This window comes from Triturus cristatus, chromosome 6 (assembly GCF_964204655.1).
Source record: "Triturus cristatus chromosome 6, aTriCri1.1, whole genome shotgun sequence".
NCBI lineage: Eukaryota > Metazoa > Chordata > Amphibia > Caudata > Salamandridae > Triturus > Triturus cristatus.
In genome coordinates, this window is record NC_140589.1 from 1,167,267,950 (window position 1) to 1,167,412,128 (window position 144,179).

Below are 144,179 nucleotides of genomic sequence, written 5' to 3' on the forward strand. Positions count from 1 at the left end.
ACCACTTCCAGTCTTTTTTACTCATACGCAAACAACTTAATGTGTGACTGCTCGAACAAAGATTTATGATGAAACCTTTTGAATTCTTCCTCCCCAATAATGTGAAAGATTAACTGGGTCTATCATAACACTAATACTCCACTCATTAACCAGAATATCACAATAAAGTAGCTTCCTTTTTCCCACATCTTTGATCACAACACAGTTATACTTATTAGTTTCATGCATTAATTCCTCAAACATTAGAATGCACCCATCACCATCAACATGTTCCACACATTTCCTCAAGTACAGCACCCTCTGCCTGAGAAGAATATTCTTCTTGACAATATTTAATGGATATACACCGACAAAATGCTCCCTCTTTGTTCCTTGTGACTTGTTTTTTTATGTTGTTTTGTTCTCTTGTAACCGAGGTAACTAATGTAACTATTTATTTACTTCACATCTATGTAAAGCGCTCTGATACCTCCGGATCTAGTTAGCGCTATATAAAAATCTACAAATAAATAAACACGGGTGCAAATCCGTTAAGTTGCATGTTGGAGATATGGTGAGGGTTAAGAGGACAAATTATTTTGCAATGCTGCTTTGTTGGACAATGGAAAGGTTTGATATTTTAGTGCCTTGTCAGTGTGTGGGAATAATACAGTGGGTGAGGATAATAAGGATCAGGGAGTCTATGATTGGCTGATGGAAGATGAAGAGACTGACGTGACACATAAAACCACAGTGAACGGTGAGATGGAGGGTGCGGATAAATCAGGCGGAAGCTTGGCGCCTTATGAGGGCAACGCAGGGACAGGTGGTAAAATTGGGAGGTTTGGAAGAATGGTAAAGAAACCTTCCAGATTGGAAGATTTTATATGTAAATAATTTCCGGCATCGGGTTCGATCCAATGCAAATATCCAGACATTCCACCTATTGAACTGTTGTTTAATGTTTAATTTCATTGTTCTAGCTGCATGATCAAATGTGTAATTTATTTAAAAAAAAAATCATTTCAAAGGAAGGGGTTTGCGGCTGTATAGGTTCAAAGGTTATGACTTTCTATGTCTGATTTTTCCTCTGTTCTTATGCATTATTATTTTTGTAGGATGTCAAATGTATTTTATTTTGTGTATATCAAAGGAGGGGAATCTGTGGTGTTCCACCTAATCCTGACCTTTTGAATGTGGACACGCGGGTGGAATGTGGTGTAGAATGTTGGGTATGCGATTGTAGGCATGGGCTGAGAGTGTGACAAGAGAAGTCGGTTGAGGCGCAGGCATCTCCTGTTTGTACCATGTCAGTTTACTTTAATAAAGGTATTTGAAAATATACTCAAGATTTGGACAAATCTTTGCACTCCTGCACTTTGTTTATTATTGGCCCCTGGGTGGGCCTGGTCCTAGGGCCATTTGAAATTAAAGGAAGTGGCACACAGCCTCCCCCTCCTGGGGCCTATATGCCCGAGGACCACCACCTCCCTGGGGCTTCTTTAAATATACATGCAGCAGAGGCCTGTATGCCCTCCCCTGCTGCCCCAGGAACCACAACCTCCCTTGGGCTTTAATACAAAAAATAAGTAAGGGGGCCAAAGTGAACCATCGCAGCCCAGGCCCACCACCTCCCCAGGGCTTCAATTTAAAAAAATGTGGGGGGGCTGTGCAGACCCCCTTACAGTCCCAGGGCCGTGCCCCCCCTGGAGCACTAGATGGCCCGGGGTACTGCCACCCCCCAGGGCCAGATCCAGCAATGTCCCGGGGTTCCCACCCTTTGGACACTGCTGTTTGCTATGCTCCAGCCAAGCCTTAGCAAACTCTGGTCCCCTTTGTGCACGCAAGAGGAGAAAAATGGTCTTGCTAGCACAAAGTAGAGTAGAATTGCTTTTGGACATAGGGAGTTGCATGTTTAGCAGCTCCCTCTGTCCAAAATCAATGCTGACTCCTGCAGGACACAGGGAGCCACCAGGGACCATGGGGCTATTCAGGCTCCCCCACGGGCTCCAACGGAGAGACCATACCCCAGGAGATGGGGCCCCCTCCTTTTTAAAACAAAAGAAAAAATGGGCAGGCCTCAGGGATAAGGTCTTCGTGGCTGAAAAAGGCCCGGGTGGGGGGCAATGCGGCCCCCCTCACATTACTTTTAAAAAACATAAATTAAAAGTCTGGGGCCGAAATCGGCCCGGGAGGGGAGCCTTGTGGCTCCTCTCCTTTTTTTGTTTATTAAAAAATAGGCAGCCCTGGGGAAAGGGTCCCTGGGGCCAAAATCTGCCTGGGAGCGGAGCTGATAGGCCACCATCCTTTTTTTTTAAAGCAAAAAAAGGGCAGACCCCAGGGTATGGGTTCACCTGGGCCAAAATCGGCACAGGAGGGGGGAGCGCCTGGCCCCATACCTATTACCATAAAAAAAAGAAACGGCCAGGCCTGGGGGATGGGGTCCCTGGGCCTGAAATAGGCCCAGGAGGGGGGCCACTCGGTCCCCACCCTATAAGTTATTTTTTAGAATTAAAAAAAGAAAGGTTGAGGCCCTGGGTGATGGGGTCCCTGGGAATGAAAAGGGCTCAGGTAAAATGGGCCATGCAGCCCCTCTCCCTCAAAAAAAGGAAACATGAAGACAAAAACCTTAGGCAAGTGGCCAGAGGCCACGCCCCCTTCCTCACCACTCTGCAAATGTGCCTCCTGGTGCACTGCCAGTTGGGGATTTAAGTCAGGAGCAGCAAATGCAGGTGAGCGTGGTGGGGCTGGGTGGGGGGCTTTTACAGATGAGGGAAAATGTAATAAACTATTAATTTTCCCTTGTCATTGTCTCCCCACCCCAACTCTCTTACCTGCATGGGCTGCTAATGGTTTAAGTCCCCTTGAATCCAGCAATCCTGCTGTGTGGGCCATACTGGAAATAACAGGAGGGCTAGTTGGCCTTCAAGGACCCTCTGGAGCAAAGGGGAGTTCATCTCCCAGCCATCAGTGCACTAGCAGGTGCATTTCCAGAGTGGTGGAAAAAAGAGGCGTGGCCTCCAAAGACCTCTAAGCAACTGCACTGTGTGGGACTTACTGAAGTAACTGGAGGAGCTGTTGGCCCCCAAGGATGTCCTTGTGGGCTAACTACCCCTCCTGTTGCCTTCAGGATAGAGTCCTAGAGTGCTTTGAAGTCCTGCACTGGGAGAGCAGTAGGCTCCTCTGTGCATACACCTGTTCAAACCGGCTCAGGGGCTACCTGCCCCTGTTCTGGTGTGAAACTGGACAAAGGGAAGTGGGTGTAGCCCCCCACTACCCTGACCATCCCATAGGTGGGGTCATAGATCTAGTCCCTCCATTCCTTTCAGTATAAGTTAGGGAACCCTTGCCATTGCAAACTAGATACCTCTGGACGATGCTCTGAAGATGAATCCTGGACCTTCAATGTTCCACTACCTCTGGAAGACTGATGAATTTCCCTTGGAGTCAAGGAGTGACTCCCCTGCTTGGCAGGCACCACATTTCGCAATCAACGGTCGCAAACCCCACTGCTCTCACCAGAGCCCGAAGTCCCTGCAGCCCAGGAAGACAATTTCCTGACTTCTCCAAGACCATCGTGAGTCCCCAGCGATGCTGAGGCAAGTGGACCCCACGAGTGATGAGGAACCGCAATCCCTGGGTACAGTGCACTATTTTCGAGTGCAACTCCTTCATGACATTCTACGAACCTGTGCTTTGGGCCACATATGGTCCAAGCCTCTAGCAGGAATCCCTCTGAAGATCAGAGGCCTACCCCATCCCGAGTGATCGTGGGCCCCTTTTGAGTGGATCCTCCTGAGGTGTCTTTGCGATCCCTTACCGGTTGGCTTGTGGGTCCCCTGAAGACTTTTCTGCAGTTCCTAAGGGCTCCCCTGATTGCTCCAGGCCTGCCCTGACTTACCCTTGCTGAGTGCGTCCCTCAGACCTTGCTGGTTTGCACTGCTGACTTTTTATCCTGTCCACGAGACTTGCTGTTACCAAGGCTTGTTTTCTCCAATCTGGTCACCGACACTGCAGTAAGCTGCAGACTTTGTGGGAAACACCGAATCCAGCTCCTGGTTGTCATCGATGCCTCCTGGACCTCGTGGCCAAAGAGTCAAGACACCCGCGGATCACCTGAAATCACCCGACGACTGTGGGCATCCATCTTCCTTGCCCCGGGTCACTGCCAAGTGACTTTGAACACTGTCCCCTCTGCTTTCAGGTCTTCCTTCTTCTGAATCCAGGCTTGGATTCCACCGAACACTTCTCCTGTCTTCACAAGCAGTAAGTCTTCATTGGCTCCCATTGAAATCGACGCCGCGACCCGAAACCAAAAGACACCTATGGAACCGGCTTCCCTGGGTGAGGTAACTCCAGCACTACGGGGCTCCTGTGGGTGTTGGCTCTAGAACTACTTACCCTGTAAGTGACTTGCTTGTAGACTCTCCTGAAGTATCCTAAAACTCTTAATTTCCAATCGCGACTTGCTCCATTGAAGTCAATAGGGATTTGCGTCTATGTTCTCACACTGCATGCGTCTCCCGTGGGTCCTTTACTTACCTGCCTTGGGTGGTTTTGTGAGGCCCCAGCGATTCTGAAGGATCTAGGTCTTGTCCCCTTGCAAGTCGTTATCTCTAAGTCTCTTTTTTAGTATATGGTCTGGTACGCCCCTAGGGCCCCAGCCATATTTGTGCTTAATTTATTGTGAAACGTTGATTTATGCATATGTTCCTGACTTCTAATCTCATAATGAGATTATCAGAGATTTGTTAGTAATAAATACATATATATTTGATATATAGACCTGTGTGGTGTCCTTTCATTTAGTGATTCAAGAGATTATAAGGTAAAACAAGCTGCTTTACATTCCTTTAAAGACTTAGCCTAAAGGCTGCTCTCCACAGCTACCACTAGGCTAGCTTTCTTTCAAGGTTGTCTTAAACCTACTACCATAAGAGTCGAATTGTACTGGTGCAAGGTGTCCAATTTAACTAGTGAACAGCATATACCAGTCCAACTTTTCACACACACACACCGGGATTGTAAGAGGTCTTCACAGGCCATGCCCCTTTCTCCACCTCTTTGCAAACGCATCTCATGGCACACTACTGGTTGAGGAATGAAGTCCTCTTGGAAGCTGAGGGACCTTGTCAGCCAAGAAGTCCTCCTGTTACCTCCAGTAGCCCCCACCCCCTTGCTCAATCAGTCTGCAAATGCCATTAATACTTAAAAAACCATAGAAATTCACTGAAAAAACCAAAGATGACAAGGATGTTATAGTTCGGAAATTGAATAAAAAAACGTAGAAATTGACTGAAAAGACCATAGGTTACAGGGACGTTATAGTTAGGGTCAAGTTTCACTCATATAAAACCAGTGAAATTCAGCAGTTATAGTTAGCTTATCTAAGAATAATTCATGCCCCCTCAATGCACTGCTTATGACCTCACATATCACATCACTCATGAAATGGTCAGTAACATCACTGATGACATCACTAATTACATCATCATCAAAATCACTAATGCACCCACTCACACCCCATAGAATCTTTCTTACACTCACACCCACAAAACCATTCACATATCCATTCACAGACCCATACCATTACTTCCACACCCACTCACTGATTTATAGATCTACACACATCCACTTACTCACCCATACAGCCACTTGTACACCCACTTACTGACTAATAAACCACTGACATATCCACTTATATACCCATTCAGCCACTCATACACTGTCCGACGCTGATAGACCTACTCACACCTACTCACTCACTCATAGTCAATCACACAGCCACTTAGTCACCTATACAGATCTGCACAACATCTCACTTATTCAGATAGATACTAACACATGTTTCCTAACGTATACAGTCACTGACACAAACACACAAGAACACATTTACCCATACAGCCACTCTCACAATCACTCATTCACACATAAAGTCACTCATTCATACAATCATTTTGCCATTTACTCACCCATACAGTTACACACACACCCACTCACTTACCCATACTTATACTAACATGCACTCACTCAAGTTTCAAGTTTCAAGTTTATTTTATTTGATTTAGTTATCTACTGAGAACAACAAATATTTATACAAAAGAATAAAAATACATCTGTCATTTAAAAAAAGTGTGGTTAGTTACTAGGGAATCGTTCTAATACAATTTAAAAAGGTTTTTAAAAATGTAACAATTGTAACATACAAATTCATTAGGAGGTGACTTAAAAAGCGAGATCAAGCTCTGAACAGTTGTGATATTACATTTTGTTTGAATTGGTTTTAAAAATCGCTTTCTAGCTTCTACAAGTGTCAAATTAGGGCAAACAAATAATACATGTTTCAAGTCTTTCACACGCCACCATTGCAGAGATCACATGAACTGCTGGCATTTTCATTAGAAGTCCATTTAGAGGTAAAAGACTTACTCAACTATACAGTAACTGATACAAGCACACACTCACCCAAAAAGCCACTCTCAAATTCACTCATTCACCCACAGTCACTCATATGCCCCATAACTCACCTATACTGCCTTTCACATACCCAGTTACTCACCCACGTAGCACGACACATCCACTCACTTACCCACACAGCCATACACACACTCACTTATACAGTCCCTCACACACACAGTCACTAACCCATACAACCACTGACTCACTCATCCATACAGGCAGTTCAACATACCCTCACTCACCCACACAGACACTCAGATACCCAATAGAGCTACTCAGACAACCAATCATTCACCTATACTGAAACTCATGTACCCACACACACCCATACTGCCACTTAGACACCAACTGACAGACAGATGCAGACATTCACACAACCAGTCACTGATCCATACATTTACTGAGACACCTAACCACTCACTTATACAGTCATGCACCCACTGAATCATCCATACAGGCACTAATACACCCACTGATTCATCAATCACCTTGGTATATATATTTAACATTCATAATCTTTTTTAAAACACTCACAATCACTGGATGATGTAATCAGTGATGTCATTTGAGATGTCATTAGTGATGTCATCAGTGATGTCACTGACCATGTCATGAGTGATGTAAAATGTGAAGTCATATCATAGGCAGTGCATTGCAGGGGCATGAGTTATGCTTAGCTCAGCTAACTATAACTGCTGAATTTCATTGGTTTTGTACGAGTGAATCCTGAGCCTAACTATAACATCCCATCATGGTGAGTACCTAATATTGTCCAACAGTGGGTGGCACATCCTCCTTACCTCCGATCACACCAATGTCATGACTAAAACCATTTAAAAGTCTCTGGAAACCTCATCCAGCCACTTCTTGCCCCTTCAGATATCCTACCTGAAAGCACACCTTCAGTAACCTTTGCCTTTCTATGAAGTCATAGTCCAACGTGTGTTAGCAGGCTCACATTACTGCCAGGCTGTGTGGTTCAGCAGCTTCCAAGAACTCTGGAGAAACTCTAATGTGCTACTGCTGCTGCTGAACTTCTTAAGGATGGGTGCTCTCTGTGCGCGTGACTGCACATACAAATCCAAGCCATGATCATTCACCACAGGAAAAGGTCAGAGCACACACATTTTTGGGGAGCTTCAATTTATTCAGACAAATTGAAGCAAAAAGATGCATAGAACTGTGGGTAGTTCCCAAGTTTAAGTGGAAAGCAGCTCTTGTATAGAGCACCCTACAACACCAGCAACACTCTGAATTTGCTCACCTCAAAAGTCTGCTTTTCTATCAAAGTTTTTTAAGCATAGGATTAGCACAGTGACATCCATGCTGAGATAGAAAGGGACAACATCTTTTACCATTTCTACGGCAAAGTCTTTAAGAATAGGATTAGCACAGTGCTATTGGTGTCAAGCTGTAAAATGACAAAAAAGCCTGTTACCACTTCAGTCCTGGCATTATAGCTTTGGATTGCTGTGTCTGACTCTCGACTCATTAAACACTTTTGTGTTTTATAGTTCTTCATGAATAGCACGGTGCTAATTCTATGCTAAAAGACTTTGCTGTAGAAAACTTGTTGCGTGTCTGCCGAAATAAAGTATTATGCTGTTTAAACAAATCATGCCTGGAGTGACGGCCCTCTCATACCGTGAAAGGAATTGGATTTACTTCATGGCATGTAGGTAGACACACTTTGGCGAGCATGCCGTCATGCTGATGTGTGTGGCTATGTATATATGTACATACAAATCTATACCGCCATCTTAATCAGCCCCTACACACACACAAACATATAAGATATATATATATTATCTACTGGCGGTCGCCAGTAGATAGTTATAGTTAGGACCGTGTTTCCATAGGAAATCCGCAACATTCTATTTTGAAAAACTTTGGCGCCGATTGACGAATCCTCGCGAAAGTTTCAAAATAGGTGGGGCGCTCCGCTCCGCTCCTTCCCTGAAAGTCTCGGGGGGATTCGTCAAGCGGGGGCTGAGAAAAAGGGGGGGTCCCAAAACGCATTTTCCCCATGCATTTTTCCATAGGACCTTTAGTCCAAGCTGCAGCCCGAACGGCTGAACAGAATTACTTGAAATTTGGCAGAGAGGTAGTCCTCAGGTCAGGGATGTGCCTTTTGCAGGTCTGGTGTAAATCTGTTCAGTATTTCCTGAGAAAATAGCATTTAAATCAATATATATATCTATAGGCGCGCTCCGAGCGCATACCGTAAGCTTACCGTACGCGCACGCTGCCGTGCGCGAGCACGATTCTGATTGGTTGTTAGATCTTAGTAAACATTCGAATCGGTCGAAACCAGGAAGTGTCGGCCGCCATTTTGTCTCTCGCAGTCTGAGGGGGTGAAAAACAAAGGTGGATAACATAAAAAGGGGGCAGGCTGGACGGTTCCTGACCCCCTAGCCTTGGTCAGGGGGTCCCAGAAGGACCACCAAGGGCAAAAATGTATTTAAATTTTTTTACGAAAAATCGCGGAGTGCGCGTAGCGTACGCGCACGGTAGAAACGGAAAAATTCCGCGAACTACGTAACGTGGGCGCACGGTGCGCGCACGGTGAAAAAACTTAAAATAAATAAATAAATACATAAATTAGCATTTAAAGAACCGTACAAATTCACTGAAAAAACCATAGGTTTCACACACGTTATAGTTAGGAATTAGCATTTAAAAAACCTTGCAAATTCACTTAAAAAACCATAGGTTTCACACATGTTATAGTTAGCTGGGCATTTCACTCGTGAAAAACCAGTGAAATTTCCACGTTATAGTTAGTGCAGGCAACTATAACTCACGCGACCGCAATCCTCTGTTGATGCTAATACTGTATTTAGACACTTATTTACCCATGTCTTCTTCCATTAATTTTTAGCTATACATATATTACAAATATTTTTTCTCAGAAAAACACATATGTCATCAGTGATGTAATATCTGACGTCATCAGAAGAGGATTGCGGTCGCGTGAGTTATAGTTGCCTGCACTAACTATAACGTAATTTCAATGGTTTTTCACGAGTGAAATGCCCAGCTAACTATAACATGTGTGAAACCTATGGTTTTTTAAGTGAATATATATATATATATATATATATATATATATATACTCCAAACAAACTCCTGACGAAAGGAGCGCCACAGCCTCTCGGGTCGGGGCCTGTCAGGGTGCGCCAGACACCTTTGAAAATTCCACCAGAAAACACGTACTATTTGGTAACATGATGCAGGCCACACCGACAGTGCTTCATGAAGTTGTTTTATTTTCAGGCAAACAGAAGGCATAACGCGTTTCAACTCATGCCAGTCTTTGTCAAATGCACACAATCATTGGGTCAGTTCATTGGTTTCTTTTAAATATTCAACAGCTATGGACATTGAGAAGGGACTAATCGCCCACACATAATTTAAAGCAGCAGTGAATTAATTTTGTGATTATATTTCAAATAACTTGGGCATAGATGGAAAGTGTTCGTGCGAACACTTTCCATCTATGCCCAAGTTATTTGAAATATAATCACAAAATTAATTCACTGCTGCTTTAAATTATGTGTGGGCGATTAGTCCCTTCTCAATGTCCATAGCTGTTGAATATTTAAAAGAAACCAATGAACTGACCCAATGATTGTGTGCATTTGACAAAGACTGGCATGAGTTGAAACGCGTTATGCCTTCTGTTTGCCTGAAAATAAAACAACTTCATGAAGCACTGTCGGTGTGGCCTGCATCATGTTACCAAATAGTACGTGTTTTCTGGTGGCTGAACAGAATTACGTGAAATTTGGCAGAGAGGTAGCCATAAGGTCAAGGAAGTGCCTTTCGCAGGTCAGGTGTAAATCTGTTCAGTATTTCCTGAGAAAATAGCATTTGAAAGCATATCAATATCCATACACGCGCAGGGTGCGCGCACTGTGCAAGCCCTGTGCGCGCACCCTGCCGTGCGCGAGCGTAATTCTGATTGGTTGTTAGATGTCAGTAAACATTCGAATCGGTCGAAATCAGGAAGTGTCGGCTGCCATTTTGTCTGTCGCACTGAAAAGGAAAGGTGGAGATCGTGAATAGGGGGCAGAGTAGGGAGTTCTTGACCCCCTAGCCATTGTCAGGGGGTCACAGTAGGACCACGAAGGGCCAAAAAAAAGATTTAATTTTTTTTTTAAAACATCGCGAGGTGCGCGCACTCTGCGCGCACCCGAAAAAAAACATTTAAAAAAATAGAAATAAAAATCAAGTTTAAGTGTTTAGATATTAGGTGGCTCTAAAAAGAGCCCTTGTGTTTATTGAGTGTTTTTCGGTACCTACAAGTAAGTACCGATGCAGAGTCTAAAGTTCAAGAGGAAGACTCTGTTCCCTTCATCATTGAAATGTACACCGTCTCCTCTATAATTGTCTTGCATGTTGTAACGCAAGTTGTTGTGGTATATAGAACCCATACCATAGTCTCTGAGGAAAGCAGAAACAGACTTATTGACGTGCTTTTTTGCTTTGTCAATCTGCGGACAAAATTGGTTGGACCAGTTCCATTTTTGCCTATGGCATATATTAGAATATACAAAGGCAGTTTGTGGAAAAAGTGACATCAATTGCACAAAGGTGTCCTTAATAAGCATTTCCAGACCTACCCCAGTTAAAGTGCCTAGGTCATTTCCACCACAGTGCACAATAATAAGGTTAGGCTGTGGGAGATGTAGAAAAGTTTTCACCAAAGGCATTAATTGGTGCCACTTTAATCCTCTCTGACCAATCCATTTAATGTCTACATTTGGAAAAGCAAGGTCTTTTACAATACCTCTTTTTTCTGCAAATTTTTCACTCCAGAAGACATAGCTATGACCTACAATCCACACCGTGAACATCTTTCAAGGAGAACAGGATGCACTCAGGATGTGTCTTTCAGTACAATGGCAATATGAAAAGAAAGACAGTTGAAAAATGGAGGCATACATACTTTTTTTTAATAAAAAGAACTGATTGGCTGATTCAAACCATTTTACAGTTAAAACTAGGCTGTATGTTTACATTTTTAAAAGCATGTTTTGGATTGGTTCAGAAAAATGTGTTCACACAGAATATTACTTTGGATTTGCTGTTAGGTTTGAAAAGTCAAGCACTCTTGCTGTGTGGATTTGAAACATTGTGTGCTGAACTTCTGACCTCTCTGCTCAGACCAGTGTTCCATGACCTGTTGCTATGGTAGAAGGCCAAAGTCATGTTGGGGGAAGGGATGATTTGGAAAGGGGTTGAAAGTTGCAACCAATAGAAATGTGTGATTCCATTTGAAAAAATGTGGGAAGGACTGTGATTTTACATTAACATGTATATGTGTGAAAAAAGAGAGGGAAACATTGCCATTTACTGGTTGTGGTGAGAGGAGAGAGGTGTACAGCTCTGAGATTCTGGCTCTGATAATCTGCTGTTTGAGTGCCACATTTCTTTCTCAACTAACTAATTTTAAAGGTGAGTTATGAGTTTCAGAGGGGATGTATGCAGTGATTTTTGATATAAATATTAGAATTGTCATTCTTCTTTTAAAGTTGTGTTTTACATTTTGTGTTTTAGGAGATATTTAACTGTCTTGAACTTGTAAGATATTATGGAGTATGTCTTCACTGTAAGTTAAGGTGTAGTGGTATCACTGAGGAATACTGTTTTGTGCCTAGAATCACATCATGAGTCTGTCTGCACACAGGATTAGTTGTCAGAGATTTAATTTGTGTTGCTCTTGTTCTGTTAGCCTTGCACTCGCAGAAAAGGGGCAGTTTGTTTTCTAAAAGTGTGATGGTTAGCATTCAGCAGAAATCAGTTACTCACAAATGAGAGGCAAATGCAAACACATTTGAAAATAGCATGGTACATTTTCCTACCACTTTAAAAGTTGTGTTTTACATTTTATGTTAAGGAAGATATTTAAGTGCCTTGAACATGTTAGATATTATGGAGTGTGTCTTCACTATAAGTTAAGGTGTACTGGTATCACCCAGGAATACTGTTTTCTGCCTAGAATCACACCATGAGACAGTGTGCACACAGGAATTGTTATCAGAGATTTAATTTGTGTTGGTCTTGCTCTATTACCCTTGCACTCACAGGAAAGGGGCAGCTTGTAACACAAGGTGTCAAGGAGCTGTTAGGACATGTGCTCTTTACTGCTTGTCTAAAATATAAGAAAAAAGTGTCAGGCTGTCATAGTAATTATCACTTACTCCACCACAGTACTAAATGTGCTTTCAAATTGCCAAAGAAAATATCGCTTTGTGGTTAGAATCACACCATGAGTCTGTGTGCACACAGAAATTATTGTCAGAGATTTAATTTGTGTTTCTGTTGTTTTGTAAAACTTGCACTTTTAAGAAAGGGCAGCTTCTTCTCTTCAACTGTGTTGGTTAGCACTCAGCAGAAATCACTATCTCAAAAATGAGAGGCAAATGCAAACACATTTGAAAATAGCATGGTACATTTTTCTACCACTTTAAAAGTTGTGTTTTACATTTTATGTTAAGGAAGATATTTAAGTGCCTTGAACTTGAAAGATATTATGGAGTATGTCTTCACCATAAGTTAAGGTGTACTGGTATGACCCAGGAATACTGTTTTCTGCCTAGAATCACACCATGAGACAACATGCACACAGGAATTGTTGTCAGAGATTTAATTTGTGTTCCTGTTGTTCTGTAAAACGTGCACTTTCAGGAAAGGGTCTGGTATCACCCAGCAATACTGTTTTGTGCCTAGAATCACACCATGAGACAGTGTGCACACAGGAATTGTTGTCAGAGATTTAATTTGTGTTGCTGTTGTTCTGTAAAACTTGCACTCGCAGGAAAAGGGCAGCTTGTTTTCTTAAAGTGTGATGGCTAGCACTCAGCAGAAATCATGATCTCACAAATGAGAGGCACATGCTAACACATTTGAAATCAACAGGATAGATTTTCCTTCCAATCTTGTAATGGGTGAGGTAGTTCCTACATGTACAAAACTCCAATTAACCTTTACCAAACATGTACTCTTACACACATATCTGCAGTCTTCATGCAGTTGAAAGAGTCTCCATGCAGATCTCTCTTGCAACTGACAATACACAGTCTCCAGAAACACACTCTTTGCACACATGCAGCAGCTTCTCCTACACTCCCTGTGTTGTGTTTCAGATAGCAGTGTATAATGCAAACACATTCGACGTCACCAAGGCTCATTTCCTTTGCTCTGATCTCATCACTCACCCTGTAACACATGCTGATGGTCTCAAGTAGCTGTTAGGACATGTGCTCTTTCATGCCTCTCTAAAATATAAGGGAAATGTGTGAGGCTGTCTCAGTAATTATCACTTGCTCCATCCACAGTATTAAATGTGCTTTCAAATTGCCAAAGGAAATATCGTTTTCTGCCTAGAATCACAGCATGAGTCTGTGTGCACACAGGAATTGTTGTCAGAGATTTAATTTGTGTTGCTCTTGTTCTGTAAAATTTGCACTTTCAGGAAAGGGCCAGCTTGTTTTCTTCAAATGTGTTGGTTAGCACTCAGCAGAAATCACTATAAAAAAAATGAGAGGCAAATGGTAACACATTTCAAATCAACAGGGTAGATTTTCCTTTCAATCTTGTAATGGGTGAGGTAGTTCCTACATGTACAAAACTCCAATTAACCTTTACCAAACATGTACTCTTACACACATATCTGCAGTCTTCATGCACTTGTAAAAGTCTCCATGCAGATCTCTCTTGCAACTGACAATACACAGTCTCCAGAAACACACTCTTTGCACACATGCAGCAGCTTCTCCTACACTCCCATGCATAATATTCAGCTCTGTGTTGTGTTTCAGATAGCAGTGTATAATGCAAACACATTCAACGTCACCAAGGCTCATTTCCTTTGCTCTACTCTAATCACTCACCCTGTAACACATGCTGATGGTCTCAAGTAGCTGTTAGGACATGTGCTCTTTTTTGCCTCTCTAAAATATAAGGGAAATGTGTGAGGCTGTCACAGTAATTATCACTTGCTCCATCCACAGTACTAAATGTGCTTTCAAATTGCCAAAGGAAATATGGTTTTCTGCCTAGAATCACACCATGAGTCTGTGTGCACACAGGAATTGTTGTCAGAGATTTATTTTGTGTTGCTGTTGTTCTGTAAAACTTGTACTTTCAGGAAAGGGACAGCTTGTTTTCTTCAAATGTGTTGGTTAGCACTCAGCAGAAATCACTATCAGAAAAATGAGAGGCAAATGGTAACACATTTCAAATTAACTAGGTAGATTTTCCATCAAATCTTGTAATGGGTGAGGTAGTTCTTACATGTACAAAACTCCAATTAACCTTTACCAAACATGTACTCTTACACACATATCTGCAGTCTTCATGCACGTGTAAAAGTCTCCATGCAGATCTCTCTTGCAACTGACAATACACAGTCTCCAGAAACACACTCTTTGCACACATGCAGCAGCTTCTCCTACACTCCCATGCATAATACTAAGCTCTGTGTTGTGTTTCAGATAGCAGTGTGTAATGCAAACACATTCAACGTCATCAAGGCACATTTCCTTTGCTGTAGTCTAATCAGTCACCCTGTAACACATGGTCATGGTCTCAAGAAGCTGTTAGGACATGTGCTCTTTTTGGCTTGTCTAAATTATAAGGGAAATGTGTCAGGCTGTCACAGTAATTATCACTTGCTCCATCCACAGTACTAAATGTGCTTTCAAATTGCCAAAGGAAATATCGTTTTCTGCCTAGAATCACACCATGAGTCTGTGTGCACACAGGAATTGTTGTCAGAGATTTAATTTGTGTTGCTGTTGTTCTGTAAAACTTGCACTTTCAGGAAAGGGCCAGCTTGTTTTCTTCAAATGTGTTGTTTAGCACTCAGCAGAAATCACTATCTCAAAAATGAGAGGCAAATGCTAACACATTTCAAATCAACAAGGTAGATTTACCATCAAATCTTGCAATGGCTGAGGTAGTTCCTACATGTTCAAAACTCAAATTAACCCTTACCACACATCTACTCTTATACGCATGTCTGCACTCTTCATGCAGTTGTGCAAGTTTCCATGCAGATCTCTCTTGCAACTGACAATACACAGTCTCCAGAAACACACTTTTTGCACACACGCAGCAGCTTCTCGTACACTCCTGTGCGTACTACTCAGCTGTATGTGGTGTTTCAGATAGCAGTGTGTAACGCAAACAGATTCAATGTCACTAAGGCTCATTTCCTTTGCTCTAGTCTAATCACTCACCCTGTAACACATGGTCATGGTCTCAAATAGCTGTAAGGACATGTGCTCTTTTCTGCTTCTCTAAAATATAAGAAAAATGTGTCAGGCTGTCACAGTAATTATCATTTGCTCCTCAACAGTAGTAAATGTGCTTTCAAATTGCCAATCAAATATCGTTTTCTGCCTAGAATCACACCATGAGTCTGTGTGCACACAGGAATTGTTGTCAGAGATTTAATTCATGTTTCTCTTGTTTTGTAAGACTTGGACTCATAGGAAAGGATCAGCTCATGTGATAGGATTTGAAAAGCTGAAAAAAAAAATTGTAATGAATTAAAATTACATAAAGGAATTTTTTTTTAGTTTTTTGCAGGTATTGCTGAGCAACAGTGAAAAAATTTAAAGATGCCTATAAAGTCAAGAAAAAGAAAAGAAAAGCAACAACAACTATATTTGAAGACAACTGGTAAAAAAAAATAGGAGGAGAAGCTCGTGTTGGAAAACAGAAAAAGTCTTCTGGTAAGCAGGCTAAAGAATTTTTAAAAAATATCCTCAAAAAAAAAAAATGATCGAAAGATAAATTCAAACAGTGTTTCAAGTACAAAACAACAACAGAGTTGACAGCAAAAACAAAATGCTAATGTAGACTCAGAAGTAAGAAAGAGTGACTTAACACGGAAAATAGATTTTAAAAACATTCGTCGAAAAATGTTTCAGAGAAGAGTGATGTTAAATTTGCTAAAGGATGTGAAAAAATATAAGAAGAAAACCAAATTTTATAAGAAAAAGAAATTAATTGAAAGTATTGTTACCAAGGCATTAGAAATAAAAAAAACTATTCATTTTCATTTTTAACAAGATGCGTAGATTAGATAAATTAGTCAATGCAATGAAGTCACAAAGCAAAAGGAAAAGAGAAGTAAAAAAATAACTTTTGTAAAGTGTTCTTAGGAGAATGGAAGCATAGTTTAAGTACTGAACCATTTTTAAATGAAGAGAGTTATATTCAAAGTAATAGTTTGTTGCATGCAGTTGACACCAATGGTAGAGCATATGAAGTTAAGGATGGTTGTGTAATGGAAAAGGAGAAAATGGTTCCAAGAAATGAGGAAGAAGTGATATCTGATGAGGTTATGGGGAGACGTCCTAAAGCCCCAGTGTACACTTGGAATTGTAGTAGTATTTGTACTGTGCGTCAGGAATCTATCGATAAATTACGTGACTTTCTAAGAGAATATAGTAAAAATAGTGTTAAACAGAAAATTAAGGTGCTTCAAAGACTAGATCCATGCAGTGTGAGAGAATACTGGTTTGCAAGGACATTCTCTGGCTTGTCTATCTAGGAAAGTGTGTCAAAGTGTTTTTCACCATTTTAGGATGCTGGCTGTTCATCATACTGAAATGAGAAAGTTTGTGAGAACATTGTATTTTGCTAAAAGTCCAGCACTAAAGTTAAATGAGTTGAATAATGCTCTGTTCCGTGGATCTGTATCAGATGTAGTGAAGGTTACTGATGAGATTCAGTTTTGTTACTTTGGTCCAGAAAAGAAAGTGCAGAAAATGACACAGTTATTGATGAAAATGTGGAAGAGAATGTAGAACTTACTGTTAGTAAAAATTTTGAAGATGAAATGACAAAATTTACTATCATCTCTAATGAAAGACCAAATATTACTTGTATTTGTTGCCGGAGAAGCCATTATAAAATTCAAACAAGGAAAGTTGATCTGTATAAAAAAAGTGAAAATGAAGATAATTATAAGTGGAAAGATTTTGCAACATATATATTTCTGGAAAATTGTTTTGAATTGGGTGAAGATCAGCGTATTTGTAAATACTGTTATAACAAGTTAGAAGAAAATAGAATGCCAGAAAGAGCTGTACATAATAAATTAGAATTGGTTGATATTCCTCCAGAACTTTCTGATTTAAATACGTATTAGTCTATACTCATTCAATGTATCCATCCGTTTCAGACCATAGTGCGTATGGAGCCAAAAACAGGTAAATTACCTCCTTCGGATTTACAAAGAGGTTTAAAAGGAAGAGTTGTCTGTTTGCCATTGGATTTGAAAAAAAATATGGAAACAATTAATGCAGATACTTTGGAAACTGAACCATTAGTTATTCTGGTTAATGGTGTACCTACAAAGAATAAGAAAATTTGGCAGGAGCTGGTGGATGTACGAAAAGTACAAAGAGCAAATTTGTATTTGAAAAATAATAATAAATGGTATGAAGCCATTTATATGGATGAAGATGAAGAAGAGATACTAGAAGACACAGGAATACCAACTGGGCAAATTGAAAAAGTGGATAAGTCAAAAGAAGAAGAAATTTATGAACATTTCAGCATACATCCTCTTCATTCTAAAGAAGTTATGGGAAACGCTATTGATCTGTTTCAGATGAAGAAAGCAAAAGGAACTCCTGTGAGTGTATGGGAGGAGAGCTTGGAAGCTCGTTGTTTTCCCCAACTGTTTCCTACAGGAGAAGGTGGACGATATGATGAACGTCCAGTAAAGATTCCTGCTTCGGAGTATCGGACTACAAGATTATATGCAGAAGATCCCAGATTTCGTCAAAGTATTCCTTATTTGTTCCATCTTTTATTTGAAAGTGACTTGTCTGCACTATCTTATGCAGTAAATCACATTTTGAAAACTGGAGTACATCTACATAATGTGTCAGCAAAGGACTTTATCAACAAAGTGCAACAGCGAGATGATCATTTGGAATCTCAATTGATCAATTTGATGGCTTGTCAGCATGGAACTAATGAATATTGGTACCGACGCCATGGAGAATTGAAGTGTATCTTACGGAATTTAGGAACTCCTACATGGTTCCTTACCCTAAGCTGTGCTGAGTACGCTTGGGATGATCTTCTGGATTTTCTTCGAGAGGCAAATTCAAACATTAAAAACATATAATACAAGACAGCAGGAGAATTGTGCTCATTGGATCCGGTTAATGTTTGCAGATATTTTAATCATAGATTTGAGGCTATGATGTCCTTCATCTGCAATAAAAAAAATCCACCTCTTGGAGAAGTTGTGGATTTCTTTTGGAGAAAAGAGTACCAAGCAAGAGGTGCTCCTCACATTCATATGCTTTTGTGGATCAAGGATGCCCCAAAATTTGGAACAGATTCTGATGATGCAGTTTTAAGTTTCATCGAAGGATATGCAACATGTGCTATACCTAAAAGCACAGAAGAGAAAAACTTAAAAGAGAAAGTTTTACGTTTCCAAAGTCATCGGTGTGGAAAATACTGTCGACGAAAGTACAAGAGTAAAGATAAATTCTACACAAAATGTCGATTTGGATTTCCACGACCTGTTCTTTCAAAAGGAAGAGTAAACAGTTTTATGTCAGCTGTGCGACATACTATTACAAGAAAATCGCCTAAGAATACCTACAACCTAAGAAGAAAAGAAGAGTCAAAATATATAAATGACTACAACTCAGTCATTTTATCCATGTGGAATGCGAACATGGATATACAGTATGTGGCTGACAATTCTATTGCTGTTGCTCGGTATGTCACATCTTACATCACTAAATCTGAGAAAACGGAATTGAAGGAAATGTGGGAAGAGATTTCTCACGAGAAGACTGTAAGTAAAAAGCTATACAGTTTCAGTTTAAAGATGTTATCGCATAGAGAAATTGGATCCTACGAATGCTCAGATAGGTTATCATCTGCAAGTCTGTACTCGAAATCCAGAAGAATAATTTGGGTAAGTTTAGGCCTTGCAGGAATGCGAAATCGGGGACTGAAATCTATTCGAGTAATTGAATATTTAGCAGAGTTCGAACCAGAAAGTACAGACATTTTAAGAACAAACATGTTGGACACATATTACCCACAAAGAAGTCATCACCTTGAGAACATGTGTCTCTATGAAGTGCTGCAGAACTTCATTTTTAAACGGAATGCCACAGAAGATATCAACAATGGAAAATATAAAGTCAGTGGTGAGGAAGGATGTTTGGTGAAGCAAACAAAAGGGAGTTTGATAAATCACCGGAAGCTGAGTTGCGACACTCCTGACAAAAAGGAATTTTACTACTTGGCACTTTTGCAGCTGTTTAAACCATGGCGTTCAGAGGACGAACTACTTGGAGAATTCCAGAGTTATGAAGATTCCTTCAATGCTAGCAAAGACAGCATAGAATGCAGTACTTTCACAACTTATGTTCAAATGTTAAATGAAGAAATTGAACAAGAAGCAACAATTGCAGCGGAAGTAGCTAGAGACAGTTCTCAAGACAGTCAAAGTTCTGGGACATTCAGTCAAGATCCTCTAGGACAACCAATCGTAGAAAATGAAGCAGCAAGAGCCATGAATATAGTGGAAACAGCTATGAAACAAGCTCAGGAAGTTTGAGTAGACTTAACATATTTGGAGCAGCAACGGAATGAAGAACAAAAACAAATTTATGAAGAAGTCAGGAAAAGAATTGATCACGGATTACTACATGAAAATAAAGAGTGCTCATGCACATCTTTTGAACCAGTGAGAATGTATGTAAGTGGACAAGCAGGAACTGGAAAAAGTTTCTTAATTAATGTAATTAGAAGCTACCTACAGAAGAAAATGGATTCCATTTTGTCATGTGTTGTTACTGCTCCAACTGTGTTAGCAGCGTATAACATAAAAGGAGTTACCTTACATCGTTTGCTAATGTTACCAGTAGAGCACGAGAACAAAATACAGTACCACAAACTAGCAGGAGAAGCATGCTTGGAAGTTTCAAGAGTATTGAAGAAAATGAAAGTACTCATTATTGATGAGGTAAGCATGGTATCAAACTTAATGCTTGCCTTTGTGCATTTAAGAATGCAGCAAATTCTGAAGACGGAGTATGACATGTTATTTGGAGGAAAACATGTCATAGTTTTTGGGGATCTTTTGCAACTTACTCCAGTTAAAGGACAACCGGTATTCCATACACTTACACATGAAGACACGAAAAAGTCGCTAGGAAGTATAGGCAATGTAAATATTTGGACATATTTTGAGTATAAGGAACTCATTACCAATATGAGGCAAGCCAATGATGAGGACTATGCAAGTATTCTGAAAGATATAAGAATTGGACTACTCACAGAAAATGGCAGAAAAGTATTATAGAGTCGATTGCTGACTAATTTGTTTACAACAGAAGAAATAGTTCCAGAGAAAATATACAAGAAAATTGCTAAAAAAAATACTGTAATCTGCTTAATGCCAACACTACATGAATGCTCTTATTCAATCAAGAACTTTTGAAATTGGAAAATGAAGAGATCATAAAACTGGAAGCTGTGGATAAAATTCAACGTGAACGAATAACTATTATATTGACAGGCAAATTGGCTACTAAATTGGATTCTCTGGAGAAAAACATTTCAAAAACAGCTGGTTTGGAAAAGAATCTTTATGTGTGTATGAACTGTAGAGTAATTTTAAGACGTAATTTGGATATAGAAAAAGGTTTAGTGAATGGAGCTATGGGTAAAGTTGTGGGTTTTGTAAAGTACCAGAAAAAAGATGGAATTGAATTCTTAAAAATAAAATTTGATCAGATTGAAGAGGGTAAAGTCATTAGTCGTTGTTCAGTTCGTTTTTTGCTAGTGAAAGACTTATATGTACGTAGGAAGCAGTTTCCAATTTCTCTAGCATATGCTGTAACTATTCACAAGTCTCAAGGATTAACTGTTGATAGTGCTTTTGTAAACATTGGATCTACTGTGTTTAAAGAAGGTATGGCATATGTTGCTTTGTCAAGCGTGAAAAAATTATCAGGTTTCTTCATGATAGACTTTGATGACTCAAAAGTAAGTGCTGATGCAAACTGTGTAAAGGAGTATAATAGATTAAGAAGAAGCTATGCTCCTCATTTAGGTCAGTATCCTGTGTTTGAAAAACGTGTTGTTTGTCGGAAAAGGAGATTTGAGAATATCTGTAATGAGGATGTACAGAAGAGAAAACAAAAAGACAATGATGTGACTGCAAGCAAAAAGAAAAAGGACAGTGTGGAAGAGGTTGTTGGTTGTCATTTTGAAAATAGCTCTGGTGTCAACTGCTACGCAAATGTAGTGCTGAATGTTGTATTTTATCTTGAAAGTTTGCAAGAGCAGATAATACTAAATCATGAAAAAAGATTCTGTTCTTTGCTGAGTCTCCTTTATGAGAAGCTGAGTAATGATAAAAATAAAATAGAAAGTGCTTCTGATGTTAGAAAATTTAATCTTTTAGATGTATGTTCTGGATGTACACAGTTTACACAAAATGTCCAGCAAGATGCACAGGAATTCTTGATGTATATCCTGATGGTACTGGAAGATGAAGGAGTAGAAGTAGAACATTTATTTGGTGTCTCTTATAAACGGGAACATTGTTGTGATAACTGTATGAACACAAGCAGTACTAATGTTGATTCTGAAAGGTTCATATATTTACCATTACCAGAGAGTAAAACAGTGACTTTTAGTAAATTAGTTAAAGATGCTAATCACAACATGGAATGTTCTGAATGTAAATCTGAAATGTTATCAACGTTATTTTTAAGGAAATATGGACAGTATGTAATTTTAATGGTACAACGTTGTAGAGCTGATGGAACAAAATTGGTAACTTTACTAAAGAAGTTTGTTGGTAATCAATTATTTATATCTGGAAAAACTTTTGTAGCAGTTGCAATAATTTTTCATGACGGTCCTTCTATAACTTCTGGTCATTACACAGTTTATCTTAAATGTGAAAAAGGATGGACACTGTGTAATGATTCTCAATTGATTTTCAAGCAACGTTTGCCTTATGATTTACCCAATTGTTACTTAATTTTTCTGAAACCCAAATTTTAAATACTAAAATCAGCATCGGAAGAAAGCATTATTTAAATTTTAAAGGATTAAAATTGGATATTTCACTCAAAAAGGATTTTAAACTTACCATTTGGCCTCAAGGAAAGGTAAAACAAACAATTGTGGACTTCTTTGACAGATATTATTTTGGAAAATGTTCTTTTGCAACAAGGTTTACAGATGTTATTTCTTGAAAATTGTTAATGTACTTAAAAGGTATTTTTGACATTTCTATTAAGGTATGTTTTAGTGAGGATACATTTGGGGCTTTTTTAAACAATCTTTCAGATTGTTTTGTTTTTTTGCCCTCTGTTAAATGATGAATACAATTGATTTCACTATTTTCAGTGAAAATCAAAACGTTCTGAAAACAGCAAAAAAAAGGGCAAAAAAATGCTTTGCTAAATATGAAAAAACATGTACTGTTTAATAAAATGTATTGTTGAATATTAATATTTTTTTTCTTTTTTTCAGAACTAGAAAGAAAATTTAGAAAATGTAATTCAGTTTCCTTGCAAATAAAAAAAACATTTATTTATAAATAAGTTACTTTGATGGTCAGGTAAGTTTAACATATCTGTATGTTTCACTGCTTTCGTTTCATGCTTCCTTTTCTTCACCTCTCCTTACTCTGCTTTTCTCATTTCTCTTCTCACTCTCTCTTCCTGCTTTACTACTCTTTTGTAACTCCCTCACTCCTTCTCTACTACTCCCCTACCTTTATTACCTCCATCACTAATTTTTCATCCATGTTTCTTTCTCTGTATCCATATGTCTTAGTCTTTTTAACTGCCGTACTCCTTCTCAGTTGTTTGCTTTCTGTCTCTGTATCTGTCACTCTCTGTTTGTCTGTTTTACCCTTAACTTCCTTAACATCTCTGGGGCAGATTTACAAGCCACCTGCGCCACCACTACGTCACTTTTCTTGACGTACTAGTGGCGCAGGGTGCTCCTCCATATTTACAAGGAGAGGATAAGCCACTCTGTGTGTCTTTTCCTCTCCTTGTAAATACAGCCAATTCAAACGCAGCACTAAAATGAGCTATTATCTTTTTTGATAGGTTTAAGGTACCTATACGTAAGTACTGATGCAGAGTTTAAAGTTTAATAGGAAGACTCTCTTCCCTTCATCTGTGAAATGTACACCATCTCTTTTTTAATTACTTTGCCACTCCCCTCTCTTTGTCAGGGAGTCCCTGAAGGTTTACTAAAGTAGAAAAAAATGATTTTTTTTTTTTTAAAAATGTCATTGGGAGACAAGTTTTTGTCTTTAGATTTTAGGTGGCTCTAAAAAGAGCACTTGAGTTAATGTAGGGACAGAGGAAGAGAAAAACGAAAAAAAAAAATAACAAAACTATGGCCTAGTGCAAGGGTGCTCCTCAAATTTTCTCTGAATGAGATCAACACTGCTCTCCCCCATAGTAATAAGAGTAGCACAATCCATGCAACGTGTACTCATCCTCCCAAAACAAGGACGAATATCCAGAGGTGTGTAAGAAGTTGAAGGCACCATCGCAGAAGAAGTGCTCGGCTGAGCTGCCAAAGATGTGCTTGGCTGAGCTACTGCAGATGTCGTCTGCTGAGCAGGTGGAGGGTTTGCTCCAGAAGCTTGACGAAAAGTCACAGGATGCATTTTCTCAACGTGCCTCAACATTGTGTGAATACTAAAAGAGTACTTCTTATTAGCATTCCCACGTGACAAGGTGCGGTGACAAAGTATGCAGGTGACCTTTGGTGCATTCACCTTCTTTTGTCCCTCAGGAAAAGTGAAAAACTGCCATATAAAGGAGTCTTTCTGCTTCCTCTGCCTCTGTCTCTCAAGAGTGTCCTGCTCACTCTCAGAAGGTGGCTGGTGCTCTGCCATTGTCTCACAAAAAGAGAGTAGCTCCTTCTCCAAGGGAATCAGAACTAATAATGAGGGGAGTGGGTGTAGTTTTGGAAGAATCTGGAACTGAAAGTACTTTGAACCAATGAAAAGTGATGTTTCTTGATCACATGACTTGCCATGAGGGGATTGGGTGTGGTGTTGAAACAATCTGAAACTGAAAGTAATGAAAACCAATGAAAAGTGTTGTTATCACATAACCCGAGGTGCGCGCACGGAGCAAGCTCAGAGCGTGCATGGTGCAATTACGCATGCGCAAACGCGTACGCGCGCCTGCGCATAAGTATTATGCGCGTATGTAACGCACATACGCAGCACGCGCGCTTGCGCGAATGTCAGCGCGCGTACTCTGCGCTTATGCGCGAGTGTAGCGCGCGGAGCACGTACGACGCACGCAAACATACGTACGCATGCGTACTGGGTGCGCGCTGCGAGCGCGTACAAAAACGAACGTATGCGTACGTATATAATGTATGCATGCGTACATGAAAAACGTACGCAAACATACTAGGTGCGCGCTCTGTGTGCGCACCCTAAAAATTTATAGAAAAAAAAAGAAAGAAATAAAGTGGACATAAGTTAATAGAAGATATTAACTATGCTGTTCAACTTTATCCAAATTCAAAGTAAAAAAAAAATGAGCCACACCAAATTAAAGGATACAGATAATTTATAAATGTATACATAGGGAAATTTTTGTAAAAGAAATGTATAAGAAATATATTAAATAATTCTAAAATTAGCATTTAAAAAACCTTTGAAATTCACTGAAAAAACCATAGGTTTCACACACGTTATAGTTCGGAATTAGCATTTAAAAAACCTTGCAAATTCACTGAAAAAACCATAGGTTTCACACATGTTATAGTTAGCTGGACATTTTACTCGTAAAAAACCAATGAAATTCCCCCGTTATAGTTAGTTCAGCTAAATATAACTCGCGCGCCCGCAATCCACTGCTGATGACGTCACATATTACATCACTCATGACATGGTCAGTGACATCACTCATGACATCACTGATGACATCTCAAATGACATCACTGATGACATCACTGATGACATCATCCATGTAAAAATTTACCACATCTTCTCACACCCTAATATAACCTTTGATACACCAACTAAAAATTTAAGAGTTCCATTCTCAAAACCATATATACTTCAATACCAATCATTACATAACCACTTATTAACTCTTAGGTCTTCATATACCTCCACTCGCTCACCTGTACAGTCACTCATACTTACAGTCACTCCATACAAAACTATCATATACATTTAAACACTTATATAGACACTCACACACTAACAAGTATCCATAGAGCTACTCTTACACCTACTCAGCCATGCAAATAATCACACTCCCATTTTCTCACCTATGCAGTAAAACACACTCAAGTTCACTTACTCATAAAAATAGTATCACATTCTTACGCTCTTATAGAATCATTGATACAAGCACACACTCATCCATACAGTCACTTTCACAATCACACACTCTCATATCTACTCACTTATATACTCTTACACGCACATATACTGCCTTTCACATATGTAGTTAGTCACAAATGTACTACTGAGATATACATTCAATCCCTAACACACCCATACATACACTCACTCAACCATACAGTCCATCACAGATGCACTCTTAAAACCATGCACCCATAGAATCACCCACTCACACATCTATGCATAGATAGACACACACCCTACCCACACAAACACTCACGAACCCATACAGATACTCAGACCACCGATCAATTACCCATATAGACACTCATATAGCTGTTCTCAAAACCATGCAGCCACTTATACACCAACATACAGACACATACACACATTTACACAGTTTAGTCACTAGTCTGCAGTAAGATACATTTAATGACTCACTTATAGAATCATGTTATGCACCACAGAAAATCATCCATTTACACACTTGTACACCCACTCATTCTTCAACAGGCCTTTCCCTAAATATATTAAACATATTAAAATTGTTAAGAAACAGATACTCAATGGATGATGAGGTTGGATGTTCAATTGTCTAAATTGCCATTTAATACCACTGAGAATTACCTGTTTTACATGTCCTTTTGTAGATTCAGATCATGTAACGTACACAATCATGTTTGAAGTTCCATAGTGTAAGATATTACATCCCCATCAATCAATCAATCAATCAATCAATCAATCAATCAATCAATCAATCAATCAATCAATCAATCAATCAATCAATCAGGGGGATTATAAGCGTGCTACTATCCCGTGAGGGTCCAAGGAGCTGGGGGTGGGTGAGAAGCAGCTCCACTCAGTCGAAGAGCCAGGTCTTGAGCGTCTTCCTGAAGATTTTCAAGGAGAGGCACATCTGATGTCGATAGGGAGCTCGTTCCAGGTCTTAGCTGCGATGTAGGAGAAGGCTCTTTCATTCTTTCTGGCTCTGCGGATGTGCGGGGTTTCAGCGAGGTCAGTGGATCGAAAGATTCTCTTGACTTCGTGGAAGGAGATTCTCTTGTTGAGGTATTGGGGTTCGGTGTTATGGAGGCATTTGTAGGCATGGGTGAGTATCTTGAACGTGACTCTCTTCTTGACAGGGGGCCAGTAGAGGTTGCGCAGGTGCTGGGTGTTGTGTTCCTGTTGTGGGATTCCGAGGACGAGTCTGGCTGCGGCGTTCTGGATGGTCTGGAGTTTGTGGAGCAGGTATTTGTTGATTCCGGCATAGAGGGCGCTTCTGTAGTCCAGTCTGCTGGTTATGAGTGCACGGGTGACGATCTTCTGTGATTTGGGAGTGATCCATTTGAAGTTCTTTCGGAGGATGCGTAGGGTGTTGAAGCAGGTAAAGGGGACTGAGTTGACTTGTCAGGTCATAGAGAGGGAGGAGTCAAGTATGATGCAGAGGTTTTCAGACGTGGTCCATGGGGCAGGGGGGCTGCCGAGGGTGGTGGGCCACAAGTTGTTGTCCCATGCAGAGGGGGAGTGCCCGAGGATGAGGACCTCTGTCTTCCCCAAGGTGAGATTCAAGCAGCTGCTGCTCATCCAGGCTGCGACGTTCTTCATTCCTTCCTGGAAGTTGAGTCTGGTGGTGACGGGGTACTTGGTGAGGGAGAGGATGAGCTGGGTGTCATCGGCATAGGATTCTATGCTGAGTTCGTGTTGTCTGAAGGTGGCAGCCATGTAGATGTTGAAGAGCGTGGGGCTGAGCGACGGTCCTTGGGGTACTCCGCAGTTGATTTCCGTGGGTTTAGAGAGGAAGGGTGGCAGTCTGATCCTTTGGGTTCTGTGGTGATGAAGGAGTGGATCCAGTCAAGGGTGGTTCCCTATATGTCAGCATCGTGGAGTCTGGTGGTGAGTGTGCGGTGGGAGGCGGTGTCAAATGCTGCAGAGAGGTCAGGTAGGTTAAGGGCCGCGGTGGGTCCCTGGTCTGTGAGGGTACGAATGTCGTCAGTGGCGGTGAGTAGAGCGGTCTCGTTGCTGGGATTGCTGCGGAATCCAGATTGGGAGGGGTCGAGGATGGCGTGTTCTTTGATGAATTTTGTTAGCTGGGCATTGACGATCATTTCGGTGACTTTGGCCGCGGCCAGAAGGAGGGAGATGGGTCAGTAGTTCTTTGAGGTCTGCTGAGGGCTTCTTGACCAGGGGTCTGACTTCTACGCATTTCCAGTCATCAGAAAAGGTGCTGGCATGAGGGTTGTGTTGATGGTGCATAATAGTCCTGGAGCTATGGCGGTGGCGGCTCTGTGGTAGATGTGCGGTGAGCAGGGGTCCATGGGGGCCCCTTAGTGGATGCTTTCATGGTCGAGGTGGTGTCTTCGGTGGTGACTGTGGCCCAGGAGGAGATGGTAGGCTGGCTGGCGTTGCTGGAGAGGTAGGTGGTTTCAGAATCAGGTGTCTGGTCCTTGAAGTGGTTGTAGAGGCCCTTCATCTTCAGATGGAAGTAGGATCCGAGCTTGTAGTAGAGGTCCTGGGAGGGAGTGATGTCTGTGGTTCAACTGGAGGGGTTTGGTGAATTCCTATATGATGCTGAAGAGTTCCTTGGAGTTCCTGGCATTGGCGAGGATCTTGTTTCAGATGAAGGTCCTCTTGGTGGATCTGATGCGTTGGTGGTATTCCGCCATGGTGTTTTTATAGGTGGTGCAATCTTTTTTTTGCGTTTTGCTGTTTCTCCAGTTCTTCTCAAGACGTCTGCAGGTGTGTGTGGATTCTTGGAGGTCAGTGGTGAGCAAGGTGGCCTTCCTGAGGCATTGTCTGTCGGATTTGCGCAGGGGTGCAAGCTCATCTGCGCAGTTGGAGAGCCATCTGTGGAGTTCTTTGGCTGCGAGGTTGGTGTCGGTCAATGTGGTGGGGACGTCACAGTTGAGGGCAGAGTTGAGCTGGTCTTCTGTGATTTTGCTTCAGTTCCTTCTTGGAGGACGCGGTGCGGGTTTGGGGGCAGTCGGTTTGTTGACATTGAAGTGTGCGCAGTGGTGGTCCATCCAGGGGGGTTGCGTGGTGTGGCCGAAGTGGATGCTGTTGCCTCCTGCGAAGATGGGGTCAAAGGTGTGTCCTGCCCTGTCCTGCTGAGTCGTAGCAGTGGATGGTAGGAAATCCAGGCTGTCTGGCACTGGCCGTGAGCAGGTCGCGGACAGGCACAGACAGGCTTGCCTTTGATGTGCCTTCCGTGCGCCAGCGGCATGCCCGCTGCGCGCTACCGCTCAGTGGCCAACATTGAATAGGGGAGGGGTGGGAATACTCAGCTGGCAGGCCAGAACCGGTAGGGGGAGGGGCCGCAGGGGCAGCAGCTGAGAGAATTGGTGGCAAGCCGGGCAACAGCGTGAGAAACAAGGAGAAAAATACCAAAATACAAAGAATAAGTCACAATGAGGGGACAATAAAAAAAAATGGCACAGTCAGGTAAAATGACAACAGGAATATAGAACTGGCACAATCACAGGGGCACAGACAGGCGCTAAAACAATAACTAGCAGGAGAACAGCACGGGCACAATCACAGGGGCACAGACAGGCACAGAAAACAAAAACCAGCGGGACAGCAGAACGGGCACAGTTCTAGGGGTGGACTTGAACCTGTGGGCAGTGGAGCGGCGGGGCCAGCGGCAGTGGCACAACAGCGGAACTGCGTGGGAGAGAGCAGGTCCCTGACCAGGAGGTCAGAGGTCTTGCTCGCACTCCCTCGCAACGGCCACCCTTAAATAGGGGAGGAGGGAGGGAATATGCAGCTGGGAGGTGGGAACTAGCAGGAGGGAGGGGCCGCAGGGGCAGCAGTGGCGGGAATGGGTGGCAAGCAGGCAACAGTGTGAGAAACAAGTAGAAAAAAATAAAATACACAGAACAAGTCACAATGAGGGCACAAAAAGTAAAAATGCAGAGGCAGAAAAAATGGGCGAATAGCAATGGAACAAGGGCACAGTCAGGTAAAATGACAGCAGGAAAACAGAACAGGCACAATCACAGGGGCACAGATATGTGCTAAAACAGTAACCAGCAGGAGAACAGCACAGGCACAATCACGGGGCACAGACAGGCACAAAAAACAATAACCAGCAGGAGAGCAGAACAGGCACAGTTCTAGGGGGGAACTCGAACCTGTGGGCAGTGGAGCAGCGGGGCCATTGGCAGCGGCACAACAGCGGAGCTGCCTGGGAGAGAGCAGGTCCCTGACCAGGAGGTCAGAGATCTTGCATTCCCATGCATATACAAGTATGTTTATGTGTTTTATTTCCTTTGGGAATCTTCTGAGATTGCACAGTATGTAAGCAGCAAACTTGTTTATAGAGGTGGTCTACTCACATATAGAAGTGGGCAAGCCACTGAAAGCTCGAGCCAGGCTTGAGCTTGAAGCCTGGCTCTGGATCAGCTCTGTTTGAACATCAAGCCTATAATGAACCTAGCTTTCAAGTGGCTTCTGCCTGCCACAATGCAGAGATGTGATATTATGGCCAGTGCTGCTGACTGTGGAACTAGGGAACCAGGTTCGAGTCTCGGCATTGGCTCAGCATCCTGTAATGTGGGCAAATCGCTTAATTTCCCCAAGTCTTTAAAAAACAAGCATTGCAAAGCCAATAGGTCTCTTCTATGCAAGAGCTATTTGCATTCAATCTGTTTTAGCAATGTTGTACACCAGAAAGACTGCTGTACAGCATGGCTAAATTGTATTGGGGTAAAGAAGAGTGACGTGGAGTGTCATAAAGTAGAGTAGAGTGTTGTGTAGGTAGTAGAGTGTTGTAGAGGAGAGTGGGATAGAGTGTCATAGAGTGGAGTGGCATTGAGTGTCATGGAGTAGTGTAGAACAGAGTGGAGTGGAATTGAGGTTGTTGCATAGAGTGGAGTAGAATGTTGTAGAGTTGAGTGGGGTAGAGCAGAATAAATTGTCTTAGAGTGGAATGGCATAGAGAAGAATGGAGTATAGTTTAGTAGTTTGTCATAGAATAGAGTGGAGTAAAGTGGCACAGAGTGGCATTGAGAAAGTTGTGTAGAGCAGCGTAGAGTGGAGTAGTGGTGGTAGAATGGCATAGAGTGCTGTAGAGTAAAGTGGCATTGAGTGCAGTAGAATGTCAGTGAAGCAGATTTTAATGGCGTAGAGCATCATAGAGTGGAGTATCGTGGAGTGGAGTGTCATATAGTGGAGTGTTGTAGAGTAGAGTGGAGTAGAGTAGCCTGTAGCAAGGTAACATAAAGTACAGTGGTGCAGAGTAGATTGGCGTAGAGTGGATAGGCGTAGAGTGTATTGGTTTTGAGTAATGTGGTGCAGAGTATCTTATAGTGCAGTGGCATAGAGTCAAGCAGTACAGAGTAGATTGCTGTGGTACAGAGTGCAATGGTATAGAGTGGAGTGACGCAGAATGGAGTAGAATTACTGAGTGGCGTAGAGTGGAGTGGTGCAGAGTAGAGTGAAGTAGTGCAGGCTAGAGTGCAGAGGTATAGAGTAGAGTGGCATGGAATGCAGTGGCATAGAGTGTAATGCTGCAAAGTGTAGTGGTGCAGAGTGCACTGGAATATAGTGCAGTAGAGTGGCGGCAAGTTCGGTGGTGCAGAGTAGGGAGAGTGGCATAGAGTCCAGTGGCATAGATGCAGACACGCAGAGTAGAGTAACAGAGTGAAGGGTCATTGAGTGCACAATTATAGAGTGCCGGGTCATAGAGTATGGGGTCAGTGAGTGGTGCAGAGTACAGTAGTGCACAGGGACGTAGGTTGGTCAGTAAGATTGGGGGGATGAGCTTCAGATTTTCCTACAGTCAAGCTGGCATACAATTTTTAAACACATTATACAATAAACAGAGTGCAGGAGAGGTGCCTTAGTTGCAGTGGAAAGGGAGAGGAACTTGGATTGGTAGAAGTACTAAGAGCGACAACACAATATTTTGTAAAATAACCAATATTTTTTAAACTTTCAAAACAGAGAGGAAGAGAGCGTGTGTGCATTTTTGTCTATGTGTATGTAGAAATTCCTGGTGAAATCTGACAGACACCTCACCATACCTAACTATTTTTCAGAACATACACCCCAAACACCCCCTTTGAAGCTACACCCCTGGTAGTGCAGAGTAAAGTGGTACAAAGTATAGTGTTGCAGAGAGCAGTAATGTAGGGTAAAGTGTTGCAGAGTAGAATAGAGTGGCATAGAGCACAGTGACATAGAGTGCAGTAATGTAAAGTGCAGTGAGATAGAGGGATGTGGTGTGCAGAGGACTAGAGTTCAGTGGCATGGAGTAGAATGTTGTAGAGTGTAGTGGGACATAAAGTGCAGTGGTACAAAGTAGTTGGCGTAGGCTGCATTGGCTTTGAGTAAAGTGGTGTACAGAGCATTGGTGTAAGGTGCAGTGGTTTAGAATAAAGTGTCATAGCTTAGGCTGCAGAGGCTTAGAGTGCAGTGGCGTAGAGTGGAGTAAAGTGGCATAGAGGGCAGTGACATAGAGTGGAGAGGTGCACGTTAGAGTACAGTGTTGCAGGGTAGAGTGCAGTGGCATAGAGTAGAGTGGTGTACAGTAGAGTCGAGTGGCACAGTGTTGATAACAGTGGAATGGAGTAATGCAGAGTGTAGTACAGTGGCATAGAGTACAGGGGCATAGAGTGCAGTGACATAGGTTAGATTGTTTCAGAGTAGAGTGATGTAGTGTAGACTGGAGTGGTGCAGGGTAAAATGGAGCGATAAAGGTGGTAGCATAGAGTGCAGTGTTGCAGAGTAAAGAAGTGTAGAGTGCAGTGTTGCAGAGTAGAGTAACATAGAGTGATGCAGTGTAGAGTGGCCTATGCTAGAGTGGTGTAGAGTGCAGTGGCAAAGACTATAATGGTGCAGTAGAGTGCATTGGCATAGAGTAGAGTTGTACAGAATAGAGAAGAGAGGCATAGAGTGAAGTGGGGTAGAGTGAAGTGTCATAGAGTGCAGTGGTGCACAGTAGATGAGAGCAGCATATAGTGCATTGGCGAAGAGTGCAATAGTGTGGTGTAGAGTGGTGCAGAGTAGAGTGGCATTGAGTAGAGTGGCATGGAGTTCAGTGTCAGAGAGTGCAGTGCTGTAGAATAGAGTATTGTAGAGTGCAATAGTGTAGAGTAGAGTGGTGTAGTGTGCATTGGTGTAGAGTGCAGTGGCGTAGAGTGGTGCAGTGAAAAGTGATAGAGAGCAATGGTGTAGAGCAGTGTAGAGTGCAGTGGCCTAGAGTAGAGTATAGTGGCATACAGTGCAGTGGTGCACAGTAGATCAGAATTGAGTGCAGTGGCAAAGAGTGTACGGGTTTTGAGTAAAGTGGTGTAGAGAGCATTGGTGTAGACTGTAGTGGCAAGGAGTGAAGCAGTGTAGAATAGAGTAGCATAGTCTGGAGTGGCATAGAGTGGAGTGGTGCAGAGTGGAATAGACTGGTGTGGACTATAGTGGCGTAGAGCAGCTTGTTACAGAGTAGAGTTAAGTGGCATAGAGTGCAGTGATATAGAGTAGAATGTCATAGAGTGCAGTGGTGCAGATTAGATTAGAGTGCCTTACATTGGATTTGTGCAGAGTACAGTGGTGTAGAGTGGAACAATGCAGAGTAGAGTGGTATAGAGTTCAGTTCTGGAGAGAGCAGCGTTGCAAAGTAGAGTGAGTTAGAGTGAAGTGGCATAGAGTGGAGTGGTGCAGAGTAAAGTGGAGGGGGGCATGGTAGAGTGCTGTGGCATAGAGTGGAGTGATGCAGAGTACAGTGATGTAGAATGCATTGGCATAGAGTAGAGTGGTGCAGTGGTTTAGAGAGCAATGGCATAAAGCGGTGTAGAGTGAATTGGCATAGAGTGATGTTGTCCATAGCAGAAAGTTGTGGCTTAGAGTGCAGTGGTGCAGTGTTAAGTAGAGTGGTGTAGAGTGCAGTGTAATAGACTGCAGTAGTTCAGAGTAGATTGCGGTATAGTGGCATAGAGTGGTGCAGAGTAGAGTGCAGTGGCATAGAGTAAAGTTGTGCAAAGTAGAGTGGTGCAGAGTTGAGTAGAGCAGAGTAGAGTGGCTCAGAGTAGAGTAGCATAGAGTTCAGTGGCAGAGAATGCAGTGCTGCAGAATAGAGTGTCGTAGAGTGCAGGGGTGTAGACTTGAGTGGTGTAAAGTGCATTGGTGTAGAGTGCAGTGGCGTGCAATGGTGCAGAGTGAAGTGAAGTAGAGTGCAATGATGTAAAGTAGAGTGGTATAGGGTAAAGTGGTGCAGAGTAGAGTGGCACAGAGTAGAATGGAGCAAAGTAGATTGGTGCATAATTCAGTTGCAGAGAGTACAGTGCTGCAGAGTAGAGTGTTGTAGAGTGCAGTGGTGTAGAGTAGAGAGACGTAAAGTGCATTGGTATAGAGTGCAGTGGTGAGTTAAAAGGGAGTAAAGATGGCGATTGTCCGACCTACCTGGTTCGCGCTGCCTTGCCTCCCCCATGATCCTTAAATCGTCGATCGCAACAGGACCGGGTCTATCGCTCCAGGTGTGCTGGGAGGCGGCTCTCCGAATTTGTTTGCCGGCTCCTCACGGAACTCCTTTGGAGAAACGCCACAGCTGGAGACTCAATATATTGGAAAATTGGACTGCCGGTGGAGAGAATGGCCGGCCGAAGTGGCAGAAGAAAGGCACGCAGTACTGCGGTGAGTACTGCTAGTATCGGAGCGGCGGCTGGCAGAGTGCTTTCGGCTCATTGGCGATAGCGGGGGAGAGTGGCCAACTGCGCAAAAAAGAAAAGGAATGTCCCGATAAGCTGAAATGATATCTGGAGAATAAGAAACAACTCAGGAAACTCCCTCCTGTTGCAGGGCATGTGGAGGGTGGATTTCTGCCCCGATAAAAACTTTATTTACGGCGGCAGCACCAGAGGGTGGGAAAAAAGGGACACCCCCAATAGGAGAGACTTATAATCCCCCACCCAATATTACAGTGGAGAATGACAAATGTGAACATATAGGGTCGAGGGAGGCTAGCAAATGTGCCGTTCAAGAGGAGGGCCCAGATGGCTTAATGGCAAATAGGACCGGAGAATGCCTACAGACCACGGGCTACGTAGGAGTTGAGAGCAAGGGAGAGGTTAATCAGAAGGAAGGAGAGAGCGTACTAATGGACATAAATGATGATAAAATAAACAACCTGATGGAGGCTGGCAAAATCAGTGGCAGACACCTGGGTGACTTGTCCCCGGAAGCAACAGGGGGAAACACTTCTTTTCTCTCACCGACAACTCAGACTCCTCCAAATAAGAAAGTCTCTCATTGAGTAACGATGACACTACTTATTCAAATAGTACCTTGGATGACTTGCAGCTCACTCAAAGGAAGAAATCCTCAAGGAAAAAGACTAAGATCAGGAGAAGGAGGAACAACAGATCTGAGAGCTGCAGGTAGCAAATGAAATGGGACTATTCTAACACTCAACTATCATTCCGAGAAACAGGCAAAACAGTTGAATCAGCTTCAGGATTGCCTGTAGAAAGCCAGGAGCCATCACTCTCCACAATATTTTCCTCATCAAAACAAATGCAGGCAGAGAACCGGAGTGGGAGTCGTTGCGCCAGGCTTGCATCTAAGATGTTGCAAGGGGGGATGCACAAAATAAACAAGACCTGTAGTAAGATTGTGTAGCGACTAACGATGGTGGAAGGAGGGACTGAATCACTGGAGGCACAACTGGAATTCCTGAAAGCAGAAAATGTATCCTAGGGAGCAGCATTAGTGGACACAATGTCCAAGTTAGAGGACCAGGAAAACCATCAAAGACAGAATAATCTGTGCTTTTTGGGGATCCCGGAGAGGGTGGAGGTAAATTAACCTAGAGAATATATGGTGAAGCTGCTGAGAGGTGCCTTTCCGGATCAAGCCAAATGTGACTAGGCTATGGAGATCCAATGAACCCATAGATTTCCATTCATGACAAGAAAGCACACACAAAGAGAGTTGGAAAGGCCCAGAGCGATGCTAGTCTACTTCGGCAATTTTCTGCTAAGGCAATTAATCTATGACACAGCCTGCCCCAATTCACAAAAACATTGAAAATGTAACTTTCTTTGTCAGACCAGACTTTGAGCATGCTATGGTGGAGCAAAGGTGGCATCTCCGATAGTTCATCAACCCATTTCAAAGGATTGCGGCCGAAGCCTAGCTTCAGAATCCTGCCAGACTGAAGACTGTGTTCAAGGGTCATATCTGCAGCTTTACCTCCAAGACCCGTACAGAAGGGTGTGAGGGTAAAGCAGGCTGGAAAATGGGGTTTATTTTAAACAGGGAAGTGTATAGGTTTATAACTTCTCAAAGTAGCAAAGGGGGGGTACCGAGATTATGGTAATGCCTAATTCAGTAAGAGGGCCTGGCACATTACGAATTGCCACTCTTAACATATGTGGTTTGAACGACTCAAAGAAAAGGCAAAAGGTAGCACAAGGTTTGAGGGTGTTGCAGGCAGATATCATATGTCTGCAAGAAACCCACATAGAAGAAGCAAGCAGTGGTCTTTTAAAGAAGATTTTTTTTGTATCTATTGCAGGAACTACCTAAGCTACCCTTACTCAGGGAGTTGCCATCTTAGCTGCAAACAACAAACTACAGTTTGGGCAGTCTTGATCTGACTCCATGGGGAGGTGGGTGATCACAAAAAGTAATCTTATGGGGAAGTGGTCTTTTATCTTTGCTCAATAAACGGATCAGTACTGGATGATCCAGGGGTATTTAATTGGTTAAAGAATGAGCTCGCGCACTGGCCACTGCCTATTATTATATGTGGTGATTTCAAGATTAATTTACCAAATAATTGAGAATCACATCCAAAGTATGGGGGCAGGAAACCCAAAGTGCTTCAAGCCCTATATATTATGTGTGATACACATGGGCTGCTAGATGTTTGGGCTAGAGTAAGAGCATCTGAACATGACTTCATGTATTTCTCTGTCCCGTATTCGAAACACTACAGTTTAGATTATTTTTTTATATCAGCTACTGTACAACAAGACTATAGAAATACCAGATTCCCCAGCTGTTTATCTTACCACAATCCACTGGTGTTAGAGATTGCTATGATGGGAATTACACTAAAAATCTCTGCCTGGACTTTTGAGCTTTGCTGCGGGATCAGGGATATAGAGTAGATATGAGGACATGGATACCTGATTTCCTGAATTGAAATATAGGAACTGTTCCTCTGACAGTGGTATGAGTCTGTTTTAAAGCAGCGGTCCGGAGGAGACAACACAATTCTCTTTGAGAAAAGGGAAAGATGAGAGAAGTATGTTACAAGAGTTATATCTGAGATTAACACAGGCTGAGGAAAAGCTCACTACGGCTGTGCAACATGCAAACAACTTCAAAGCTGTCCAAGATGAGATAGCATTGGCAAAAGCTTCCATCGGGAAATCCCTGATGGAAAAATCAATTGGGAAAATAGCGATTATCCAGGAAAAGGTATACAAGCTTAGCGATAATATAGGACATCAAATTGCAGTTCGCACACGACAGGAGTGTGTACATAATACAATTACTCATATTAGAGATCCTGTATGGGGCATGGTACATGATACTATTAAGATACGAGAGGCCTTTCAGAAGTTCTATCAATCCTTGTATCAGAAAGGAATGGACGGTATGGAGCCCCAAAAGCAACAGGCAGTGGAGCAGTATTTAAATATTATCCCAGAAGAATCACTGACAAAGGAGTCGCAAGAACAGATAAAAGATTCACTGGTATGTGATGAGGTGTTTTTAGCACTTATGAGATTGTCTGATGGGAAAGCCGCAAGGTCAGATTTATTTCCTTTGGAATTTTATAAAATCTTTTTAGATCAAGTTAAGGAGATGATTAGGACTGGGCTAAATTTCCGTTCCGCTCGTGGAAATTGCGGTAATTTGACATTTTCGCGTTCCGCGGAGAGCGCGAAAATGTCAAAATTTCCGCATTCCGCAGCTTAGCGATAATTTGTTTCTTGCTCGCGCTGTAAAATAATACATTCTCGCGTGCGCGCGATCACCTTACCTGAATCCCCGCGTTCGCCGAAAAGTTTTCCCGATCCGGTCGCGTTCTCTACGAGATGTTGGATTGTTGGTAGCCATTTGCGCTGTCTCGCGACAGTTCGCGCCCGCAGTAATGTCATTGGTCGCGCGATCACGTCTTTCTTCTCGCGATCATGCACCGCGAGAAGAGTGAAAACAAGATGGCCGCGCCCGCGAGCAACCGCATGGGTAAGTTGGCGAGCCGCGACCATGCAGAAAATACCGCGAACGGGCGGGAAAAAAACTTCCGCATCTTCGCGATATTTCCGCGTGTTTGCGGAGATTTGTAACATTTTCGCGATAATTTGCGCAAATTCCGCCCAACCCTAGAGATGATGATGAAACTTTTTTAAAAAACCTTCCTGGGAGATTCTCCGTCAAAATCATGGACAGAGGCAAAAATTGTGGTATTCCCCTAAAAAGATAAGCCGAAAGAAGAACTAGGTTCCTATCGTCCGATTACACCAACAAATTGTGATACCAAAATATATTCAAAGAAATTAGCAGCACGACTAGCCTCTATAATTGGTGGAATGGTGGTTCACTGGCAGCATGGATTTTCCTGGGGAGAAGTACTATAGATCACATAAGGAGGATAATAAGAATGTTTGACGCTTGGCAGGTGTCAGGGGACCCTATGGCCGCGATCCTGCTGGATGCAGGATAGGATCTCCTGGCACTTTCTTTGGGCTGTGATGGCTAGGAAGGGGATTGGCCCTAATTGTATCGGGCCCTTAAGGCCTTTTATGAAAATACTACAGCCAAAGTTTGAATAAATGGGGAACTATCAGAGAGTCTGATTATTACAAGGGGTATGAGGCAGGGATGTCCATGCTCCCCTTTCCTTTTTGCACTCTACATAGATCTGTTTTTGTTAAGACTGAACTCAAACTTAAATATACCATCAATAACTTTATAAGGCTATAGTACTAAAGTTTTGGCATATGCCAATGATGTGGCCGTGGTAACATCTGACCCTGAGGCAGCCGTTAAAATAATAGAAGAAGAAGCACTGATCTTTCCGGGTACTCCCTGAATAAGGAAAAAATGCAGATAATTGCCAATGAATTTACTGTGATAAATGATAATAGAGTAGTAGAGAGTGCATCGTACTTGGGGGTCACAATTAGAGCAGATCTTGATGCTTTGGTTAGCGAGAACTTAAATCCAGTTGCACAGAAAGTAAAAATGGCATTACATAAGTTGGATAATCTGCATTTAACACTAGTAGCCCGATGCAATTTAATTAAAATGATTTATTTTCCAAAATCCTATATTTAATGAGAGCCACACCACTTGTTTTTCCCATCTTCTGGTTTAAAAAGTTTGAGAGTTCATTCTCACAATTCATCTGGTTGTATTCCAGACCAAGAAGAGCAACAACATTTTTAACACTCTCAAAAGAACGCAGAGGGCTGGTCCGTCCCAACCTGAGGCTGTATTATTGGACCACATGTCTGGTGCAATATTCAATTTTAATTAGAGACCACCCCAGAGCGGTGACAATGAGCTGCCCCTCCACTTATGAATTGTTGATTGGGGTCGAGGCCTAGGGATGCTTGTGGCGTCGACTAGAGTTAGGGTATTACAAAAGGGCCAGAATCAAGACTCTTCTGACCGCTTTTCAGACCTGGGCCCCTATTCGACGACTACTAGGGATCGAAAAATTAAATATCTATATGCCTCTTCTTGGCAATAAAAACCTTTCTGGGATCCTTGATGATCCCTGTTTGATAAACCAGTGGCGGAGGAGATTGTTAAAATAGGCTGTTTTTACACTCCCTTGGGTTATATATCCTTCAAAGAGCCCAAAGGGAAGTTTAATCTAACGCCTAGAGGGTTTTTTAAGTTTCTTCAAATAAGGGATTTCCTTTTGAAAAAGTGGAAAGGAACAGGTGGAGGTACTAAGAATGAGTTAATAGAAAAATTACAGCAGGAGAGTCTTCTGCGTATCGGCACTGTATATACATTTTTAAACACACTGAAGATTGATGATATGGCTAAAATACCAGGAAAATGGCAAGGCAAGATAAATATCACTGAGAATTCATTCCATCAAGCTTTTTTAGTGGCACAGAATGTCCTGATGACAGCCAAATTACAGGTTCAGTTCTATAAAATATGCCTTTTTTCTACTATACACCAGACCGGATTGCCAAATGAGGTACAGGGAAGGGGACCAGATGCCCACAGTGTTCCCTATTTAAGGTCGATATAGTTCATGTATTTGCAACATGTAATGCTCTTATGAGGGTGATTGGACAGATTGAGGAATTTCTATGGACAAATTGAAATTAGAAGTAACCATGACTCCAGACATAATTTCACTAGGAATCTAAGAGGGTGGAAGGTCTGAGGAAGGAGGGGTAGCTAAAGAGTATTGCCTTGACTATTGTTCGGCTATGTATTTCATCAGCATGGTTAGATCCCATTCCCTTCCTTTCAGCAATGGCTGGCCCGGCTGTTAGCAGCCAATAATGTTGAAAAATGTATATATGTGCGTAAAGGCCAACGGGCCAAAAAGAAAGGTGTTAGAATATGGAAGGCCCTTGCTACTTAGATAGGACAGAAAGAAGGATGATGAGGTACAAGCACCTTATTTATTTGAACTAGTTATTTGCTTTATAGAAAGAGTTTTTCACAAGTAATTTTTATAGATATATGTATTATTATAGGATGGATTGGCTATGAAACTTCATAAAAAAACATTTGAGATCTTAGGAGATTTAGCTACAAAATGTGTTCTATTACTGTATTATTTGCCTGCCTTCGATTGATTGTAATTTTGTTTCTGTCAGGGGCCGAAGGGATTACATTTGTTGAAAATTCAATGAAAATATATATTTTTTAAATAGTATAGAGTGTAGAGGCATACAGTGGTGTAGAGTAAAGTGACACAGTGTGCAATGGTGTAGAATAGAGAGGGGTAGAGTGCAGTGGCATAGAGTAGAGTACAGTGGTATACAGTGCAGTGGTGCAGAGTAGATTGGCATAGAGTGTATTGGTTTTGAGATAAGAGGTGTACAGTGCATTGGCGCAAAGTGCAGTAGTGTAGAGTGCAATGGCACAGAGGGGAACAGAGCAGCATGGACAGCAATGACACAGAGTGGATTGTTTTGGAGTAGAGTGAATTGGGTTGGAGTGCAGTGGTAGAGAGTAGAGTGTTGAAGAGTGCAGTGGTGCAGAGTAGATTAGAGTAGCTTAGAGTGGACTGATGTACAGTGCAGTGGCATAGAGTGGCGTGATAAGCATTCAGTGACATAGAGTTCAGTGGTGTAGATTTCAGTGGCATAGAGTGCCATAAAGTAGAGTGACATAAAGTAGAGTGCAGTGGTGTATTCTAGAGTGGTGTTGAGTGCATTGGAGTAGAGTGCAGTGGCATAGAGTAGAGTTGCATAGATTGCAATGGCACAGAGTAGATGCAGTGACATAGAGTACAGTCATGCAGAGTAGAATAGAGTGGCATAGAGTACAGTGGTGCAGAGTAGAATAGAGTGGCACAGAGTGCAGTGACAGAGTGCAATGGTATAGAGTGCAGTGGCATAGCATACCGTGACATGGAGTGCAGTGGTGCAGAGAAGAATGGCGTAGAGTGCTTTGGTTTTTAGTAAAGTGGTGTAGGGTGCATTGGCATAGAGTGCAGTGGCACAGAGTGGTGCAGAGTAGAGTAGAGTGGCGGTGAGAGTAGTGGCACCTACTGCAGTGGTGTAGAGTAGACTGTTTCAGAGTAGAGTGCAGAGTTTTAGAGTAAATTAGAGCAACGTAGAGGGGATTGGCATAGAGTAAACTGCCATACATTAAAGTTGTACAGAGAAGAGTGCATTGGTGTAGAGTGCAGTGGCATGGAGTGCAGCGCTACAGAGTAGGGTGGCTAGGAGTGAAGTGGCCTGGAGTGGTGTAGAATGGAGTGGCAAAGAGTGCAGTGCTGCATAGTAGAGTAGTGTGGGGTAGAGTGAACTGGCTTAGAGTAAAGTGGAGTGGTGTAAAGTGGCATAAAGTGGAGCGATGCAGTGACACAGTGCAGAGTCGAGTGTCATAGTGTGGAGTGGTGCAGAGTGGAGTGCAGTGGTGTGGAGTAGTGTGGAGTAGAGTAGAGTGGGGTAGTGTGGAGTATGCATGGTGTGATAGCGTGCTGCTATTACAGACAATTGAAATGACCATAACATTTACACTCACATACAGTTTTACTGATAAAAGTGTACAGCCCACAAACGATAATGTGTGGATATGTCATCATTTGATGCATTAATTTGATAGTCAGCACAGTTCATTTACAGACATTTAAATGCTGTTGTGTACTGGAAGAAAACTAACATTGTACATTCTTCTTCAAGCAGACCCCTAGTAGCCTGTATGATTTCCACATAAATCCTCTCACTTTGAGGTCAGAGAAAGAAAAATAAACAGCAAGCTCCCTGGGAGACAGCTGAAAAATTGACCTCTGTCTTTGAAAGCACAGCAAATGTGACAAGATAAGAACAAGCTTTATAGGCCTGTTTAAAGAATGAGAGTTTATGGAAGAATACAGTAGACATGGTTTGAGCATTGGGAGGGACAAACTCAAGCTGAACAGCCTAAAGTAAAAAAGCCAGAAAATAGAAAGCCAGAGAATGTGAGTTACAAACCACAAAGCCAATGGTAAGCAATGGGTGGAATGTATTTCTAGGTCAACTTTCTGAATGTCTCCAAGATGTCTTTAGAGGTAGGCTGCGACCTAATGAATGTGAATTGATATAAAATAATCAGTTTCCAGGTAAAGCTCTCCTTCCAGTACCTTTTGGTTATGTTTGCGTAATATAAAAACTACAGGAAATGCACAAAGAGGTGAAAACAAAGTGTTTACATGAAAAAACACAAATAGATAGCCATTTAGTGGCTAATTTGTACAAAGTAAAACCAGAAAACAGGGACAAATTGTGGCTTATCGCATACATTGTGTGATCTTAGGCAAATATTTTATTTCAGCAAAACTCCTTCTTCTTCATTGTCACTTAATAAAGCACTTCCAAATGTGTGAGTTTGGAATACCAGTTGTACAAAACCTATTGTGCTTGATTTAGTAGACTGAAATTTTGCTCTATAATAATCTGGGCCATGCACAGGGTTTACATGACTACTGTCTTTGCCTCTTAGTGCACCAGCCTGCCGTAACAAGGGAGAGGGCCTTTAATGGCTGGTAGACCCCGCTAAGAGGGCTCTAAGGCTATTAAAACATTCTGCATTAGAGGGAAGAATATTCAAATTAGTAAAAAAAAGATCTCAGGGAGCCAAGGAAGTTGAAATTGGAATGTTAGAGCTCTAGGCTTCTACCGGCACTTAGAAGCCCGGAGCACTCCATTGTTGTCAATGGAGCTCCCAACATTCCAATGTTCTAAGACTGGTTGATGTTTAAAGTCGCGAAATATTTTACGTGATGCTTATTATATGATTTTCATAGGAAACATTTTCAGAGTCGGGCTCGTGAACTGGCTCTTAGATCCAAGCCCGCCCCTTGGCTCTGCTGTGGCACATCTAGCCCTGTTAGTTTGTGAGCTCGCCCATCTCTGCACACCCGCCTCTCGGTCTCTTGCGAACAGAGTCCGTCTGTAATTGACCTTGGTGTTCATAGACATGCCAGTTACTTTATTTCTCTAATAAGAAAACCCAAGTAGTGTTATCTTTATATTAGAATACCTCTCTGTGAGAAGAGTAGAAAACAAGCTTTAAGGAATGTCAGTCTTTAATTTAAACCAAAATTATAGCCAGTGGAGAAACTCTGTACAACAGACATGCCCATTTAGAGACTGCCAAGTAGGGAAGATTTGCAGTCCTGTTTACAGATCGCTGCAGAGAGCCTTGGAAAGCTAAGGATTTCCGCTGTTGTCAGATAAAGCCAGGCCACAGATCGAAAAAAGGCATTTTCTTCAGCAGACAGATAAACTAATCAACAACTTATGGGAACACATGTTTTCAGGAATTTAGCACCTGGTCAATTGAGAAATGCCGGCTTGCAGTGCTACAACTGTCGAAAAGAAAGTTCTTTCTTCGATTAATCACAATTTGTATTTCTTTTCGCAGCTCACTGAGCTGGGTTTTGTAACTGTGACTGTTCTTTAAAAGCAATTTAATAACTAAGTATACGACTGTGAGTTTCAGCCACTAGAATTAATTATCCACAATGTAATAATTAGTTGTTCACAAACTATTAATTAGTAAACTATGTGGCTAAGAAATTCCTTGAGATGGGTCTATTGGAAATCTATGGTCTTATTACCGAAGGTAATAAAGGGCTCGCTAGTGAAATCCACTTTAATTTCAGTGTGCGCTTCAATGAAATGAAGCAAAGCGAATCTTATTGGTATATTTCTTAATTAAAATAATAATTTTGTATTGACCTCTGAAATATCCCCTTGCATTTGATATTTGCTTACTTGGTAAGGAGGTAGAACATGTTCACAATGTACTAATATTAAAGGCTGAGGGCCCGATTCACAGAATTAACTTAAGACAAAATCCTAAACTTACTACTTTTGGTATTGACAGAATGCACTTACTACTTTTGGTATTGACAGAATGCACTTTCTACTATTGGTATTCACAGAATGGATTTACGACTACTAACTTTACCTCCGCACTCGGGCCGGAAATTCCGGCCCGGAGGCGGAGCTTCCGGGCCGGGGCAGAGCTTCCGGGCCAGAGGCGGAGCTTCCGGACCAGAGGCGGAGCTTCCGGACCAGAGGTGGAGATTTCGGCCATGGCTAAATCTCCGCCACCGGCTTGAATCCCCACCTCCGGGCCGGTAGAGAGACCAGAGACCGAAGAAACATGTACTCAGAATTCAAGAGGGTGTTCATCTTTTCAAAACCTACCAGTTTGGCTCCATACAGTACGGAGCCTACTGCTTTGGCCTCGTAGATCTGGAGTGGCGCTGCTAGCGATTTACTAAGAGAGGTTCTGTGTTCTTTTATCAAGGCCCCTACAATTTGTTTATGCTTAAGGGTCTGTTTGGCTACGTGGGGCTTCAATGAGATATCTTCTGAGATGGTATTACCCAGCTAGGTAAATGTGCTCACCTTCCCCAAAGTGACCCCCCTAGTGATATTTGGCCTTTGAATGTCTTATTGGGGTTAAGCTGTCAAAGCTTCATCTTTGAGGTGTTAACCTCAAGACCCTGGGAATCACAAAAGGTTTTAAAGTAATATTTAAGTAGTTGCAGCCCACCTGGTGTTTTTGAGACTAGCAGGGTATCGCCTGCAAACAATAGGTTTTTCAAAATGCATTGGGACTGTGCAAGCAACAATATTTGTCTAAGGTCAATTGATGGAATATCATGAATTCTCATGCTTGATGATCTGAGAACTGAAACATTGATGATTCAATCAATTTTAACTGGGAATCAATTGGCGTTTTAACATCTGTTATATTTGGATAACAATGGACTACTCCTTATTGCATATCCTACTATGCGTTCTGGGGACGTTACCCCTGGGGTGACAGTCCTCCTTATACTGAAGTGTCAGTCAAAACAGAATCTAGGGCCTGATGTACAATTCTGTTTTTGAAAAACACAATGTGCAAATTGCCCACCAAATTATTTACAAACAAGGCTGTGATGTGTGATGCTACCTATGTACTAATCGGTCACATTGCAGTCACAGAGGGTTGCAAAATGACCTACCTAATGAATAGTTGTTCGACAGGTTGCAATATGGGGCCACGTGAGATTGTCTGAAATTACAGGAGCGGAAGAGTAGATCGCCACCCTTGCATTTACATTCACAAATGTGGAACACTTTTTTCAGGCTGTCCTTGCCCATTAAAAGGAGAGGTGCTGCCTTAAAAAAGATTTTTCCGATTTGAGAAGACAGGCAAAGTGCTGGTGAGGGAAGAGATAAAATGTACTATTCCCACTCCAGTCAGTGCAACAGTAGGGAAAGTGTTGGATAGCGGAGGGGTAAAAATTACTGTTCTCACTCCAATTAGTGCAACAGTAGGGAAAGTGTTGGATAGCGTGGGTTACAATTTACTATTCCGACTCCAGTGAGTGCAACAGTAGGGAAAATGTTGGATAGGGGAGGGATAAAATCTACTATTTCCACTACAGTCAGTGCATCAATAGGGAAAGTGTTGGATTGCAGAGGGGTAAAATTTAGTATTCTCACTACAGTCAGTTCAAAATTAAAAACAAACAAAATATCATCAACAGAATAAAAATATATTTTTTTAAAGTAAGTAAAACAAAAACTATAAATATGTTAAAATTAAAATATAAATATATTTAGTGTTAAAAATAAAAAATTTAAAACATATTATAATGTTAAATACATATCACAAATACCTACAGATATTAAGTTAAAATAAAATAAAAAATAATTTTGAATGTAGAAAATGTTATTAACAAAAATATTAATTATTACATAAATTTAGTCTATTTGCTTCCTAGCCTATTACACCACACAACTCACAACCCACATCGAAAATAACAAAAATGCATTTGCATCATTAACATAAGTAATTATCAATTAAACAATAATTAATAATTAAAAAACAAACTAATACAAATAAAATGTAATTTACTTCCCACCCTTTACACCTATAAACCCCACACCCACACCTTAAATTAAACTGTAAAGAAATTAATTACACAATGAATTATTTTTTCAATTACATAACTAATAGTATTAAACAATTAATTATAAGGTAAGTAAAAATTATTTACTCCCCACCCTTCACCCATATAAACCCCAAAACAATAAAATTATTAAACAATTAGCCTGATTAATATCAATTAATTAATTAATATTAATTATCAACTAATTATTAATTAATTAAAAAAGAATTACTTCCCACCCTTAACTCCTATAAACCCCACAACCCGCATCTAAAATGAATAACAATTACCATAATTAATTGTCAGTTCATTAACTAATATTACTTAACAACTAATTATGAAATAATTACAAAGCAATTACTTTCTACCCTTTACCCCTTAAAATCCCACAACCCACATATTACATTTACCAAAATATTACAAACACAATTAACATTATAAAATTTCAATTAAATAAATGTTAATAAATAAAAAATATTCATGAATTTATTATAATTAAATATCTTCCCACTTTATTCCCCTATAAACCCACAAACCTGCTAAGGAACTAAAAAACCCAACATTTATTAAAAAAAATTAATAACATACATTCAAAACATATACTAAAATGCATAACACAAATTGAAAAACATGATATTTTAAACAATTATGGGGTCTATTAGTATGGCGGGTGGATGGCGGCCGCCCTGCCAGCGGTGGCAACCGCCAGATCGGCGGCAGACATCCGCTCCCGATCGCAACCCTGAAAACTGGTGGTCCCATTAGCATGGCGGTGATGAACGCGGCGGTGAGAATCTCCGCCCGCCACTTTTCCGCCGGTACCAGTCCGTACGCATGCCTAGCGGGTGGAACAGGAGCGCTACAATAATGCCGGTGCAGGGCCAGACTCCGCCGGCATGATTAAGATGCCAACGGTAGCCAGCCTTTCCACGGCGGTGGAACCGCCATGGAAAGGCATGTGGAGAATGTCTCCGGGGTCCCAATTTGTTGGGGGGGTGTGTGGGTGCACGGGGGACCCCCTACATGTCCTTGAACCAGGTGGCAGGCACTGTGCAGTGCCTGCCATGCAGTGCAGTGACATGCATGACATGCTCCTTTTCACACCGCGGCGGTGCTGCTGGCAATCGCCAGAATCCGACCACCACAGTCGTATTTCGACTGCGTAGCATCCTAATTGGACCGGCGGTTATGCCGCAGTCCTTGCAGGCGGTCTTTTCCCGCTACCATGGCAGTCAGGGAGAATTTACGACTGTCATCCTAATAGGCCCCTATATGTTTGCAAACCATATTAATGACTTCTATATTTATAAAATCGATATTTCTTACCTTAAAGTTGATATTCTTGGCCACAATGTTCTTGATGTCGATATCTCTATGTTTATATCTAAAACTTGATATTGGTGTAACTCGACATTTGCAACTTAGGTGCCGATTCCGATCCTGTAAAACCCGGGTACGAACCGTCGTACGGAGCGTTTTCTCCGTCCGACTCGTACCCGGGAAAACCACCTTAAAAACCCGCAAGTACGATTCGTACAGAAATACCATTTCCGTACGAATCGTACAAAACGCAGACCGGCTAAAATATACCCACAATTCCGATCCGGGACACCGCGTATGTGACGTCCGGACGGAGTCAGGCAGCTTTTTTCGAACCAGCAAGTACGATTCATGCCTACGTCACTCCGCACGTAGCATTTTTTACTGGAGCCAAAAACTGCCGGGAAATTGAGGAGGACACGAGGAAGGAGCACCTGTACGACACGGACAGCCATGGACCCCATCCTACGTGTCATTCCGGCCCTCATAGCCTATGACCTGGTGCACAGGAACCGACGCAGACACTGCAGAAGGTCAGAACAACACCCAGGGGCAAAGATGGGGGGCAGGGGCAGGAAACATAACCCCCACCCAAGGCAAAATGTATACATGCCCTGTACATACCGTACCTCCAGGGACTGGTCACTCGGGGGGTGTGTCCACCAAGGCCTGCGTCCCGCCACAACGGAAGTGGACGTGGACGCGTCCCGTCACCACAACAATTGTGGTACGCACCGTACCCACGCCTTAAGAGCATGGGTACGGGTCGTACCACGCCTACCCCTACTTCACCCCAACATTGGGGGAACGGCCCATACCCAGGCCTTAAGAGCGTGGGTATGGGTCGTACCATGCCTACCCCTACGTCACCCCAACAATGGTGGTACGGCCCGTACCCATGTTCTGTAGGCCTGGGTACGGGCCGTACCCCTACGGCACCCCAACAATGGTGGTACGGCCCGTACCCACGCTCTTCAGGCCTGAGTACGGGCCATACCACCATTCTTGGGGTGACGCAGGGGTACGCGTGCTGCGACCGTACCCACGCTCTGAAGGCCTGGGTACTGGCCGTACCCCTACATCACCCCAACAATGGTGGTACGGCCCGTACCCAGACCTGAATAGCGTGGGTACGGGTCGCACCACATGTACCCCTACGTCACCCCAAGAATGGTGGTACGGCCAGTACCCAGGCCTGAAGAGCATGGGTACGGGCCGTACCACCATTGTTGGGGTGATGTAGGGGTAGGCGTGGTATGGCCCATACCCACGCTCTTAAGGCCTGGGTACGGGCCGTACCCCCAATGTTGGGGTGACGTAGGGGTACAGCCCGTACCCAGGCCTGAAGAGCGTGGGTACGGGCCGTACCACCATTGTTGGGGTGACGTAGGGGTAGGCGTGGTACAACCCGTACCCACGCTCTTAAGGCCTGGGTACGGGCCGTACCCCTACGTCACTCCAACAATGGTGGTACGGCCTGTACCCACGTTCTGTAGGCCTGGGTACGGGCCGTACCCCTACGTCACCCTAACATTGGGGGTACGGCCCGTACCCAGGCCTGAAGAGCGCGGGTACGGGCCGTACCACCATTGTTGGGGTGACAGAGGGGTAGACGTGGTACGACCCGTACCCACGCTCTTAAGGACTGGGTACGGGTCGTACCCCTACAGCACCCCAACATTTGGGGTACGGCCCGTACCCAGGCCTGAAGAGCGTGTGGGCGGGTGGGTGGGTGTCGTGCTACGATCCACATCAGTGGACAGAGACATAGGGGTTGGTGCCTATCATTCCCAGCAGTGCCCAGACATATGAGGGGTGGGTGCCTATCACTCCCAGCAGTGCACAGACATATGAGGGGTGGGTGACTATCACTCTCAGCAGTGCCCAGACATATGAGGGGTGGGTGCCTATCACTCCCAGCAGTGCCCAGACATATGAGGGGTGGGTGCAGAGGACCCCCAGCAGTGCCCAGACATATGAGGGGTGGGTGCCTATCACTCCCAGCAGTGCCCAGACATATGAGGGGTGGGTGCCTATCACTCCCAGCAGTGCCCAGACATATGAGGGGTGGGTGCAGAGGACCCCCAGCAGTGCCCAGACATATGAGGGGTGGATGCAGAGGACTCCCAGCAGTGCCCAGACAAATGAGGGGTGGGTGCAGAGGCCTCCCAGCAGTGGACAGAGACATGGGGGTGTGTACATCATCCTCCAATTAGCAAAACTCCATGGGTGCATGAAGGCATCCACAATGTGCGACTATGTTGATAGTGCCATGACAACACATCACTGACAGCAGTGTCCCACTCCCATGAGGATGGATGTCCTTCCCCCACTGCGTGACACACCACATGTGGGTGTGATGACAAATTACACATGCATACCCACCCCTTGCGGTGGCAGCACAATACACACACTGAGATCATGCAACAAGACTGTATCCTCATGTTAAACCCCACTCAACTAAGAGAGCCTAAGGGAACACACACGGTCACCCACATTCCAGGACAGATAGGAATGTACAGGTGCTGGGGCTGCCAACAAGTTGTTGCCTCCCATGGAGGGAAAAGGGTGGAGTACCCACAGATACAATGCCCACAATTGTCAGTCAGGTGCCCAAATACACTGCAGAACAAGTAACACATGTGTGCTAGGTGGGGAGTACACACATGCATAGTGCAGAAAAGGGACCATGTCCACATTAAGCCATGGCAACATACTCCATACACAAGTACAGTGACTACCAAGGATGGCACAGACGATGCAGGCGGAGACATTGCTGAGCAGGCATGGGCAAAGTTGAAGGGATCCCTCACACAGCAAGGAAATGTAGACACAGGTCAGCACAAAAAATGGGAAACACCCTGCAGGGAAGAAGTCAGGAGCCACAGAGGAAGGAACACTCCTTTGGGACAATGTCACCATACAGTAAGAGCTTACATGACCAAAGATTATTTGCAGAGACCTTGTGATGGCACACAGATACCAGGGTCCTCCCCATGAGCAGCACACTATAACATTTCCCAGACACCTAACACATTATCACCACCCCAACTCAGGGAGCAGCAGCACCAACAGCAATACCAGAAAAGCATTTGTGTGCAAATTAAAAACAAAATGCTTTATTCAGCATAAAAAAAGATTGGATTTGAAATGTACACTATATACAAGGCCCATAAGCCAGTCTATATGCGAATTCTGGGGGGGGGGGACACACTGGGACGCGTCTTCCCTAGCTTGCCTGCACAGTTCAGAGTTCCTTTTCATTCACAGGGGGGGGGCATCATGTGGGAGGGAAGGACCAGGCACCGCAGGGACAGGAGGGGCAAGGGTAGGTGTTGTGGGTGCAGGGACGGACGACTCCACCACAGGGGGTGGGGCAGCGCCAAAGGTGGTGGTTAGGATGGCGCTGCACACGGTTGCAAGGTCTCCCAGCATCTCCCCTGCACCCGAAGGAACCACAGGCCCCAAGGAGGGAGGGGGTTGGAGGGATGGGTTGCAGCGCTACTGGGGGAGGGTGTGGACAGGGGGGGGACTCAACTCCCCTGCCTGGGGACTACGTCGACCGCTTGCGTGGTGATGTCACACTGGGGCTGAGGGACTGACTGGCCATGAAGGACCCTTTGTCCGACTGTTGGGCAGGGGAGCTAAGGGGAGTGGTTTTGGAGGAAGTGGGTCATGAGGACTGCGGACTCCCACTGTGGCTGCGTGGCTGCCGTTTGCCCCCCGACCCAGTGGGTGTGCCTACTTCCCCCTGTGTGTGCGTGACTGGAGGTGTGCTCTTGGCCTTCCCTGTTGGTGTGCTGCCTGTGTCTGGTGGGGTGCGTGCATGGGGATGTCTGGGTGTGCTTGGGACAGGCATGGGAGTGGGAAGTGTGAATGGTGCAGGGGTAGGGGGGGACGGAGCGCTGCAGGAGACCCACTGCTGCAATCAGTGACGAGTCCATGGACCTCAGCAACATCCGTTGGTCAGACATCGCTGCTGACATGCCCTCCATTTACGCCACCATCTGTGTCAGCAGTCTGGTGTGGCCATGGAGGACATTAAGCAGCGATGTCTGACCAAACTGCAACTGCCACAGGATGTCCACAGACTCGGCATGGACGGCAGCAGGGGAGACAGGGGCAGGGTTGCGGTGCCTGGCACGAAGGAGACATGTGGTCGCCTAGCACGGACAGAAGGGACCCGAGCAAGTGGGAGGGCGGTGATGGGAATGGAGGGGGCGGCGAGAGATGTACTGCTGCTTTCAGCAGTGGGAGCAGCCTCCGCCCCCTCTGGGAGCTCAGCCTCGGACCCGTCAGCGTCATAGTCGGTGTTGGGACTGGACAGGTCCTCCGCCTGACTCCCCTTGCCCTCCGTGCCACTTGCTGCGCCAGACTCCCCAGCACTGGTGGCACCGGTGCTGGATCCCTCCTCCACGTCCGTGCCGGTGTCTCCCTCGGTGTCCCCCGACGATGCTGTGGGCAAGGTGAAGAGACAGGAAATAATCAGACACCTGTATACATATGACACATGAGTCCAAACTACATAGGTCACAGTGCATAGCATGAAAAGCAACATGAGTAACATCTACAATACTACGCACATATGTAGGCCCTGCACTACACAGTTGGTTGACCCACCATGCCACTTTGAAACAATGGAGATCATGACACAACAGCAAATAACTTGATATCGAATTATACAGAGAAGCTAGTGTCTGTGCACAGCATCTGAACCACACACCGTTGCCAAAAATGGATGAGCAGGAACCATGTCTTTTAACTTTTGACACATGCTGCAAAGCACAAACATTAAACCCTGCACAACATGACTGGGTCAATACTTGTTGAGTGTCTGTTCCGACTATCATCACACACAGGCCAGACCTGGCAAGGAGACATAAGCTTTGGACATGTAGGCCTTGCCCGCACAAACCCCCCCCTACCTGAGACAATGTGATTGAGACAGAGGAAGGACTTACACCTCTTAATCAGGGACCACACTCTAACTACCCCTCGTGGGGCTGACCACACATATTATTGACAAACAACCATCATCAGATAGTTGTACACAGACACACAGGCACTGGCCAGTGTGAGGATGCACAAGCCACATTGGGTCACCCTGTACAGTGTACACATGTAGCACACTTTACGTAAATACAAATGAGGCCACAGAGGCCAACCTATGCTGAAGACACAGAGAATGTCCACAGTGTTGGATGACACACATGATTCCTAGGAAAAGGTGTCTCGGGGGACTGTAGTGGCCACACTGCTCCATGGTCCTGGATAGATCTGACTGCAACAGGAGCAACCGTCCCCGCACTATGCATATCTCCCCCTCATGCACATCATGTCTGAGGCCACAACATCGGTCATGCATGCTGCAAGGCAGTTCATTTTAAGCCTCACACTCCTATGTTGAGACTCTGCATCAGTGCCAACAATCATGGACCCCCAAATGACTGAACTGGACAGGGCACAGGCAAGGTCCCAACACATGTCACGGACCACCCCCACACATGATGCTGCAAGCATTGGGCACTTGGATTAACTGCCAGCCAAGATTACCTTGTGCAAGAGTGACTACACACAGACCAGGGAACACATGTCAAGGAGGGGAAGGGAGGAAGAACAGGACCGGTTGACTTTGGGGAACAGGATATGCACTGCACATATAAACCCTGGCAGTGTATCCAGGCGACTGAGCACTTCCAAAAGCTGGTGACACACAACAAACACACATGTACCTACCCCCTTCCTGCTGCTGCTTCTCCTGTAACCGCCTATCCATGTCAGGGAAGACCACTGCCAGGACACGCTTCATTTGATGGGTCAGGCACCGGCGCCCGCCGTATTTGCGTGGAGGTGAGTCCCCCAGCAGGACCCGGGCGATCCTCCTGGTCCAGCACTGGATATCCTGCCAGCGTTTCCTCACCTAGGCCAGGCGCCGACTGTGACCCTCCACCGACCTCACAAGCCTGACGGCCCGCTTCCATATCTCCCCCTTGACGTAGGCGGCTACCTGTGAGGATGACAAAGTGAGACAACATCAATACACCTGCTCCATGTCACAGAGACACATATTAGAACAATTGGGCTTGTTTGAACTGGGCATAGTATGCAGCCAACTCATTGCACCTTTGTCATAGGGACATTATCCTCTGGGGAAGGCCAAATGCACTACGTGGCATTGAAAGTACACAGGTGGCATGAGGGGTGCGACAGAATCAATGATCATGGCTCACACTGTGCATCACAAGCAACACCAGGATTATGGACAGCACCTCAAAGCAGTCACATGCCCCAGACCACTGACGCAACCTCAGCGGAGTACACAGACACACACAGGCACAGGACAATCACCTGCCATTGGCAACTGCGGGTACAAATATCACTCTGCACATGTGCCACTTGACTGGGGGGAGTCACAGGTGTGGGGCTAGCTCAGCACGTCAGACACACAGCACGGCTCCCTGCTCACATCAGATGGGTAGGGCATATGCATCCTCCATGCAGCTGGGGTGCAACACTCCACATAGACACTCACCCACATGACAGGGGACTTACACACACACCAATGTCCAGGGGCCGTACACATCATTTGGACACTATCACCACAGGTACACTCAACTCACACACATCTGTGGGTACAGTCACCTGTCACACTGGGGGGTCCACAGAATCACATCAGGACTATAAAAACAACATTCCCAAGAGGATTAGCCAGGCCGAATGTGGCATGCACCATGCAGTGATTGTCACAGTAAGCACAATGCAAGTGAGGAGTGCAGATATAAACCACATCAGGCTCTGCATGGGAGACATAAGGCATTCCCCCCCTGGGACCCACCATGAACAACATTGCATGTCTGTCACACCTGGACACAATGCCAGAAGTGACAGACACAAAAAAGAGGCACAGTCACAGCTAGTGGAGTCAGCACTCACCTGCTCCCCTGGTCTCCCATACAGGCAGGGGTACTGGGGGAGGATGACGTCCAGCAACGCCTCATTCTCCTCTTGGGTGAAAGGCTGGGCCCTCTCCACAGACCTGGACATGGTGCCAGAGGAATCACAAGCAGCAGCAGTGGTGTGGAATGAAAGGTTGTGCCGGCAAGTGCTCTCTCATGGGTCCTGGCTGCCTTGTATCTCCCTTGCTGGGCTGTTTCATTTACAGGAGTACAGAGTGATTGGTCAATCTCATTTGCATCCTACGTTTCCTCCAATCCCTTTAAACCTACCCCAGTGAGGGCCTTTGCATGGTTCAAAATTTGAGCATGATGTCAAGTCAACAACCACTTTGCAACATAGTATATTGTCTCCAACCGACTTTTGCTGGCCACCTGATGCAAAATTTTGAACTGGAAACTCGGTCACCATGACAACCAGCATGCATTTAGGCCCTTATACTTGTCCCTCATGTGTCCCCTATGTAATTTCACCATCCACACACAGGTACGGTGCGTTCCACATGTACCCCTAGGGCACCACTTCTCCAGTGATACGGTCCGTACACGCGTGTGTAGGGCCTGTATCACTTTGGTAGTGTTGCCTTAGGCGTACTCCATTGTGATATGGGCCGTACACGCGTGTGTAGAGCCCGTAGCACTATGGCGTACGCCTACGGCAACACTACCATAGTGCTACGGGCCCTACACACACGGGTACGGCCCATAGCAGTATGGTAGTGTTGCTGTAGGCGTACGCCATAGTGCTACGGGCCGTACATATGTGGGTACGAGCCGTATCTCTATGGCGTACGCCTACGCCAACACTACCCTAGTGCTACGGGCCGTACCCACTTGTGTAGGGCCCATAGCACTATGGTAGTGTTGCCGTAGGCGTACGCCATAGTGCTACGGGCCGTACATACGCGGGTATGGCCCGTATTTCTATGGCGTACGCCTACGCCAACACTACCCTAGTGCTATGGGCCGTACCCGCGTGTGTAGGGCCCATAGCACTATGGTAGTGTTGCCGTAGGCGTACGCCATAGAGATACGGGCCGTACATACGCGGGTACAAGCCGTATCTCTATGGCATACGCCTACGCCAACACTACCATGGGGATAGGACCAGTGTGTACACGTACGTGTTTTACGGTCCTTGCACACACGCATACTCCTACCCAAACCCCATATTGTGATACGACCGTACACACGCCCTCAGAGCGTGTGTACGGTGCGTTTCACAGCTTACACTGGTGATAGGAGGTGCACAGGAAAGGAATGGAAGTGTATGACTCGCACAAGGATGGACATCAAGTCATTGTCAGTGCAGTGCATCATGTGTAGGGCCTTGGTGTGTCAGGCAGTGAGCTGGCACATGTCTCCTCATGTTTTAACCCAATAGTTGTGTGATGACCTGTGTACACATGTCATGTGTGATGGGGCATGTTAGAAATGGGAATAATTGCCTGGCACTCCAGGCCTTCTGGGGATTCACACGCCATCCCCCTGAGGCTGACACATGACCCATGTGTCGTGTGACTGTCTGTCTGGCGCAGATCTCCCGTCCCCTGTCCACCTGACAGTGCGTGAAGATCCCCCAGAACAGAAGTGGCGCCACCCGGGTCCCCCCAAGAAGATCTAGCCCAACTGGCTAGTCCCTGGTCCAATGGTGCATCCACTGGGAAACTCATCCCCCAATCACTCCTCACGCTGGACTCCTGTACCCTCCCTACCGGAGCTGTACTGCCAGACTCTAGAACCACAGGAGTTCTGTTTACAGGCGCTCCAGGTCCTCTACTCACTAGGAGATCTTCCTCAAATGGACTAACAGGACAGCCTAGGTCCCCAACCTGGTGTTCCCTCAAGAAACCATCCAAGTCCTGAGGCAGGGCTTCGTGCGTCTGGGGACCCTCGGTCACCCTCTCACTCCTGCTCCACTGAGCCAGGCAGTGAGCCCCTACACCCTCCTCGCTATCCTGGGACCTAGCTGGGCTACACTGAGCCTCTTCCACCACGCTGGGCTGGAAGATACCTGAACCACTACTGTTAGAAGTACTCTCCCATTCCTCATCAGAACCTTGGGCCCTTTCCCAATGGTCTGCTTCCTCTGCAAGGTCCCAAGGGTCACGGTCCTCCAGCCCCAACTGGTGTTGGCGCAACTCCGGCCCACAACGACTGAGCATCTGCTCTCTGATAACCAGCCTATACATGCCGGAATAACTACATTCCGTATTCTGATACACTCAATCGGACAGTACATCATCACATTCATCCACAAACTCCTCCCAAGACTGGTGAGACAGTTTCCTACTGCCCCTGAATTTCAACCTTAACTCCTCCTCCTGGGAAACAGGTACCAGACTGGGGGAACTGGGACTGGGATTTCCTACACTGAAATCTATATAGCTGCCACCACTGGACTCAACCCTCCCTGGGGAGCCCAGAAAACTAAGACTGCGCACAGGGGATAGTCTACCCTCCAGAGCTGATTTCTCCCTGGTGAAGGCCCTCTCAGCTTCCTCTATCCTCTCCTGAGCTAAGACCCTCTCAGTCTCTAGCTTTTGTTGCTCAAGGGCCAATGTCCTAAGACTCAACTCATGAGCCCATAATGCCATTCTCTTCTAACTAACTTCTGCTAACTTCCTATCCTCCTCTGGGGACAGGAAAGGGAATGAGGCGCTGCCTCCTACGCTGGACCCAGCAAGGGACTCCCTACCTATGGGGTCTTTACTCTCTACTGGCATCCAGGTACTGACATCTTCTTCCTCCTCTTCTGAATCTTCAGGGCTCCCCACAGACCCACCACCCTCCTGGTGTGAGGCCCGGGCCCTTATCATACTGCGCTCAAGATCCCATTGATCCTTTTGCCATAGGATCAGGCTGCTTCTAAGTTCGGACTGAGTGTCTGACTCATCCACCCCTATGTCACTCTCTTCACAGAACCTTACCAACTCCAACATACTGTACCCAAACAGATCACAGGAATCAAAAGCAGGCTACATTTTGGCGGACGTTCTTGAGAAAAGATTACACAGGGAACCTAGGGGTCTGAGCTTAACACAGGAGTACACAATTCACAAAGGATTCAGCAATCTCTCTATCCCAGAGAACTCACACTCACTTGTCTAGTGCCACACACCATTCATCCACACACAACCCCCCCCTCGGACTGGTAAGGCAGTTTCTATCACCCCTGATTCCTCAACCTGACCACACGTGACACAGGTACCAAACTCTGGGCGCAGGGCGGGGGACAAATGTACTGGACACAATTACACAATGATACCTTCAGGAGAAGAAATAATGGAACTTCAAAAACAATAATCCCCAAAATGTGACTATCTAAATGCAGAGTTTTGTAGTGCAGCCAGTTGTCGCTGTAGTACTGCGCAAACGCAAGTCCTAATCCCACCGCTGATTACCAATGTTAGAAATGGGATTTCTGGTTGGCTAGGGCTTGCACCAAAGCCAGGCAGAAACCACCAATCTAGTCAGGGCTGGGGAGTTACACGCCAAAGATAACCCCTGCTCACCACCTTGGTAGCTTGGCACGAGCAGTCAGGCTTATCCCGGAGGCAATGAGTAAAGCGTTTGTGCGCGCACCCAGCAACAACACACAAGGCCCACCACAAAAGAAACTCCACACAAGGTATTATATAAAAATAGCCTTTGTATTATACCCAACACATTAGATAATAAATACACACTTTACACTGTGCCACTGTCACGGGTAGAATTTACAGGGGGATTATCTACATGGGACAGGGCCTCATGGACCACTGTCAGGAATCAGCACTTTTAGAACTAGCACTTTGTAGGAATAACACTTTAGAACATAGCACATACAATCACTGTAGCACCAATTAGAAAATGTAGCGCACAACCAGTAACCACTGGTAACAGGTAAGTACCACCTACGCAACCCTAACCACCTTAGGGAAATATTACGCAGGGAACCATGAACTTACTAGTTGTCACCTATACTAGGAAAAACCCTCTCCTACGCATAGGCACAGTTAGCAATCAACATAGCATAAAGGAAGGGCACATTGCGCAAAAGTACATATATAAAAATCACCAGGTACCCTAGGGGAGGGCACAACACAGGGCAACTGTCCCCAGGCCAACTTGGCCTCTCAGGGGCTCAAACGCCCTTTGTCCAGCAGAGTCAGGGCAAGGCTGCGCAGGCTGCGCAAGCCAAAGCGTAAAGGCCACAACCTAACCGTTGCAGCTGCAAACTAAGTGCTGGGCAGCTGGAGAAATGCTGGGGCACCACTGTGCCTTCTCAAAACAATATACAGCACTCACGTGGAGCCTCTCTGGGCTCTTACAGAAATGAGGGGGCCAGACGTTGGAGCCTTGTGGGCTCAAAGTCACCAATGAAATGCCCTCGCGTTGGAGCCCTCACTGGCCCGTCAACACTCAGCCTCAGTCACGTTGGAGCGCACTAGCGCTCTAAAACCAACAATGCGGGGGACGTTGGAGCCCTCTAGGCTCTTTAACAAATAATCTGCCCCCGTAACGTTGGAGCCCTCTCAGGGCTCTCGGAACAATCTGGGGCACCGGTGGAGCGGTCCGCTGTCAGGTGCGGGACCGCTCAGTCAACTTGGGCACCCTGGGCCCTCAGGACCACTACCACACCATCGTGGGGCAGGCTCGCATGGGGGAGGTCACTACCGGCCAGAGTATCCCGCCCCAGCCCTCACTCACCAGCTCGGGCGGCGCTTCTCCTGTGGAGCCTCCGAGGCTCCAGGCACGCAGGACTCGTCGGGCTCAAACGGCTGGCACCAGAGAGCTCCCGCTCCTCGGGGGATCTCTCTCTCTTACCCGGCGGCCTTCCTTCGTTCACCGGAGCACGGGGTGGGCTCCCGTCGGCTTCCGGCTTCGCCTGCTCTCACCCGGGCCGACGCGGTGATCCTCGGGGTCGTTTCTTCACATTGCCGGGCAACCGCGACGACTGGGCCAATCCCAGCGCGGGGGTGGTGACGTCAGCGAACTCTCGGGCTGGCGGCGGTGAATTTGATACGGGGTAGGCTCCCGGTCTAGATAAAAGTACTCGCGGGGTGGGCACCCGCTAAAGGTATCGGCAATTGCGGGGTAGGCTCCCGCGTTCTATAAAACCATTTCAGTAGCGGGGTGGGCTCCCACTTGGGCGCATAAACGCGGCAGGAGGCGGGGTGGGCACCCGCTTCCAAGGTACTGATGCGGGATGGGCTCCCGCTCGGTTTTCCTAGCGCCGAGATGCAGGGTGGGCACCTGCTTGAAACACGGCGAAAGCGGGGGAATCCCTATGTCGGGGTTCCCTTGCAGATTGTGGTAGCGCTGCGCTGCTGGCCACAAATGCAGGCGCTTCTTCAGTAAATCAAGGTTTCAGCACTTCCCCGGCACTGGCAGGCAAGGTCCAGAAGCAGGGGGGCAAAGACTGGGCCCAGGGGCCAGCTCACAGGGCCCTCCAGCAGGGAGGCAGTCCCCAGTGGCGGTCTCCCCTGGCGCCCAGCAGCAACAGGCCCCCCTCAAGTTAGGATCAGAAAGAGAACAAATTGTAAGGGGACACAGCCCCTTCTTATACAGTGAAACCCTTTGTCTTTGCTCAGGGTGAGGGGAAAAAAAAGTCACAGCTGGTTTGTGAGCACCCTTGATGTGCTCAGCCCCTCACTCCATTCACTGGCAGGGCTAGGGTCATCAGTCGCACCACAGGGGGCGGAGCCAGCATTGTGTGGGGAAATCCCAGCCCTATTCACAGGACCCAGGTGCACCACTCCCTCACATCACACATGCTAATCTCACCACTCACCACCGGGGCAGACCCATCCAGACTCCTGGAGCCAGACTCACCAGCCAGCTCCAGCCAATTACGTGTCAGCACCTTTACAGCACACGCACAGCCATGTCTAGAAGTGGCACTTCCACACTAGACACATACACGCTGCATACATCATTGCGCAGCATTCCAAAACACGAGTCCGCACATGCCAGACTCGACCCTGCACACCCCACGCATCAGGAACTACCAGGGACACATACATTCCCCATGCATTCCTATGGGAGGGCAGGCCTATCTCACCACATGTACTCAGAGTGCGCACGCACTTTACTCTGGGACACAGGGAAAGTGCGCAGAAACCAAAAATCACTACCACCAGGTCACCAGTAAAAGCAAAAAATTTAGGGGTGAACCTGCCAGAAGGGCCAAGTCCAACAGGGCACCATGTGGCGCACTTCCCCTTCACACCTTTTACATGTGTGCATGTAGTTCAAACTTGTCAAGCACTGCATCACTGGCATGGCACAGTCCCCAACACCCGCAACTGTCCCCTGATGCCAGGTACACAGATGATGACACCTGACATCTCACTACCAGCGCGCCACGATGTGACTATGTCATCCGTGTGTCATGTGTTCCCATGATCTTGCTGTTGGTGTTCCGTCAACGGCATCTGCTGTAGCGGCATCCAACATGTGTCTGTGTGTAGATGCCCATGTCACACTATTACGCACACCAGGACACATGTGGAATAACACGTGACGTCTGTCTGTATGCATCTAACAGGGACTTGCGAGCTTAGGACATATCTGCATAGTCTCAATGTCTGTGTGATCATATTTGACATGTACCCCTTCATGGCAAGGTGTGTGGTCTGTCCTTTTCCATGACATGTGACCTGTGCGTCTAGCTTGCCGGCAGCTGTCTGTATGAGATGACATCCTTCAAATGCACATATGTGGATGTATGTCACTCCTGTAATGTGTCTGGCTGTTCACTCACACTGGCCCACAGCTACTTTCATGCCATGTCATGTAAACCTTGACAACCCATGTTTGTAGCTGGCTCTTGGTAGGAGTATCACCTGGCTGGCATACGTGTGCAGGATGTATTGCACAGACCAGACTCTGTATGTGGCATATGTGTGTTAGCTGTTGAACATGTGCTCAGTTCATTGACATTGGTGTAGTAATGTACTCAATCTTCGTTATTCCTTCCAATTTTCTGCAGGGCACCGCCTCTCCCCCGACCAATGCCAGACTTGGCTGCCATGAGGGAACGTGACTGCATACGCCGCTACAGATTCCCCCAACGGTTAATTGTGGACCTGACAAACAAGCTGGCACCACACCTCCAACCGCGACACAGTTATCCGACTGCGCTGACCCCCAAGATGAAGGTGATGTCAGCCCTACATTTCTTTGCCACCGGTACGTTTCAATTGACCATAGCTGATGTGGGTGGCATGTCTCAGACCATGTTCAGCCGTGTCCTGCATGATGTTTTAGAAGCCATGTTGGAGCACTTGGATGAATTCATCCATTTTCCAACTCGTGAGCAGTTGACAGGTATCAAGGGTGAGTTCTATGCCCTGCGAGGGATGCCCCATGTAATTGGGTCCATTGATGGGACACATGTGGCTTTGGTACCACCACAGGCACAGGAGGTAGCCTTCCGTAACCGTAAACATTACCACTCCATTAATGCCCTTGTGGTGTGTCTTGCTAACATGGTGATTTCCCATGTATGTGCACGTTTTCCAGGGTCAGCACACGATGCCTACATCATGAGGCGTAGCAGGGTGCCAGAAATGATGCTGCAGCTGCACAACGAACGAGCATGTCTTGTTGGTGAGTAGACTCTGTTTGTCCAGTATTCAGCGGTATCTTAGTATGTGACGGCATCTCCTGACCCACTTCTTTACATGATGTTTCCATGTAGGGGACTCTGGCTATCCCAACATGCCATGGCTGGTGACGCCTCTCCGCAACCCGAGAACAGCTGCAGATCACCATTACAGCAACGCCCATGGGCAGACCAGGCTAGTGATTGAGAGGACGTTTGGCCTCCTGAAGTGCCGATTCCGGTGCCTCCACAAGACCGGCGGGTCCCTCCCATATGCACCGGTGAAGGTCTGCAAAATCTTTCTCGTGTGCTGCATGCTGCACAACATGGCAGTGAAGAAAGCTGTGCCACTCATCCTGGATCCCGATGAGCAGGAACATCCACCCGTGGAGGATGACGGCCTTGGTCACGAGGCAAGTGAGGAGGAGGAGGAGGAGGAGGAGGAGGAGGAGGACATCCGGAGTCAGCTCAAACGCAACTTCTTCTCATAATGGTGAGTCCCTGGGTCTGAGTGTGCACGCTTGGAGCCTTGTGTGGCATGTGTTGCAATGTGTGTGTCCAGCTGACTGTATGCTAAGTAACTTTGAGGTGTGTACTGATGTGTCACTCGAGTGCTGATGTCATTCCACACATTTTAGCTGACACACTCAATTGACAACTAGCATGGTGTCAACCTTATTCATGTAGAGTACATGACCATGCATGCGGATGACTGTTTTTCCTGACTTCTTGTGTGTCTCTCATTCCCATGTAGTTGCGCATGCTGTTTGCTCGTGGCATCGTTGTGCTCCTGCTATTCCTCATGAGTAATGCAACATGTGCTGAATCAGCGTTACATGCACGGACATGGTCAAAATTCTCCTTTGGGTAAGGATTGCAGCAGGGCTTTTTGGGTGTGGTAGTTGTTTGTAATGTGTGGGCACTGCTCCTGTGCAGGTTTTGTTACTATGCATACATGTCGACTCACCATGGGGCACATGACATGTGGCATGACTCACATGAATTGATAGTCACACTTCGTGACAGTCATCTGTTATGGGATTGTGGTTTGTGATGAAGGCATCAATGTGTGTACAACTTCCCTCTGAAGCATACGGGAGGCTACAGGTGGACATATTGCGGGACATCCCCATATGATGCTCAATAGGGAATTGCAGCCTCTCCGTGTGCAGCAGGTGTTTGGCTCAACCCCTTCACTTGTGTGACACTCCAATGGATTTACAGCATCTGTGGTGCAAAGGGGGTGTCCGGTGTAGGTCCCACATGTTAATCCAATAGACCTGTGAATCTGTTAATGTTGATGTTTTTGCATAGGTGTGAGCCTGAGTAATAAAGGTGTTCCTCAGCCTCCAAGGTGCCTCATCTCTGTCAATGCAGGTCTCTTGCCACTGTGCATGCGGCATCTCTGGCATGGTTGTCAAGGATTGTGCATATGAGTCTATGTGTAGATGAGCAACCTGCATGCTGTTCTTCATGTATTTGATTCTCTAGTTTGCATGATGTCCATGGCTGTGTATGTGTTTTGGCATGTTAGTTCCCCCACGGGCCGTTAACACCTTCTGGGGTGTGTTTCCTGTGCGCAGCTCGGCCTTCAGTTTCATGATCCGGTGTCAGTCATCTTTGGTGATTGTGCATCCTTTGTCTCTGGGTGTGCCATTGCAAACCGGTAACTCCTTCCTTGACATACACCTGTTGCAGTAGTCCTTTCTGACATCCTAGTCTTTGTGTGGATATTGTGGCATAATTCCCAGGACATGCCGCCTGCTGTTGCAGCCACTGCAGCAAGGGCACACGTAGTTTCCATATTTGGCAACACACACACATCAAAGGTGCTCCTCCCTTCCTCCCTCAACACGTTCATTTGGCTGTCTTCAGCTTGTCTGTGCCACAGTTGCGGCCACGTGGTACGAAAGGCTGGACCGTCTGCGCATGCAACGTGCACATTGCACGACCCTCAGGTCCTTGCATGACCCACATCACACCACAGTGTGATGTTGCAGCCACCCTCCAAGCAAGGTCCATCCACACATCTCCCGCCTGCTCTCAGGCATACACTGAGCGCACACACAACACCTTTGCATGAGTGTGCAACTCCGACTGCCTACACAGCACTGCCACACCTTCCAGGACCTGTCACACCCACCAGGTCATGTCCCTCCTACTCCCCACCGGATCTGTACCCCTGCAAGCCCATGGGAGTGGGACTCAAGGCTTTGGCATGTAGTATGCTTTCGTCGTGAGGCACATGGCACAGGTATCATCTTTCAGCGTGTCAATCTACAATGTGTCCAGGACCCCCCTATCCACCATCACATGCGCACACGATCTCATCATCAACTCGTATGCCATTGACAGCCAGGCGCTCCTCACCCTCACCAAGGATGCAGACATTTCCAGTTCCAATATTCAAGATTGCATGGGATCCATAGATGAATGGCAGAACAGCAGCCACCTGAGGCTGGACTTGTACAGGACTGAGGTCAACATCTGAGGATTGTCCCCTTACAGCTGGCTCAACTGCTTGTGTCCCACCCACAGAAGCCCCACACAGGCACCCAGTGCCAACACACACAAGATGTTGTGCATCATGGATTGCCTGCTCTAATTTGCCCTGGTAATCACCAGCATCCGTACCTCACACTGCAACACCCTCAGCATTATGCACATGATCCCCAGATAGATCAACTCCAAGGTAAGACGGACCATCCCCCAGGTCCACGACAACATCCGTGTCAAATACTGCCCTGCCCTCTACGGAGCCACATCCAAAATCCAGGGACACTTGTCCACATCCAGCCTGCATCTGCACACCTCAGCGTCAACATCCCGCGCCCCAGCCACATCACCGTCCAGCAGAGATAGCTGCAATGGATCACTGTGTGCTGCAGGATGACCTTCAGACTCCTCACCCACACTCAGGAGGCAGGCCACAACCCTGACCCAAAACCAACCTTGTACCACTGTCATCCGAGACCCCGTAGTGCCATCTCCGTGTATCCAACCTTGACCTGGCCACCATTCTTCTGATTCACCGTACTCCTGCATGCAGGACATAGTTCTCCCACCTGGGAACACATACCTGGGACTCCCTCCCCGGGAACCTCCAAATGAGGCATGACCTCTACGCCTTAATGTTACTCTTCCAAATAGGTGTGTCCTCACAGTTTCCCTAGCACCCCCTCAGCAGCTTGAGGCCATCACAGGTGAGTATTGTGCCCCATGTCTGCATTGAATGATACATTGTGACCCATGTGTGTCCTGTACCAGACTCCAATCCCAGGGTATGGATGTGTGGAGTTAGTTCAACACTCAGGCATAGTTTGACATTTACACAAATATATGTTAGTGAATAATGCCAAATGACAGCAACATCTCATGACAAAATAAAGTATTTATTTTTGGTGGGGTAAGTCTTTTGGTCGATGAAGTAAGGTGCTCTACTGGGTGCATTGAATCCAAAGTTCACAGGGGGAGATGGCATCCTTGTCAGTTGGAGTCATCAGAGTCCAGACCACAGTGTTGGTCATCATTGGTCAGACTGTGACCAGCAAGTCCATGTGGCAGAAAATGTCATTGGGTGAGGTGGTGCTGTTGCGCCAGCGGGCCAGGTGCCAGGCCAGGTGACCTGGGAGATGTGGATGGTCCGCTGACTCTCACGGTCTTTTCTGTGGACGACCCACCTTCCTGGGGGGACCCTCAGATGCAGGCCTTGATGATTAACCCTGGGCGTAGTTTGCGAAGTAGTACTTCGCGAAGCTACGCAAAGTGCAGTTCGCACTACGCGAGCTACGCGTAGCACTTCGCGAACTGCGTAGTACCTTGTTCGCACTGTGTCAGATGTCGTTTTCAATGATTGCACAGTGCGGACAAGCAACCGGCACTGTGCAATCATTGAAAATGGCATCTTGCACAGTGCGAGCTGTAGTTTTCTGCTGCTCGAGTAGATTTTTACTCGAGCGGCAGCTTTCTCAACGCGAATTGGTAGTTTCTCATCGCGAGCGGTCGCGAGCATAGGCGACCACTCGCAATGAGAAACCTGACCTCCTCGCGTTGGGAATCTCGCCGGGAAGTTTATTTTCCATGCTCGCGATCGCCAACTTGATGTTGCTGATCGCGAACAAGGAAAAAGTCTCACCGGGATGTCATTTTGCTTGCTCGCGGTCGCCAACTTGACGTTGAGGACCGCGAGCAAGCAAAAAATGACCGCAGCACTACGCAACACTACGCTATGCGTGTTCGCACTGTGCTATGTGCAGTTCGCGTAGTGCGAATTAGCGCAAACTTTGCAAACTACGCGAGCGTAGCGTAGTGCTTTGCCCAGGCTTACTGACGATGCTTGTGATGCTCCGTCGGACGAATCCTCCTCCTCCTCCCTCCCTGTGGCTGGTGGTGGTCTTCGCCTGGTGGCACAGGGAGGGTTGCCCATGTTGTCGGCGATCCGATGGAATGAACGGCTCATGTCCGTTTGCACCGCCAGGAGCTCAGCCAGTCTTGCCTCCATCCGTCCTTGGTGTTGTTGTTGACTGGCATGTTGCTCTGCCTGCAGGTTCTTCATCTCATCGAGGGTCCCCTTGATGTCTGTGAGGCTCGACACAACCTGGCTGATGCCCCTGGTGTCACGCCGGTATGTGTCCAGGATGTGGCGCATGTGTGCCATACCGGTTCCCTCAGCTGGCTGGTCAGGTTCTCGCCTCCGCCTGCCTCCACTACCACCACCCCTGCCCACACGAGCCTGGCCTGCCGTTGTGGGCACATCAGGTCTACGGGACCCCTGAGGGATGGCATTAGCGTGGTCGTCTGCCTCCTCCTGGGTGCCCGGAGAACCTTGTCCCTCCTGGTCAGACTGGCTGTGTTGTTCAGTGCAAACAGGTCTTCTGGGTGTCTCCTGGGATGTGGCAGGAATGGGGGTGGGTGTTGGCACAGATGTACCTGACGCAGGTGCTGCAGGGGCTTGGGCACCAGAGGGGCCGGGTTGGTCGGGGTCATCCACGGAGTGGTGAGAGTCGCCGCTACCGGTGGGATCATCTTCACGCTGAGCCTGGGACTGTGATTGTTCCCCCCCATTGTTGGGGGGAGGTCGATGGCGTTGCCCTGTGTGTGAGAGAGAGACAATGTTAATGCTGTTTCATGCCACATCCATGTTTCATACATATTCAAGTAGTCACAGTTCCTCCAGGTGGTTGGATGTGCCTAGCATTCCTCTCAATGTACACTTGGGGATGGGTATGTTGCGGGGGACAGATTGGTATGTGCTCCTGAGTGTTTGCCAGTAGATTTTGGCTGGTATGCTTATTTGGCTATGGATTGGTCTTGTTGTGTCACATGTCCATTGTGAGAGTGGGTAAATACGTTGCCTGCCCCGGGGGTGTGTGCTTGTGTGAGGGGGGTGTGTGACCAGGCCTGCTGTTGTGTGTAGTGTGATTTGTCATTGGGTCTCCCAGGTGATGTGTCTGTCCCCTCATGGTGCATGCTGGCATGACAGTGTGTGTGAGTTCCTGTGCAGGGTATGTGAGCTAGTGGAGTTGTTGTTTGAGTGTATAGTGGTCACAGGAGGGCCTTGTGCTGCCTACAGCAGGGCCAAGTGTCAGCTACCTTGTCATTACTTTGCCAGTCCCTGTGCATTGGGCATGGTGCATGGGTATGTACCTAGGCCATATGGGCTGTGGGCATTGGTGTCTGGTTCTGCGATGCACAATGTGTTGTGTGAGCCCCACCCTCCCAGCATCCCGGACATCCAGTCTTGGGTTTGTGGTTGGTGTGGCCTGGGACATGGCATTGCCTTTATTTGTGAATGGGGCATGGAGACGTTAGTGGCATGAGTGTGGTTGTGTGCGGTGAGGGCTTGGGGCTAGTTGCGTGCATTTGGTGTATTTGTGGTGTGGATGCCATTCCCCCCATGTTACGTGAGTTGTTTGTGTACTCACCAGGCTCTGCGACTCCTTCGACTCCGTGTACTCCCACCGGCGGAAGCGTGGCCATCACCTTCTCCTCCCAGGGATGGTAATGTACGGGTCTGCGGGGCAGCCCACCTCCAGTGATGTTACTCTGGGCGTATTCCTCGTTCATTTTCCTCTTGACTGCCCTGCGCAGATCGTACCACCTGGCTTGGCATTCATGCCTGGTCCTTCGGATGGGCGCAACAGCATTCACCTTATCGACGATCCTCTTCCACAGGCTGTTTTTTTGGGCTATGCTGATCTGTCTGACCAATGTTCCAAACAGCTGTGGCTCGACTCTGATGACTTCGTTGACAAGGAGCTCCAGCTCTGCCGTTGGGAACTTTGGATTTTTGTCTGTGGGCATGGTGTGGGGTGTGGGGTGGATGGTTGTGGGTGTGTTATAAGAGGTGGTTGTGATTTGGTCCTCTGTTTGACTGTTTGGATGTGCCAGGTCAGTCATAGAGATGTATTTTGTCACGTTGACGTGTTTTGTGGTGTTGTGCGAGTCAAATTGACCCTCCTTGTGCTGTTTTACAGTGTCCTGGTTCTGTACGAGTCTTTTTCACGTGGGTACGGTCTGTACATACGTGATGCTGGGTGAGGGTGCTGGGGTACGGTGTTGGGGTATGGTGCATACAGGTGCGGGGCTGTGCTACGGTGTTGGGGTGCGGCGCATACAGGTGCGGGCTGTGCTACGGTGTTGGGCTGCGGCGCGTACAGGTGTGGGCTGTGCTACGGTGTTGGGGTAGGGTGCGTACAGGGGCGGGGCTGTGCTACGGTGTTGGGGTGCGGTGCTTACAGGTGTGGGCTGGGCTACGGTGTTGGGGTGCGGCACGTACAGGTGCGGGCTGTACTACAGTGTTGGGGTACGGTGCGTACAGGTACGGGGCTGCGCTACGGTGTTGGAGTACGGTGCGTAGAGGTACGGGGCTGGGCTATGATGATGGGGTACGGCGCGTACAGGTACTGGGCTGGGCTACGAGGTTGGGGTACGGTGCGTACAGGTGGGGGGCTGGGGTATGGTCCTGGGATACGGGGTGTACAGGTGCGGGGCTGGGAGACGGGCCTGGTGTGCGGAGCGTACAGGTGCGGGCTGTGCTATGGTGTTGGGGTACGGTGCGTACAGGTGCGGGGCTGTGCTACGGTGTTGGGGTACGGTGCGTACAGGTACGGGGCTGGGCTACGGTGTTGGGGTATGGTGTGTACAGGTACGGGGCTGGGCTACGGTGTTGGGGTACGGTACGTACGGGTATGGGGCTGGGAGACGGGCCTGGGGTGCGGCGCGTACAGGTGGGGGGCTGGGGTATAGTCCTGGGATACGGGGCATACAGGTGCGGGGCTGGGAGATGGGCCTGGGGTGCGGCCTGTACAGGTGCGGGGCTGTGCTACGGTATTGGGGTACGGTGCGGAGGGGGTACGGTGCTGACATACGGGGGTATGGTGCTGACATGTGCAGGGTGGGGAGGCTGTACGACTCGTATTCGGGCACAAGTTTACCTGTGTACATGTAGGCTACAGCGTTCGCTTGGTACGGGGCCTTTTACATGCGGTTGTGTATTCGGACGGGCGGTACGGATCGTACTTGCACGCTCGGACTTCGGTTTTACGATTTGCACGTAAAAATGTCCGGCTCCCTATCGGACACTTTTCCCGACGCTATTCGGACGTAAATATTTACGGCTCCCTCTTGGACCATTTTCCTGACGCAATTCGTATGTATTTCTTCACGTACGAATCGTACTTCGCAGTTTGTACGGTACTTGTACGATTCATACGTGAAAATATACGGATACGATTCGTACGCTATTTTTTTTTCCAGGATCGGAATCGGCACCTTAATGTTTTGACTGAATACCTATTGCAAGATAGACGATGCATCCAGTCAGATGATGACCTAGTATACAGGCAACTCTCTACAGGAAAACCAGTAATGCCACAAGCTTTGCTTGCAATAGTCCTGGGTCAGATCCATTTGCCAGCCCACACCTTCAAGGATTATTTGGCAACACAAATACAAAAAGACTGCTTTGTCCCCAATTTGCACAACATCATTACCATGTGTCTGCACAGCTATATGAACTGCCAGCAGTATTCCCCTAATCCTACCCTTAAAGTGATAGGTTCCACTATTCCACGACCACAAGCTCACTTTAAAGCCCTTCATCTGGACTTTATGGGTATGAAGTATAGGTGCAGTAACTACAGGTACCTCATTGTGGTGGTCTGTCCTTTTTCCCAATGGATTGAAGCAGGACCATGCGTTGGTTGTGATGCCAAGTCAGCAGCCACATTCCTAGTTCAGGAAGTGGTTCTGTGATGGGGAATGCCAGATAGGATAAGATCTGACAATGGCACTCATTTCCAATACAATATTTCAACATATTACAACACTGTTAGGGGTAAAGCATAAATTGTCCTCTGTATACCACACCCAAAGTAATGGTATTGTTGAGCACCTGAATGGCCTCTTGAAGAGCAAGATCAGCAAGTTATGCTCTACTTTAAACAAAAAATGGCTGTACTGTTCGCCAATAGTACTGTTTTCTCAGAGGAATTCACCAAGTTCAGACCTTCATTTGATACCCCATCAAATAGTGACAGGAAGATCTTTCAATGTCCCAGTCCCTGCCAATAGAAATAAAACTCAGAGATAAAGTTTGTCACAAGCACTAAATGATGAAATGCATATGTATTTGTGTGAACTAATAAAGTGTGCAAGGTTCATCTCCAAACAGGTAACGAAGGAAAACGAAAAAAATAAAGTGCGCCGAGGTTGAACTTCCTAGTGGTGTAAGTTGGAGATAAAGTGTTTGCATGCAATTCGGTCTGAAAACGGAGGGAGAAATGTTTTAAGGGCCCCTACAGAGTCACCATGGTCACACCAACCACCCGCAAGGTGGATGGTAGGAAGACATGGATAAAAAACAACCATGTGCATCTCAAGCCAACTTCTCACCAAAAAAAATGAACAATGCAAATGGAACAAGAGGAAGGCCTAAGAATATCATCATGAAAGCACCCCCCTCCAACTATGTTTTTGGACTTTTTTATTAAGGATAGCACAAAAGACGTAATTGTTTATGCTTCTTTTTTGTCTCTCAAGTCTATCCTTTCTTCTCTTTACTAGAAAATATTCTCTAATTCTAATGTCTTCCATGTCCAGAGAGAGCTCTCTAGTAACAATGTGACCCATAATGCCCACACTAAATTGTCAGTTAACTTGTAGTATCAGCATATCATGAGCACAGGACTATCGAGCGCTTGATTCTTGAAACTTACCCGCACACATAGGAATGCGATCTGTGTCGCTGCGGTGGAGAGCTGTAACCAGAAGCAGTTACGTCAAGGAATAGGGACTACAAGTCCCATGACGCTTGGCACAGGCGATGTGTGGCATGGTGGCGGAGCTGCCTATATACCGGAAGACGGTCCATGCCTCGCTGTTGGAAATTCAAGACAACTGTGGGAGGACTCTTCATTCCAAGCTTTAGCACCTACGGTCAGGTAAGTGTGCACTGAATTACAGTCTCTTGAACCCCCTCATGGGAAGTTGGCCTTTCTTCCATTGGTGAGCTATCTTTGAGCTCTTGCGGAAGGAAAGATGAACTCCTTGCTCCCACCTTAGCCCTAGAGCGTATTGAGACTCCTCCTTTGGCGGCTCACATTACCAATGACTCATGCAGAGGGAGTTCTTTATGCATAACTCCTTGTTTCCACCTCAACCCTTGAGATATTTAGATTCCTTCGCTGGCGAGTCACATTACCGATGACTCATGCAGATGGAATCAATCGTACCTACTAATAGAGTGGATTGAAGACTTTTATTACATCCCTCTACATGACATTCTGATTGGATAACACATTACTGGATGCTAGAAAAGCTTTGTTTACATATGGTTGCAGTCTAAGTTTATCTGTTTCTTTTTGACAATCCCCCAATGCTTACTATCTGGGGTAAAGGCAGTTCAGTACCCCTGAAAGTATTTATCCTGTTCTGTTTATCTTTGGCTCTGAACAGGGGTGATTGCAAGAGCAGTCTAAGATTATGCATAACCCTTGTGAACCTCAGCGGACACATTTAAGGGTAGGTTCGAAAAAGGGAAGAGGAACCAGGCACATGATGTTAGTTGTATGAATGGAAGGTTATGCTATTCAATGCCTGATTATCACATGACTGTTCTGTTTTCTATTATACCACAGAGAACGAAACAAACAAAAAAGGAGTTTCTGGTGTGAGCAACACTGGATCCACAGAACATATGTGGAAAACCTCTGGCTACACATTTTGTTTCTTTACAGTTACAAGTTATTTCATACCCTGGTCCATTTGTGAGTTACTGTATATTCCTAAAGAGTGCCATGAAGGATTACTCGTGTTTATAATTCTTTGTATCATTTCAGGTGTCCCTCCCGCAGTTCCCTTCCTATCCTTGCCTTACTTGATCATCCCGCTGACCTGCACAATTTCAGCAATTCAGGCTTGGGACTATCAAAAGGTAGATCATTCTGAGCATCAAACCGATCCCAAGGACTTTCCAGTCTGACACAGCACATGTCAGAAATTGGTGCAGAGACCACGAATAAGTCGTGCTTCCTGTGCTCCCTAATTCCTAATGCTACTGGTTCAGAGAGACAGCACTCCACAAAAGAAGTACCCCCAGACATAGCTCGATGTTTATCATATCTGTAATTGTGTAGAATTAAGACCCAAATGCAGTTAAGACGTGTCAAAGTAGTACTCTTCCTAACTATTGTCACAAAATCTGTTGCTTTACCAGAAATACAAGGCATTCTCACAAATAGGCAGGACATCAGGGAAGAAATATCACGCATAAGAAAGGCAGGTTGCCCCGCCACTATAGATTGGACCCATATGGTCATAGAAGTAACAAACCCACCGACTGAGTGCAACAACTATTTTGCAAACCCATTACCCCCAGACCATTTCCAAAGGCCTGGGATTAGAGAAATAGGGCCAGTCTTTGCCCACGACCAGTGGCATCCCAACATTGAATTTTCCTATAGAGCCAAGTCTTTATAAAATGGCACTGATGTCAGCCAGGATGTGATAGGGATACGTACACCTACCTGGACAAATACATCTTGTGTTACACTTGGGTAGGTGGCACTGTAAGTCCCCGGACTATCATGAAACTAACTTCTGTCTCCTTATGTTTCATGGGAAATGGCACCATCAACGTAGGCCAGAATATTGATTGTAGGATCACAGTATTCCACGCCAACATGCAGGGGGCACATCCAGATTTGTCAATTTGTTCTGGCAATGAGGAAACCTACTATACATCCAGTTACCAACAGACTGGGGAGGGATTGGTCTATTATGACTTAGCATGCTCTAGTCTTGGTAATTCCTGTAATAAACATATCCACTTTGTATTAAACACCTCATGAGCAGTACTACAACCTTGCTACACCACAACCGAAGGGAGAGAACTGCAGACTAGTATGGCCCAAGCACTTCGAATGAAGTTCCCCAGGAGTATCACTCGTTCAACAATGCTGAACTTGTTTTAGGCAAACACAAGGAGATGATGGATGGAGTGCTGAAACCTTTCAGACACTCACCCCCAGTCACAGATCTGGGTTGAATCCATCATCATTCTTTAGCTCACTTTGACACCTCATTTCAGACCAGCTATATGCAAATCAGTCTTGACCCTGTGCCTCATGGGAACAGTCCAGCCCAAACTGCCAAGCCTGGTCTTCACTGAACCAGAAACAAGCATCCTGGGACCGGTTTCTGGGTAACACCCTTCATCAGCCAGGCTAGCTTGAATCCAGTGGCAAAGTGAGCAAGGGACCCACATCTGGGCATACCCTTCCAACTTAGGGCGAACAAAGCAAACACAAGGAGATGATGGACGGAGCACTGAAACGTTTAAGACACTCACCCACAGTCACAGATCTGGGTTGAATCCATCTTCATTCTTTAGCTCACTTTGCCACCTCAGTTCAGACCAGCTATATGTAAATCAGTCTTGACCCTGTGCCTCATGGGAACCGTCCAACCCGAACTGCCAAGCCAGGTGTCACTGAACCAGAAACAAGCATCCTGGGACCGGTTTCTGGGTAACACCCTTCATCAGCCAGGCTAGCTTGAATCCATTGTTCTGCATCCTGTCCATCGACTGTTGTTTTTGCCTTTGTCACCCCAAGTGGGACGGGTATGCCCAGAAGTGGGTCCCGTATCCTGGCTGGAGAGGGATGAAAACCTGAAACCGGTCCTAGGATGCTTGTTTCCAGTCCAGTGAGTACCTGGCTTGGCAGTTCGGGCTGGACTGTTCCCATAAAGCACAGGGTCAAGACTGATTTGCATATGGCTGGGTTCAAACTGGAATGGCATGGTGAGCAAAACAACGATTGATTTAGGCCTGTATATCTGTACTGGGGTGAATGTATGACATTGCTCTGTATTCTGTCCATCAACTGTTGTTTCTTAACTTGTTTTAGGAGCATCATGCCATTTGTTCAAGCTAAAGCAACAGCTTGTTGAATCCATATTACAAGATGGGAGCTCTTCAAAGTCATCAGCACTCAAAACAATGGGTTCAATGCCATATAAGAAGAACTGGGTGCCATAAAAATGATGGTGCTACAACACTGCTAATGAAATTGACCTCATAAAGGCCATGCAGGGAGGGGTGTGCAAGAAAATGAAAACTGTGTGGTGCACGCTCATTCCCACAAATGATGCAGAAATTTGAACTTTGACAGAGGCAATACAGACACTGCGTAATTTACAGACTAAAATGATAGATGAAGGAGTTTCTCCAGACAGGTGGTTCAGTGGTTGGTTTGAATCTCTGCTATCCTGGATTTTGGACTGTTGGGGGTCTTGATGCCCGCAGCTTTGCTTTTACTAAAAATATACTGTATGATAAAAGTATTTCTGGCATGTGTTAGGAGAATAGGCACCAAGGCGTGGGGGATCTTTTCAGTTAGGACACCAACACAAGTAGTAGATTCTCATGGCAACGTGCATAACCTGGTGCCAAGGACAGGCTAAACTCTAAATGAAGTAGATCTAAATGAAGTAGTTGAAAAGTCAACTAGAGATATGAATGTTGTAGGAAATGTAAAAAATGAACATACTGTAGAAATATGAAACATGACAATATTGTGCAACATCAAGCCCAAGTAGAAACCACACAGTTGGTTGTGGTTAAAAATCCAGTTTAGGCCCAACTCCCACACTGCCAGGAGCAAGGTGAAAAGTTTTTTTTTTTAACTTTATTTGCCAGTTTCATAAGAGTTACATTCAATACATAATTACTCCCAGAAAATTTTCAATTAAACAAAGCACTATGCAACATATGAAAACAGCTGCATTTCTAGCAAATCCTGCACATCTCCTGACCCCCCACCAAATCCCAAGTCACATACTCCCAATCTATATCCATACATATCATCTGTCCTTACATAAATGGAACTGTTCTGTCAGCGGCCCATCTGGAGCATTGTGTGGAGCCACTTATCCCACTACAGTGGGAACGATCCAGTCTGTTTGTTGCACAGCAGGGGATGCACTTGATGCAACCAAACAGCTCCAGAGGGGCCCCCAGATATGCGAGCGTATAATTCACTATTTGTATTGCAATATGTTAAACTGTTGAGCCAGCCTTTTAATGTTGGGGAGGATTTACAGGCCCATTTAGGAGCCAGCATTAGTACAATTGCCATAAACTTACCAACCCCTTTTGGGAAACCAAATATGTAACCCAACAGTGCAGTCTCAGGTGTTGGCGTTATCTCTAGACTTCTCATTTCCCCAATTATTCTGTACACTTCTCGCCAATAGGTCCTGATTTTAACACAATTCCAGGTGAGATGCACAAAGTTGGCATGTGGTGCCCCACATTTCGGACAATTAGGTGGTATGCCAGGATCAATAATGTGCATTTTCTCAGGTGTCATGTAGATTCTCCGCAAAAATGTAAAATGTATCAATTTATGTTGGCTGTTCTGGGAGACCTCTTTAGTTTGTGTGCAGCAAAAGGTCCATTGATCATCCAGAATTGGGTGCCCTTGATCTCTTTCCCAAGCATCTCAGACCTTATCATCTCTGCTGGGAACCAGTGCAACACAGGCCCTGTACAATTTAGAAATAAAATGTTCTCCCCCTGGGCTCCCAATTACCGTGGTCTGTGGGACAAAGTGCTCGGGCTGCAGAGGAAACCCCGGAATCACCGCACTTAGTGTGCAGCAAACCCTGTTTAGGATAAAGTGGTCCATAAACGATGCATCACTAAATCTCCCCTCCTCTGTGTTAGAGAAGACTTGGCCCCAAGTGAATAGATCCCCAACTTTACTTATATCATATTTGGCAAGTGTGCGCAGAACCAATTTCTCCTCCATGATGAGTATCCATGAATTATTGAAAATCGGGATCTCAAGACAGTATAAAATGTGAGCAGCAGTGACTCTAGTTGACTTCTTCCAGGCCCAGCTAGTAGTTGATACAGTTTGAATATCCCGGGGTTCCCGCGGGAACCCCCGCGGCAGCACTATGTTCAGAGAGCCAGGTAAGACTAAATCTGCCTCAGACATAATGTATGGAATCCGGGCATCAGGGTGATACCAGGAATGCGCATAACTGCATTGTGCGACCAATTAGTATAAATGGAGGTTCAGAACACTGAATCCATTCTCTCATATGGTAGGGTCATGACATCCCAGCTAACCCTAGGCCTCTTGCTCCCCCAAACCAGTCTAATGAGATGAGAGCGCAATGTAAGGAAGAATCTGTTTGGGAGTGAAATGGGAATATTGTTAAATAATAAATACAAACATTTCGGGAGGACAATCATATTAATTAACGCGACCCGGCCCGCAAGCGAGAGAGGGGTTTGCGACCATCTTTCCGCCTGTAATTCTAATTTATGTATAGCCTTACCCTAGTTCAGTCGGATTATTTGTTCTGTTTCTTTGTGGAAATATATGCCCAAATATTTATTCGAGTCCACACACCCATCGAGTGGATCTTCACAGCTCAATTTCTTGGTATTACTGGTAGGGGGGAATACCACTGACTTGCAACAATTTATGCCCAGGCCCAGGCCCAAAAACTGGCCAGGTTCTAGGTTCTCCTGTGGGGCTCCTGTGGGGTTCAGACATACAGGATAATATCATCCGTATATAAAGAAATAAGGAGAGTCATCTATGCATAAATCGTTCCTGAAAATGTCTGACCAGAGGGTCCATAGCTAATATAAAAAGCAGCGGGATAATGGGCAACCCTGCCTTGTGCCACGTGAGAGGTTAAATGAACATGATAGTGTTCTGTTTAAGCAGAGGCTAGCCGTCGGAGCATTATATAACAGTGCTGTACGGTTGATGAAACCTTTTGGCATACCCATCCTCCTCATTACTGCTGGAAAAAAGGGCCACTCCAAGGAGTCAAAGGCTTTTTCGGTATCCAGGAGGACTGCAGCAGCTGGGACCTCAGGTGCAATCCTATGCAGCACAGCGAACAAAGTTCTCAGGTTGAGGGAGGTTGATCTGTGGGGGACAAATCCCGACTGGGCCGGGGAAATTATTCTATCTAACAACAACACCAGCCTTAAAGCAATCATCTTGGCCAAGATTTTGTAATCTAGATTTAAAAGGGAAAGCGACCTGTATGACCTGCATGCCAGCGGGTCTTTTCCCAGTTTAGGAAGAAGAAGAATTACTGCTTCTCTCAAAGTGGGAGGCAGCTCCTTCTGCTCAAGCGCCTCATTGTACACCTCTAGTAGGTGCGGCGCTAAAGGTTCCTTGTAGGACTTGTAGAAGTCACCCATAAAGCCGTCAAGTCCCGGGGCAGTGGAGCCGTTCATTGCATCTATTGCACTGATAATCTCCTCTGTGGAGAATGGTTCCGCAAGGAACTCTTGCATACATTTCTCCAGCCAGACCAAGGCAATCTCAGCCACCCTCGTACTTTGATGTGTTGAGGGCTACTCTGGACGTATATAACGTGGCATAGTATGCCAAAAATTCATCTCGAATTCCTGGGGTGTCTGTGTGAAACTAGTCTGCGTGTGATCTAATACTGGTAATACATGACCATCCAGATGGGGGCCTTAAAAGTCATGACAATATGCCGCCCAGTCTCTTTCCCTCTCAGTAGCCGTGAGCAATGGCAAATTTGCCTAAAAAGTGGGTTTCAAGCTCTGCAGCTTTTCTGAATTCTGGGTGATCAATCTGCACGCTTTCCATTAGTTTTAATTTCTGCTCAATTTGAGCAAATGTGGTCCTCAGGTCCCTCAACACTCCAGCATGCTCAGAAGTGCAAATTCCCAATATGTAGGCCTTAAAGGCCTCCCAAAAAGTGGCCCAGGAATTGACTGATCTGGTATTTAACTCGAAATATTCCTCTATAGCTTCGTGATGTTCCTATTTAAACATATCATCCAGAAGGGCCCTCCCTGGGAACCTCCACAGCCTCTCACACCCCTCTGGTCTAGGAACATGTGCCTTCAACATAATCGGAAAATGATCTGAGTACGTTCTGGGGAGTATTTGGATATTCTTATACCAAGTAGATAGACTTGGGGATACCAACCAGTAATTCAATCTGGTCCATGTATCATACTGGGCAGAGTAGTGAGAGTATGTGGAATCCACCGGGTTGCACCACCTCCATATATCCCACAAACCAAGTCACAGACCTCTAACAGCACTCGGCACACTCAAGGTTTTGTATCAGGGAAGTAAAGGAGCTGTTGAGGGAAGGATCTAAAAAGAGATTAAAATTGCCCCATCCATATATGCTCCGCATTGAGCTGTAAGATTTAAGCATGCAAGTCATGGAAAAACTCTGGGATGTCAGTGTTAGGGGCATATATGCACATAAATGCCACGCGATGACTCATCAACTGCCCTACTACAATGGTATAGCTGCCTTCTCTATCGCTGTGCGTTTTGTGTAGTTGGAAAGGGAGACGCTTGTGTATCAGTATCTCAGTGCCCCTCGCGTAATTGCTGCAATTAGTAAAGTACCAATGTGAGCCCCAGCTAGACGCAAAGTGGGTGACATTTGTTTTGGGTAAATGGGTTTCTGGGAAAAATGTGACGTCCATCCCATGCCTCTGCAGGTAATGTAGTATGTGTTTCTCTTTTCTAGCATTATTAAGGCCCCTGACATTCTAGGTGATAAGTGTAAGGTCGGAGTGAGCAGGCAGGTCATTCAATGTTGTCATTTAGCCTGAATCGCTAGTGAGTGCTGTATTGCATCAAAGCAACATCTCTTCATTGAACAAAGAGTATACTGGCATTCAAATATTTGTAACCAAAAAAACGAACATTATACCTCCCTCCCCCCACCCATCCCTGCTCAACCCTGCACAGAGAACTTCCCCATGTAACCGAAAGTAAAATGTATCATGTAAACATCCTAGATTCGTAAACAGAAGATAAGTAAGATACATTACAATCTAATAACGCCTTAACAATGCTAAACACACAGGGGAGAGGCAAAGCCCCATCAGAAATCTTACATTGCAGTAAGCAAAAATGACCTAGTGAGTATCCTATCCCAATATTAGAAGAAACCATTCAGAACAGTGCCATGGAATCACGCTGGCCACCGAGCCACTGTGAGGAGGGGAAGCCCTAGATGCGTCCACGCTCTTTCGACTGTTGTTACCTTTGTAGCTTCTGCAGAACTCCTGTACTGCAGTCAATGTGTCGAAAATCTGAGATTTGCTATTGATATCCAGGCAAAGGTGTGCTGGGTATAGCATACCATACTTGTGTCCCAAGCTTTGAAGAACAGGTTTAAAGCCATTGTATTTGCACCTCACCTCCTGAACCACGACTGTAAAGTCAGGGAACAGGTCCAATGTCGATCCCTGCTTAGTTGCCACGCCACGCTCTCTTGCCAGGCGCAGTGCAGTGTCCCTGTCTTGAAAGTTCATGATGCACGCAATTATAGGTCTGGGAGGGCAGCCAGTATTGGGGCGAGGACTCAAGGAGTGATGTGCACGCTCAACAACAAAACCAGGAGTGAAAGCATCTTTGCCAAATATGTTAGCCTGCAGAATTTCGACAAACACATCCATTCTGCCGGTGTTGCCCAACTCAGGAACCCCAAGAATATGAATGTTATTGTGCCTGCTGCGTGCCTCCAAATCTTCGTTTTTGATGACTTGCTCCTTCTGGATCTTTTCCATATGTTCTAGGTGCTTCATTGACTGGCCCATCCCATCTTCTAGATCTGAAACCCTCTCTTTCACTGTGCCCAGCCTCTTATCATGGACCTCTATTTTGGCACCCAAATTGTCCAGACGCTTTTCCAGGCCGTAAAATTGACCATCTAGCGCCCTGAAGCCGGCTCTCAGCTCCTGCAGCAGAGAAGACGGACCGTAGAAGGATTGCCTGTGGGAGTTGTATCTTGTCTGCCTTCCGCCATATGCCACCTGTTTCTGGCGCTTTCTCTGCGGCTTTCCCAAACTGCAATAGCCGTTGCTTGGGGTCTTTCCGACTCATGTCTTCCTGCATATGGTCGGTAGGTGAAAGCATCTATCTACAACAAGCCTCTGACTGAAGTGGTGAAGAGCCTGCTGCCCAGGGCCAAAGCACGATGTGTGGGGTTATCAAAGGAGCATCCAGGCACTGCAAGGTAATGCAACAAAGTCCCAGGTGCTGCACAAAGTTATTCTGCTGTGGCCACCATCATTCACCCTGCCCGGCTGCATGCACATTTTGTAGGCACTCGCACAGCGAACCGGAGTTCCCTTGTCGTTTTATATAGTGCACAGCTTCCTGAGTTGCCACGGGGCGTCTGTACTTTGCGATCAGTCCCTCGGGGTCACCTCACTTCTGTTGGCGCCACATTGCATCTCACATGCCCCACATGCTGAATGGTTCTGCGGTTGCTTCCCAGGCTCTCCCTTGGTCCCTATCACTGTGGGGCCACAGGAAGCAGTACAGATCGGGCACGCCCGCACCAACCAGCACAACCCCGAAGCGCGCTTAGAAAGGGCAGGGGCACAAACCGGGAGCACTCACCTCGCTCGCAGCCAGAGCGAGTCACCGGACATCTGATGTGGCAGCCCCAGAACCTCTGATCAAACACGGGCAACAACCAGGTCCTCTCCCAGGCCCTACTGCAAGCCTCGCCGCATAACAACGGCTGGCTCCTCCCATGAGTCGGCGCCGGAAACGAAACAGGCTTATTCCTTTAAGTGCAGCAGTTGTTGATGGCTCGCCGGGAACGCCGCTTCTGGAGCTACATCGCAACCATCCCGGATCCACTTAAACGGGTGTTTTCATCGGATAGGGAGCGTTTACTGGGATCGGCAGGCAGAACTTCAGTGCTGCGCGGCCATCTTGATCAGCAGCCTTGCCACGCCCCTTAGCAAGGTGAAAAGTTAACTTAAGAATGTAGTGGAATAGAAGACTTGAAAGCCATTTCAGTTAAAGGTCAACTCATGTCTAACAGACTTGAAAGCATTTACAACATCAGCACACACGTCCTCTAGCACACACTGTGCCTGCAAACAATTTGTGGCCTGATTAGACAATGGGTTCCTAATACAATTAGCACAGAGCACAAAGGTGCTTTAATAAACAATGGGTGCAGGGAAGAAATTAAGTTCTGGGCACACAGAGCTCTCAGGCACACAATGCTGCCAGCACACACTTCAAACAAATTGCATCTACCATAAACGCACATGCATTCAAAGGCCAAAAAATGCTCTGTTATTAAGCATTGTCAGACGTATAATGAAGAAAGTGTAATGGTTTAGTTCAGGAGTTCAGAGATATGAGGTCACATGTCATTGAGAGATTTTCCATCTTAAATCTGTAACTTGCAAGTCATCTATTGTTTACTATGTGTAATAAAGTATTATATTGATTTGTATATAAAGGCTTGTCTGCATACAGGCATCAGAGGAAATAAAACAGAGGTAGCTTGAGCAGGGCTGAGGTGCAGTCCGAAGTGTTTTTCTCCCTGTCACAACAGTTAATAAATACTGTCTTTGCATTGCCAAAAAGAGACTGTGTTTGTATTCTGGTATTGGCAGTTTTGTCACCCCACAACACCTACAAAATATAACAAAATATCTGTTGACTTCAATACAAAAAAATAACAATCCATCCCTTAGATGACTATTGTTCAGTTTTCCGTTCATAAACTTTATGACTATTGTTTTTAACATACCCTTGTCACAATACATATATGTCAAATCGAATGTGTTTATCATAACTTTTCATTATAAACAGTTCAGACCTAGTGCAACAGAAATATTATTCTTAGTGATTGAATATGTCCAGTAGCTGTTATCAGTGGCTTATCACCATAGCCAACTGACGCCTTTTGTTCTGTGCATAACCTTTACCACAAGGCAACCATCAGGAGAGCATCATCATATTACATAGTATATATACAGTTAGCAAAGCAAAAAAGGCTGTCGTCGGGGACCCCCAACCCTGCAGGGTGGTCGTGACTACAACGGGAGACAGCATTTCCCGTCAACAATATCCACAACAAACAAAGTGCCACAACCCAGTTTCTGGAAAAGAGGCTTTATCTCTATTGGCGCAGGGAACAGCATGCAGTCACGACCGCCCTGCAGGGTTGTGGGTCCCCGACGATAGCCTTTTTTGTGTGAATTTTGATGGAGAACATGACCCACTCGCCTGGCTGCAAGCCTAAGGATTCCCGGCGATTGTGCAGTTGAAGGCAATAAAGGGAGCCGAGGAAGGGAGACGCCTATCCTTGGCAGGTTCTGGACACAGCGCCTATGGACATTGTGAAGGAAACAGCAGGTTGAGTTATTTTGTGCACCAGTCTTCTCCCACCTGCCGAACTTACCTGCAAAATCATGTCGGGAATGGCAAGGTGATAAAAACATCACTTTGGTTTCATTTACATTACGCCACCATCCCAGATGAATTATGGGAAATGTAGTGCAGTAGGAGTGGGACATGTGATTATGAGACTAGTTACACCTGGGACACTGCACTGACGGGGCAACACCTTTGAGAAAGGCAATTGGCTGAAACGCGTCAGGTGCCTCACACATGCTGTTCCCTGCGCCAATAGAAATAAAGCCTCTTTTCCAGAAACCGGGTTGTGGCGCTTTGATTGTTGTGGAACTATATCTACATAAATATATATTATCTACTGGCGGTCGCCAGTAGATAGTTATAGTTAGGACCGTGTTTCCATAGGAAATCTGAAAATTCTATTTTGAATAACTTTGGCGCCGGTTGACGGATCCTTGCGAAATTTTCAAAACTAATGGGGCGCTCCGCTCATCTCCTACCCTGGAAGTCTCGGGGTGATTCGTCAAGCGGGGGCTGAGAAAAAAGGGGGGTCCCAAAACGCGTTTTCCCCATGCATTTTCCCATAGGACCTTTAGTCGAAGGTACAGCCCGAACGGCTGAACAGAATTACTTGAAATTTGGCAAAGAGGTAGTCCTCAGGTCAGGGATGAGCCTGTTGCATATATGGTGTCAATCTGTTCAGTAGTTCCTGAGAAAATTGCAGTTAAAAGTACATAAATATCTATATGCGCACACCGTGAGCGCACCGTGCGCGCACCTTAACGTGCGCAAGCGTAATTGTGATTGGTGGTTACATGTCAGTCAACATTCGAATCGGTCGAAATCAGGAAGTGTCGGCCGCCATTTTGTGTGTGACAGTAAAAAAGAAAGGTGGAGAACGTGAAAAGGGGACAGGGTACAGAGTTCCTGACCCCCTAGCTTTTGTCAGGGGGTCCCTGAAGGACCCTGAACGGTGAAAAAAACATTTTATTTTTTGTTAAAAAATCGCGGGGTGCGCGCACCGTGTGCGCACCGTCGCGAGGTGCACGCACGGTGCGCGCACGGTGGAAAAAACATCAAAAAAAATATATATAATTAAAAATTAAATTTAAGTGTTTAGATGTTAGGTGGCTCCAAAAAGAGCCGTTGTGTTAATTGAGGAACAGAGGAACAAAAAAATGAAAAAAATTATAGGGTGCCGCATGTGTGCTGCTGTATCTTGCTCTCTATTAGGGGGATGCTGGTGTCCCCATAAGAGAGAAGAGCATTGCACGCATTGCACCGTATATGCACCCTCTTGAAAAGATAAGAAGCAGGTGAAGCTGCCGCCGCAGATGAAGTGCTCGGCTGAGCTGCCAATGATGTGCTCGGCTGAGCTGCTGCGGATGTGCTCGGCTGAGCTGCTGGAGGGTTGTCTCCAGCAGCTCGAGCAAAAGCCACAGGATGTACTCTTTTAACGTGCCTGATCATAGTGGAGATACTAAAAGAGTATTTTTTTAGGATCTCCTCTTGATAAGACAACACCACAAATAGTGCAGGTGACTTTTGGAGCATTCACCTTCTTCTGCCCCTCTGGAAATCTAAAAAATTGCCAGATAAAAGAATCTTTCTGTTTCCTCTGTCTCACAAGGGTCTCCTGCTCACTCCCAGAAGATGACTGCTGCTCTGCCATTCTCAAGTACTGGAGTACTGGAAAAGCTGCTCAGCTCCTTCTCCCAGGGAATCAGAAGAAATAATGAGGGGAGTGGGTGTGGTGTTTGAAGTTTCTGGAACTGAAACTACTATAAACCAATGAAAAGTGTTGTATCTTAATCACATGACCTGAAACTGCTATAAACCAATGAAAAGTGTTGTTTCTAAATCACATGACTTGCCGTGCGCGCACCGTGCACGCACGGTGCACGCACGGAGTACGCACGCATGCATGTACGGAGCACACCCGCATGCGCGTACGGAGCACGCGTGTACGGAGCACGCGCGCCTGCACGTACGGAGCACGCACGTACAGAGCACGCGCGCATGCGCGTACGGAGCACACACGTATGGAGCACGCACGACGTACGGATGCGCATGTGGAGCACGTATGCATGCGTGCACCGTGCGCGCACCGTGCGCGCACGGTCAAACCCCCTTAAAATGTTTTTTTTAAAGTGTTTATACGTTTTTAGAAGTTATTAACTATGCTGTTCCACTTTATCCAAATTAAAAAAAAAAAAGAGCTGAGCCATTCCATATTACAGGATAAAGTCAATCTATAACTATATACATAGGTAGCTTATTGTAAAATAAATATTTAAAAAATATAATAATACATTCATAAATTAGCATTTAAAAAACCTTGCAAATTCACTTAAAAAACTATAGGTTTCACACATGTTATAGTTAGGAATTAGCATTTAAAAAACCTTGCAAATTCACTGAAAAAACCATAGGTTTCACACACGTTATAGATAGGAATTAGCATTTAAAAAACCTTGCAAATTCACTGAAAAAACCATAGGTTTCACACATGTTATAGTTAGCTGGACATTTCATTCGTAAAAAAACAATGAAATTCCCCCGTTATAGTTAGTTCAGCTAACTATAACTTGCGCGCCCACAATCCACTGCTGATGACGTCACATATTACATCACTCATGACATGGTCAGTGACATCACTCATGACATTACTGATGACATCTCAAATGACATCACTGATGACATCACTGATGACGTCATCCATGTGATAAATTACCACATCTTCTCACACCCTAATATAACCTTTGATACACCGACTCAAAATTTCAGAGTTCCATTCTCAAAACCATACATACTGCAATACCAATAACTACATACCCACTTATTAACTCTTAGGTCTACATACACCTCCACTCATTCACCTGTACAGTCACTCATACTTACAGTCACTCCATACAAGACTATCATATGCATTTATACACCTATATAGACACTCACACACCACCAATCATCCATAGAGGTACTCTCACACCTAGTCAGTCATGCAAATAATCACACTCCCATTTACTCACCTATGCGGTTATACACACTCAAGTTCACTTACTCATAAAAATAGTACCACATTCTTACGCTTCTATAGAATCATTGATACAAGCACACACTCATCCATACAGCCACTCTCACAATCACACACTCTCACATCTACCCACTTATATACTCTTACACGCATATATACTGCCTTTCAAATATGTAGTTAGTCACAAATGCACCACTGAGATATACATTCAATCCATAACACACCCATACATACACTCACTCAACCATACAGTCCATCACAGATGCACTCTTAAAACCATGCACCCATAGAATCACCCACTCACACATCTAGTCACAGAGTAACACACACCCTACCCACACAAACCCTCAGGAACCCATACAGATACTGAGAGAAGCAATCAATAACTCATATAGACACTCATATAGCTATTCACAAAACCATGCAGCCACTTATACACCAACATACAGACACATACAAACAGTTACACAGTTTAGTCACTAGTCTGCAGTGAGATACATTTAATAACTCACTTATAGAGTCAGTTACGCACCACAGAAAATCATCCATTTACACACTTGTACACCCACTTATTCTTCAACAGGCCTTTCCCTATATATATTAAACATATTAAAATTGTTCAGAAACACATACTCAATCGATGATGTCATCAGTGATGTCATCAGTGATGTCATTTGAAATGTCATCAGTGATGTCATGAGTGATGTCACTGACCATGTCATGAGTGATGTAATATGTGACGTCATCAGCAGTGGATTGCGGGCACACAAGTTATAGTTAGCTGAACTAACTATAACGGGGGCATTTCATTGTTTTTTTACGAATGAAATGTCCAGCTAACTATAACATGTGTGAAACCTATGTTTTTTTCAGTGAATATATATATATACATACATAAATAGATTCAAACCTTCCTCCACATTTGTTCCAATATTATTACGGGACTCCATAGATATTTTCAATGAGAATGTCACATCTCAGATCAAGGCTCTACATAGAAAAATTAGCAACAAAAAACACAGCTTTGATGTGAAGAATGCCAAATATCATGCACTTATTCAAAAATTGAACAAAGATAAAAGCATTATCATACGTGGCAGTGACAAAGGTGGCAATATTGTAATCATGTCTAGATCTCTGTATGACAAAGAGGCTTACTCCCAGCTAAATATTAGACAGCACTATGAACGTAGTAATATGTCTACATTAACCCCTTCAGCGCTGCGCGGATTCCCCCGCGGTGCTGAAGGGTTCGAGCGCGGGCGGGGCCATGACAGAACGGTTCCGTCATGAGCACAGCTCAACCGATGCTCATGACGGAACCGTTCCGTCATGAGCATCGAAGGGGTTAAGAACTTTGCAAGCTGAATACCATAAGAAATTGTTAAAATGGAAAAACAAATCTATGTTGACCAATGACGAATATACATTTCTAAAGACGGATTATCCCAAAGTTCCATTCATCTATTTTATCCCCAAAGTTCACAAGGATATAGCAAATCCCCCCGGTAGGCCGATCATTTTCGCCAGAGGTGGTCTCCTGGAAAAGACGTCTGTTTATATTGATTACTTTCTGCAGGGATATGTGAAAGCACTAGAATCGTATATACAAGACACTGGTGATTTCCTATTAAAACTACAAAGGATTGAATGGAAGGTGGGATATTGGATGCTTGTACTAGACGTATCATCACTGTATACCAGCATAGTACACAAAGATGGCATGGCAGCAGTTGAATACTATCTATCTAAGAGGGAAGAACAATTTAGGGATCACACAACCATGCTTATGGAAATGTTAAAAATATGCCTCAACAACAACGTGTTTATGTACAACAATTTGGTGTATCGTCAGTTACAAGGAGTGGCCATGGGGGCTAGCTTCTCTCCAAGCTACGCATGTATGCACATGGGAGCTTGGGAGGAGCTGGTCCTCAGAACTGAGTATAAGGACACAATGGATTTACATGTAATTGCCTGGTATCGTTACATAGACGATCTTTTTGTAGTATGGGGGGCAGCAAGGAGGCTGCTGAGGAATTTGTCAGGTCCATCAACATGAACAATTTTAATCTCAGCTTTACAGTCAGCATGAGTCAGACCAATGTGACATTCTTGGACACGGAGGTATACCTCTCCAATGGGGCCATTGAAACCAAATTATTTAGAAAAGAGACAGCTGGAAATACTATTTTACATGCGGCAAGTGCCCATCCTCAGCATCTTATCACCAGTATACCATATGGTGAGATGCTACGACTGCGCAGAGTCTGCAGCAATGAGACGGAATTGGATGTGGCCCAAGCAGCCAGCAAAATCAGATTTTTACAACGGGGCTACTCTGAAAAAATTATAGACAGAGCTATCAGTAAATCCCGAGCCAAATCCAGACAGGATTTACTCAATAAATATGACAATACGATTAAAAGTAATACAGTAACCCAAACAATTTCCAAACCACAGAATGATTTCAGAATTATAACGGGGTTCAATAAACAACACTGTGAACTGTATCGTATCTTTAATCGCAACTGGCCATTACTATTGAGGGACCCCATCTTAGGCCCAACACTGCCCCGTAGAGCGACTGTAACGTTTAGTCAAGCACTCTCCATGAAAGATCAGATAGTTGATACTAATCCGGAAATCATGGAGAAGACTAGTTGGCTCCAAATGAATGGTTTTTTTTAAAAATGCAAAACGTGTAAAGCGTGTACACACGGGGTTAATACCAAACATTACACAGATGGGTTTAGCGACAGAAAACACCAAATTGAGAAGTTTTTAACCTGCAAAACGGAATATGCAGTTTATGTGCTCCAATGTCCATGTGCACTAAGGTATGTAGGCAGTACTAAATTAGAGGTACATAAATGAATCCTACAGCACCTGAGGGCAATTGCAAACCAAGACAATACTTACCCAGTGGCCCGCCATTTTAAGGATATACATCGCAGCAATAACAAAGAATTGACTTTCTTTGTTATTGATTCAGTACCAGCTAGCAGACGCGGTGGCAATAGGGAAGCTAGGTTAAGACAGTTGGAAACTAAATATATACTCCAACTAGACTCCAAATCCCCGGGTGGGCTCAATGTCACAGAGGACTTACATACTATTCTGCATTAGGGGCACACTTCTCAATTTATGTTTACACTATGGAGGTCAGTACGTGAAAAAAATGCATATTGAGTATGGGTATATTTACCATTATCTAGCCTATTTTATAATGGATTTTACTAATGGTTTTTTATTATTGTGGGAAAATAATTTTAACCAAATTGTACTCTATTTATTGTTTTACCATCGATATTATTTATCAGTCAAACTGTTTATTATGTCATCAGGATGATTTTTAAATAGAGCTAGATATTGTACAGTCCATCTACAACAGTACTGTTTGGTGATGCCATTAAGCCGCAAACACCACAACACCCCATAGGCATTAGCACTAATTTAAGCTGGACCAAATAACCCCATGGGGTACCATAAAACCTGTAGTGACTAATCACCCCCAATCTTGGAAACCGTCAGGATGCTCAAACCCATAATCTGTATTCTCCTATTGGGTAGAGCAACACCTAGTATAATGTCAGCAGTAACTTATTAGTTGCTTTAGTGAATTTGTTATGTCAGACAAGTTTATGCTAATGCAATGGATTTCTGTGACTGGGATCAGTCAGCGCATCTCTATTATAACCTGTACACTTCTTGCACTTTCAGAGTTTAACTTTATTTATGCTGTTTACATATTTATATATTTATATATTTTTTATGGGAATAGCTATTTATGTAAAATGAATGAATGTTAAATTATTTGATGAGATGTATATTTATTGGCACTTTTTGCACTTGGCACACTTCCTCGCATACGTGCACAACTGCAGGGATCTGCAGCCCAAAATAGGTTAAGAGTGACGAAACATGGAATATATGGGGATTTATCCCGCTATTTGAAAATTGTGCAGACTTTTGAAGGTTTTACATAATCACAGGAACTATTTTTGGCCATATAAAATTCCAATTAAAAGTTGATTAGGAACTTGAATACTCTTTTGTATACGATGCACCGTGAGTAGGATGCTGCAAAATTGAGACGGCCATTAATGTTTAAAACGTGTATATAAGCATCAATAACATTAATATTTTTTGCTTGAATTCCTGTTTGCATTGTGCTAATATGTTTGCCCAAATTTTGAATGTCAACATCAGGATAATATCGCAATTGTACAAGGCACATATACAAAAAGTCGATGTCTTGGATTTGGGCTTCTGTTTCTATAAGTCTGCCTTCCATGTCTATGTTGAACCTTATCACGTGCAGAGTATCTGTCTTCCTACTTAAGGAAGTGTTTTGAATTTGCATGTTGTCATGTGAACAAGGCTCTAGGGGAGCCGAAACGTTATGGTGACAAACTTGCGAATAAGCTAAGAAATTTTCGCACGAAGAAACTGGTCCGTGTCTGTGTTTTCTGGATTAAAGGCTACGAGGAGGCAGCCGTGCCGGGAGAGCAACATTGACTGATACATAAATATATATATATCTATATATCTATATATATCTATATATATTTATATATAAATATATATATAGATATATATTATCTACTGGCGGTCGCCAGTAGATAGTTATAGTTAGGACTGTGTTTCCATAGGAAATCTGAAAATTCTATTTTGAATAACTTTGGCGCCGGTTGACGAATCCTCGCGAAATTTTCAAAACTAATGGGGCGCTCCGCCCAGCTCCTACCCTGAAAGTCTCGGGGTGATTCGTCAAGCAGGGGCCGAGAAAAAAGGGGGTCCCAAAATGCGTTTTCCCCATGCATTTTCCCATAGGACCTTTAGTCGAAGGTACAGCCCGAACGGCTGAACAGAATTACTTGAAATTTGGCAAAGGGGTAGTCCTCAGGTCAGAGAAGGCCTATCTGGAGTCAATCTGTTCAGTATTTCCTGAGAACATTGCATTTAAAAGCATATACATATCTATATGCGCGCACCGTGCGCACACCGTGCGCGCACCCTAACATGCGCGAGCGTAATTCTGATTGGTTGCTTGATGTCAGTCAACATTCGAATCGGCCGAAATCAGGAAGTGTCGGACGCCAATTAGTCTGTCGCAGTGATAAGGAAAGGTGGAAAAAAGGTGGAAAATGTGAAAAGGGGGCAGGGAAGAGAGTTTCTGACCCCCTAGCCTTAGTCAGGGGGTCACAGAAGGACTCGTAAAAAACCAATGAAATTCCCCCGTTATAGTGAGTTCAGATAACTATAACTCGTGCGACCGCCACTCTATCACAAGGATGATGTCATCAGTGATGTCATGAGTGATGCCACTGACCATGTCATGAGTGATGTAAAATGTGACGTCATGAGCAGTGGATTGCGGGCGCGCGAGTTATAGTTATCTGAACTAACTATAACGGGGGAATTTCATTGGTTTTTTACGAGTGAAATGTCCACCTAACTATAACCTGTGTGAAACCTATGGTTTTTTAAGTGAATTTGCAAGGTTTTTTAAATGCTAATTCCTAACTATAACGTGTGTGAAACCTATGGTTTTTTTAGTGAATATATATATATATATACATATATATATATATATATCGCAGCAAACCATTCTTACAGACGATCGTCTACACCATCGATCAAGAAGGGGACGGACTCCACTTAATTGTTCCCAATTCGTTTTATTTTTGTTTGTGTGCTATGCCGCCATGACGCGTTTCGGGCTCAACAGCCCTTGATCACATGACGTGCCTCTTACATTTCTCCAATTTTTAAAGTGACAGTGCATTGTTAATTGCCATAGACATAGAAAACATACAACCATGATTCAAGCGCTTTTTGTGCGCAAATTTGTTTTGCATCAATAGAATGGTTTGTTATAGCTGTAAAATACATAACATGATAATTAGCTACATAGCTACTGATTTTGTACAAATCGAGCTGTTGGCTCACATATTGTAAAGTGCAATTGCCTTTGTATAAATACATAAATAAATAACTTGCACATTTAAAATCAGGTCAATGTATAAAATCATGTTAAAAACCATTTTATAAAAAAGTATTGGAGAGATCTCTAGCAGCATGGTTAAGTCTAACTGTGCAAATACGGCAAATGAGTGCAAATTTGTGCAAACCTGTGCAATTTAGCATTTGTGCAAAATCTGAATAATGATTCAATAAGTACCTTGTTTTAACCATCTATAACTCTTTGTTTATGCAGATGGAAAGAAAATCAAGGGAAGAAGGAAAAAACAGGGGAGGGAAAGAAAAGGGAGAGAGGGAAAAGGAAAGAACATCATAGCAAAAATATCACTGTACAATGTTAAAAATAATCTCATTTTGGTATATTGATATTGGAGAAACCTTGGGAAAGGGAAGTCTATTTTTGCTATTGCTAATTTGACTATTAATGCAATGCTAAATTATTGTGTAAATAGACATCCCAGAGCCACGTGTATAAATCTTCTGTGGCATTTAGCCCATTTGGGTTTTTACTATCCAGTTCTAGTATATACTGTGTCTCCAATTTTCTCAATAGTGCCTCACGATCCCCGCCTCTTCTAAGGGGCGGAATACAATCTATTGCAAAATATGTAAGAAATTTTGTATTGCTTTTGTGACAATCCCTAAAATGTCAAGCTACCGGATAGGATGTGTCAACATTCGAGATTGCACGTAAATGTTGGAGAATTCTCTTGTGGACCTGCAACTTAGTGGATACCACGTATTGCAGCCCACAAGAGCACTCCAACACATAAATAGCAAATTCTGTTTTGCAAGTCATGTTTTTCATGATCGTGTGTGCTTTGTCCTCGAATGGTGTTTTATAAGAGGATTTGTTGATTGCGTGCTTACAAGCTTTACAGGTAGAGCACTTTGAAAAGCCTTTGCATTTGGATAGCCAGTTAGTACCTGAGTTTATTTCTGGACTGCTGTTTACAAGAAAGTCACTAGTGGAAGGAGCCCTTCTAAAAGTGATGGTTGGGTTAGAAGGAATAATTTCACTAAGTTGCGTGTCCAGGTGTAAAAGGTGCCAATTGTCCTTTATGATTTTAATGAGGTTGTCTTTCTGTCTGTTATATGTTAGAATTAACCTTATTTCCTCTGTCTTGTTAGTGTTTTCAATTTGTGAGTTAGATTTGACTTTTTGTGTGTTTTTGGATGGCTTAAATAGTAATTCCTCACGGTTCATAGATCTAGTCTTTTGTATGGCCTCATCAATGCATTTACTGCTGTAGCGTCTTTCTAGAAATCTGTTTTTACTTTCCTGTTGGGAGATTGTTAAATCATTATTGTTGCTACAGATTCGACAAATCCGTAACATCTCTCCGTAAGGAATACTGTGAATGGTATGTTTAGGATGAAAACTAGAGGAATGCAGCGTTGTATTTCCTGCTGTAGGTTTGCGGTAAAGTTTTGTGTGTAGCTGATTGTTGGTAACATATACCTGCACATCTAGAAAGCACACCTTTGTTTTATCAATGGTACTGGTAAAATGCAAGTTTAGATCATTGTCATTAATGCCCTCTATAAAATTCAGAGCCTCCCTTTCACTGCCCCGCCAAATTATAAAAAGATCATCCATATATCTCATCCATTTCATCACATGATCTGACATTGGTATTGCATGCTTAGTTTTTAATATAGTCTCCTCCCAAAATATCTGGAGTCAATCTGTTCAGTATTTCCTGAGAACATTGCATTTAAAAGCATATACATATCTATATGCGCGCACCGTGCGCGCACCGTGCGCACACCCTAACATGCGCGAGCGTAATTCTGATTGGTTGCTTGATGTCAGTCAACATTCGAATTGGTCGAAATCAGGAAGTGTCGGACGCCATTTTGTCTGTCGCAGTGATAAGGAAAGGTGGAAAAAAGGTGGAAAACGTGAAAAGGGGGCAGGGAAGAGAGTTTCTGACCCCCTAGCCTTAGTAAGGGGGTCACAGAAGGACTCTTAAAAAACCAATGAAATTCCCCCGTTATAGTGAGTTCAGATAACTATAACTTGCGCGACCGCCACTCTATCACAAGGATGATGTCATCAGTGATGTCATGAGTGATGCCACTGACCATGTCATGAGTGATTTAATATGTGACGTCATGAGCAGTGGATTGCGGGCGCGCGAGTTATAGTTATCTGAACTAACTATAACGGGGGAATTTCATTGGTTTTTTACGAGTGAAATGTCCACCTAACTATAACCTGTGTGAAACCTATGGTTTTTTTAAGTGAATTTGCAAGGTTTTTTAAATGCTAATTCCTAACTATAACGTGTGTGAAACCTATGGTTTTTTAAGTGAATATATATATATATATATATATATATATATATATTACCTACTGGCGGTCGCCAGTAGGTAGTTATAGTTAGGACCCCTTTTCCATAGGAAAACCTCAACATTCTATTTTGAATAACTTTGGCGCCGGTCGATGAATCCTCGCGAATTTCTCAAAATCGGTGGGGCGCTACGCTCCGCTCCTACCCTGAAAGTCTCGGGGGGATCCGTCAAGCGGGGGCTGAGATAAAAGGGGGGTCCCAAAACGCGTTTTCCCCATGCATTTTTCCATAGGACCTTTAGAACGAGCTACAGCCCGAACGGCTGAACAGAATTACTCGAAATTTGGCAGAGAGGTAGTCCCTAGGTCAAGGAAGTGCCTTTTGTAGGTTTGGTGTAAATCTGTTCAGTAGATTCTGAGAAAATAGCCTTTAAATCAATATATATATCTGAGCCCGCTTACGGTACGCTTACCGTACGCTTACCGTAAGCGTACGGTGGCGTGCGCGAGCGCGATTCTGATTGGCTCTTAGATCTTAGTAAACATTCGAATCGGCCGAAACCAGGAAGCGGCGGCCGCCATTTTGTGTATTTCACTCAGAAAAAAAAGAGTGAAAACAAGAAAAGGGGGCAATGAGGAGAGTTACAGACCCCCTTACATTTGTGAGGGGGTCAAAGAAGGACTGTAAAGTACAAAGAAAACATTTATTGATTTTTAAAAAAATCACGGGGTACGCGTACGGTAAGCTTACGGTAAGCGTACGGTAGAAAAAAAAAAAAAATAATGAAAATCAGATTTAAGTGTTTAGATATTAGGGGGCTCTAAAAAGAGCCGTTGTGTTTATGAAATGATTTTTTTGTGGTACCTACAAGTAAGTACCGATGCAGAGTCTAAGGTTCAAGAGGAAGACTCTGTTCCCTTCATCATTGAAGTGCACACCATCTCCTCTATAAATGTCTTGCATGTCATAACGCAAGTTGTTGTGGTAAATGGCACCCATACCATAGTCACGGAGGAAAGCAGAAACAGATTTGTTGACGTGCTTTCTTGCTTTGTCATCGCACCGCGTGCCCACCGTGCGTGCACGGCACTAACTGCGTAAAGTGGGCGCGCGGTGCGCGAAGCGCACCGCGTGCTCACTGTGCGCGCACGGTGCGCGAAGCGCACCGTGCGCGCACGGAACGAACTGCGTTAAGTGGGCGCGCACGCCACGAATGGCGTAAAGTAACTTAGCATTTAAAAAACCGTACAAATTCACTGAAAAAACCATAGGTTTCACACATGTTATAGTTAGGAATTAGCATTTAAAAAACCTTGCAAATTCACTGAAAAAACCATAGGTTTCACACATGTTATAGTTAGCGGAAATTTTACAGATAAAAAACCAATGAAATTCCCCCGTTATAGTTAGTGCAGGCAACTATAACTCACGCGACCGCAATCTTCTGCTGATGACATATGTGTCTTTATGAAAAAAAAATATTTGTAATATATGTATAGCTAAAAATGTATGGAAGAAGACATGGGCAAATAAGTGTCTAAATACAGTATTAGCATCAGCAGAGGATTGCGGTCGCGTGAGTTATAGTTGCCTGCACTAACTATAACGGGGGAATTTCATTGGTTTTTTATCTGTAAAATTTCCGCTAACTATAACATGTGTGAAACCTATGGTTTTTTCAGTGAATATATATATATATATATATATATATATATATATATATATATTATCCAAAACTTCTCCAAGTTCAAGAAAAGCAATCGACGCCGTGTCTGTGCTGAAAATTATTTATTGCCAGCCGAAAAAGCTAGACGCGTTTCGCCTGTCCTGCAGGCTTGTTCACTAGCAGTTTGGTAAAGTTTTCAAAGGCAATTTAAAACAGTGAGTGACGATCAACGCACGTGATGGACTACAAGTATAGAACTAAACAGAAGACTCGTAGTTCACTAAACTGCAATAGACCGTTTATCTATTGCAGTTTAGTGAACTACGAGTCTTCTGTTTATTTCTATACTTGTAGTCCATCACGTGCGTTGATCGTCACTCACTGTTTTAAATTGCAGGACAGGCGAAACGCATCTAGCTTTTTCGGCTGGCAATAAATAATTTTCAGCACAGACACGGCGTCGATTGCTTTTCTTGAACTTGGAGAAGTTTTGGATAATATTTGTGACCGCGTTTGGGAGGTCTCTTCATCGACGCGCCCTTCGTTCTGGAGGCAACAGGTGTTCCCATCCATTTGTGGACTGTGTTAATACCGCTGCCCCCCCTTGCCGTGGATTCAGGAAAGCGGGACCGCGCCCTGACTAATTGGATTATCGCAACCTCAGCCAAGAGTACAGCGTCGACACGAGTCGGAGGACCTGTGTGCGGTTGGATCTCTAGCTCAGGTGAGCGTTTTCATTATACGGACGGGGAGAAGGGAAAGCCAGTGAACTTTACTTATTCACACGCATTGGTAAATGTGAATACTGGCGGTTCTGTGCTTTGCGGATTTACGCCGCACAAGTTAAAATTTTGCAAATATGTCAGCTGCTGAGATACAAGAACGGGAGGAAGCTGCTTTGTCTATCTTCTGTGAGAAAACAGCACGAGCTCACAAGCCTGTTACACCCGCTGCAGGAGTCAAAACTACTGATGTGCAAGCAAGACTCAAACGTTTGGAAAAATTAAAGCGGACTGAACTTTCCAAATGGTGGGAAGCCAAATCTTTGCGCTGCTATTTAGATGCCAAAAGAATACCTAGAGGGCTACGCATTCTAGTAGCACCCACCTACGAGGATCCCAATCCTAATATGCTGAGAGAGTGGTCCGACAACAGTCAGGAATCCTCCAGCAGGATGCTAGCGATCCTTATAAAGTATGCGGAAATTGATAGCACAAAAATCCTTGAAGAAATAGATCAAATCCTGGACATGCTCAAGAAGGAATCAGACCAAGATATGGTGAACAAATTCTTGGTGGAAATGAAAGAAAGATTGGGCAAGCTAGAAACGACCATCAAGGAAAGGAAGGCGCAGAAGTTTCTGCGTGACAAGAACGACTACGACAGAGGGCAAATTTACACTTTTGCCAAAAAGTTTGAAAGTATGAGAAATCTGAGGATGAGTGCAACTACATCTATGGGCCATACATGTGTTTCTGACCTCAGTAGCATTCCTAGTTCAGAACTTGACACGGATGCAGAAGACGGACCAAATGTTCCGATGGGAGCAGCCATCCCATCGGTAGTGGATGAATTTGATTTTTTAAGGGAGGAGAGACGCTTCAATTTACGCCCAAGACCTCCTACAAACAGCGGAGCACAAAGAGCAAGAGGCAGAGGCGGAAGAGGCGCAAAGGCTCCAAATTACACCAACGACAAAAGGAATCTCAAATCCAATCCGAAGAAATAAGAGCTACAAGCGAAGCCACAATTGTTAATCTAACTGACATTGTGCTTTCTGAAGAAGAAATGAACATCCTTAAACTTGGTCTCTCATACTGTCCCCAAATTGACATGGACTATGTCACGACAAGAGTGGACCTTTTTAAATTCATCAGGTCCTTGAAGCTAAAAAAATTCTTTGCAGTAACACCCAATAAACAAATTCCATCTGTCCATGTGCCCTCACACACTCAATTTGACAATCTGGGTGTGGATGATATGAATCTTATGCTCGAGCTGCAGCAATTAGTCAATCAGGATGATGCCAATGCATCTCCAAGTGGACCTTTGGAAACAACTAGTTCTATTGAGTTGATGACATCACTGGCGTACAAGGAAGGGATTGATATGAACATTGACAAATTGACTGATTTCAAACCTCGTTCTAAATTTACACCTGTCACAGCAAGAGACTCTGTAGACCTATTTAATGATTTGGTTACCAATGAAATCAAAAACCTATGTACATCATTAAACAGTAAAAGAAATGCATTCAACCAACAGTCCAAAGACTATTATAATCTAGTTGAAAAATTGACCAGTAACAACGACTGCATTGTTCGTAATGCAGACAAAGGTGGCAATGTTGTCCTTTGGAGTAAACAAAAATATCTGATTGAGGCTTATAAACAACTTAACAATAATTCAAATTACATTAAGGTCAATAAGAATGTTATGGAAGAATGTCATTTGTCTTTTAACAATTCCTTAGCTGATTGGGTACGAACAGGTGTGTTGAGTAAAGATGAGATGTCTTTTCTGAAAATTGATTGCCCCGTCATTCCAGTTTTATACCTTATACCCAAGGTTCATAAAGATATGGTTAATCCCCCGGGTCGTCCTATTATCTCGGCTATAGGCAGTGCTTTTGAAAATACTTCCAAATTTGTTGATTCTTTTTTATGTCCTCTTGTTCAAGCACTACCATCGTTTATTTTGGACACTAGTGATTTCCTACGCAAAGTGTATGACATCCCGTGGGAACCTGATTTCCTACTACTTACCATAGATGCCACTACACTATATACCAGTATTCGCCATAAAGATGGCATTAATGCATGCAAGCATTTTCTGGGTACCCGTCCAGCAAAATATTGGCACCACACTCAAATGCTACTGCAAATGATTACCATCTGTCTAGAAAGCAATTTTTTTCTGTTCAATGGAGAATTGTACCAACAAATTTGCGGAACAGCGATGGGCACCTGCTTCGCCCCCAGCTATGCTAATTTGCATATGGGTTGGTGGGAGGAGCAGGTGGTCCAGACGCGCTGGCATGCCGAATGGCACAATAATGTAATGCACTGGAGTCGTTACATCGACGACCTTTTCATTATTTGGAAAGGCACTATGAAAAGTGCGCAAGATTTTGTCAGAGAGCTGCAATGCAATAACTTGAACCTGAAACTCACTAGTACGATCAGTGATTCTGAAATTAATTTTTTGGATTTAACACTGTACGTGAATGAGGGTAAATTGCACACCAAATTGTTCCGCAAGCCTACGGATGGTAATACTTTATTACATGCATCAAGTTTCCATCCGGCCAAACTAGTCAACAGCATCCCCTATGGGGAATGTCTCAGAGCCAGGCGTAATTGTAGCAGCCAACATGATTTTAATAAAGAACTTGCATGTTGGAAATCTCGTTTTCAAGCTAGAGGCTACTCGGATAACTGTCTTAATCAAGCTGTTACCAAAATTGAAAAAATCAAGAGAGAACAAATTCTTTTCAATAAAGGTACAAAGTCAGCAAAAAATTCAGCAAAAAACACTGACCAGTGTAGGTTCATCACTACTTACAAAAAACAACAGGACAAATTGAGAACAATTTTTAACAAGCATTGGCACATTATCAGGAGTGATCCAGTGTTGGGTAAAATTGTTCAAAGAAGACCCCAATTTACATTCAGAAAGGCCAGATCCTTGCACCAAGCACTAGTCAGCAATGTGTTACCTAGTAACCAAACGAAACCAGCAGGTTCTTGGCTTCAAAGAAAGGATGGTTTTATCAAATGCCATAAATGCAAGGCCTGTATGTATGGAAAAAACACAACTTGTTTCCCAGCAGGTTTTTCCCATAAAGCCATCCAACACATCAAGGGGCATTACACATGCAAGACTGACTATGCGGTCTACATATTACAGTGCCCTTGTGGCCTTAAATATGTGGGCTCTACGATTTTGCCTGTGCACAAAAGGGTGTTGCAACATCTACGGGCCATTAAAAATGGGGACAAAAGCTATCCCGTGGGCCGGCATTTTGACAGATGTCACAATAAAAACCCTGAAGGTCTTCTCTATTTTGTAATTGATGCAGTTCCATCTGGCAGTCGAGGTGGAAACCGGGAAAAGAAGCTCCGCAAACTAGAGTCCTGCTATATTATCAGACTCAATACCAAAACACCACATGGTCTTAATATGGAAGAAGACTTACACACACATTTATAGAATCCTCTCGTCCTTTTTCTACCTGGTTTTATCTGTATTTTGTTTATTGTGCGATCACGTCACTGTTTTGGACTAAAAACAGCTATTATCTACTATAATTGACTCTTTCCGGATGTTTGTATTAGCCCACTTGGGCAGCAATTTCATAGGTACCTTGTATTTACTGTCATTCCTAATTTGATCTGCTAAATCATGTTTTGACACAATGACTCAAATTATATTCAGTGCGACTGATCACTTGATCTAAACTCCCATGTAATGCATTAATCTTGCCAGCTAAATAGTGACCTGGTTTTTAATGTTTCATAATAGGACCACTTGGTCAATAATTGTGTCATAATTGATGAATGTTGTCAAATACTCTAAATTTATGAGTGTATATTATGTCTGACTGACCGTAATGAATTGGTCTTACACTTTGGGGCACCAGCCTGGACCGTTTATCTATTGCAGTTTAGTGAACTACGAGTCTTCTGTTTATTTCTATACTTGTAGTCCATCACATGCGTTGATCGTCACTCACTGTTTTAAATTGCCTTTGAAAACTTTACCAAACTGCTAGTGAACAAGCCTGCAGGACAGGCGAAACGCGTCTAGCTTTTTCGGCTGGCAATAAATAATTTTCAGCACAGACACGGCGTCGATTGCTTTTCTTGAACTTGGAGAAGTTTTGGATAATATTTGTGACCGCGTTTGGGAGGTCTCTTCATCGACGCGCCCTTCGTTCTGGAGGCAACGGGTGTTCCCATCCATTTGTGGACTATATATATATATATATATATATATATATATATATATATATATATATATATTATATACTGGCGGTCGCCAGTAGATAGTTATAGTTAGGACCGAGTTTCCATAGGAAATCTCAAAATTCTATTTTGAATAACTTTGGCGCCGATTGACGAATCCTCGTGAAATTTTCAAAACTAATGGGGCGCTCCGCTCCGCTCCTACCCTGAAAGTCTCGGGGTGATTCGTCAAGTGGGGGCCGAGAAAAAAGGGGGGTCCCAAAACGCGTTTTCCCCATGGATTTTTCCATAGGGACTTTAGTCGCAGCTACAGCCCGAACGGCTGAACAGAATTACGTGAAATTTGGCAGAGAGGTAGCCCTCAGGTCAGGGTTGTGCCTTTTGAAGGTGTCGTGTAAATCTGTTCAGTATTTCCTGAGAAAATAGCATTTAAATCAATATTTATCTATGGGCGCGCTCCGAGCGCGTACCGTAAGCTTACTGTACGCGCACGCCGCCGTGCACGAGCGCGATTCGGATTGGTTGTTAGATCTCAGTAAACATTCGAATCGGTCGAAACCAGGAAGTGTCGGCCGCCATTTTGTCTCTCGCAGTCTGACGGGGTGAAAAACAAAGGTGGATAACGTGAAAAGGGGGCAGGCTGGACAGTTCCTGACCCCCTAGCCTTTGTCAGGGGGTCCCAGAAGGACCCCCAAGGGCAAAAATCAATTTTAATTTTTTTTCAAAAAATCACCGAATGCGCGTAGCGTACGCGCACGGCGTAAACGGAGAAATTCCGCGAGGAGAAATTCCGCGAACTTCGCGTAACAATTACGCGTACCGTGCGCGCACAGCAAAAAATGCATAAAAAAAAATTAACCATTCCATAATGCAGGATATAGAACATATATTATTTTATACATAGGTTTACCAAAAATCTCAAAAAAAAATTTGCATTTAAAAAACCGTACAAATTCACTGAAAAAACCATAGGTTTCACACACGTTATAGTTAGGAATTAGCATTTAAAAAACCTTGCAAATTCACTGAAAAAACCATAGGTTTCACACATGTTATAGTTAGCTGGACATTTCACTCGTTAAAAACCAATGAAATTCCCCCATTATAGTTAGTGCAGGCAACTATAACTCACGCAACCGCAATCCTCTGTTGATGCTAATACTGTATTTTTAGCTATACATATATTACAAATATTTATTTTTCATAAAGACACATATGTCATCAGTGATGTAATATCTGACATCATCAGCAGAGGATTGCGGTCGCGTGAGTTATAGTTGCCTGCACTAACTATAACGGGGGAATTTTATTGGTTTTTAACGAGTGAAATGTCCAGCTAACTATAACATGTGTGAAACCTATGGTTTTTTCAGTGAATATATTACCTACTGGCGGTCGCCAGTAGGTAGTTATAGTTAGGACCACGTTTCCATAGGAAAACCTCAACATTCTATTTTGAATAACTTTGGCGCCGGTCGACGAATCCTCGCGAATTTCTCAAAATAGGTGGGGCGCTACGCTCCGCTCCTACCCTGAAAGTCTCGGGGGGATCCGTCAAGGCTGAACAGAATTACTCAAAATTTGGCAGAGAGGTAGTCCCTAGGTCAAGGAAGTGCCTTTTGTAGGTTTGGTGTAAATCTGTTCAGTAGATTCTGAGAAAATAGCCTTTAAATCAATATATATATCTGAGCCCGCTTACGGTACGCTTACCGTACGCTTACGGTAAGCGTACGGTGGCGTGCGCGAGCGCGATTCTGATTGGCTCTTAGATCTTAGTAAACATTCGAATCGACCGAAACCAGGAAGCGGCGGCCGCCATTTTGTGTATTTCACTCTGAAAAAAAAGAGTGAAAACAAGGAAAGGGGGCAATGAGGAGAGTTACAGACCCCCTAACATTTGTAAGGGGGTCAAAGAAGGACAGAAAAGTACAAAGAAAACATTTATTGATTTTAAAAAAAATCACGGGGTACGCGTACGGTAAGCTTACGGTAAGCGTACAGTAGGAAAAAAAAAAAAAAAAAATGAAAATCAGATTTAAGTGTTTAGATATTAGGGGGCTCTAAAAAGAGCCGTTGTGTTTATGAAATGATTGTTTAGTGGTACCTACAAGTAAGTACCGATGCAGAGTCTAAGGTTCAAGAGGAAGACTCTGTTCCCTTCATCATTGAAGTGCACACCATCTCCTCTATAAATGTCTTGCATGTCATAACGCAAGTTGTTGTGGTAAATGGCACCCATACCATAGTCACGGAGGAAAGCAGAAACAGATTTGTTGACGTGCTTTCTTGCTTTGTCATCGCACCGCGTGCCCACCGTGCGTGCACGGCACTAACTGCGTAAAGTGGGCGCACGGTGCGCGAAGCGCACCGCGTGCTCACTGTGCGCGCACGGTGCGCGAAGCGCACCGTGCGCGCACGGAACGAACTGCGTTAAGTGGGCGCGCACGCCACGAATGGCATAAAGTAACTTAGCATTTAAAAAACCGTACAAATTCACTGAAAAAACCATAGGTTTCACACACGTTATAGTTAGGAATTAGCATTTAAAAAACCAGCAGAGGATTGCGGTCGCGTGAGTTATAGTTGCCTGCACTAACTATAACGGGGGAATTTCATTGGTTTTTTATCAGTAAAATTTCCGCTAACTATAACATGTGTGAAACCTATGGTTTTTTCAGTGAATATATATATATATATATATATATAGTATATAGTAGATAGTTATAGTTAGGACCTATTTTCTATAGGAAATCCGCAACAATCTATTCCCAATAAGTCTGCTGCCAGTTGATGAATCCTCGTGAAATTTTCCGAACTTTTGGCCAGCTCCGCTCCGCTCCTACCCTGAGAGGTTCGTGGTGATTCGTCAAGAGTGGGCCGAGAAAAAGGGGGGTCCCATAACGCGTTTTCCCCATGCAATTTCCCATAGGATCTGTTGTCGCAGCTACATCCCGAACCGCTGAATGGAATTACACCAAATCTGGCAAAGAGGTAGTCCTCAGTTCAGACTCATGCCTTTTGCATAAATGGTGTGAATCCGTTCAGTAGTTCCTGAGAAAATTAGAGTTAAAAGTACATATATATCTATGGCCGGGGAGGATCTGCGGACCCTACCCACACCGAATGCGCACCCTCCCCAAACTGAGCGCGCACCCTCCCGATTGCGTGCTGAATGTTAATTGGCTGTTGAGTGTCTGTCTACATTCGAAACCAGGAACTGTTGGCTGCCATTTTCTGCCTCGGTAGAAGCGAGGCTAAAGAAGCAAGGGGAATAAGTGTGTAAAACATATAAAGGGGGCAGAGTGGAAATACTCTGACCCACTAGAGGTACTTAGGGGGTCCCAGAAGGACCCCCTGGGGCCCCCTTTAAAATAGAAAAAAAATGGCGAAATGCGCGCATGGTGCGCGCATCCTATCGCGTTAGGTGCGCGGATCCAAGGAAAACAAATTGAAAAAAGACATGAAATCTTTGGTTGTATTACAACTTTTTACACTGAAAGGTAGGGTGTTTATTTCTGTTTGTTAAAGGCATGATTCTTATTGGTTAACAAAAACAGATTGCAAGGAACATTATATACGATAAGCTGATATGTTGAAATTCAAGCACACTTGCTGTCTTGTTTAGCAACATTGTGTGCTGAACTTGTGACCTGTGTGCTCAGTGCAGTGTTCCATGACCTGTTTCTATGATAACTGGCAGAAGGCAGATAGGGGGAAGGGTTGAAATGTTTCACCAATAGAAATGTGTGTTTGCTTTTGAATTTATGTGTGAAGGATTGTGATTCGATGTTTACATGTATATGTGTGGAAAATGAAAGGGAAACTTTTCCATTCTTTGTTTTTGCTGAGAGGTGCACAGTGCAGAGATTCTGTAAAAGAAAATCTGGTGTGTGACTGATATACTTCTTAATCTACAAAACAGCTTGAAAGGTGTGTTATTTAATTGTGAGGGGATGTATGTAGACTATTTTGATTTTAATCAGATTAATGTATTTCTCTTGCTAAAGTGTAGGGAGTACTTTTTTCTCTACAATCTTATTGACAGTGTGTGTGCATGTAGAAACCATTCTGTGATAAGCATTTGTGTTTTTCATGTGTTTGCAGACAGATAACTGTGCTGTTTTTATATTTTGATAGAATTGGAAACCAGTCATTGTTTATGAATTTGTGAAATGAGTTATGATTCTATGTTAAAATGTAGTACTCCTTCTAGATGAAGAAATGTGTTTTGGTATAGTGCAAGGGATAGTGTTGTTTGTCTAGAATCACACAGTGAGTATGTGTGCATTTGGGAACCACTGTGAGAGAAGCATTTGGTAACATTGTGTATTGGCTGACAGATAACTGTTTTAAAACCTGTCATGTTGTCAAGTTTTAGTAGCATTAGAAGCCAGTCTTTGCTTATGCATTGATAAAATAAGTCATGCTTTGACACTTATGTGCTGTACTTTAATATGTAGATTGTGTGTAGTCTCCTTACCCCTTGCACAGTAGTGAATGAGTTTTGGTAAGCTGCTAGGGATAGTGTTGCTTGTCTAGAATCACACTGTGAGTCTGTGTACATTTGGGAACCACTGTGAGAGAAGTATGTGGTAATATCGTGTACTTGCTGACAGATAACTGTTTTAAAACCTGTCTTGTTGTCAAGTTTTAGTAGCATTAGAAAGCAGTTTTTGCTTATGCTTTGATTAAATGATTTAGGCTCTGACACAAAAGTGCAGTCCTGAAATATGAAGATTGTGTGCAGTTTCCTTACCACTTCCACTGTAGTGAATGAGTTTTGGTAAACTCCTAGGGATAGTGGTGCTTGTCTAGAATCACACTGTGAGTTAGTGTGTATTTGGGAACCACTGTGAGAGAAGCATTTGGTAACATTGTGTATTTTCTGACAGATAACTTTTTTAAAACCTGTCATTTTCTCAAGTTTTAGTAGCATTAGAAGCCAGTCTTTGCTTATGCGTTGATTAAATGAGTTAGGCTTTGACACAAAAGTGCAATCCTGAAATATGTAGATTGTGTGCAGTTTCCTTACCACTTCCACAGTAGTGAATGATTTTTGGTAAACTCCTAGGTATAGTGGTTGTTGTCTAGAATCACACTGTGAGTCTGTGTGCATTTGGGAACCACTGTGAGAGAAGCATTTGGTAACATTGTGTATTTGATGACAGATAACTCTTTTAAAACCTGTCATGTTGTCAAGTTTTAGTAGCATTAGAAGCCAGTCTTTGGTTATGCATTGATAAAATGATTCATGCTTTGACACTAATGTGCTGTACTTTAATATGTAGATTGTGTGTAGTCTCCTTACCCCTTGCACAGTAGTGAATGAGTTTTGGTAAGCTGCTAGGGATAGTGTTGCTTGTCTAGAATCACACTGTGAGTCTGTGTGCATTTGGAAACCACTGTGAGAGAAGCATTTGGTAGCATCGTGTATTTTCTGGCAGATAACTCTTTTAAAACCTGTCATGTTGTCAAGTTTTAGTAGCATTAGAAGCCAGACTTTGCTTATGCGTTGATTAAATGAGTCATGCTTTGACACTAATGTGCTGTACTTAAATATGTAGATTGTGTGCAGGACCCTTACCTCTTCTAGACTAGTTTTGGTAAACTGCTGGGATAGTGTTGCTTGTCTAAAATCACACTGTGAGTCTGTGTACATTTGGGTAAGGATTGTGATAGAAGCATTTGGTAACATGGTGTATTTGGTGACAGATAACTGTTTTAAAATCGGTCATGTTGTCAAGTTTTAGTAGCTTTAGAAGCTATTTTTTGCTTATGCATTGATAAAATGAGTCAGGGTTTGACACTAAAGTGCAGTACCATGTACTATTCTCTTCACTGTGCCAGAACTGAAAATTTAAAAGTTTTACCCAGGCACTGTCCTAGCAGTAGTCTGATGATTCAGTCAGTTTCCAAGTACTTATGTTGTGCACCATACATTACTGCATAGACTGCTTCAAATGTCTTTGCAGTATGCATGCAGTCTTCTAACATACTATACACTTGTCTTTCACATCTTCAATTCTCTAGTCAGTATCCATACAGTCCAGCAAACACCCTGTCACTCCCTTTACACTTCTCTAGTGACCCATTCAGTAACAAGTACTAATCCATTCCCTGCGCCAAAAGCCTACCATTTATAAATTCACACAGGCACTCTCCTTGCTGTACTCTAATCATTCAGTCAGTACCCAAGTACTCATGCAGTGAGCCAGGCCTTATCACATAGACTGCTTCAAACCCCTATCCCCTATGCATGCAGTCTTCTAACCACCTAGACACTTGTCTTTCACACCTTTAATTCCCTAGTCAGTATACATACAGTCCAGAAAGCATCCTGTCTCTCCTTTTGTACTGCTCTAGTGACCCATTCAGCACCATGTACTAATCCATTCATTGTGCCAAAACCCAAACACTTATAAATTCACCAAGACACTCTCTTTGCAGTACTATAATCATTCAGTCAGTGCCTAAGTACTCATGCACTGAGCCAGGCCTTAGCACATGGACTGCTTCAAACCCCTATCCACTATGCATGCAGTCTTCTAACCACCTACACATTTGTCTTTCACACCTTCAATTCCCCAGTCAGTATTCATACACTTCTAGCAAACACCCTGTTACTCACCCAGTGTGTCTCCTTATAGTACTGTAATCATTCAGTCAGTTAGCATGTAGTCTTTTAGTGAGGTAGGCTTTAGGGCATGAACTGCTTCAAAGTAGTATGCACTATGCATGTAGTGTTTTAATGATCGTCACACTTGTGGTTCAGGGCTATAGTTTCTTAGTCAGTTTTTATATAAAATGTGTTTGTACACTAATGGAATAGTAGAAATTTGAAAGTTATTAATATACATTTATTTGTGATTCTTTTTTACAGATACAGAACAGGAGTGTTTCTCATCTGTTTGCTCTCTTCTCGTGCAAGATTGTTTGGATGAAGGGTCCTTCGGTGTTTCATCATACTTGCCGTGCCGTACAAGTATTTCTTGTTAGGATCCCCTTGCAACAGAACTCTTTTGCAAATCTTGCACGTGACCAAGGTGGCATTGATCTTTGTTTGCCCCTCGGGAAAAAGAAAAAATTTCCACACCACTGAAAGAAAACGTTGTGGGCGTGGTGTGTCCTCCAAAAATTCATCCTTAGATTCGGTGAATATTTTAAAGCGACAACATTTACAGTTTTTGTAAGTTAAACTTATAAAATTTTGTTAGCTGTAAGCATTTTATATATCTGTGATTTTTATCTTGTGGTATTTTGTTGAGAACAGCATGTTGGTTTTTAAAAAATAATCTTTTTGATTGTTTTTTTTTTTGCCCGCTGTTAAGTTATGAGTGCGATTGAAATCACTATTTTTAGTGAAATTTAATATATTCTGAGAACAGCAAAAAAGGCAAACAAATTACTTTGTGGAAATTATGCTGTGTTGTAAAAAATGTATTATTACATTTTATAATTTTTTTTTCCTTTTCTTTCACAGATCCAAGTTTTAAAATAAGCAATTGATATGAATTTAGATTGCAATGAAAATATGAAAAAAATGTATACCATTTTTTATTCCTATTACTGTGAAGGTAAGTTTAACTAAGTCTCAATATGCAGAATGACGTGGTATGCAAGAAGCTACAAAGTTGAAACACGTTTCTAAAAACACTCTGTTTATACGTTTGTAGTTTTCAAATCTGACTATAATCAGATATCTTGTGACCTGCAAAAAAAGAGATCTGAGGGGTTCATAATATTTCCCATTGTACCTATTGAAGGACCACAATCATTTCAATCATTTTTCTTTGAGCATCTTTGCAGACAAAACTCTGTGCCTACCTTCTATCATTCGCAAGGAATTTTATAACCGGAAATATGTCACTATTTGTTACATAGTTATTGCGCAAGACACTCGTTTATATTTACAGAGAGAGGAAAAGGCACTCTGTGTACTTTTTCTACTCCATGTAAATACAACCTCATCATACACACCACTTTGCGTTGAAAGGGTTTTCTATAAGTGTTGTTGTGCATGATTGCACTGAATACTCATAGATATATCTCTAGATTTATCAGAAATCATAAATCTAGGTATGTATGTGAATGCTGCACCATTCTAAAATTGGTGTAGGAAGTACAATAAGGAAATTTATTTTTATTTCTCCACATTTTTATATCTTCAATGCATGCTAAAATGATCAGCATACATTGAAGGAGAAAAATACATTTTCTCATTGTTTTTGTGCAGGAAGGTGTGTCTTCCTGCAGAAGAACAAACAGCACATGACACAGATATCCTTGCACTATGGTGCAAGGGTGCCTGTGTCACCACATGGCTGCAGTTTAAGCAGCCGTGCAGAGAGAAGCATAGATTTGCAACATATTTATGTACATATGTTGCATCTCTATGCTTCGGAAGTACTACAGCACACTGTAGTTAAAGAGGTTACTGTGTGATGCTGCAGCACTTGCTCATAGTTCTGCACTTATACATTCACCATATGCTACTAATGCATTCATTCACTCAATTACGTACTACACATACATTCATCTAAACTTTCACACACTAACAAAGAAATTTAGCTCTTTTTTTAAACCAGGAAAGTTAGTTCTTACAAGAATTTTTTTTTTCTTCCTTCTTCTTTTATATTTTTTGGGGGGGTTTTCTAACAGTTTTGTGATTTTTTTGGTTTTTCTGGAAAAAAACAAAAAACAAAAAACAAAACAGGAGGAACCAAACAATGAACTTCAGGGAACAAAAAAAAAAAAAAGGAAACTAGCAAATGTGACTTTCTTGCTGGCGGCAGATCAGATCGAGCGACTGCTCACCGTAGCACAAAGTCGCATTGCACTTAGTGCAGAGCACTTTTAAATATTGAAATTGAGGATGTATGTCCAAGTTTTGGGCTGATGGATGCACTCTTGAAGTGCTCGGCTGCGATGAGGTGGAAGGCACAGGAGCAGGAGTGTTTCTCATCCGTCGGCACTCTTGTCGTGCAAGATTGTTCGGATGAAGGGTCCTCAGGTGCTTCATCATACTTGCCGTGCCGCATGAGTATTTCTTGTTAGGATGCCCTCGTGACAGCACTCATTTGCAAATCTTGCACGTGACCAAGGTGGCATTGGTCTTATTCTGCCCCTGGGGGAAAAGTAAAAAATGTCCACACCACTGAAGAAAAACGTTCTTTGCGTGGTAACTCCTCCAAAAATTCATCCTCAGATGTATGAGGAGATGCAGGTGAGGCCTGCTGCCCTGAAGCCATTTTTAGTTGAAAAAAGTTGGAGCTAAGTGTAAACTTAGTCTAAAAAATCTTCTTCTCTGCAAAGAGAAGCTCCTCCAAAGAAGGTCAAAGAAGAATGATTGAATTGGGTGGGGTCTCTCAATAGTTAGAACAGGAAGTGTAATGAACCAATCAAATCTCTTTTTTTGCAGGTCACATGGGATCCGCGCACCCTTCGCTTACGCAGCACGCACCCAGCGCACATCCGCGAAATTTCATTTAAAAAAATTATTGGATTAGATGTAAACATATATTAGTTTTAAGACTAGTTTAGGGTTTGTCTTCAATTAATATTCACATGAAATACATACATATGTTTTTTAAATGTTAAATATTTCGCGGGATCCGCGCACCTACCGCGTCATAGACGCAGATGATGCATCGCAGAAGCGCGTAAACGTCGCGTTACGTACTTCTAACGTGTCGCGTGTAGGGTGGGAGTCGCGTACCAGTCGCATTGCAATCGCGCACTAAACACGTACCCAACGCATACCATGCGCGGATGCTATCGCGTAGGGATTGAGAACGGTGCGCTTAGGGTGCGCGGATCCAAACACATGGAAAAAAATATATAAAATAACGTTTTGAACATATAGTCAAAATAATATTTTGAAAAATATAAAAGTATATGTTTGAAAAAGCAATTAAATTCAAATAATATTTTTTAAATTTTAAAAGAATTAATTGAAAAAATAAGTTTAAAAAATGGTGATAAAAAAGTATTTTAAAAAACATAATTAATGAAATTGACACACTGAATTTGAAAAATATAGAAATGCAATCAAAATCATTAAAAATGATATAATCAGAGATAAGTTAAAGATAGGAATTAGCATTTAAAAAACCTTTGAAATTCACTGAAAAAACCATAGGTTTCATGCACGTTATAGTTAGGAATTGGCATTTAAAAAACCTTTGAAATTCACTGAAAAAACCATAGGTTTCAGGGGTGTTATAGTTAGCTGGACATTTCCCTCGTACAAAACCCTAGAAATTCCCCTGTTATAGTTAGTTCAGCTAACTATAACTCGCGCCCCCGCAATGCACTGCTGATGACGTCACATATTACATCACTCATGACATGGTCAGTGACATCACTGATGACATCACTGATGACATCCCAAATGACATCACTGATGACATCACTGATGACTTCATTAATGTGATAAATTACTGCATCTTCTCACACCCTATTTTAACCTTTGATACACCAACTCAAAATTTCAGACGTCCATTCTCAAAACCATAGATACTCCAATACCAATAACTACATACCCACTTATTAACTCTTAGGTCTACATACACCTCCACTCACTCACCTGTACAGTCACTTATACTTACAGTCACTCCGTACAAGACTATCATATGCATTTATACACCTATATAGACACTCACAGACCGCCAATCATCCATTGAGGTATTGACACACCTAGTCAGTCTTGCAAGTAATTAAACACAGTCCAATATACTCACCTATACAGTTAAACACACTCAAGTTCACTTACTCATAAAAATAGTACCACATTCTTACGCTCGTATACAATCATTGATACAAGCACACACTCATCCATACAGCCACTTTCACAATCACACACTCTCACATATACCCACTTATATACTCTTACATGCATATATACTGCCTTTCACATATGTAGTTAGTCACACATGTACCACTGAGATATACATTCAATCCCCAACACACCCATACATACACTCACCCAACCATACAGTTCATCACAGATGCACTCTTAAAACCATGCACGCATAGAATCACCCACTCACACATCTATGCACACAAACACTCAGGCACCCATACAGATACTCAGACAACCAATCAATAACCCATATAGACACTCATATAGGTATTCACAAAACCATGCAGCCACTTATACACCTACACACAGACACATACAGACATTCACACAGTTTAGTCACTAGTCTGCAGTAAGATACATTTAATGACTCACTTATAGAGTCAGTTACGCACCTAGAAAATCATCCATTCACACACTTGTACACCCACTCAATCTTCCACAGGCCTTTCACTATTAATATATAAAACATATTTAAACTTTACAGAAACACACAGTCACTGGATGACGTCATCAGTGATGTCATTTGAGATGTCATCAGTGATGTCATCAGTGATGTCACTGACCATGTCATGAGTGATGTAATATGTGACATCATCAGCAGTGCATTGTGGGGGTGCGAGTTATAGTTAGCTGAACTAACTATAACAGGGGAATTTCTAGGGTTTTGTACGAGGGAAATGTCCAGCTAACTATAACACCCCTGAAACCTATGGTTTTTTCAGTGAATATATATATATGTATTACCTACTGGCGGTCGCCAGTAGGTAGTTCTAGTTAGGACCTATTAACCATAGGAAATCCACAACATTCTATTTGGAATAACTTTGGCGCCGGGTGACGAATCGTCATGAACTTTTCAAAACTGATGGGGCGCTCTAGTCCGCTCCTATGCTGAAAGTCTCGGGGTGATTCATCAAGCAGGGGCTGAGAAAAAAGGGGGATACCAAAATGTGTTTTCCCTCTGCAATTTTCCTTAGGAACCTTTAATCGCAGCTACTGCCCGAACTGCTGAACGGAATTACACCAAATTTGGCAAAAAGGTAGCCCTTGTTTCAGAGTCGTGCCTTTTGGTTAAATGGTGGAAATCCGTTCAGAAGTTCCTAGGAAAATCAAAAGTAAAATCACATATTTATCTGGGCGGAGCCTAACCACACATATCATTGTGAGATCTGATTGGCTGTCAGCACTTCATCCAAGAAGTGTTGGCAGCCATCTTGGGACCAATATACATGATGGCACCTCATTAAAAACCATTGCAGTTAATAGAAGGTTTTAAGACTTTAGTTACATTATAAATCATTTGTGGATGGTACCATACTCATTTTAGGAATTGTGGTGTGTTCTAAGGTGATATTACCATGTGAAAAAGCCTTCTGCTGGGATATCATGAATCATGTTTGAGAGAAAACTATTTTCTCATGATTTTCCCACAGAGGTTTGGAAGGTGATCTATAAGCTAAACTGAGAGCATATTTTCTGTAAATTCACATTATCTTTCTCAGTCATGTGAGAATGAAGTCTGACATTCTCAGTAAAACATGTACATCCAACAAGGGCAGAGACTGTCAGTTAATTCCTTTGCGTTCTACTGCAGCTTCCCAGAGTGTTCTAAAGAACAACTAGAGCGCTAACAGTCTTACTTATGACAAAAGTATGGCACACCTGAAGCCATCTTGATTGGAATAAAGTGGTAACACTTAAAACATTTAATTTGCAAAGGAACAAAATGAGGGGGTTCAGTTTGCAATAGAAATTATGATTAGTACTGCAGAAAGAAAAATTAGGGCACATTTTGACTTCTCAAATCCTCTTCTATTTCATTAAAAAAATTCTGACATGCAGACTGAAACATGCACTTTGAATACCAGCAGCAGACTTCCCTGGTGAGCAGTAGCTTTACTACAGTGATCTAATGAGCAACTAGAGTGCTAACATTCCGTATTTATGGCAAATGTGTGACACATCTGAATGCCTTCTTGATGGAACTAAAGTAAAAACTGAAAGTATTTCCTACTGAGGAGACTGCAATAAATGAGGAAATTAGGAAACTTCAGAACAAATAAGTCTCCCAAGATGGCCACCAGAGACAAAAGAGCCCAAATGTAGCACAAATACCACCCAGATGTAGCCCAAGTATAGCCCAATGATAGAATTTCCCAGAGTGTTATTAAGAACAACTAGAGCGCTTACTGTCTTACTTATGACAAAAGTATGGCACACCTTAAGCCATCTTGATTGGAATAAACTGGTAACACTTAAAACATTTAATTTAAAAAGGAACACAATGAGGGGGTTCATTTTGCCATAGAAATTATGATTAGTGCTGAAGAAAGAAAAATGAGGGCACATTTTGAGTGACTTCTCTAATCCTCTTCTATTTCATTAAAAAAATTCTGACATGCATACTGAAACATGCACTTTTAATACCAGCAGCAGACTTCCGTGGTGAGCAGTAGCTTTACTACAGTGATCTAATGAGCAGCTAGAGTGCTAACATTCAGAATTTATGGCAAATGTGTGACATATCTGAATACCTTCTTGATGGAATCAAAGTAAAAAATTGAAAGCATTTCCTACTGAGGAGACTGCAGTAAATGAGGAAATTAGGAAACTTCATAACAAATAAATCTCCCAAGATGGCCAGCAGAGACAAAAGAGCCCACATGCAGCACAAACATCACCCAGATGTTGCCCAGATGTAGCCCAATGACAGATTTGTGCAAAACACTTTTTATGTTTTGTGTTTTTGCAGTTTTATATAGTGCAGACTTGTCAGGAATTGGAGTGCTTTACATGAGCGTTGGTTACATCACACCAGAACAAATTAATTTTGGTTGTAGACATGGGGAGATTAAGTGATTTGACCAGAATCACAGAATGTCGAGCTGAAGCAGAAATTCCAACCTGGTTCCCCAGTTGTAAAGTCTGCAGCTCTGGAAGTAGCACCACATCCTCTCCCCTAAGTGCAACATTTAATCAAGTGGTAAACTGGAAAAAAAAACATAAAGATAACAAATAATTTAAAAGTGCTTTGTCGCTATTTGAAAACTCAGAAAAGATGTCCTCATTTTAGTTTTGTAGAGCACTAACCATAATTTTGATGCAAACAAGACCCTCTCATATATGTAATTTCTAAAGGAAATGCTCTAGGTATTACAGTTTTGATTACATCAAGATGACGTCAGGCGTTCCACACTTTTGTAATAAATATAGAATGTTAGCAATCTAGTTGTTCATTAGGATACTGTTGAGAGGCAGAGGCCAGGGGCACGGACTCTGAACATTGAAGGCAGGTAGGAGGGTGCAGAGGCAACAATTTGACCACACTGGGCAGGCAGGAAGGGCAGTGGCAGCACAACAGACTATGGAGGGCAGTGGAAAGGGGGCAGAGGCAACAAACCAACAATACAGGACTGCCAAGAGAGGCTGTGGCAATATAATAGACCATTGTGGGCAGAAGGAAGAGGCAGTGGTAGTACAACCATACAGACCCGATTCAGACAGGAAATGTCCAATGTTTTTAAGCTCACATGGGCTTTATTTGATCTGTCTCCTGTCTACAATTTCCTCTTTTTCAATGTAACTCAAAAGGCAAAATCAATTCCCCAGTTTTTTTTCAATATCTCCCTCTTACCAAGTTTAAAATGTTCGCAAGTATGGTACATTGGATCATGGAAGGCAGGAGGAATTGAGGTAGGGATATGGACTCGGATCACAGAGGACAGGAGGGACATGGAGAGGTGCACCAAACTGACCCTACAGGGCATGCGGGACGGGAGTGCAGCTCAACAATCCATAGAAAGCAATAGGGAGGGGACAGGAGCATGCACATGGACAACAGAGAATAGAGGGGAAAGAGGCAATGGTAGCTAGCTGACCATAATGGACAGACAGGAGAGAAAGCTGCAGCATAACAGACCATAAAGGGCAGGAGGGACAGATCAGGGGCATTACAATGGAACAGACAACCCAGGAGGGAGGGAATAGGGGTCTGCACATGGAAACAGAGGGCTGGGGACAAGGGGGCAGAGCAGGAGCAACAAGATGACCATGGAGGTCAGGCAGGATGGGTACTAGAAGCAAGACACACCATGGAGAGCAACAGTGAGACTATGATGGCATACACACAGACCATGGAAGGAAGGTGGGAGGGAGTTAGGGGCGGCTAGCTGACTACACAGCGAAGGTGGGAGGGGTCTTGGCAGCACAGAAGACCATGTGTGGCAAGCGGGAGGGTTAGTGGCAGCACAATGGCTATGATGGGCAAGAAGGAGGGTACAGGGGCATGCACAAAGGACCATGGAGGATAGAAGGGAGGGTCAGGACCTGGGCACAGACAAGAGAGTTCAGGGAAAGGTGCCTCACAACAGACCACGCGGGGCAGGCAGGAGGAGCAGTTGCAGCATAACTGACCAGGGAGGGCAGAAGTGTGTGGCAGTGAAATGGACCATGGAGAACAGGAGGAAGGGGATAGGGGCATGGAATGTGGACAGGCAAGGTGGAGGTGGCAGGAACAGGTTACAGTCATCTGACAATGCTAGGCAGGTGGGAGGGGAGTGGCAGCTCAACAGAACACCCAGAGTAGATAGAAGTGGCAGGTCCATGGAACATGGTGGGCATGCCCCTGCATGCACAAAGACATCGGAGGGCAGTGGGAAGGAGAATAGGGGCAGCAAGCTAAGCACAGAGGCTAAGCAGGAGGTCCATGATGGGCCATAGAAAAAGGCAATGGAGGGCAGGAGGAGTGGACTGGTACATCATGCTAAATGGATGGCAGTGGCAGCACATCAGACCATGCATGGCAGGAGGGAGGAGGCTAGTCCATGGATTCAGACAACAGAGGATAGGGAGGAGGTGGATGGGGCAGCAAGGTAATTGTTCAGAGAAGGCGGGTATTAGGAACTTTATTGTTTTTAAAATGTGTGTCTGTGAGAACTACTTAAAATATGAACAAGTATGCAGCATAATCTCACTTTCATTCAGGAATAAGAGGATGTTTGTGACTGTGAATCCAGGCTCACTTGGCAGAAACACCCCTGACCCTCCACCCCCCATAGCAGAATGTAATGCTCGTGAAAAGGATAGGTGAACGCAGTGTTATATAGAATTTAGTCCTGAGAGCACGATTGAAAATGAACACAAGATATAGTGTATGGTATAAACTATGCACCAAAAAGTGTGGTATAAGATGAACCGGGGTGTGAAATATAATATGCAATACATTGTGCGCAGTGACAGATTCATTGGAGAGCGCGAGATAGCACAGGCACTAGCGTGTGCTATGTGATATGCACCTTGGAGTGTAATATGCACACGGCAGTGTTGTGTAACCTAACTAGTCTCTAAAGTTGTAATATAAAATGTGTGCTGGGCAGTGTAACATTGCATATGCACTGTGACAAAGATATGGATCCCAGATTGTAATATGTATGGCATAGCGCTGTGCGTTATAACATAGGCATCGAGGAAGGCACATTAGATGGGGCAATATAACCCGTGCAAGTGTGGCATGACATATTCACGGGGTGGTGTTACAGTGCACATGGGCTAGAGAGTGTCATAGCATACGCACTAGCTGGTGGAATACAACACAGAGGTGTGTGGCACTCAGCGGGCACTGGTGGGTGTAACACAGCATTGGGCTCAGCCAGGAGCGCGCTGTGACTCTCCTCTCAAGTGAGGTTCGTCTCCTTTCCAGAGAGTAAAATAAAAATTATTACACATCCAGCAGTGGATGGATGTTTTATTAGAAGTGAGGGGGGTTTCTTGCATAGTTTTTGTCTAATTTTTGTTGAATCCCCTTTGAATGGCTTGGTGTGCATGTGTATTAAATGTGCCCGTCAATAGCTACCCATGTTTGTATAAATAAATGATAAGGGTGTCTTTGGAGAGTACCCTCCAGCGGGGGCACCGGGATTAGGCATGGTAGGGCGTCAGACACGTCAGAGCTTCACTAGCGGTGTAAATACATTCCAGGTGGATTCATTGTATGCATAGTTGCCTTTTAATGAATATCACGCAAATCGTCATGGTGATAGGTACGTATGGTTTGGCCAGCATGTCCTAGGTGTTTCTATAAATATCTATAAAAAAAAAAAACAAAGGGTGGCCCCGGGGCAATAAGTGGCCTGAGGAGGGGGGCAATGCAGCCCCACTCCTAAAGAATAAAAAAAAAAGGCCATGCCCCTGGGGTTGGGGTCCCCGGGGCCGATTAAGGCCTTGGGAGGGGGCCCCCTTCCACATTTTTTTTTTCTAAAATAAAAATTAGGGGGCAGGCCCTGGGGGATGGGGTCCCCATGGTTAATAAATTAGAAAAAGAAGGGGGGCCACACAGCTTCCCTTCTTAAAAAATAAAAATAAATAAAAGACCGGCATCGCACCAGAGGCCACGCCCCCTCCTTGCAGCACTCTGTAAACACGCCCCAGGCGAGTTGTAAGTTGGGGAATTATTTCCCCTTCAATACTGAGGGTCCCTGAGGGCCAACTAGCCCAACAGGTATCTCCAGTATGCGCCAGGGAGCTGCGTTGGAGACAGGTGTTCTGAGGCCACGCCGCTTTTTACATCTCTCTGCAACGCAGCTCTGTGGCGCTTACTGGAGGTACCTGGTTGGCTAGTTTGACCCTAGAAACCCTTAGGATTCAAGGAGACTTAATCTCTCAACTTAGAACGGCCAGAGGGCGCGTTTACACAGTGGTGAATGGAGGGGACGGGGCCTGAGGTGACGTGTGCAAACACGCCCTGTGGAGCATTTTAAGTTGGGGAAATAATTTCCTTTCAATCCTGAGGGACCCTCTGGGCCAATTAGCCCACCAGGTGCTTCCAGTAAGCGCCACTGCGCGGCGTTGCAGAGAGGTGGTGCAGGCCGTGCCCCTTTTTACACCTCTCTGCAATGGCGCTTACTGGACATACCTAGTGGGCTATTTTGCGACTAGGGATCCTCAGGATTCAAGGGGACTTAATCTCCCAACTTACAATGGCCACAGGGCATGTTTACATAATGGGGAAGGGAGGGGACAGGGCCTGAGGTGACGTGTGCAAACACGCCCTATGGCGCATTTTAAGTTGGGGAAATAATTCCCCTTCAATCCTGAGGGGCCCTGGGGTCTAACTAGCCCACCAGGTGCTTCCAGTAAGCACCACTGCGCTGCGTTGCAGAGAGGTGGTCCAGGCAGTGCCACTTTTTACACCTCTCTGCAACGCAGCTCAGTGGTGCTTACTGGAGGTACCTAGTGGGCTAGTTGGACCCTAGGGACCTTCAGGATTCAAGGGGACTTAATCTCCCAACTTAAAACGGCCACAGGGAAGGGACAGGGCCTGAGGCGACGTGTGCAAACACACCCTGTGGTGTGTTTTAAGAGGTAGTTTTAATCCCCCTGCCCTATTATATACTAGGGGTTTACAGAGGAGGTCATGCTAATCACAGGGGGACCCCAACGCATAGTGTTCCCTAGTGTATGTAGGTGTTTTCACTGTCTTCTAAGTTTCTTTTAACATAGGACTGGCTCTAGGATTGGTTAGTCAGACTCAGTTACCACCGGTATCCGTCTGAAAAAGTTGAGGGTACAGGATGATTTCGCAACAAGGCTTCTTTCTGCTCTTCTGTTTGTTCTTTCTGCACGTTATCCTTCTTCCTGCACTTTTCTTCGTCTTTCAGGACTTCTGTTGCTTCTGTCTGCATTTCCGGGCCGGAAGCATTGATTCCGGGACGGAATACACAAACTGTGGCCATTGATCATTTTAGCCAAGGGTAAACACCTACCATCCCCCACCATGCATCAGCTGACACACTACAGCCAACATCAGCCAACAGCTCCAGTTTGCCATGATGTTGCAAGTGCCTACCATCCCCCACCACGCTCCAGCTGAAGCCAATTAACACTAATTGACCAGCACCAAAAAACATTTAAAAGCAGCACACATTGAAGGAACAGGTTTGGCCACAGAGAGTTTGTGTTCACAACGCTGACACTGCCAGAGAAAAAATGAACTATTGAGGAGGAAGAAGAATTTCACTGCAGAGGAGACCACCATGCTTGTGCAGTTCATAGTGAGGCACCACAAATGCCTATATGGACTCCCACCCTACTGCACCAGTGGCACACAGAAGGCAGCCCTATGGCAGCAATTAGCCACTGCTGTCACTGCATTGGGGGGAGGAGAGGCGCACAGTCCAGGACATCAAGAAAAAGTGGCAGGATGAAAGGCAGAGGGTGAAGGAGAAGTACTCCAGGGTTGAATTAAACAGGATCCTCCCTGCTGCATACTCTGGACCCCGCATCCGTCCCACCCCACTGGAGGAGGATATCCTTACCACAATACACCCCCACTTGGTCCATGGGCTACGTGTTAGTGACATCCGCTACGTGGTACCAGGTAAGTGGGATGAAAAGAAAAAGCGCATGAAAAGATTGTCTATGTTGCACTGTCATTGTGAGTAAGGAAGTTGTCCAAAGTGTATATAAACATTATAGTCAGTCAGAGACTCATGTGTCACCCTCTGTATGTAGCACCACAAGTCCCACAATCCTTTGCATTAGAAATGGCAAATCCCTCCCCCACTTTTGAAAACATGGGCACTGTACTGTTGCCATAATACACAACCCTGCTAAGTAGCAATTGACAAATATTAACAGGGATGCGCCACGCAATTCAACTCTTGCGCAACAGCTGATGCGTCACATTTACAATGCGATGCACTGTGGCGCAGGGATAGACAGATGTGTGTTGCATCTGATGGCATTAGGGGGGTGCTTTGCTGGAGTAGTGTCGCAAGTGTGATGCAACTCCAAAAATGTCCATGGACCGCCCATACCTAACGTTCTGTGCCACTCATTACGTGTGCTTCAAGCAGGCGTAAGGTTGCGTAGCAGCAGCCCATGAAAAGTGACTCCGTGAAATCTCGTTGATTACACTGCATCACTTTTACGAGGCATATCCCAAAGAAACGCCCACCCTGCCTACATCAAAGCTGACGCAGGTTTAATGTTGCGCAGGGCTTCACAATGTGACGCATCCCCATAGATGCATCACGTTGTGAATAAGTCGAAATGTGTCACCTGTATTACACCACCGCTGTGTCACAGAAGTGACGCAACGATGGTGTAAATGTTTTCCAAGGGGCTTGTAAACCTGCCACAAATTATCCAAGAAGTAAATCACCTTGTGCCAGCCTAAATCACAAAGCAGAATGTGAGAGAATCATCAGATCAAAATAGTCATACACCTATTCTGTTGAACATTTCCCACCCAGCCACGCCATTACATCCCAACACACCACTGCTCCTACCTGCCCAGTCTGCGGCAGTACTGCACAACACTGTTAGCATGCAGAAGAAATGGGGAAATCCCTGAAAAGTTCCACAAGCACATTTCCCATTTGGTTAATTTTCTCTCTTCTCACCCATTGACACATTCAGCCAGAGCACAGACCACTGCAGTGGCAGAGGTACCTGCATCTACTGGGAGGAATCGACATCATACAGCGAAAGGCATACCACCCTCACCAACTGGTAAGTCAAACTGGACAGGAGATGGTCAAAATGCATACATTGTCAGGAGTGACAGAGGGACATATAGTGCCCATATATGAAAGTCAACCAGAGATGAAAAAATAGCTGTATTACTATTGGAGTTGTTAATGGACATCCACCTTTAGCAAATGATATTTGTGAACAGCGAAAGACAAAATATAACATGTCTTGGCTCATCATACCTTTGTGATTGTGGAACATGACATGTTTTTCACCAACAGTCCCAGACCTGGGAATCCAATCCTATAATCGAGTGCCACAACTAGTCAAAAGGGTGTCCGCAATATGTTGTAATAGTGTCTGTAGACCTAATCAAGAAATCCAATTTGCTCAAATATGGTAATGATGAACAAGAAGTGAGATACCAGGGTCAGTAGTATTGACAATGCATCCACTGTCCAACTTCGAATGTTTCCAATATAGATTAAATGCCCAGTTCACACAGCTGGTCATGTACCTCTTACATTGGCTGGCTTTTTTGTTGGCCATCAACAAAACACGATAGCGGACCTTACCTCAGGATTCGTAGACATGTCATTGTGATATAGGTGGCATCTAAGTAGTGGGCACATTCTAAGTTATATGTGGGATCACTCATGATATTAAGTATAACACATTTCTGCAACTCTGGTGCCCACAACTGCTTGTGCTCATCCTTTGTGCCAGAAATTTAGTGCATCACATGTGGCTGCAGAAATGTAAAGTTGCAAAACACAATTATCATTGTAGGTACAACGAGGTCCTCCCAGAATCAAAGACACACACTGACTTCTGCTACAAGGTTGGCTGTGACATCTGTTCAGGGACCACACACTGTTCCGGTGCTGGGCCAAGGGAAGTAAACCCAAGAATAAATCAGGCTGAATGCTCATTAAATGTGCCTTTCACCTCCACCGTATGTTGTATGTGTTGTACAACACTGCTGTCCTGCATCACAATATGCTCACATATGGAATTTGAACCCATGCAAGATCAGACCCTGGTGGCTAATGAAAGGATGACACAAATGTATGCCAAGTGAGTGCAGAATGGACAAACAATAGTACAATGTGTCATATGAAGTGACCAAAACACAACAGGCTTGCAATTCATTGATCGGAAAAAATCCCTAGCAAAATATATATGGTTAAGTCATAATTAAATTGGTATGGCTGAGGCCAACACGGATGCCAGTTGTGTACCTTTGAGATGGATGTAGGGGCTGCTAAGGTGAATCTTCATGCAGTCACACCTGCAAAATAACTTGGCTGAAGAGCAACACGCTAATCCAGTGCAGGCGGAAGGCATCAAAGCTTCTCAGCCTATCCGCAATGTGTGAGCATAACCAAATGTTACATTCTGCTTGCCTCCTCTCCTACCGTATTCACATGTATAGGTGAGTGTTTGACATATGAGGTTTGGATGTCTGCTGTACAAGACACCAATCGTTGTCAGCTAAGTAGTACCATGATGTTGGAAATAGAGTGTGCAAAGAGAGGACACTCAAAGGATGGACATAAGAAATCTGTGTTCTCTCATTCAAAAATGAGCTGTGTGACTTCATGCATAGGGAAGCACAAATGAGCAACATCATGTCCCTGACTATTGCACATCTCACACATGAACCCCTTTCTGACTTGTCAACAAACAACATTACACTCAGGAAAAATGTAAGTCTTAATGGCAAAGGTGAAATCAGTGTAATGTGGAGGAGTCCGGGTCATTTAGCCCCTTCCTTGAAATATCAGTAACCTTCTCATACAAGTTTGTCTGTTGATGTGTCATGTTATTGAAGTCAGTGCTGCGTGGAGGTAACAGCTGGCGAAGGCTGCATGTGAGCAGGTGCCCACATGTAAAGTTCATGAGGTAAACATGCTGCACATTGTCCTGGATTACCCGCAAATGGTTATTGAGAATGACATGTTGGCTCAGAGCTACCATGTGTTGTACAAAATTATGGACATATATGTCTCATCACAGCTGCTGACAGGATGACACCACAGCAGCGGACACCATCCCAGGGACTGCATGATATCCTGGCTGCAGCAGTGAAACCCTCGCACACCTGTCCTTCAGGTAATTCTGGCATGAGGGGTGTCTGTTGATGTGTCATCTTATTGATGTCAGTGCTGCGTGGAGGTAATGGCTGGCAAATGCTGCATGTGAGCAGGTGCCCACATGTAAAGTCCATGAGGTAAACATGCTGCACATTGTCCTGGATTACCCGCAAATGGTTATTGAGAATGACATGTTGGCTCAGAATTACCATCTGTTGTATAAAAATATGGAAATGTATGTCTCATCACAGCTGCTGACAGGATGACACCACAGCAGCGAACACCATCCCGGGGACTGCATGACACCCTGGCTGCAGCAGTGAAACCCTCACGCACCTGTCCTTCATGTAATTCTGGCATGAGGTGTGTTACTAGCTTAGATTCCTAAGCCATGACAGAGATCAAGATCCCCCTCTGCATGGAATCAGCAGTTGTTTTTTACAAAGTGAAATACAAATCAGGAGTGTCATGTGCCTTTCTGTCAATTAGTGATGCAGATCATTGAGAATGTTTTCACTTCCCTCTACTGCTGCTGGATCAGGGACTGCTATGTCTACAACAGCTATGTGGAGACAGGTTCAGCAGGTGACACTAAGGGGGGAACGCGAAGGGACCGAAAGTTGTGGCTGGAGCTGGTGAGTTTGCTGCTTGTATCATGTACATCTCTGTGTAACACCTCAGTACTATGGTGTGAGCTGTCATTTGTGGTGGTACCCTAACCAGGTCACATGATCCTCATCCGTTGATGCAAAGTACAGTTAATACAACCCTTGTGTTGCACCTCATGTAATACCAGGTCAATCACTAATACGGTTGCAACCTCTGTGTTCCAGGGGATGCTGAGGATGAGGATGACAGACCTATGACCAGTGCGGGCCGACCGGGAATCAGAGCGGAGAATCCCCTGATCCTCCAAGCAGTTATGTCGGCAGCAAGTACTGCTCAAGAGGAGGAGGAGGAGGAATTTCCTGAGGACGTCGACTTGGTGGATGATGATGACTACATGTCCATCCACTCCGGGGATGACGATACTGATGCCAATGAGAGCTATCGTGGCAGATTGCCAAAATCTGTCAGGGCATCACATCCTCCGCCAAGCAACATTCATCAGCCTCCTCCCAAGCAAAGTATTGCCTGTCCCCAGCATCGAGCAAACCAGCCACAGCTCCCACGCATCCCAACACAGACATCACTCCATCACAGCCCTCACATCCAGGACTGACATGGTGGTTCCCCTACCCGCTCTTCCCTATACAGTGTATCCCTGCCATCTTCTCCACCATGTGGGGGAAGTACCAGCCCTGTTGTGGTGCAGGTATCCCCTGGGCACCATTCTCCTGCCCACAGGCTCCCACCTGCCACCCCCTCCCCTGCTGTTGGACCTGCTCGTCCCATCCATGGCAGACACCTGCAGAGAGGGCCTGCACCTGGCTATGATGGCCAGTGGGAGCAGAACTTCTTCCAACAGCAGACAGATGTGTGGCAGGACATTCGTGCCATAGGGGCTACCCTGTCCGACATGTCTGTGTCCCTGCAGGGCATGGTCCAATTCCCTCAGGTGGTGGACAGGCTGAGCCAAGTTTTGGATAGGATGGATAGAACTTGGCAGGACATGTCCAGGAATATGAGAGACATGATATCCATCCAAAGGGAAGAGAGTGCAAGACACCATGCCTTGGCCATGAAGATGATGGAGGGTATGCTGCAAGTGATCCAAAGTCTCCCTTCACGGTCATCTCAGGGAGGGGAGCCATCATATTTGCCTACAGGACAGCACATCCACACACCTGTACCACCAACTGCACAGCACCACAGCAAAGGTACACATCCACACCAGCAGCCTGAACAGACACTCCCACCACCAACACCTGCACAGGCACTGCCACCACCTGCACAATCACCAACAACCCATGTACAGGCACTGCCACCCCCTGCACAACCACCAACATCCCCTGTATAGGCACTGCCACCACCTGCACAACCACCACCAACCCCTGTACAGGCACTGCCACCACCTGCACAACTACCACCAACCCCTGTACAGGCACTGCCACCACCTGCACAACCACCACCAACCCCAGTACAGGCACTCCCACCACGTGCACAACTAGCCCTTGTCCAGGCACAAACATCAAATGTGCATACACCATCTCCCCAGCACATGTAGATCACCCTGTACAGGCCCAAGGACAATACCCACCTACACGTAGGCGATGAGCCAGACCTCACCCCTCCGAGCGATCATCACCCCAAAACTGCGATGTCGCAAGCACAATTGCCAGTGACAAGAACCCAAAGATAAATTAACCATGTGAATATGTGTGTTGAAAAAATAAAGATCTACAAAACTAAGATTCTGTTGTATATCATGTCCTGTGTAATAATGTAGGTGGCCTAGAGATGTGAGGAGGTATGTGTGTGTGTGACACAGTTACAAGTGTAACCCATCATTGCAACAAGCCATTGTGTGCATAGCAGATGACTCACCAAATATGTGTCCATATTCTGAACCAGACATTCAAAATGAAGTCAAACAATTTAAAGTAATTAGAATTCCTCAAAGATATTTATGAATGAACAGAAGAACAACCGTCCGTTAGGAAGGGAGAAAGGAAAACAAATAATAATCTTAATGCAGATGGAGAAGGGAACTAGGATTGGGGTGGGGCAACAAAAATATTACACGTCAGGGAAAACAGTTTATTTACAAGGGGAAAATGAAATCATTGTTCAGGGCGACGTCTCAGTCAAAAGTCAAGTGTCCTTCTGGTCATCCTCTACTACCACAATATCCAGATCCTCAGAGTGTGATGCAGGCACACGGCTAGTGGGTGCAGGAACAGGCACCACATGTGTTTGTGACACACGAGGAGTACGGGGGGAAACAGAGTGGGGCAACGGACAGGGGGAGACATTGACGGTGGTATGGGAAGGGATTTGGGAGACAAGAGACGACATGACTGTGCCCTTTGAATTGATGCTGGTGATGAAGGTGGCCAGAGATCGGACAATGTCCTCTCGCATCATGCATACCTCCAGACACACTTGTAGCATGATGCAAGCGGACATGTCTGACTGACCCTCACACATCCACCTCAAGTCCCCTGGCACAGCCACAGGGGGAACAACACCGGGAGGGGCCTGGGACAGGAGGGATGTGGTGCCTCAGGTCCAGAGCCAATGCTGTGGTCGAGCTGGCCGCTTCGATGAGGGGGACTGGTTGCAGGGGATGCAGCTGGAGCCCCTGATGGAATGGGGGACTCTAGAGGTAGGGAGGGGCTGATGGCAGGCCCAGATTATGTATTGGCCTGCCCCGGGGACACCTCTTCAGGACCTACAGGTGAAGAGTCTGGGGGAGAGTAGCTCTCCACCACATCATGGGCAGAGATGTCGGGTTCTTCCACCCCTTCAATGTCCGCAGCCTCCACCCGGGAGGTAGCACCAACATCAGGGTGTTCCTTGTCAGTCCGGGTGGGCGCAATCCCCTTGCCTCCTGATGTTGAGTGTCCCTACTCATCCTCTTCTTCCTCGCTGGTGGAAAGAGGGTGTAGCCGCCGCTGCACTGATGGCCTCGCGCTCCGGACCTGGTCCTGCTGTCCTTCCATTTCGCCAGCTGAAATGTAAGCAAAATCCTAATGTGGTGGTTGTTTCATGCAGGACGAGACACATACATAGATGAGCCAAAGTCAGACTTTGTTTTCCTCTGATCACACTCTACAGTAGTCAGTGTCTATGAACTTACATTACGTGTATGTTCACTGTCATTTACTGAATTGAGTCTGACATCGACATCTCATGTGAATGTTTGTGGCTTACACAACTGTATTGGCCAATCCTCAACCTTGGCATTCTTGTGATCTGTGTGTCCTGTCACTCCTACATGTGCAGGTTCCAAAAGCAGTCCACCAAAGGAGAACATGAAGAGTCCAGATTTCTTTGAATTTGGCCATTGATATGGAGTTGCAGCTCTTTAACGTCTGGACAAGTGTCATCTGCTTTGTAGCATTGTATGGGACAAGACAAGTGCCAAATGTGGGTCACACATCCACATAGGGTCTGGGCTGTTTCTTTAGCTACATTGTGAGTCTAGCCTTTTGCTGTCCCCACACATAATCTGACAATCTAGTGGCACATATTGGCTTTGGTGACTGATAAGGTAGTGCAGTACACTGGTGAACAGTGGGGGATTGTTGTGACAGCTACCTGTACATGTGAAATATCATACAGGCCACTGAGGGTGAGACGTCTGTCAGTGGACACACCTTGCAAAATTAGAAGCACTTAAGAGTGATGCAAGGATGTCAAAGTCTGTCTTGACTCCATGGCACATGATGGTCTGTCTCAGTTGGAACCCAAACTCTACAAATGCAATGCAAGTCACAGCATCCAACACCCTTTGGCCAGCCATGCGCACACTGGACAGTGTCTGTACCATTGCTCATCCAATGCACACATCAGTTATGATTTCCTTGTTTCATTTGTACTGGTGCTGGCAGAGCAGATTTCAGTATGAATGCACAAGTGTGGCTCATTTAGCCAGTTGTCATGAAGAAACTTCAACTCCCAAAATGCACTCTGCCCTGTACAGTCCATATGCCACAGTGTGCCTTTTTAATCTTGGTGACTGCTGCATGGACACAGAATCGGTGAATGGAGGCATGGGACCCACAATGGTACAGCACTGTTTCACTCACATCATACTCCCAGACACATATTGCATATGATGCACTTACCAGGTCCCTGCTGCTCATGCTCCTCCAGCTGAGCATGGAGGGTCTGCCAAGCTGCTCGCAGGACCCTCCTGTACAGTGGGGAGAGGCGAGGATGATGCACATGGTGCTGGGAAGACAAGGCCCACCAGCTCCTCAGCCTTGTGCTGGGACCAGTGTTTTAGGTCCTCCCAGCGCTTGCGGCATGCCCTAGCGCTCCTGGTGTGGACTCCCACTGCACTGCAGCACTCCCCGATGTTGTTGGCCCATAGCCTGGCCCGGGCTGCATTGCTCAGCTGGTGTTCTGGGTCCCCATATAGCTGAGGATATTTGTACAGCACCCCCTCAGCCAAGATGTTTAATTCCCTTTCAGTGAAAGGGGGTGCTTTCTCTTCATAACCCTCAGCCATTTTGGGGCAAATAAGAAAGATGAGAGCAGCAGGATGTCAGAGGATCTGATCTGTGATAGAGGATGACTCAGAATGAACACAAAATGGCTGCCAACTATTTCCTGTGATGTATTTCCTGCCTCCCACTTCCTGTAAAGCATTTCCTGTTTGAAACAATGTGTTTTGGGTCATTTTTGGAGTTTACGGCCCGTAAACGCAGTTTCCGGTTCCAGAGCGGCGGGTCCGCACACGCGCATTATGCTCCGAAATCGGAACTTCCGATTTTGGTCCGTAAACTCCGAAAATGACCCGGAACACATTATTTCATACAGGAAATGTTTTACAGGAAGTGGGAGGCAGGAAATACATCCCAGGAAATAGTTGGCAGCCATTTTGTATTTATCCTGATCCATCCACAATCAGGAATCAAATCCACTACCGTCCTGTTGTTCTGTTGTGGAAAAAAATTAAATGACAGTGCAGGTGAGAATTATGAATATGTAACAAAAGGGGGAAAAGTCCATTTAATGAAATTTCTGCACGGACGGGGGGGCTGACACAACATCAAACCCCAGTTTCAGTTTCTCCTACTTTGCATTATGGTACATGTAGTCCATATTGAGTGCTCATTACGTAACATTGGGTGAAGCAGTGTGGATATATCACAGGCACGTGGTGCCTGATTCACCCATGACATCATCACTCACGTTGTGGACCCATCATTTGTGGGGGAGTCAAATCTGTTGAGGGCACAGGCCCGACAATGCAATGGTTATGGCCTTTTGTGATTAAGTGACCCATCCTCATGAGGTCCAGCTAGGTCTCTCAGAACATATATTGTTTTTCATCTGCGTCAATAGATTCTTTAGGGACATCCACTACACTGATCGCTGACATGGGCACATGAGCTGAAGCATGCTCAACCTTTTGACTACTGTCAACAGCTGTGATTTACATGCAGTTAGTGTGGCTTGCAAAGTCGTCTCAGGAAGGAATTTATTGACACAGTCGTGTATATCCAAGTTTCATCATTGGCAACAGACAGCAAACCACATTTTGTCCATGACACTACAGGTTGCTAATGTGAAAAACTTGGCAACAAGCTGATCACGGACTTGCACGCCCTGCCCTCGGTTATGTGCAATGGCCCGGTTTCCCAGATTCAGAGCTAGCCGAGGTTCCAGCGGTATGTGTAAGCCATGCGTTAAGGCAATGTTGTGCAAAACACAACAGGCTAATATGATCTTGCACACGACTTCTGGGGAGTACAGCAGCACACCCCCTGTACGGTCGAGACATCTGAATCGTGACTTCAACACACCAAAAGTGCGCTCTATGATGGCTCGAGTCCGTATGTGTGCCCTATTGTACCTACGCTGTGGTACAGTGTTTGCACGCATGTAAGGGGTGAGGAGATACCCAGCGTCGCCTGAGGAGTGAAGAAAGGGCAGTTGTTTACATTTCCCTCTTTGATTTGCTCAGGACATGATCTATACTTTATTACATGCAGTATCTGTTGGCCCATGTATGTAGCTTTATGATTCTTATTGTACAATGGTTAATGTTGGGGGGCATTCAGACATTTCAACAACACATTACCCTCATTTTTAATGCTTGGTACTTACCCAGTAGCCACATGTTGTCAAATTCTCCCGCAGCCATCTGCAGGGCAAGAGGTGACATGTGGAATATGAAGCTGTCATGGGTTCTGCCTGGGAACACCGCATGCACATTAGTGAACCTCCCACTAGCATCACAGACAGCTTGCACGTTGATGGAATACCATCGGTGTCTGTTGCAGAAGATGTGTGCAATGCGGCAGGGTGGCTGAAGGGCCACATGGGTACAATCAATTGCACCCAGCACACGTGGGAATTGTGCAACAAGATAGAAATCTTGTGCTGCCCTTTGTCTCAGGGCCAGTGTATGTGGCATTTGTATGTGGTTGTGGGCTCTAGCAGTGATACATCTCAGTACCTGATGCAGGCACCATGACTGGCTCGCCTGGGATATGCCCACATGGTCACTGAAGACGCTTTGGAAAGACCCAGTGGCAAAGAAATGGAGCGCAGAAAGGATCTTGAGATTTGTCTGGTATTGCACGTGAGCAGCAGGTCACAGAGTCAAGTTCCTGCTCCCACTCACATACCCTATCCAAGATGACTTCTGGAGGGAAATGGTACCTGGCCCTTACATCTTGGCTGGACATTCCAAATAGGTTGATCCTCTGTCTGAAGATCCTCTCTGCTCTCCTCCTCCTCCTCAAGTAGTTTCGCCGCATGGCAAGGGGCAGTGCAACAAACACATTCAGTGACATGTTGAAAGGGTTTGTGTGTGTCTGCTTTCCAGTTATACATGCTGCAGAGCTAGGATTGGCTGCAGTGTGTCAGCTGATGCATGGTGGGGGATGGTAGGCAGTTAGACAGGTGTTTACCCTTGGCTAAAATGATAAATGGCCACAGTTCGTGTATTCCAGCCCGGGAGCGGAGCTTCCGGCCCGGGAGTGGGGCTTCCGGCCCGGGAGCGGAGATTCTGACCTGAAAGCAGAATTCTCGCTCCGGGTGCGGAATTTTCGCTTCGGGGGCGGAAATTCCGGCCTGGGTGTGGACGTAAAGTTAGTAGTTGTAAGTCCATTCTGTGAATAGCAAAAGTAGTAAGTTCATTCTGTGAATACCAAAAGTAGTAAGTGCATTCTGTGAATACCAGAAGTAGTAAGTGCATTCTGTGAATACCAAAATGGTAGTAAGTTTAGGATTTTGTCTTAAGTTAGTTCTGTGAATCGGGGCCATGGTGTCAATAAAACAGAATATAAGATCCCCTTCTGTGATGCCCCAAGACCAATCTACAGGATGTTTACATGCAAGACTGATTTTGCTGTTTATGTGCTGGAGTGTCCGTGTGACCTGCAATATGTTGGTAGTACCAAGTTGCAGGTCCACAAACGGATACTCCAGCACATTAGGGCAATCAGCGGGAGTGATGCATCCTACCCAGTGGCTCACCATTTCACCATTTCACCATGACAACAAGAGTGAGCTTCTAAAATACTTTGTCATCGACTCAGTGTTGCCCCTCAGACGAGGAGGCAACCGTAAAGCCCTCTTGTGAGCTCTGGAAACTAAATACATCCTTGTACTTGATACTAAGACGCCACTGGGTTTAAATTCCAGTGAAGACTTTTATACATGTCTGTAAAATGGCTCCCATTGTTATATTACTGCACCAATTTAACATATCCTTAAACATCGGCCTTGCCCCTTGAATTCATAGAATTTTAACTTTTTTAACACTATTTTTTTATTACATGCACTTTTTTGCACTTTATTCGCACTGACACTTTCTATCTGGACATAGTTCTACTCTTGTCCATTAGGGCATATAATGATGTTTTTTTTACGAATACGACTGTAGCACCTATAATACTTTATCATTTTTTTTTGTACTAGCACTGTGATTTAAGCATCTGTGAACACATTATCCGTGAGCAAATTGTTATATCAGGTATTTTAATACTGTTTTACATGTTGGTCCCCTCTCATGTTCATTATAAATAGATGACAACCATTTGATGTCCTATTTTTGAGTGGTAGGCCATTAGTTTTGTTACCAAATGGCCTGATGTGTCCCTCATGTGAATCCCAACCCACAAGGGTTGTATTTGTCTTTGCACATTTTGCACAACAGTGTTTGCACTATGTTTAAATGAGATTTTTATAACTAAATGTTTTTTACAAATCTTTTTACTGCTTGTACTTTTGAATACTGATTAATTGCACACATTAAGTGTTCTTAAACAAAAAGTATTTTTAAGCTATTTATTGTGGTGCTCTGTGTCGAATGGCCATCTATTTTGATATGGTAAAATATGTATTTTTTCTATGTCCATTGTTGGTGTAGGCAACCAATAGCGTTGTGTGTTACTTGGCACTTTGCACTTTAAATATTGGCATACTACTCTTAAGGTGCTATGTGAACAAGGCCTCTGATAGGCTGAAACGCGTCTTGGCAGGCATGCTGAGCTTTGAATAAAAATACTCACTTGCACTTACAGCTGGGTCTGTTATAGTCTGTTCCGGTTTCCAAGAGATTTGGGATTCCTGGGATCTTTGTGGGGAAACTTTCGGCACATGTATACATATATATATATATATTTCACCAATCCCGCTTCCCAAGAGAAACGGGCTGACACATCCACAGGTACTCTTCCGGTCAGCTTTATTCTCACCATCTGGACACATCAAGCTGAGTATAATAATTGCCATCGCTGTAACACCCGGCAGATGCATTTTGGCATCCTTGCCTTCCTCAATGCCAGCTATGTGTGACAAAGAACACCATCAGGGTTTTTGAATGATCTCACAGTCCCTCCCATTGGAGAATAATTGCCGTCATAGAGAAAGGACTGCAGTTTCAAAATCGTACTTACACCGCCAGCTGTACATGTTGTCCCCTCTGACTCGCAATGTTCCAAAGTCCCAACGTGTAGCAGGATGTGGACTAAATCTTGCCGCTTGTGAGGTAAAACGCTATCCCAATCCATGGATATAGAACAGTGACTATGTCCCATGCACATAATAATGCCCTGACTGAGTCGGCTGACCGGCTGCATTCTCCCCACTCTGGCAAATATGATGGTGATTCTGTTCACCTGAAAGAGTCCTGTTTGGCAGACAATTTAGCGCTCTTTCCCCTACGCAGCAACAAAATGTTGCTGCAGGGAGGGTGCCGTGGTGCGTATACTCCTATGCTCACACCAAAGTTGTTGGCAAGCCACGGAGCACCAGACCAAGAGGCGTGCATTCAAGCACCGACAGCCTGACAACATACTCCACCAATCCCGCTTCCCAAGAGAAACGGGCTGATACATGCACAGGTACTCTTCAGGTAAGCTTTATTCACTCGTACAAAACCAGAGAAATTTGGCCGTTATAGTTAGTAGAGCTAACTATAACTTGCCCCCCCACAATGCACTGCTGATGACGTCTCATATTACATCACTCATGACATGGTCAGTGACATCACTGATGACAACACTGATGACATCTCAAATGAGACCACTGATGACATCATCAATGTGATAATTGTATGCACCTCCTCACACCCTAATATAACCTTTGATACACCCACTCTAAAATACAGACTACCATTTTTGAAACCGTAGACAAACTGATAGCAGTTACTTCAGATCCACTGACTAATTCCTATGTATACACACACATCCATTCATTCACCCATACAGTCAGTCATACATGCAGTCACTCATTAATACAGCACTATCATATGCACTCATACACCTATACAGAGACTCACACACTGCCACTCATCCATAGAGTTATTGACACACCTAGCTAGTCATGTAAAGAATCAATACCACTGCCATTTACTCACCTATATAGTTATACACACACCACCTCACTCATTTTTACAGATACTAACACATTCTTACTCTCTTATGCAATCAATGACACAAGCACACACTCATCCATACAGGCACTCTCACAATCATTCACTCTGATATAGTCATTTATATACTCCAACACTCACATATACTGCCTTTGATGTAGTTACTCACACATGTACCACTGAGACATCTAGACACTCACAAACACACCCATACACACACTCACCCACCTATACAGTCATTCACAGACGCACTCTTGAACCGATGCACCCAGTGAATCACTCACTCACATATCTATGCACAAAGTCACACACCCCCACCCACCCACACAAACGCTGAGGCACCCATACAGATACTCATGCAAACAAAAAATTACCCATAAAGACACTCATGTAGCTACTCATCAACCCATGCAGCAGCTTACACAACAACAGAAAGACTCATACAGACATTCACACAGTTTAGTCACTAACCCATGCATTCAGAAAGACACAATTAATCACTCACTTATACAGTCAGTCACACACCTATTAAATCATCCACCCAGACACTTATACACCAACTCATTCTTCAATACACCTTGGCATTAAGATATATAAAACATATTTAAACTTACAGAAACACACATTCACTGGATGATGTCATCAGTGATGTCATTTGAGATGTCATCAGTGATGTCACTGACCATGTCATGAGTGATGTAATATGTGATGTCATCAGCAGTGCATTGCGGGGGCACGAGTTACAGCTAGCTCTACTAATTATAATGCCTGAAATTCTCTGGTTTTGTATGAGTGAAATGTCCAGCTAACTATAACGTCAATGAAACCTATGGTTGTTTCAGTGAATTTCTAAGGTTTTTTTAAATGCTAATTTCTAACTATAACGTTCCTGAAACCTTTGTTTTCTTTCAGTGAATTGCAAAGGTTTTTTAAATGCTAACTTCTAATTATAACGTCCCTGAAACCTCTGGTTTTTTCAGTGAATTTCTAATGTTTTTTAAATGCAAATTTCTGATTAACAGCCGATATCTCCAGTTTTCCAGCGATAGCTTCCACAAAATAAATCGCCACAAATGAGAGCAACAACTAACACTAATGATATGCAGAGTAGGTGTTCCCGTGCAAAAATAACACAAAAACACCACTTCCCGATATTGTCAATGACCAGCAAAATCTGTGATATGATCCAAAAACATGCAATAAGCCGTGTTAGCAGTAGGAATATAACATCTGCCTTTTACTGGTGTAAAGCAGGACGACTACCTACAGTGTAAAAGGGAGCCCAGCCCAGAAGCACATCTGAAGACCAACACATGTCATAGAGCTACTGATCATGCAACTCCAATACCCAAGAAGGCCACAACACCTACCACCACCAGCCCCAGGACCTCCCCCTTGGACCACCCACCCCTTACTACCACCGTGGCAGCGCAGAACAGCGAACCTTCTCAAAACGGCATGGCCCCTCAGCCACACAATAGCTAAATGTTGGTAGACGTGGGAACGAAGTATGTGTGAAGGATGCAAGTCACCCATCAATAACAATGCACACAATGGCAAGTGTAGCAGTAATGTGCTGGACAGACCTTGCTATGCTGAGCACAGGCCTCTCCATGTGTACATATACTGCTGGTGCTAGTACTGTTGTGGACAGTGGACGCAACCATGTTTCCTCAGGCAGGGGGGAAGATCTCGGTAATGTAGGTGTATCATCCCTGCTGTAAACGGAACCGGAAGCAGAGTGGGCTGCTCCAACGTACGCCACTCTAGCGCCGAAGTGTGAATAAATAAGCAAGGACTCTGGGCGTTGTTCACTTCTGGGAATGTCAACACATCTGCCAGAGCAGCAGCCCTCACCCTGGCACAAGGCCTCTGCCGTGACTGCTGGCCTCCTTGACACAGGCCCCCTGCGAACCCAGGGCCAGCAGCACAGCACCGCAGAGCTATATCTGTACAGACTACTGCCTTCAATGTACACTGTGGATAGCAGGGCTCACAATTCAGATCAATTCGCGATGGCAGATGACTCAGTCCAGTAGGCAAGAGACATTGCTCACAGTGTGGCCCGCCCAGACTATGCATTGTTGCAGGCTGCGCATAAGCTGAGTGCTTCAGGTACCACTAACTCTGCGCACCATAAGTCATCGCCACGTAGCCTTAATAAGGCAGAATTCATTAGACAATAGACATTGCTACCAGTGCAGCCTCCCCAGACTATGCACCACCACAAGTTGCTCACACGTTGAATTCTTCCTGTGCCACTAACTGTGTAGCTCAACTCTATGCCACATGCCTGTGGGACCTTGCTGACCGCTGCCTCCGGCCTACACTGTGGTGAGCAGTGCTCACAACTCAAATTCAGTCTTGATTCATTAATTTCAGAGTCCAATAGGCATTTAAGTATAACGTCACCGAAACCTACACATTTTGACAATGTATTCCATACATATTTTATCTTTTGTTACCTGCACTGCGGTCAGCAGAGCTCACAACTTACATTGAGACATGATTTATTAATTGCAGAGAAAATTGTACTCCATATCCTCAGATTTTGTCAAGAGGAAGTGACTAAAAGCATTCCTCGATGTCTCTGCTGACTACTGCCTTCCATCTACACTGCGAACAGCAGAGCTCACAATTCAGATCGACTTGTGATTGCAGATGACGCAGTTCAGTAGGCAAGAGACATTGCTCCCAGTGCGGCCTGCCCAGACCAAGCCTCATCGCAGGCTGCGCACACGCTGAATTCTTCCTGTGCCACTAACTGTGCAGCTCAACTCTATGCCACGTGCCTGTGGGCCCTTGCTGACCGCTGCCTCCGGCCTACACTGCGGTGAGTGGTGCTCACAACTCAAATTCAGTCTTGATACATTAATTTCAGAGTCCAGTAGGCAATTAACTATAACGTCCCCGAAATCTTCATATTTCGACAATGTATTCCATACATATTTCATCCTTTGTAACCTTCACTGCGGCCAGAAGAGCTCACAATTTACATTGAGACATGATTTATTAATTGCAGAGAGAAATGTACTCTATGTCCTCGGATTTTGTCAAGAGGAAGTGACAAAAAGCATTCCTCGATGTCTCCGCTGACTACTGACTTCCATCTACACTGCAAACAGCAGGGCTCACAATTCAAATTGACTTGTGATTGCAGCTGGCGCAGTCCAGTAGGCAAGAGATATTGCTCCCAGTGCGGCTCGCCCGGACCACGCATCATCGCAGGCTGAGCACACGGTGAATGCTTCTGGTGCCACTAACTGTGCAGCTCAACTCTACGTCACGTGGCTCTGGGCCCTTGCTGACCGCTGCCTCTGGCCTACACTGCGGTCATCAGGGCTCACAATTAAAATTGAGTCTTGATTCATTAATTGCAGAGTCCAGTACACAACTAACTATAACGTCCCTAAAACCTACATAATATCCTTTTAGTATCCTTGCCTCAAGAACTTGTTTTATATCAGTTATAGCTTTAGTACAATGACCAAATTCATCTTACAAATCCAAAGGAACACTGAATGACAGTCTACACTGCGGGCAGCAGAGCTCACAGTTCGAATTCAGTTTTGATTTATTAATTGCAGAGTGAACTGTACTCTATGTCCTCGCATTTTGACAAGAAGAAGTAACAAAAAGCATTCCTCGATATCTGTGCTGACTACTGCCTTCGATCTACATTGCGGACAGCAGGGCTCACAATTCAGATTGAGTCACGATAGCAGATGACACAGTCCAGTAGGCAACAGCCATTGCTCCTAGTACGGCCCGCTGGACCACGCATCTTCGCTGGCTGCGCACAAGCTGAGTGCTTCAGATGCCACTAACTGTGCAGCTCAAGTGAATGCCACGTGGCTGCTGGCCCTTGCTCACTGCTGCCTCCAGCCTACACTGCGGTTAGCACGGCTCACAATTCAAGATTAGTACCGATGCAAATTGTGTAAGAGACTATAAGCGGTTAAGAAGACCAAATGCTCCCAATCTGTGCATCTCAAGTCAACATCACATGGCTATGGGCCTTTGCTCACCGCTGCCTCCGGCCTACACTGTGGTCAGCAGGGCTCACAATTCAAATTTAGTCTTGATTCATTAATTTCAGAGTCCAGTAGGCAACTAACTATAACGTCCCTAAAACCTAGATTTTTTGACAATGTAGTCCATACATATTTCATCTTTTGTTCCATACGCCTACACTGCGGTCAGCAGAGCTCACAATTTGAATTCAGTCTTGATTTATTAACTGCAGACAGAATTGTACTCTATATACTCTATATCCTCAGATTTTATCAAAAGGAAGTGGCAAAAAGCATTCCTCGATGTCTGTGCTGACTACTGCCTTTGATCTACACTGCGGACAGCAGGGCTCACAATTTAGATTGAGTTGCTATTGCAGATGACGCAGTCCAGTAGGCAACAGACATTGCTACTAGTGCGGCCCTCCCGGACCATGCATCATCGCTGGCTGTGCACATGCTGAATGCTTCTGATGCCCCTATCTCAGTGCACCACAACTCATGGACCCTTTATGAGAGAATCTTTTGTGTATGATTTCAGATCTGCTTCTCCTACCTCAGTGCACCACAAGTCATGGACCCTTTACGATAGAATCTTTGTGTGTTATTTCACATCTGGTGCCCCTACCTTAGTGCTGCACAAGTCATAGACCCTTTATGATTGAATCTGTGTGTGTGATCCGATAATTACTGTTGCCAGCACTAATCATTCCCTGAGGGCTGGCTTACACTCACCCCACACGCATCCAGCACAGACGTCACTGGACATGTGACCCTGGTAATAAAAAGGAGTCAAGCGCACGTGCCCATACCCAGTTCCACTATCTATTTAACTGTGTCAGTGTGTTCATTATGTATGCATGATGCTGCCCCTGGGCCCTACCACATTACATTCTGCTGTGGACAGCGCACACAACCATGTTACCTCTGGCAGTAGGGAAATCTTCAGTTATGTACCTTTGTCTTGGTCATTGTATAAGTACATGTGTATAGAGTGGATCATTAGAGTACAGCAAGGAGAGTATATAGTGAATTTATAAGTGCTTGGGGATTTGCGGAGTGATTGGATAAGTACATATGTTGGCGGAGCCTAACCCCCGAGTATGAGCTTGGCTCTAATTGGCTGCCCTCCATGTGCCAACTGAAATTTGGGATTTGCATGGCCCTGTATTGCTACAGCTGCATCACTCCACTGAATGTGCAATAAACATTCATATCCATACAGATGTGTCATGTCCACGATCTTTTATGTGTGGAAGTATGGATAAATGTATGGTCAGTGATTCCCTCTACCTTCCATGTTGGCCATGTTGTGGGACTTGGGTCACAGGGTGACACATTGGCACTTGTGGCCCTGGTGGTGTCAGCACTACAACAGGGACACCTGCATCAGTTGATTCCTCATACAGCCCATGATGGAACCACGCCCAGAGCTCCATGAGTCATTGTTCACAGCCTCACGCAGGACTGCCATATGCCAGTCCAGCCCACTCTGCTTACGCTTACAGGGAGGGACAACAACACTACATGGTCCAGGTTTTCATTGCAGTGATCTGCTGGTCACAGGTCTAGTTGTCAGCATGCCACAGCCACTGCCTCATGGCTAGTTTACACCCACACCATACCCATCAAGCACAGGTGTTACAGGACACGTTACCCTGCCAATAAAAAAGACCGGGCGCAAGTGCTCTACGCCATTTCCATTTCAGACTTGCTGGCACCGGATGCACTGTGGCCGGAACAGGCACATCGCCAGGGGGCGGTGACTTTTGGTGAACTGAGGTAGGGGCACGGAAGTGCTGAGCGGGTGTGCAGCCTGCGATGATGCCCCGTTCCAGCAGGCTGGACCGCAGTGTAGGCCTGAGCCATCGAACAGCAGGGGCCTACCGCCACGTGGCGTGGCCTCGCTGGTCACAGAGTTAATGGCACCGCAAGAGCTGAGCGGGTGTGCAACCTGTGATGATGATGGATGCACTGGTATGTCCTCTGCCATGGTAAAATCAAGACGCAGCACCAAATGTGAGACCTGGTGGCCTGTGGAGTGGCGCTGCATGATGTGGAGGGTGCCCTGTCTGCGGACCCCGGGCTTGGGGCTTGCAGCGGCATGTGGTGGACCCTCTTTTCTACATGCAGGTGGCGAAAGGTGAGCAGTAAGGCCTGGATGTGCAGGGATGGGCAGACACCTCTGGGTGTTGGGAGTGGATGGTGTGCAGCAGCCTGGTTGCGCTGGGACGGTGCAGCGATGAAGGCATGTGTAGTTATATGCAACCTTAAACATTGGGGCGTGTCCCCTGGGCACTGGTATGTCGATGTTGGATTGTTGTTACTCAATTGGATTCAATAAAGTTTCTTCAAAAGTTTTTTGTAGTTTGTATTTCTTTAATCACGAAATTCATATATCATTTCGATGATGCATCGTATAATACGAGTTTACAATTCCCAATGCATTTCGGCATGAAGCGTTCTTCCGGGGAATATCTAAAAGTAAATAAATGAGGCGTTTGTAATACTATATCACCTTTTATCACTAAAGAAAAGTATTGCAGGCGTTCATTAGCGTTAATAGTGGTTAGTCTTTCTGTGCGTCTCAGTAGTGATTCATGTGGGGCGGTATTTAGTGGCTGTTAGAGTCGTGGTCTTAAAACTGGGTCCAAGATAATGTGACTATAAAGCTCAGCAAAGGTGCTGCAAAGGAGAAATTGTGTGCGTGCATTTAAAAAAGCTATGGGTGAGTGTTTACAGAAACGAAGTGCAATCTTTATGCTAATGCGGGCGTGCGTCATAGTGGTGGTACAATCGAAAGTGTCTCCCATTATTTCGCGTGTGACACAAAGTAACGCTTGCTCTCTAAAGTTACTTACTTTCGAGTTAGGAAGGTTTCTAGCGCATGCTGTGAACAGCCGTGCCGGGTGCCTCCGTCAGTGTGTGAACGCTGAGTCGAGTGTGGGTTAATGTGAGGTTGTGTGATAAAGATAGAGATGGGACTCGTTGTTTGAGAACTGAAAGTGAGAAAAGACTATGCATGCAAAATCAACCACATTTGACAGTCTGCAATATAAAACATTCATCTGTGTAAGATAATTAATATACTTGTTAACTGTTAATGCAATCAGAGATAACATGTAAATTCCATCCGGTCATTCATCCCATTTGGTTTCATGGAATTAAGTGTGCGAATCCAGTGATTTTCACGTTGTAATAAAGTTTTGTGATTGTCTCTGCCTTCCGTTTTAGCAATGATTTCCAGGATGTTGAATTTGAGTTGGCTTATATGATGTCCAGCTTCTAGGAAATGGCTTGCCACTGTGGATTTAAGGTTCTGAGTCCTGATGTTACTTTTGTGTTCGTTTATACGTGTTTTAATTTTTCTTTCTGTTTGTCCCACGTATAATTTTCCACATGGGCATTTTAGTTGGTATATTGTATTGGTTGTATCGCATGTGTTTTACAACGGGAAAATCACTGGATTCACACACTTAATTCTATCTTTATCACACAACCTCACATTAACCCACACTCGACTCAGCGTTCACACACTGACGGAGGCACCCGGCATGGCTGTTCACAGCATGCGTTAGAAACCTTCCTAACTCGAAAGTAAGTAACTTTAGAGAGCAAGCGTTACTTTGTGTCACACGCGAAATAATGGGAGACACTTTCGATTGTACCACCACTATGACGCACGCCCGCATTAGCATAAAGATTGCACTTCGTTTCTGTAAACACTCACCCATAGCTTTTTTAAATGCACGCACACAATTTCTCCTTTGCAGCACCTTTGCTGAGCTTTATAGTCACATTATCTTGGACCCAGTTTTAAGACCACGACTCTAACAGCCACTAAATACCGCCCCACATGAATCACTACTGAGACTCACAGAAAGACTAACCACTATTAACGCTAATGAACGCCTGCAATACTTTTCTTTAGTGATAAAAGGTGATATAGTATTACAAACGCCTCATTTATTTACTTTTAGATATTCCCCGGAAGAAGGCTTCATGCCGAAATGCATTGGGAATTGTAAACTCGTATTATACGATGCATCATCGAAATGATATATGAATTTCGTGATTAAAGAAATACAAACTACAAAAAACTTTTGAAGAAACTTTATTGAATCCAATTGAGTAACAACAATCCAACATCGACATATCAGTGCCCAGGGGACACGCCCCAATGTTTAAGGGCTTGCAACCAATTATACTGAATCCCTGCACTCCTTGTTCAGAGAAGTGACACCCTAGGAGCACGTACTTACCTCTACAAAAACCTGATAAAATATGATCACAAACACACAAGCTGTGCACGTACCACACCTATAGTTATATGCACCCTGCCATTACTGATTCTATACTACCACCATTGGCTTGATTCCCGACTGTGAAAGTTTCTCTTTTGCCATCAGCTTCTCTCCCACTTGCACCTGCTCTTGGGTCTTAATCTACCAACCCCCAGGAGCAATTAGGCACTTTAACATTGACCTTCCCGAAACAATAGCCAAATCAGTTAGTTCCCTCCCCAATTTCTCCATATTGGGGGATTTGAATGTCCACTTCAATGACATTTCCTCACCTATTGTGGAGGAAATGACTGATAGCCTGGGTGCCCTCTTACTCAACCTGAAAGTGACCAGTCCCACGCATCAAAAAGGTCATTTACTCAACCCTATCTTCTCCAACATTAATAATCTGATGGTGGAAAGGCCTATTCCGTTGCCTTGGTCGCATCACTATCTGATACCTTTTTCATGGACCCCCCTGATTAGTGATCCGCCATTGGAACCGGTAAAGAAGCTAAGCCGTAACTGGGCCAAGCTTCCTACTGAGTCCTGGGCACTTTCTCTCAGTAATACCCGACAGGTATTTGAGGCCGGTCCAGAATCTGCCACTCACAAGTTTAACCAATGGCTCGAATCCTCCTTGGACCTGATGGCTACAAAAAAAAGGATAACCAATAAAAAAGATTCTAAGAGGATTGCATGGTACACCCCCAAGCTCAGAGATCTGAAACAAAAATGTAAACAATTGGAGAGGCACTGGAAGAAAGGCTTCTCCTATGAGAGGAAGTGTGACTACAGGGAAGCTAGTAAAATTTACAAGTCAGAAATTAGAAGGGCCCAATCCTTGTATTATGCTTCAAGGATTACCTCAGCCTCTAACTCACCGCGTGGAATTTTTTTAATTGCCAAATCCCTTCTTAGCCCCCCTTCTCCAGCTTTGCCCACTGTCGATACCTTAGGACGCTGCAACAATCTGGCAGAATTCTTTTTTTTAAACATCCAAGCAATTTACTCAGCATTTTCGCAGGTTGCTACCTCTCTGGATGACCTACCACTGGAAAACAAGTCGAAATTACCGGACAGTTGTTTGGTGGTCTTCCCTCCCCTAGACATGAAATCCCTAAAAATCGATTCTAATAAAATGAAATCATGTTCCCCTAGTGACGTGCTGAACCAAGCCTTTGAGACAGTTGCACCCACTATGCTGGACCTCATCAACCTTTCACTTGCCTCCAGGACCGTTCCTTCTCTATGGAAATGGGCCATGGTCAGAGCATTGCTTAAAAAACCATGCTTGGACCCTGAAATATTTGCTAACTACCGGCCGATCTCACTCCTTCCAGGGATCGCAAAAATTGCGGAAAAGCATGTCAATTCAGTTCTGTCCACCTTTTTGGAGGAAAACGACTGCTTCCATCCCTCCCAAACCGGTTTCAGACCCCAACAGGGAACAAAGATGGCTCTTGTTGTAGTCATTGAGGAAGCAAGGAAACTTTTTGATGCTGGAGGTTTGGCAGCAATTGTCCTATTCGACCTGAGCGTGGCATTCAACATTGTGAATCACCAACTGCTGATCTCTAGAATTAGAGATGTAGGAGTATCTAGAACTGCACTAATGTGTTTGGAGTCCTTCCTAGACGACCGATCATTCCAAGTCTTTGAGGACAACTCAATTTCCAAAAGTATGTCGCTGAGTTGTAGGGTCCCTCAGGCTCGTCCCTGAGCCCCACCGTCTTTAATATTTATATGAGCCCTCTGGCCGAGATTGTCATACCTTTTGGCTTACAGATCGTCACTTACGCGGACGATACCCAATTGATTGTCTCCTTAAATCAATCAGAGAACGGGACAAATAATCTGGCCGGCTGTCTGGAAAAAGTGTCAGCTTGGATGGAATGCTCGTATCTAAAACTGAATGGAGCAAAAACGGACCTGATGTTCTTGGGTAAACCTTCACCCCTAGGCCCCAG